Source organism: Cololabis saira, chromosome 3 (assembly GCF_033807715.1).
Source record: "Cololabis saira isolate AMF1-May2022 chromosome 3, fColSai1.1, whole genome shotgun sequence".
Classification (NCBI taxonomy): Eukaryota; Metazoa; Chordata; class Actinopteri; order Beloniformes; family Belonidae; genus Cololabis; species Cololabis saira.
The window spans coordinates 31794403-31938581 of record NC_084589.1 but is presented as its reverse complement, the minus strand read 5'-3'; the positions used below and the strand labels follow the sequence as shown (position 1 = coordinate 31938581).

The 144179-nt window shown below is 39.1% G+C and overlaps 1 protein-coding gene across 1 annotated transcript; it reads right to left on the bottom strand.

Annotated features, from left to right (window-relative positions):
* Positions 1 to 24757: 24757 nt before the first annotated feature.
* Positions 24758 to 139988, bottom strand: grik3 (glutamate ionotropic receptor kainate type subunit 3). The gene is made up of 16 exons (XM_061717255.1): positions 139112 to 139988; positions 74359 to 74532; positions 73925 to 74182; positions 73632 to 73813; positions 64019 to 64072; positions 59728 to 59898; positions 58819 to 58962; positions 55061 to 55168; positions 52840 to 52953; positions 49188 to 49391; positions 43084 to 43307; positions 39575 to 39693; positions 32413 to 32630; positions 26913 to 27138; positions 25789 to 26039; positions 24758 to 25093 (listed from the first exon to the last, which is right to left on the bottom strand). Exons 1-16 carry the CDS (start codon positions 139224 to 139226, stop codon positions 24899 to 24901), a joined length of 2757 nt encoding a protein of 918 aa, XP_061573239.1. The 5' UTR covers positions 139227 to 139988; the 3' UTR covers positions 24758 to 24898.
* Between the last annotated feature and the right edge of the window lie 4191 nt (positions 139989 to 144179).

Sequence of the window (144179 nt, the reverse complement as noted above, 5' to 3'; positions counted from 1 at the left end):
GATTTAGTTTTAAATTATGAACTATACATTTATCAGTTGTAAAAGTCTTTATATGACACTTCTTCAGTCATACCTAAATCAGGCGAAATTGGGTAAATTAAATGTTATTTTAACATTGATACATAAAGTTTTGCCCTGGACCTGGGGAGATGGTAATCCAAAAACTGTCGCAAGCCCATAATGTTTGGTCAAGCCTAAAATTGAAATAAAATGATATGTGCAGTATTTAGAAAAACTAACGGACCTTAATAGCCTTGCACTCACTGTGTCCTGACTGTCGCGCTTTCCCACTCAAATGTTTCATTATTTATGCATCTGTCTAACATGAGTTATTTTACAAATGTATTCACAATTAGACAAATTTGATACTCTTCTATTAAAGACAAAAAAAAACACAATGATGACTAAAATAACTTTGAAACTGACAAAAGTCATAAAAAATAACAACTTAACATTGACAAATGGAAATCAGACATTGCTTTTGAGTTGTGTTTCAACAGAATCATTAAAAAGAAAGAACAAAAAACTAATGAAAGTGACCTCGACAAATATATTTAACTAACTAACTAACTTTTTGAGGCAAATACTGCAATCAAGGGATTTTTGTTACTCTCAATGATCAAAGAAAATCTTTTTCTTCTTTAAGCTTTATCAATGGTGAACATTCTTATTTGGTACCTTAGTGCCACTAACCCTTTTCCAGAAAAGGGGCAGATGAGTGACAGGGCCTGGGGAACTTCAGGTGGCTAATCAGATTCCAGCTGGGGCCGATACCCCAGTAGTTCCTGCTCCTAGAACGGCTCATGTGAGGTGCTACTGTAAAATGTTCCCTGACACTTGATTAAACTCGATTAAAATCCTGTGTTGGGTCCTTAAGAGGGCTGTCCATAAAGGAATGCACACAAAAATCCTTCCACAACCAAAGATCCTTCCACAACAATGTGAGACCCTGGGATGGTCATGAAAATGTACTGAATCAAGGCATATAGATGATTTGTCACATATTCCGTCTATATGTTGACCTAGTTTTTGTGAGAGACATAACGACACCGAGTAATATGTTGTCTTTTCATTCATCTTAGTTTGCATTGTTTTTGTTGCCATTTTTTTCATGTGTCCAGATACATAAAACATTAGAACTGACAAGCGCTTTAATTTCTTTTTAGCATGACCGTAGCTTTAATGTTTCTTCAACGGAAAACTGACAGAAAACAGATGAGATGTGGATGGCCACAGGCATTTTCCCCGAGGACGCCCACGACATATGGTTGTTGCGATGCAAAAACTTGTTATTCTGCTGTGAGGCAGTCCCGCTGGACCAGTTAAGGAACAATGACAGTATGAAATAAGTTGACAAATCATATTTCCACAGGTGCAGCACTGAATTCACACATATGCTTTTTAAACTTATACACTTGCTTGTCAAAGAGAAATATTTTATTAGAAGAATGATATGGGTTTTTTGTGATTCTTGCATGCTTAAAACTTTCGGGATGAGCAGAGGTTGCTGCTCTATTGCTTTAAGGATGTAAGGTTAGGCTGTTTCCAAATCTAATAAGACGCTGATCACATTTAGCACGTCCTGATCTGTTAGGTCAAAAAGCATGCAGGAGCCAGTGTTCTCATTAGAGCACAGAACATTGATTAACATCAAAATTAAACTGGGCAACAGCACAGTGAAGCTGGAGGAATATGTGTAGAATCATCAGCAGTGTTTCATCCACCACAGCCTTAGGTGGTTTCTATGAAACTTCAAACTTTTGCTTTTCAAATTCACCCCTATGTGGTGGTTCTCCACTATCCAACAAAATGAGACATTTCAGCACTGCAAGACATTCAGAATGCAAACGTGTAATCTTACACATTCTATCTTGCTTTATTATTTTAATAGTGGGAGATTAGAAAGAAGATATGTCTTTCTTCATATATAACTAGGTGTGCAGCTTCCTGACTGTCTTGGGTCTACTGATTATAATCAACCAGCGTCAAGCTGCTCCCAGAAGATATCAGAATATTATCTGAGTTTTAGTACCTCCTCTTAATCACACCAGGCACATAAATCTATTAGTCCTGTCACTTTTTTCTCAACTCAGGAAGCTGAGTGGCAATCTGCCATTCGTGTTATTTTTCCTCCCTGACCACCCCATCTCACATCCACTGTTTTTGAACTACATTTTCTGCATTTATTGCATACTGTATATATTTACAATTACGTTTTGGCAGCAACTTTGTGGTATATCATATCATATCATATCATATCACTGCATCATCTGCTGAAACTCTGCAAAATCCTTTTCCCTCGCTTGCCTTCATCAACAACATGTTGGAGGAGGCAAGACAGTCATCCAGCTGGAGTGCTGGATACTATCCAGAGGGTCATACCTGTAGTAGATAAACTCATAATATGATGGTTTTTCACTAGGTTGATTTATTGTTGTTTTTTTATATTTCACTCTATTTTTTTTCTTTAATTGTCAGTGTAGCTTCAGAGCTAATGAACCCGAATATACAGTAAAATCACAACGCCCCACACAAACAAACAAACAACATTTAGATAAAAAAGGAAGATGCAAACACAAGTCATATTTCCTGTTTATGGCTTTGTGTGTGGGCTATTTTTGCCTATGGAAGTAAATCGATAAAGCTTGAGTTATCAAATCCAATGTGTGTTGGAATAGAATGCCAAAGGGGAGAGCAAGCAGCAGTAAAAATCAATCCTGAAATATTGCCTTATTTAACAGGTGCCATAAATAGCAACATTATGATGTTAACTATTGCTAAAGTTACACAGAGGACGAGGAAAGGTCACGTTACATGTTAAACTCACTTTTTGCTTGCTTAAGTGCACACGGTGTCTCATTTAGGAATGATCTGTTCTCCCCTGCCTTACTTTGCTGTGGTGGATATATTTTAGACATGGTGCAGTGTAGGGCTGCAACTAACGACTATTTTAATAGTCGACTAGTCACCGACTATTGAAACGATTAGTCGACTAATCGGATAATTAGTAATTTTTTCTTAAATTTAGTATGTCACTTTAATTATGTGGCAAATGATAATAAACACGAGAAAGATGGGTACTTCAATGAAAAATACAGGACTGTCTCAGAATATTTGAATATTGTGATAAAGTCCTTTATTTTCTGTAATGCAAAAATGTCATACATTCTGGATTCATTACAAATCAACTGAAATATTGCAAGCCTTTTATTATTTTAATATTGCTGATCATGGCTTACAGCTTAAGAAAACTCAAATATCCTATCTCAAAAAATTCGAATATTCTGGAAATCTTAAACTGTAAGCCATAATCAGCAATATTAAAATAATTTCAGTTGATTTGTAATGAATCCAGAATGTATGACATTTTTTTTTTTTTTTTAATTGCATTACAGAACATAAAGAAATAAAGAACACAATATTCTAAGTTTCTGAGACAGTCCTGTAGATATTTTATTCAACTTTGCCGCTGTTCATACAAAATGTTAAGAAAATGTCCTATTTAAAACCAAGGACAGGCAGTGATCAGTCAGACATAAATACATGAATGAATAAACATCTATCCATTATTTTTCATTTTTTAAGGACAGGCAAATGTGTTATATAAAAAATAAAATAAAACGTGTCATATTTTTTCTCCATGAAGTGGGTGAAATCGGTTCTGGATGGGAGGACGTTCTCTGGGTTGAACTGGTGTTGTTGAAACCCGTCACTCAGACCCAACGTGCTTTCTCTTCAAATGCTTGTGCATTACCAAAGTGCTCCCGTGATAAGCAAGGTCTGCTTTGAGAACCTTGCAAGTCATCTTTTTATTTACCGTATCGAGGCTAAAAGGCTCCAAAACTTTAGAAGTTTTGTTACATGCAGCGGCTACAGGACGGGACGCCGTCATTATTGTTTACCCGCTACCGCTCGGCAGAGACGCTATCGCGCATGCGCGACTCTCTGCAGAGATTGTATTGAAGTGAGATGCCTCACTCCGTTGGAAAAACACGCCTGGCGACAATTGTCGACAATGGAATTCATTGTCGACAATTTTGATTATCGATTTTTGTCGACAACGTCGACGAATCGTTGCAGCCCTAGTGCAGTGCTTGTTGTGTGTCCCATATGCAGATGTTATTGCTATACTGAAACTTAGCAGATTAAATAACTTGTCTTCTTATAATGCAACCCTATCTTCTCTACATGAGGTAGACATGTCATGATAGTGAGAATTAATAAGTTCTGTTAGGTTAAAAAATACATCCTAATGTGATTAAGGTGTGCTTATAAAAAAAAAAACACTGAAAGAAGCAAAGGAATGTCTCACTGCTGCGTATTGGTGCCAGCCTGTTCCATGAATATATCTTAAGAAAACATATTTCAAACTGGTTTCATTGATTGACTCCATTTGGTATTCCTACTGTATAAGCTTTCGTACAAGGTTGTTTTCAGCTGATGTCTTTCTAATAATTACACTGGGTCTCTATATCTAATATGTGGCTATGTGGCTACGCTCCAGCAGCATCTGCTCAACCTGTCTTCCCTTTCTTATGTGTCCAACTGCAAGTGAGGCTCAGATATAACCTCTTCCTAAACCCCTTAACTACCTCCTTACTTGGCTCTGCATGTGAGCCATCTTGGCAGAACTATAAAGAAGAAGAGGCTTATCATAATTTTATTCATGTTGCTCAACACCACGCAGAGGCCTACTCATCTTTCAAGGATAAAACTTGCTGAGATTGATCTTGAAAGTGACATATTAAATAAGGAACCCCATGTATACACAACTTTACAAATGTTGCACTTCAGACTGACTGAGTTTTTCAATAGCTGCGTGACAAACTGAAAAGGAAAAATGTATGCACTAAAGAACATATTTTATCTGTAAAAACCACCCCAAATTATTTTGGATTCCTCGTCTTCACTACTGAAACAGCACTATGTCACACATCAATAATATTGCTCAGTGGTGGCTATAAGAGGACTCTAGCACACTCTAGCAGTGATCCAATAAAGCAATGAGTTACGAAACAAGAGACCAAACAAGAGTAAATCTCAAAGGGGCTTAACCCCCATCCCTATAAAGATACCATCTGAGCTAAAAATTGCAACATTTCTTTTGGGTTGTTATTCTTTTGATACTTTGGCAAGACACCGAAACACGTTAGGAGTGAAGACCACTTTCCATAATAAAGCTTTGTGTCCAAGAAGTATAACTTATTTTCACATCTGAATTTCTGTCCAAGACAAAAAAAGCACATTTCTTGTCAAAAAAAAAAAAAAAAAAGAACACTAGGGCTTTCTAAATAGATGTCGTCACTCCGGCCTTATACAGGCAAGAATCCACTCGGGGCTAAATCCTCACCAGAGTCAGAGACCTCGCCGCCTGTGCTCGGGTTCCAGTGACAGTTCCAGAGGCATCAGAGGAGTCTGTAGGTTCAGGTGCCAAGTTGCAAATATCACACAAATCAAGTTTCCATTGAGTTGCAGAAGAGGGAGGGAAAGAGGAAGGGGTCAACCATGCAGACATGATGAAAACCATTACTATATTGTGTGGTGAAACAGGAAAAAGCTGGACTCTGACATGTTTCAGGGAAGAAAAATGAGTTTTAGTCACAAATATCAAAAGATGCAGGTTTTTTTTATGGCCTTTTCTAAACTATCAACGACACCTCATACGCCAACCAGGTTGTAGACTATTACTGTGCGTCTATAGTGGATTTCAGCAAAACTTTTGAATAACCCTTTGTTTACCTCCCTTGTGCCCAGCTTAGGGCTGGGCGATATATATCGAGATTTTAATATATATCGATATATTTTCAGACGCGATATGGTACGAGACAATATCATTATATATCGATTTAAAAAAAAATATATATATTTTTTTTTTTTTTATGATTTTGATATAGCTTATTTTGTGACAAATTGACTTGAATGTTTTATTTGAGATTTGCACAAATGTTTTGTTATTTGCACAACTGTCAACCTCAGTGGAAAAGTCTGCCTGTTACTGTCTACATTGTATTAATTGCACAGTGTATTTTAATTTAATTGTTATGCAGGAAAGGGATATTTGTTTTATTTTATTCAAGAAGCATTTTTATTCTAAATATGCAGGCAGTTTATTTTTATTTCATTTGTTTTATACATTTTGATATTGTGCAGACCTCTGTTAATAAAGGAACCTGTGTGACATTTGGCACGAGGCTTTGTATTAAAACTGATTGTTTTTTTAAGGGTTTGCCTCAGAAAAAAATGAAGCTAACAGAGATGCTATGCTATAATGCTTTGGGGGAAACCCCAATTATGGCACAGAAAAAATATCGAGATATATATCGAGTATCGCCATTCAGCTAGAAAATATCGAGATATGACTTTTGGTCCATATCGCTGATTTGTATCAGTTTGTGATTGAAAACAGTGAGTACAATATCAATCGTACCAATTCAGGGAGTGACTGCTTCGTTGTTTTGAAAAGTGTGACAGTCCATGAAGAATTTGGTTCACTTTAACAGCTATCGCTTCATAAAATGTACGGCCGTTCCACCAATTAATAGCTCATTGTAAAGTACCGCTGTGTGTCTCATAGCACACCTCTCATTATTTTGGAACTGTTTGTTGCGTTACAGCCGAGTCACTGGTGGCTCAAGCTCAACAGATGAGGTCTCTCTCTCTCTCTCTGTCGCTCTGTCTGAGCAGCTGTTGCAGGTTATTGATGACCTCATTAGAATGCTGCCTGCGGCATAACGGCCGACTTTGAAGGACTCTCCTTGTGCAATGGCTCAAACCGCCAGCAAAGCCTGTGCCATTTTCTTCATGCCAAGCAGTGTTTCCTAACGGTCTTTTAGTTGCACAAGTCAAAGGCAAGAAACTGGAGGTCCATGTGGGGCACCCAAATCTTCTGTCCAAACTGCAGGCTTTTGAGTACAAAGTATGATTTTGGGTACTTGGAGGAATACCAATGAACTGCATTTCAGGTCCCTTTATAGGGAAATATTAGTTCTAATCTCATTCATTTAACAAATCAGCAGTAGCTTTCCACTGAAGCAATTTTTTGCCAGTTGTGAATTGAATCACTCATTTTTGCTCTCTTACAGGTATGTCTTTATCCATTTTATCCCAGACACACACTTCCATGAGCAAAACCACGATGACCACTGATGCTCAGTAATGAGATATACTGTACCTTCATATTTGGCCTCATTTATAAACACAAACAGCAAGAAACTATCAAAATTAACTACAATGGGGTCAAAAATATTTTTTCTTTAAATGGCTCACGTGAACATTTTGGTAGGATTGCGTGAATAATAAAACCAGTTGAGCACAGCAGTTGTCATCTGCCATAAATACTGAAAACCCATCACAAGTTTTAATTACGTGCTTCACCGCTACTGTGTGGGACTTTGTTTACTGTGTGGCATAAGCTGATGTTGGTTAACTGTCTGAAACAAAGGAAAGCCTGCCAACGCTGAGATCCAAAAGACTTGAAATCAACTGAATTGATATGCATCGGAATATAATCCAAAAAACTAATTAGGAATCGATGAATAATAGCAAAGATATTAGCTTCGTTCTTATTCAAATTCCCAGAGTATGCTGAATATTCAGGATTACACATGTTGTGGTTGACACCATTCAAAGACAACTGTGATTGATCTAAACCAGCGCTGAATAAACTTCCAGAAACTTCACCTTAAGTATTAGGATTTTGTATTCCACATGTATTATCCAACACAGCCAAACAACAACTTGATTGTGGTGGTTGGAAGCAGCTGTCTGTTCATTTAACCACCACATTTTTGGGCCAAACAAAGCATCCAGCATTCACTTGCAATTCCGCTTGATGTGCCAAGAGTGTATGCCAAGTCTCTCCAACTGTCACTTTCTTATTTAATATTAATGAGCTGTTTACAGAGACAAATTCATGCCATTGCTTTGCAAAATAAAGAATAGTTTGCAACACTTTGACATAAGTTATCTTACATTGACTCCATTATATTACACTTTTACATTGTATTTTATTCTTTTTTTTGTTGATGCTTTCTTTTTTTCCAAGAAAGTATTGTAATAGATGAAAGAGGATGTTGGGGCAGCTTTCAGTGTGCAGGTTGCTTAAATTGGCCTTCACAGACCATAAACTTTCTTGTAGCCAGGCAGACACTTTCTAGCACCTTCCCTGTGGACAGGTAACATAACTTCCTCTTATAGAGGAGACAAGAAAAAGAGAATAGAGACTGTCTGGCTTTTCTCATCACAGATAGTGCTTCTTAGTTCTATTAAGGTGTCAAATAGGACTTTTTCCAAAAGACACACTCTAATTTAAATTCAAGCGTAATTACTTCCTCTTTGCAATTGTAAATCAAAATTGGTCTCTTTTTTAATAAAAGACATTCAGTTATCACTACAATCGCGTCATTATAGTGAATATGTCAAACCAGAGTGTAGCTGCTCCTTTAGCCAATTTTGAAAACCTTTTTTATTTTTTTAAGGGTGTGCAGGGCAATAGACTCACACCAGTTCACCCGTCATGGTGAAGTCAAACCATCCCAGGACAGACTTTATTTATACTGTACATTTGTCATATCTCTTTGTGTATGATTTATGGTTCATAAATTGTCAGTTTCTCAAGTTGATGAATGGTGATGGGGGAGTAGAGCTTGATAGAAATTAGCAAATTATGTGCTAGTGATTTTCATCCAGATTCATCTCCCTTTGGAACTGAAAGCAGTCTGGTTGTGGGCCAGAATCAAACAGCTTTGCTGTAGGCTGCAAGTGACCTTGGGGTAAAACACATACACCATCTTTTCACTCTGAAGAGAGCACAGAGGGGGGTGTTCCTTTTTGATAATGAGGAAAAATCTACCTTGCACAGCCAATATTTATACCTATATACTGTAGTGCATTGTGTGTTGTTGCAAAGAAACTCAATATTTAGCCGCTCTTAGGTAATAATGAGGCAGAATGATCTGTTATTAGCTCACATGTCACCACTAAGCAAGAAAAGGCAACAGCAGCTGCTGTCCAGCCTTTCAGGAATAGTGAGATATTAAGCGTCTCTCCCAGGCAGAGAAAGTAATAGTTTCTGTAAATTTAACTCCCTTGCTGGAGGCATTTTACTTTCCAATGGAACCTATTAGGAGCTTTTCATTATTGGGAATGATGCAAACCTCTTTTTTTTTAACAAAACAGAAAGACAGCGTTTTCTGGACAATCAGCAAGATACAGCCTTCAAAAGAAGCTGTGCCCTTAAAAATGAAAATCATCAAGACTTTTCCAAAGAAACATTTGCCAAATATTTTTCAATCTAACATTTAATTTCTCAGTTTTTTTTCTGGTTTAGGTTTATTGTGGGAGCAGTTATTAGTCTTAACATATGGTAACACGCCTCGCCTTGCTCTTAAATCCACTACTAGATCTAATACACTGTTCAATCACCGGAAGCTGTCATGGCTGTTTGTGGAGCAGAGATTAGCTTCTAGTTTGGCTGGATTTTTTAGGAACATTTGTTCAAATAAAAAGCCAGAATGCTTATACAGAAATATTAATTACACTAGTGATAGACACATACATAACACTAGACATGTTGCAATGGGTCGATTCACAATGCCTAAGCCGAGAACTGAGGCAATGAGGAACACAGTCATGTACAGGGCAATGACTTTCTGGAACTCTTTGCCAGCATGTATTACAGAAATTAACGATAAAAGGCAGTTTAAGAAACGACTGAAGGACTTTCTTATACACAATGAAAATATTGTAATTTAACTTTTAACTTTTTTTATGCTGTAATGAATTGTTCTCTCTTGCAATATTTGTATTTTTATTTTTAATTCAATGTTTTTGTATGTATTTTGTATGATATTTTGAGGACCCCAGGAAGAATAGCTGTTGCCAAGTGTAACAGCTAATGGGGATCCTAAATAAACTAAACTAAACACAAAAGCTCGGGGAAAAATCACTTTATATCTGCAAAATAAATCTTGTTTGGTGACAGCTAAGAACGGCCCCCAACAATAGCGTTGTTTCCACCTACATACGTTTTTACATAAAGTGAAAATGCTGTAATAGAAGTTTAAAAAAACAAAACACGGCTGAATAACCTGGGCAAACCTGCCACGGCCAGAGGTGCTTATCAACTTCTATGGCTTAAAAGGCATCTTCGATATGGTTGAAATCTGTATTACACTCAGACAAATCTGTATCCTATATCTTTTTGGGGACAAAAAAATGTATCTCAAGTGCTTCAAACCAAAGACCATCCAGATTGTTACAACAAAGAAAACCCAAAAGGCAGTGTGTGTGATAGTATGGCACTGTATCAGTGCCCCTGGCAAAAGTAAATGTTCAAGAGCGTCATTTCATGCACATAGGAGAAAATTGCCTTTCAATGGGATTTGTAAATATTTCCATGAAAATAGTCTATTCCAGTCATGATCATGGTCAAAAACTGTGCAGAGAAAGTCACTAAGGTATCTCATATGCAATATTTCTATCAGGCCATTAAAACCTGAAGTCAAATGGATAATTCAACATGATGCTGAGTGATAAAGATCTGATAAAAGGGGTGCTCATGATTCGCAATAAAAGAGAGTATGTCACGTTGGGAGAAAACCATTGTGTTTTTAGACCCTGTGCCATACTGTGCCTGCATGTACAAATACCACAGATTTAATGCCAACATATGGATGAATGTTTCCACTGTGATAACATTTCACTGAAGCGTTATCGTGTATTTTAATTACACACTCATTAATTGTTCATTATTCTCAGTGTTATAGAATGGGTTTTGCTATCATGCTGTAAGTCTTGTAACTCAGCTCCAGCATGCTGCTGCACGCGAGAGTCTAAATCCTTAAACCTCAGTGCAATGTAAAATATATGTGACTAGCCTGAGGTTTTTCTATTTTATATACGAGTTGGAATTTTTTTCCTGTTTTGGGCGGTAATGTGACACAGCTCTTCTGTGGTGTTAGAAGATGATCAATGAACGGTAGAGCTGGCATATTTGAAGTAAAGCTTTTCATATTAACACAGATTATGTGCAGAACATTTTTCTGACTTCCTTGAGCATCTGTCTGCGCATGCATTTACTTATATTCTAGAAGAAAAAAAAGACTTTTCATGCCCCCGTCTGTCTGTCCTTTTGTTCAACTAAAATGTCTGTTCTTATTGTTCTTCTTTTTTTGTTCAGCTTCATCCACTGCAGTTACATATTACGTGTTCCCCTTGATTTCATTTTTCTGGGATGATGTCAATCCTTATAATAAGGTTCATCGCACACTGGCCTTCACTCTCAAGCCAATCCCCCAGTGCAAATTCAGCTGAGATGGATCTCTCACCCAGTGGGTCCACAGAGATGGGTACGACACGGGTCGGGCAGTCACTCACCCCCAAATGGGTCGATGACGCAACGCCATCAGCCCCTAGCACGTCGCCCCAGAGTGTTGAGCTGAGCATCACCCATGACAGCCGAGTCAAGGTCATCAAAAAGAACACTTGTCTGGACATGTGTCAACAACGTGAGTGAATTGCCAAGGGCTTCCCTGAGTTACGGGTTGAGGCTGTTTCCTCACAGGCCAAGCTTTAGGTGCAACACTTTCAGGGGACACTAAGTATTTTTCTATATTGCCTTATAAACATCACCTAAAACACAATCACATTTTCACCAGTCGTAAATATGAACAAAAGATCATAGTAAACAAATAAAACAGAACAACCTTTGACTTGACCATTTCAACACATTTTGACTCTCTGACGAGTTTTGTGCGACAGATTGTTTGCTCTTGTTTGTTCCATGACTCACTTTCTCTTTAGTTTCAGGTCACTAACAGATGTTTCAATGTTTCCCATCAGAATTCAGAGGTATAATGAGCACTCCTTTTCTTGTGAGAGGTAAAACAGATTCAAACATGAAAATAAGTTACTTCCGATCATTGGAGGCTTTACAAATACCACGACCTCTATGAATACGAACATACCCAGGTTTAGTTCTTCAATGGAGACAAACATTCCAGGCTGAGAACCTCTTTTTCTAAGAGCAGCATATTTCATTAAAAAATCAGACACTTTTGAGCGGCATTGTAGTGTTTTACTTTCACCAAACCAACCTCCTTTTTTCTAGCAGATAACCAGCAACAGTCTATCTGAAAGGAATGGCTCTGCCCTTGCAGCTTTGTCATGCACAGCATTCCGGTGGAGTGATCTCCTAAGGTGGACTCCTCACTCAATTCTCAGATATTTTTTTCTCTCTTAGTGCTGAGTACAGATAAAGACATTATAGCGGAACACCTTAACTTTCATGTAAATGCTGAAAATGATTGCCTTCACTTCTACAATTCACTCAGTTGGCTTATCTTAAACTGTGCATGGGCCCAATCAGTGTTTTCTTTCCATCTTCTTGATCTTGCTCTGATTTTCACGTTGCACTGTATTGTAACTCTCAAAAGGCCTGAAACGAGGCAGTTGGGCTTCTTTTTCGTTTGTTCTTGAGGACATTTAATCTTCTTTCCTGAAGATCTTGTCAGTTAAAATGAACTGGATAGAACGTGAAACTTCAGGGGCAAGGGGAGAGGAGGTCCAGTTGTCTTTTTACAAGTGTTCGTAAGTTACAATGATCTGATTGACCATCAGACTGTATTGTACTTGTATATTTTCTGAGTGAAGTGCCTTCTGTGACTGTTGTTTTGAACTGGCGTTATGCCAGTATGTAATATGAATTAACATTAGTCAATGTAAGTGTGAACGTTGTGACCCCTTACTGTTTGAATTAGGGATGCAAATTATCGATTATTTCATTAATTGATAGTTGATAACCTTATCGATCGATCATCGATTAGTTGATAAGCGGCGTTTTTCCCCCATCTGAGATACAAACATAATTTTTTTTGCTTATATAAAATACAAAGGACATTTTAATGTATTCCTTAATCAAATATTTATTTGATACAAAAGTAACAAAAAGTCATTTTTGTACCACAAGGAATATAATATAAAGTGCACTTCAAGGCTATTAGTAGTAGCAGCAGCCATAATAGTGTCATTTGTGTCAAGCAAATTTTAAGTTCTAGTTACGTTTTAAGTTAGAGTTTTGGCAGTGTTCAAAATAAAATTATGAGACCTGCTGTATTGGAGCACATTTTCTTTTAGTTAAAACTGTAGCGGGGACAGATGTTTAGAGAAACCTATGTATGTACCGGGTGAAGGCTGATTTATGGTTCCGCGTTACAACAACGCAGAGCCGCCGCCGTAGGCTACGGTAGCGGCTCTGCGTCGATTTAAGGCGGAACCATAATTCAGGCTTTAGGGGAGCATATCGGAGAACAACCAGAAGAATATAGAGTGGATTAAAAATAAAAGTTAAGCACTGAGCTACATGCGTCTCCCGTCTGGGCCATTGCAGACTCATTGCCTGAGCATGTTACTAAAACCAAACATATCCGCCGTCTCTTTCTTCTAACTTTATGTGCGCGACGCGGCGCGTTGTGTCGCATTAAATGTGGTCCGGGCGTAATACCAGCTGGTGAAATTAAACGAAAAAAAAAAATAAATAAATAGATTAATTGTAATCGTTAATTTTAATCGGGTAATTTCATAACGGCAATTAATCGAAAATCGATTAATTATTAACATCCCTAGTTTGAATGATCTTTGTTCATATATGTTGTGAAGATTAGACTTTGACAGATCTTTGCTCTCAAAGTAAAACAGAGCCTTCCCACAATCTGGGAATGTACTATGGAGGTGGTTTAACAGTAGGCTGTAGTAGTCCATTACCATTAATCAAGCCACCATTGAAATAAAAATAATTATTTCTAAGAGCCCCCCTAATGTAATTGATTGTCAGACATATACAGTAGCAGCCTCTAATAGCGTTTGACTTTATTCATTTCTATCTTCCAGAGAGATTGTTGAAGTATTCAAACTGAACTTACAGGTATTCTTTTTAAAACAATGCGCATTACGCAGCTTGATTTTGTTCCATCAGCCCTCCACATACCCCTTTTATGTTCCTCGAGTTTCTAAATGACTTTGGTTTTCGTTTTCTAGGGTAGTTTCAATCACTATTTGTTCTTTCTTTGCTTTGTTATTCACCTGTCATTCTTCAATCTCTGGAGCTGTCAAATCTTCCTAGCTACTCCATTGTCTTCAAATCATTCCCTCATTCTCTTTAGCTTTTTCCTATTCTCACACAATCGTTTTTCATTTTGTCCCACCGCTCTTGATCCTGCCACCTCTGATGTCCTTTCACATCTGTCTCTTCATCTGGCTTGAATCCCATCTTCCCTCAGCCTCCTTTTTTCTCTTTTACATACTCCAGATGCACTCCTGCTGGCCCCAGCTAGTCCAAGGGGAATAATTGATAGTGAGAGATAATAAATCTCCCCATTAAGCGCAACGCCCCTGTCCATCGCTCATTATCAGCTCGCTGCTCCTCAATGCCATGGCCTGGGGTTCCCCTGCTTTTTTAACAAGCACATCTTTCATTGCAACACCAGGAAGGTTAATCTCTCTCTATCTCAGCTGACTGGATACCACACATTGAAAGCATACTCATTCATACTTAAACCAATTGAAACACATGTTTACTCCTTCCTTCTTCTCAAGTTTTGTAGTAACTCTGGGTTTTGCTTGTTATACGAGAACCTTAGCATGCAGCGGCTGTTGCGAGTAAATGTAACATGTACAGTATTATGTGGAAAAGACCTGAATAAAAATCCTCCTCCAAGGGTGTGTTGCATTTTTGTTTGTTTTAATTCATGTTGTGATACGCAGGAAAATCGTTAACTCAATCCAAAGGGTTTTGTCTAGTAATAAAATAGTAATGAGACATTCGCATCGCCATGAGACATGGGGGGAGCTTCACACGCTCAGGCTTCAAAGGTTACTGCATCTCTTGTTTTCAGCACACAAGCTCACATCTTGCTAGTTATCTTTATACAGCATGTCATCCTTTTTGTGTTCCGTCTACTCGATCTTCCGGTAAACAACATGGCACCTACTATGCTTTACTGAGTGTGTGCAGGAGCTGTGGTATTAATACCGGTATGTTGTAAATATCAATCAACTCTTAAGGAGCAATGTGTAGAGTTTATAGGTTAGAACGTCCCCAAATAACCCAGAAACAGCCAGAGAATGAGAGGAAGTAACTGCAGCCATATCACAAAACTGATGCCTATGTATTTGGCTGCTGAGATGGCTCCTGCATTAGGACGTCAAACAACTAGTTTCAGGTTGTCCAGTCTCATAAGACCAGTTTCTACATTGTGTGGCAGTAACGAGCAACATTGGACGAAGCATTCTATCATCACGTGACCCATTGGTTTCTGAAGTCCAGTTTTGAAGCCTGTTTTGCTTCACAAAGGCACAGCCAGGTTGCTCAGCAAGCCGACGGGATCACGCCCACCACGTCAATCAAAGTTGGCTTCACTCCCAGCTACTTCAGCTGAACCCCGCTGAAATATCTGCAGAGCTGTCGGCAGACATTTATAGCAGAATATATCCTTTAATATGGTGACTCAACAACGAAATCAGCCGTATAGCTGACGCTGGGTTCGTAAAAGCGACTGGTTGCCCTGCTGAGCACAGTGCCATGTCGTTTCCAATGAGGATGTGATAATGCCTAGCCATTGGCTGAGCCGATTATCAATCAATCATATTAGACATAAATTTTATGTTTTAAATAAACTCTCCTGGTGTGGTACAAAAACAAATCACCCCCTCAGAGTTGTCATGGATGTAAAATCAAAAGATTGAGACCAAAATGTTTTTTTGAACCTGTAAATATTTTTATTTCTGCTCTAATATTGATTATTATATATATATATATATATATATATATATATATATATATATATATATATATATATATATATATATATATATAATATTAATTTTAACAACAGTATTGTGTGCTCTGTTAGACTGACTTATAAAGTCAAATTATATTGCCTGGATCAACTTCATCACTGACACTTGAAAAATATGAGTTCCCGGATTATTAGCATATTCAGCATGATTTTTTTTTCACAAAATTTTAGCCAAATTTAGCCACCTAAAACTGTTTACTGATTTTAATCAGCTTTTATAGAAAAGGAATATAAGAACTATGTAAAATGAATCATGTTTTGGTGCAACCAAACGCCCCACACAGCCCTGCCTGCCCTTACTTCCCGTCTTATGTGAATGATGGGCAGTAGACCCATGACAACTTAAAAAAAAGAAAAATTAATGGATAAATCCATATTTTGAAACTCTATCCAGTTACTTCAATATATTGTTGTTTTGGGTTGCAGGAACAGAAGCTGAGCAGAGAGGCCAGGATGTGTCCTAACTAGATGTCCGAACCAATTCAGCTGGCTGTCGCAAATATCCTTGTCCATTCCTCCCTCACTCATGAAATACTTGAGTGTCCACCTCTTGGATGTTCTCCTTGTGCTTGTGTAACCCTTGTTACGGTATAATAACAGAGAACAGGTAGGTAATAATCAATAATAATAGCTGGACCAATAACAGAAGACTTAAAGTTTGAAAGAGCCCTTATTTTTGATTACCAATAATAACAAAGGCAAAAATAGTTTGCTGGTTTTTTCCTTTTTTTTTTGTTTCGTGGTACTTGCTACTACAAACTAAAAACACAATAAAAATACAACAATTTATAACAAACAAAAACCTTCTGTTCCCAAAGTTAGCGTTGGGCCCTTTTTTTCCTCTCAATGTCAGTGTATCAGTGTAGATGCTTGTCCTACCTCACAGTCCGAGAGAGGGGGGGATCCAGGAAATCCTAGGGTTTAATACCAGTGGTTCGATGTGGCTCGCCACCCAGTTTGCACTGGGACTATGTGTCTTCGGATCTGGAAACAGACTCTGGATCTGGGAATCGGAAACCTCACACGCATCCAGCCGGAAGTGTTCCAAGGGATGGTTAGATGTAGTTGCAACCTCTTTTTAACGATGTCACCAAACACCTGACCTATAGGCAGGTCAGATGAGATCCAAATGACGTGTTACATTCACAGCCTGTTTGAATAAATTATTTTTTCACAAAGCTTAAGTCGTACAACAAAAATCCATCCTTAGTTCAAGTCTTCATTAACAGTTGTGAAACTATAAATACATTCTAAGTACTTCTTATAATTATGTTCAAGTACTCACTAAATTGTTGTTACATTAATAACCATTTTCAAGAACTGAAATGATCGTGGTTACATTGGTAACTATCCAAAGATCATTTTACAAAATAAAAAATATTACAAAGTATTACAATTATTATTTAATTTGGTGGAAATTTGTATTAAGTGCAGTAAACATTCATAGTAACTAAGAGGCATTAAGGTTTAACATGCTTAGCTGTCCCTCCTTGCACCGGTAACAGTGAGAGACTGCACTAGACTGCACAAAAACAACACTTTAGGAAAATAACATACCACCAATAACCATACCAGCTAAGTGGCTAGATCAAGAAATTGATACAACTTTGTCTAAAATATGATTTTCATGTCTTACCTAGTGGATGAAAACAGATTCTATCTCGGAATGTACCAACCGTACACGAGGCAGCGAGCGTGAGATCCATGTGAGAACGTCCGCAAACCGGAAGTAGTGACAGGAAGTAGAATTACAGGGCTGATCACCTGGGGCTCACTGATTGGCTAGTTGGGGTGCAAAATATTTTTTTTCTTTCATTATTTTAAAAACGTTTTTAACCACTTTGAATCGTTTTTGGTGCATATCAATCAACTTGAATGAATTATTTATTTATTTCAAAATACATTTTGAAATATAAACAATAAATTGTTTTAACGATTTTTAGTGACTTCAATGAATTGTTTACTTCACAATTAAACCGAATTATTTTACAGGGAGAATTTTAATATTAAGGGGATGTCATTTTAGAACCTGGGCTACACCTGCATAGGTTTTTACGGGTACTCCGGCTTTGCCCGACAGCAGGGGTGGACTGGCCATCGGGCATACCGGGCATTTGCCCGGTGGGCCGATGGTGATTTTGGGCCGGGCCGGCCCAAAAAAAAAAAAAAAAAAAAAAAATTTTTTTTTTTTTTTTTTTTTTTTTTTTTCAAAATCACCATCGGCCGGCCCGATTTTGGGCTGGCCGATTTTTTTATTTTTTTTGGCCCGGGCAGGCCCATCGGCCCATTTGATTTTGTGATTTTTACCTGACAACAACTGGTACCACTGGCCGATTGGTTATGGGCTGAAGTCTCGCGCCCCAAGGGGCCTCGCGCCCCAAGGGGCCTCGCGCCCCAAGGGGCCTCGCGCCCCAAGGGGCCTCGCGCCCCAAGGGGCCTCGCGCCCCAAGGGGCCTCGCGCCCCAAGGGGCCTCGCGCCCTGGGCGTTTTTTTTTTTTTTTTTTTTTTTCAAATTCTTTTTTTTTTCAAATTTTTTTTTCGTTTTTTCCCTTATAAATATCAACAGTCACGTTCCATTACAGACCTAAATGTGTACTAGTCTGTGCATATCAATAAATATATGTGCAATGATGCGCGTGTCTGTTGTTCAGTACAACTGCGTCAAACCAAGCGCAGACACAAGGTGCTCTGATCCAGACGGGTGGAGTTGGAACAAACTGTCACACAATGTCAAGAGAACGAGACAGAATCAGGAAATTTCCATCAGGGGATGAAAAAAGAAAAAAAACTAAAGAAAATGGAAGAGTTTAATGCCTCTCTGAAAGGCTCGTTTGATAAATTTGTTACAAAAATCACCGATCCAACCGGGTCTCAAGCAGCCGTGGGGCCCCGCTTCGAGGCAAGCCAAATGATGATGAGGCAGGGGAAGTTATCCAGTATTTTGCTAATGTGAGAGTTAAAATTGCGCATATAGACACCCGATCCGACCCGAAAAACCCAAAAAATTTCGCCAGCCAGTGAATAATGTGTTCAGAAAAAGGAAAGAAAAAAATCCGACCTCTCTGACAGCTCTAATCCTGTAAAAACTCTAACCAATCTGTTTTTTGCGGATTGGTCAGAGGACCAGAGGCTTGGCAGGGGGGGAAGAACCAATCAGATGCCTTCATTTTAAGTCCCGCCAACGCCCTCCTCCGTCCCATGCGCGCACTCTGCTTCCAGCCCCCGTGTCCACTTCCCACGGGTCCTCCTCGGCTCAGAGTGTCCCAGTATAACCCCCCCCCCCTCACCATTCTGCGTTGGTGTAACGCAGAACCATAAATCAGCCTTATGGCGTACCCTATAAGGATTATACCTTTAATTGGTGATTCTAAATTGTCCATAGGTATGAATGGTTTTGTGTGTCTGTCTGTCTGGCTCGCGGGGATGCGTCAAGAAGGGTATCCGGCATTAAATCTGTGCCAATCAATGTGAGGGCCGTGCTGATCCGCTTTGGGAGTCAGGATTCATACATAAGCTATTTTGAAGCCACAAGCTGTACTAACAGCTCAATTGTCATTCGTTATGTGAAGAAAATGCTGGCATCAGAGGCAAATGCTGGTCGAAAGTCAATTAGCAATTTTGTTATGGCTGATATACAAATTCCCTCATATAATTGAGTTAGTATGTCGATAATTTTAAGTTTATATAGAGTAGCCCGTAGGGAGAGATGATAGCAGTGGAGTGGTAAAATTGCAAATAACAAGAGAGAAGATTAAAATATCTTTCCCATGTGGGATCTTCATTCAAACAAATCGATTAAGTTGTGTAACAATATTGTACATTGTCAGCTTTGTTTCCAGTTGATGTATGATTCAATTTAGGCAATACAATCACTTGGTTAGTTTAACCTGAGCAAGTTGCGAAGTGGTGCTGAATGTGAATGGTTTAGTGGTGTTAATCCGGTAACCAAGACAATGAAGAAAAGCTCCTGTTTACCATAATGATGTGAGGAATTTTACTATAATGCAAGGCTCTACTGCCAAATGCGGTGTTACCAGGTCACTGTCATTTAAGATCAAACCGTGTGAAAAGTGTATTATAGTTGATTCATATTGAAGTTGTCACTACTGCAGTATGTATGCTGGATGAGTAAGTCAGTAGTCTTCCAAATTAATTAGGTGTTTTGATCCCCAGACCCTACATGTACAGATGTCCACAAGCAAGTCATTTAACCCCAGATTCTCCACGATATGTCATCGGTGTGTATTTGTAGAGGCAAAGTAATACATATAAGCAGTTGTTCACCGGCATTACTATTCCATTTCACAACATTTTGGGGGTCATTTGTTGAAACTAGTCTGTTTTTTCACTGCCCGCGTCACATGTCTTGGTTTTTCTGCTTTCATGTCTATTCAACTTCATCCAGAGGAAGTTTCTTCTATATATACTGTATATATTCTATATATGTCCCCTAGAAAGCAAAGTAAAATTCAGAGGACCAAGACTAATTCTTTGTATCAAAGAAGAAAAAAAGAATTATGAGGCGAGGGAAAACCTGCATTCTAGCATCCATATGAATATCATTTTGACACTTGCTAGGCAAGCTATGGTCCCTTAAACAACTTTTTTTAGAAAATACTCAAAGAACTTAGCAAGGACTCTCAGTTCAGTTCAGTTCATTTGATTTTCAAACTTCTCAGATAACAATCTGACAGGACCTGATGGCACCTTTGGTAAGCAATCCCAAATCTCAAAGGTCCCGCTTCACAACCCACTGTGTCCAAAATTCAGCCCCGTGGGTTGTGAGGAAGTGGGAGACTCCTAACCCGATACCGGGCACCGCAGGAAACCCCTCACTGCTATCACAGCTCTTTTGGGAGCACAAGGAGGACCTGCTCAATATGAAGTGGTTGATCATAATGTAATGGCTGACTGATTAATATGAGAACCACTCAATATTTTAGAAAGATTGCAAAGTGGTAGCCAATTTAGGGGTGAAATGTGCTGAACCATTTACTATTTGTAATAGAGCTACTGTCATGTACCGTCATTATATGATTTTAAATCTTTTTTTCTTTTGAGGGATTGTATTTAATTCAATTTATTTAAATAATAATATAAACCATTTGGAGGATGTCTTAATATGTACACTGCTATCATCTTTCTTATTGTTTATATTCACAACCCTTCAATTAAAAAATTAACAAGCTTTATACAAAGAGTGTGGCATCATTTATATGCTGGATGTGCATTATTTCAGATTTAAATAAGGAGATGATCACATAGTTTGTATTTTTTTTATTTAAAACTTCATATAACCCATACAGCAAACTGTACAATTGAATTATTCACAGTGTGTTAAAAAGAAATAAATCAGTAGCTTTTCTATAGTACTTTGTTGATCTTCCCCCGTGTATTATTCAGATGTCAGTTATTCTAATGTTGTCTTAACACATACAGTTACTAGGAAAACCAAACATCACTCTCCCCCCCTTTTTTCTATTTTGTTTTTTACAAAAACTTACAAAAACTATATTCATAGAAATTTTGCATGTCCACAAACAAAACCCTGGTTGGCACCAACATATTTATCTTATTGTTTGAAATGTTTTCTGCCAAACAATAGAAGCTTTGCAACTCAAAACCAAAGGAAAAATAAAAAAAGGCAGATTGCCATGACTGCTGAAAAAAACAAAAAAAACAAAGCTAACGTAACACACTGCTAGTGGAACACAAGTAATGTAGCCTACAATTTGTGTTACTTGTTGCTCACATTTCAAATGACATTATTATTCACATGATTTTATACTTAAAGAAAAAAAGGCTCATATATTCAGTAACCAAACAGACTGAATCGGCGAAATTAGAAAACTGTAAATCCGATTGAATTGGATTGTGATGACATTTGCCATTATCGTTACACATAACAGAATAGTCCAGTCAGTCTAGTCTTTGAATCACCTGCATCAAACGCTACAATACACACTAGGGTGACAGTGATATAATTTAACCACGCATCAGCAGCAGTCATCCTTTAGGCCATGTTGTAACTGGGATTTTTATGAAGAGGAAAAGGTCCAATGACATTAGATAAACCTACTCTAAGAGAGCATCCCCTGAACCCAGGGGAAACTCTGCGTTTTCATTTCATGTTCACATTGTAGAAATATATTAGCCGTCATCAAAGGATGTACATAACATTTTTCCATCTGGATGACAGTAATCAATATACCATTTTATAATTCATTTCCATAAAATAGACAAGGTATGGGGCAGTGGAACTGGGAGAAAGTGAAGAAGTAGGTTAAAGTGACCTTCTCTAATGAAATAAATAGCATCTACAGAATTATTTCATAACAGTATAAATTTAGCAAAATACATTTTCTCTTCTGCTGATCGTATCTACATACTCTACTTTGCAGAAGGGGATCGATAAACGATTATACAGTGAATCTCTACCGAACCAATGCTAAGCTTTACAGATTGGAGTTACCTTTAATCATAGATAATTACTTTTTTTTTCTTTTTTTTTCCTGCGTATCAACTTGATAAACCTCACAGAGGTTTGGTGTTCTTTCCAGTCCCAGGTGACAGCAGTTCACAGACTCGTTGAATCTTCCTTCAGCATGAAACTTGAAGATATTCAGTTATTCCACATAGGCATGAAAGTCAGCATGAACATAGAGTGATCAACTGTCTGCTTTCCTTTTACCGCGTCGTCGCTCAGCACATTGACACGCGACAAGTATGGATCGACTCAGTCCACATCAGGTAATGAAGCAGATTGATCTTGTGACTTTCTAATCAGGGATAAACTTCAAAAGTCTGTCTTTTCTCCGATGACCATTTTTCCGGGAAACAAAAAAAAAAAAAAAAAAAAATGGCATTTTGATCACCACCTGAAATATTAAGTGTTCGAAAAGGTTTGAGAAAGTACTTGGGACATTCAGTGGTCCTGCGGCCACACAAAGACAAAAAACAGCTCAAATGCATTCAAATTTCCCCTTAACTTTTTCGTGAAGTCTCTTACTTTGTCTACGCAACTTACGATTCTTTATTTCATCAAGATATAAAAATAAATGTCTGATCTAATGTATTACCGTTTCATGAAAGGTCAGCACTATGAATTGAAATCTGTTTGTATAAATGCTCAATATATACCATTTTTATCCTTTTGGGAATTACAGAAAACCATTTTGTTTTGAGGTTGCAGCATCTCCAGCCCTGGTTTCTGTCTACCCATCTTTTTACAGTTGAAATGATGAATGGACACAAGAATATTTTGAATCGATCCCATATTGAGCCACAGCCATCAACCACAAAATGGCTGCAATGTAATCCAAGGGGTAATTGTTTGCATCCAAGCTTTTTGTTTGTGTCACTGACAGGTTTAGATCGTTTTTTATGAGTTTTGACAACATTATGGATTGTATTCCTACAGTGAGAAATGCATAAAAGAAGTCTCACTCAAACAGAAGCCTCTGCTGTGGATTCTTGTGGGACGTGAAATGCTTCAGGAAGACGACAGTTGGTGTGTTTCTGTCAAAATTAGTACTTTAAAATTGTGCGTTAGAAAAGCCTAATGGGCTCTGTACATCTGTGATTCTCCCAAACTTTGCAAATAAACAAAAAAAAAGTCTTGCACTTGATTGAGATGATATTCAATCTTTTTTTAAAGAGTTGATGAACAATGTGGAATATTTTATTTTATCTCCAATTTATAAACCTATGTTGGAAAAGTTGGTAACAAAAGGAACATTGTATTTACATGACTGATCACATGATAGATCCCCGTTTTCCTAATTATATATGACGACTTCTCACCAAAATGAAAGAATAATCACACCGTACCTCGTGAAAAAGTAATTCTTCTGCCTCACAGTTTTGCTTATATTTCTCCCATTGAAGTTTAATTTTCTCACTAACATCCACTTCCTCCAAACCAAGAAACATGCCTGGAGTGCATTTTCTTCCTAGTGTTTATTGTTGTTTAGTTTCTTCATATCTATTTGCTTTGGATACACATTACCCTGCATGACTGGAAGGACATTATTATCCTCTAAGATCCTCTTGATAGTCTCATCCAACGGTGGCCCACACTGCTCTTAATACATTTCTGTTAAATGGTCAGATCTTTGGCAATCAATATTTCAGTGGATTAAGTCAATTATGTACAAAGTAATTTGAAAATGTACTTCCCTTCAAAAAAAAAAGAAAAAAAGAAGCAATTCCGTAACATTGTCAAAAAGTCCATGGTGGAATCTTATGTTTTCAATATACAGTAGATGTTTCCGCAATCCGGAGTCAGATTGCATCAGTGATCATGGTTGCTTGTGTGTAACAATATAGTTAAGTACAAATCACAACTACGACAAACTTAAATTTACTGTTCCACATCTTGGTGTTGGTTCTACCAAAGTGACTCAGACAACCAGTCAAGCCTACACAACATGTTTGAGGTAACACTATTTTCTGCTGCCAAAGGTCATTCAGGACAGTGTAGATCATCAGGATAAAGGTAAGAAGAGCTTGATATCATCATTTTCATTCATGACAAAACAGATTTTCAGCGAACACTGACTTGTCCTCTTTGAACTGTATCGCCATCACTTATTGCCATTCACCACGAAGCCTTTCTTCTTGCGTTGAACCATGTTTTCCCTTCAGTTTTTTTTTTTTGTTTTTTTGAAATGACTGAGGGGTCAGGGTTCTTTGAAGGTTGTGTTTTTCTTTCTTGTATTATTATGTTGCGCACGTAAACATCAGACTTGAAACTGATTTCTTATTTGGGTGTACTGGATCCTTTGTCAGACGTGGATTTTTTTTTTTGTTCCCCCGCAGAATCTTGCCATGTTTTACCTCTTGTGGTTTTGATTACAGTGGTGACTCTTGTCATACCTGTGTGGCTGATGCTGCCATTTTGAGTTGCCCGTGTTTTGTCAGTGTCCCGATATCACTGTGGTTGATGGTGTATCTGGTGATCCCGTCTATGCCATTGTCTCTAGGCTCTGGCACCACCCCTGATACGTTGCTCAGGAGGCTTTTGGCCTGTGGGGAGCACATTGTCATGGGAACACAGGCGTCATCCCAGTGCTGCAGCTCATGTTGTCCTTTCCTGGGAGTCGTCGGTCGTTGTAGGCGTGCATGTTGATCACTGCATCTGTCTTCACCATGACTGGAGGCTGAGGCTTGTGTTTCACCCGTCTCTCGCAGGTGAACGACAGTCTGATCTCGTCCACCATGGCACTGCACAAAGACCTCTGGGCAAAAAGGGGAGGGGTACGGGGGAGGGGACGCAAGAAGGGGAAGAGGGGAAAGGGACGGGGGGTAAATGGCTTAGCTTTAAATTGTTCTGACAGCAGAGGGTGTGGACAGTCTAAAGAGCACAAATTGTATTTAGAACACTCATGTCATGTTAATACTGGTGTGAGAGTGGCTGTCAGCAGTGTCAAAGTGCACCACCGCCACATGTAGCCTGCACATGCATCACTATTAATGCTGCGTACCACACGTGTACAGTAATTCACCAGCATGCATTCAACTACTTGCATGGCATGACTAAAAATGAGTAATCTACAACAGTAAATGGCTGATGCTATTCTGCTATTTCTAATGACTAATAATGGATTAATGCTCTATGCTCCAATTTGCAATTATGCCTGTTAAAATAAGTAAATGCTGTGATGTCATGGCCAAGTATGCCGAGGGATTAGCCAAAGAAAGGCATGCAAATCCTTTTACAACACGTTTGAACTAAAAGCCATGAACAGAGCACAGTTTAGAGGCCATGTGGAATAATTATCATTGAAAAAATAAACATTTCCAGGGTTGGAAACTTAATAAACTGGAATCCAAGTAGAGTGCAATTAAATTAGCGTAATATCACTTTTATCTCCCCATTCTTTCAAACAATGCAGTAAAGAGAAAGTCAAGAAAATCCTCTGTAGATGTATACCTGCTCACGTTCTGCAGTCTTCCTTAGCTTGTAGATGAATTCAGCAATTGCCACAAAGACAGACAGCACCAGGCCACAAGCCAGCACAATGAATATACCACCCAGGTTCTGGATACCCAACGGGCCCGTCTCGCGACGCTCTTCATCCAAGCAGCTGTTCCCGCTCCACCACTTTTCCTTCAGCATGTGGAGGCGACCGTCTTCCAAGATGCTGAGGATTGCTATGCTGATTTTGTCCCTGTATGGGGAGCCTGCAAGCAACACAGGGCACTTTTAACTTTGGAAAAAAATGCCAGCTGGACCATGCAATAACAAGGTTCGTTAACATATCTTCTCTGACTAGTAGCTACATGTTTTATGTTACTGATGCAGCTAAAAAAAAAACCCAAAACAACACAAATCTTAAAAATGCCATGTTACAACCAAAAACGTAATAACGGCCAATAACGTAATAACTGCCAATAATGTAATAACTTTGGCCATTTCAAATGTAATAAAAGCCAATAGTGTAATAATGTGCCAATAATGTAATAAAACTTTGCAGTTATTACGTTATTGGCCGTTATTACGTTTTTGGTTGTACACATGAAAAAATGCCTGTTTAGACAAGACCATCTATGAATATCTATTTGGCTAAAGAGGGGAAAGACCACACAATTATGAGAGAGAGAGAGAGAGAGAGAGAGAGAGAGAGAGAGAGAGAGAGAGAGAGAGATATCTTGGATGAATAAATATGATGACTATATGTCATCCACTAACTGCCCGAAAACTGCAAAAAAAAACTTTATTTCCAAGAGCTGCTGTCATATTTATGTGTTATTACATTATCGGCACCAGTTATTACATTTTGAAAGGTTTTTTTTAATACCAGGCCAATAACGTAATAACCAGCCAATAATGTAATGCCTTATTACATTATCGGCAAAAAGTTATTACGTTATTGGTTCAAAAGTTGTATTACATTATTGGCACATTATTACACTATTGGCTTTATTACATTTGAAATGGCCAAAATTATTACGTTATAGGCAGTTATTACGTTATTGGCCGTTATTACATTTTTGGTTGTAACATGCCCCGACTCTTTACTGCTTGGTACTTAACAATGCGCTAACAATTCTTACCCAGGGGAGTGCCAATGCCATAGCCTTTGCTGTCAATATTCCCTCCCACCTGCGTCAGGTTACAGTTTCTCCTAGTGATGTAGTCGATAGTAGTGGACTCCGTCAGGAGGGCGTAGTCTGATTTCAACACTCTTTGAATCCCATCCTCAATCGACTTCACGAGTGATGTTCTTGGCCTGCTGCTCATAAAGGCCCACATCTTCTCGAACGTGGAAACCCTTGATCTCTGTGAAGGATGGAAAGATATGCAATGCAAATACTTTTTATTTTAATGATCTCCCTTGCTGCAGGCAAGGAGAAGGTAGTCAAAAAATAAATGCGTTTATTATCATGACAAGAAAGGTTGAGCTTGAGCAACATAACTTTCAAATGTTACAGCACACGGTGCTGAAGGTGGAAATACTCCGAACCACAAAACGTTACTTGTTCTACTGCAGGTCATTTTGCCCTTTATGGATTTTTTTGAATGCTAGTAAATGTCAGAAACTACACAGGTGGTGTTTGTTCATTCTATAGCACTTAGGAACATAGTTTATTTAGCCAGAGAGCAAATAGATTAAAATGATGAGTCCTTTAGATCCCCATTGTCACCGGATTAAAGGACAACAAATTGAAGTTTTGCACACATCTATTCTCATAAGTGCTACTGAAGCAGCAGTAATAGAATGTCGTTCCATTAGTCTTGCGTCAGTCTATGTGGTATTTCATGCAATTTTCTGTGAGGTCACATTTATGCCATGTCTAATCCAAGATAATTACAGTCTAAAGACTATAAGCCATTGCAAATTGTGAAAGATGCTATTATACCAAGTCCTTTGTTATTGTTAAGTCCACCAGAAGCAGAGTCCTGGCTTTGTAGTACAGAGATGTGATACTCTTATACTATCATTTATTCCTATCATTACAGTATAAAAAGGCATACAGCCGCTTGTAATTTCTCTCAGCCGAACAACAGTAGGGGGTAATCAGTGTAGAAATGAACGAAGAGGGTTTTTATTATAATCATTATTATTATTATTGGATGCTCTGGTTTAAATGTTCCCTTTAATGCTTTCAAATGAATTTAACGCACAGATTCACTTTTTGTGCATGATATCTCAGAGATGTGAAATGTGTGGAGGAGAAAATGCTACTCGTGTTAAATGTCTTGCGATGGTGGGAAGAGTATTACAGCAACAACAACAAGCAAAAAAACAACTGCAAAAAAGTACTGAATTGTGACGAGAACCATAATCACAGTATTAACTCGATTCCATATTTTTCCCCCCTTAAATCTCATATAAAACGCATCTGGCTCATAACTAGCAATCGTAAACGTTTTTTTCCCCCCTTTTCCCTCTTTTTTTTTTATTTTACAAATTTTGATGCATTTGTGTAACAGAAAACCAGGACCAAATGCTTCCCTCTACATCTGCAAAGCCTTTATCCACTCCCCGGTCTTGTCAGTATTTATCATGCTTCTTTGCCTCATTGAGTTAACATCATTAAGCCTTTTTGCAAGGGCAAGAGCTGGTAGAGGGCACTTGAGCCATGGGTAATTAGACACCTGTGTCGTTTATTCATGATGCTGTGATCACAACAACGGATTCTTAAAGAGCGGAGAAGGATCAAAAATAACTTTTTTTTTCAAGGCTGTTCAATAACACTGTAATCTCCATAAGTGAACAATTACAAATGTTCAGATGTCACGTGTTATCATCACTTACTAAAAATTACATACAGAATTGTTTACGGAAATAAGGTGGTGCATTATAAATATATGAAGATGATGATAATGGAATTATTTTCAAATCATTTAAAAACCATGTTTAATTGACAGTGAAGCTTTACTGTTCTCTAAAAGTACACATTTACTTTGAACTCGACACTAGGCTAATTATTTCAAAAGGTTGTAGACAGATCTTACAGACGGACTCTTCCTGTAGTACAAAGTCATGCTATTTTAGTAAATGTCAAATGTAATGTGGCATTGCCCTTGTAAAACAGAACTGCTCTATCCCTCCCTATGGAGGCGAGCACTGAGCATGTTGCCTGAAATCTGCATATATAACTGGTGGCGATAACTGTCCGCACAGAGTTGCAAGTTAACCGCGACATGCTCTCTAATGCTGACTTTGACCTCCTGTTGATAAAACGTGAGACGGCCCCTCGGCTCTTACGGATGCAGAATGATGCATCCATGATTTCTACAAGAGAGACTGGTTTTCCTCCAAGTGGAAGATCAGTTATTTATCAGTGGGGTCTTTGGGAAAGACACCGAGCCGCCATAATTGAGATATTTTTCCCTAGTGCAATAAAATAGCTAATTTGTTGACTTTGAACCTTTTATTTATTAAGTATAACAACCAATAAAATCATTTTCAAGGTCTTCACTAAACAACCGCATTAAATCTCTAAAATATAAACAAATTATCATGCCAATAAAAAAAAAAAAGTTTAGAAAGGTATTCTTACAGCCATGCTTCATAAGAGTATATCTTCTTTATCAATACTTTTTGATTATTTGCAAAGTGAGGGGAGAAAGAATTCCTGTCCATTCCTGCTGAATACAAGATTTCCACTCGTTAACAGTCGGACGTCATGGTTCTCCTCTTTATGATAGACGTTTGACCTGACTGGACTATATTTTTAAAAAGGAGACAGATGAAGATGGCAGGAAGGATAGTCAAACATATGCACCCCCTGATGTTGTTGAGGAATACATCTAAAAAAAACATCACTTTAATATCATTTTTAAGATCAAACAATCACTGATATAACTCAGAAAACTTGATTCTGTTAAATGTACATGGGAAAACAGATGTTTACTTTTCTAGGTGTTTTTTGTGAAAAGAGTAACTTAAAACCCAGACATATATGCTGGGGGTTACATCTGGTCAGTAGCAATCAGATGTGTACCGTAAACCCATCACAACTTCCAAAAGCAAAGGTTTGGCAACACTGACAATTCAATGACTTAAGTCTTCAGAGAATATTACCTCCATCAGCATCCTAACACCTTCAGCTGTCGCCAATTCATCTGCTGATATGAGAATTGTCTAGAATGGCATTACTTGCATATTAACCATGAACAATGTTGTACTTTTTTAAGTTTTCCTTGTGATTTTCTGAGTGTGTTGACGGTGTAAATTCTGTATTTAAAATTTCTAAACCGAGAGCAATTCGCAAGTGAACACAACAAGAATCCTCTCCACGTGTTGAACACTCAAGTAAGATGACAAAATACAGGTTTGTGTTGCATATAAAAGAATTTCAACGCATCATTTCAGTGCACATGTAAGAACCTTTTGAAGAGATAGACAAATAATCAATTAAAAAAAAAAATCATTTTTTTTTTCTTATTTTTTAAAAAACAAAACAATTTCTTGCCTTTTAATCCCCGGAGCATAATCTGAACTATTGCCCAAAAGCCCTGGGAGATGGCTGTTTAATATACAGTCAATTTATTTCCCCTTAGGGATTAATAAAATATCTTTGAATTTGAAATACTGCTGGTGCTATGTCTACTTGCTAAGGAAATGATCAGGCACCATCACTGCAGGGACGTCAAAATATGCGATTGGTTTCATTCCTGCCGGAAAGAAGCCGGAACATTATGTGGTTACAGACCAGGGGCCTCATGTATTTGATAAAAACATTAATCCTATATTGCTGAGTCCCATCAGTTCGTACCAACCAAACTATTAGTGACATGACGACAACTTTAGGGAACTGGTTCTTTAATGTTTGTCTGTTCAGACACCGTTATGGGATGTTTTAAGGATCTGGCTTTCACCTCGAGTAGTTGTCCCATACGATTGCCATGGCGACTGAGAGATGTCCGACCAGTCAGCAGCTCCGGCTGAAAGGTTCATGTTTGGTCTAAACCGGATGGTCGCTGGGACCAGTTCAGGGCAGCGATCCAGAGGGATCCTCTTGCAGATCATTGTGGTCCCTGAACACTCGCTCCCTCCTGATCCTGCCATCAGCTGTGTCCTCTAACAGAGCCAACGGTGTCAATGTGATTTACGAGTTACATCGTTCTGCGCTTACTTTTAGCTATATGTTCAGACCATGTGGTTAATTGTGAAATTGTTGCAGCTCCACTCGTGTGTAACTTATTTGGTGATGTGGGGACTGTCATGTCCTTTGCGTGTGCTGGTGAACGTATTGTTGACGTCACATTTCCTCATATTTTAGACTTCACTGCCTTGCCACCGAGATTCGCCAACGGATAAAACCTTAAGAATGTACTCACGCCAACCTTGATGTGTGTGAGAGACTGCAACTTTTCACGTTCAAGTCACTTTTTTGGACATGCGACTGCGAGCGTGAAAAGTGGCGTACGCAATATTTCTCTTTATACATGAGGCCCCAGGACTGGTGGCTGAAGGTCGAACTTGGGGAAACATCTTAAATTTCCCAATACTATAGTTTTGATCCGACATCCGTTCGTCAGATTCATCAAGGCATGTGGTCCTGATGGAATTGACCGTGTCCTGGGAAGACCAGACGGAAGAGGGATTTGAGAGGGAAAAAGGCCAGATACCAAGCAGTCACAGGGGATGGCAAACCTATTGGCACCGAATTGAGGTTGGCTGCAGAGGATTTACCAGCCAGTCACTCTGCAGAGCCTCCTAACTGCTGACACAGGCTACCTGGACACAAACCAGGAGCTTACCACCCTTGACTGGTTCTTCTGGATGAAGGTGTATGATGTTGAAAGACCAAAACACCCAACGTGCCCAAGTTATATCACTGATAATGCATTTAAGTGCCCCGAGAAATGTTTGCAAAATAAGATAAGTCTTTGCATCATACTATTTACAATTAACAGTAGGGTTTAGATGATTTGTGAATTACTACATTGTTTTTTTTTCCATTTGTTCATCTATTTTTTTTCCATCTTACACTGCATAATAGCTTTGTGTGGAAACAAGGCTGTGGATAATTTTGAATAAACACTATGCGATAAATTCCGAGACAGCATCCAAACTGCATAATAAAAGCTGGGCCATAGTATCCACATCATTCAGCAGACTCAACACTTAAGCATAAAGTATTCATGAGTCCAACTACAAAATTTGGAAGCATAAAAACTGCAGCAGACTGATGCCCTGGAGATTGCTATTAAATTTCATAAACTTGCGAAGTGTCTTCAATAGCTGTGTGCAGTGTTTTCACTTCCTTACTCTGAGAAACCTTAACTCTGTTACGCGTATTACTCGGCTGACAGAAGTTGTAGCATCCAAGTAAAGCTCAGCTAAAAAAAAAAAAAGAAAGTGATGAAGTGGGAGACCCCACAGGCAAAAGCTGAAACTTCTGAATAATAATAATGATAAAAAATGATCAGAATGATCATTATCATGAAATGCATAGGCTACTGAATATGCTTTATTACGGGTAGAAAAAAATTATCTCAGACCTAATCTGGTGAATATCTCCAATATTATTAGCCTTTAATTCTACACTTGCTTTGTTGTTGTTGGTTTTGCATAAATAATCTTTATTTGTACTTTACCTTGAAGAAAGCCATTGTTGCCCCATCTTTAACCACTCCATATTCAATCTTGGTCTGCTTGGCAATGTCGTCAGCGGAGTCCACTGGTGTGTCCATCCTCTCCACAGTGAGAAAAGCTGCTAAATTAGCTGTATAAGACGATATGATGATGAGTGTGAAGAACCACCAGATTCCACCAATTATCCTGGTCGACAGGGCTTTGGGCATCAGTTCTGAGCCTGAGAGCAACACAGAGGGATAAAGAGAGTTTCAAGCAAATATTTCACTGAATCACTGTAACTGAATTAAACAACCATCACTCGCATGTTTAATAATTTGCCTGAAAATGGTTTTGGCACAGTAACTGGTGTTGAATAAGGTTCTGTCAGTGAGGAAACCACGCTGAAGACAGTTTTGTAGGTTAGCCCAATTCTCAGCAAATAATTCAGATCACATCTGAAAAATTCTGTTTTGTTCAGACTTCAAGATTCTGGAAGGAATTTAATTTCTTTTTAAATATATATATTTTCAAGTGAAGTTGTTTACCCCCTCATACCTGTTTCAACTTGTGCTTATTTCTCTTTCATACCTGAAGCAACACTTGCATGCTTTTTACATTTCAAGCATGATGCAATGTAAAATAAGCATTAGGCTAAAGTTAATAATGCTTCAAGTTGATAAATAGAGCATATCGTCAGCAGCTACATGTTTTTAAGGATACACTGAGGTTTTACAATGCATATTTAATTAAGCCACTGGACTGAACTGGTTGATTTATTGCATCCTCTAACTAGTGACAAAAAGAAAAAAAATGCTTAAATTAAAAAAAATTAAAAGTACCAAAAGCCTTTGAAGAACATAAAATCAACACTGCAACAAAATTTGGCATTTTTTGGGCTGACTATGGAATATGAACAACTTTAAAGTCATTTTTATAAATCAGAAAATGGTTATTCATATTTTTCTTCCTATACAAGTGGATCCTTGGAAACATTAAGGCAATGTAAGTAATGACTTTAGAAATGGTGTGATATTTCTCGTATCACAGGGTCAACCGGACGTCTACATTTGGGTATTTGGAACAAGGTAATCAGAGCAATTCAAATACAAAAATAGATACTGCGATTCTAACATTTACTTTGACTTTTATTTCTCGCAGAGTATGCATTGAGGATAACAGGTCATCTCATTCTTCTTGCAAGCATGTTTTATGGCATGCACCAGTATGGGATCTTGAGTGTTGCATGTTTTTTTACACATTTTCTACAAGGAAAAGAGCAAGAATGTAGGCACCCCCGTCCCTGAAAAAGGTGTGATTCTGAAAGCTACATTTGCTCCTCTAATCCTAGTAGTATTAGTAGTAGTAGTAGTAGTTTATTCCAGATAAGTTAAAAAAAAAAGAAGCTCAATGTACCTTTATGCATTAATGTTGCCATCAAAGAAGAGGTAATTTTCAACCCCATATCATTACACAGCCCAGCTTTTAGACAGTTAGGATGGTCTTCTCTGTCTTTGGTCTGGGGCAGACAGAACCAATTTTTTTCCATAAAAAGATCTTGAGCACACATCTTTCTGACCACAAAACGTACTTCCAGTTAGACAGAGCATCCTAGATTCCTTCGTACTCAGAGATGTTAACCCCATTTTTGAACAGCGGCTGTTCGATGCCACTTAAATGTGATGGTTTAACTGGGATTTATTTATGTAGCCCCATTTTGCAGTGTGTACCATAGGTTTCCCAAAGTTATATCTTGGTCATGTGTATCAGCTACTGAGGATTGAAGTTCCTCCAGGCTTCTTTAAATGTTTGATGATATTTTGTACTGTAGAGGGAGAAACGTGTAAATTCCTTCTCACCTTTCTTTGAAAAGCACTGCTCGTTAACGTTTCAATGATTTTCTCATGCCTTTGCTGATAAAGTATCCTCTACCCATCTTTGCTCCCAAAATAGTTTAGCCTTTCATAGACACTACTTTTGTACCAAATCACCATTGCAGTTTCCTGCTGATATCTGTTTTGTTTTTCACGTCCTTACTAGCATTACATGTTCCATTTCCTCCTTGTTTGGAATGGGAAAAAATGATGTAAATTAACATATGAAATGAAGTTGATGGAGAAACATATTGGGGTTCTTAATGTCAGCAAAGAAATAACATTTCGAATAAATGCATGATTTGCGATGTTTATTTTTAGTTTTAATACTGTCCAAGCTTTTTCTGATTTAGGGCCGTAAAATAGCTTTCCTGACAGAACAGCACTGCATCAGCCTTGACTTTGAGTGGTCCTCTGCTGAGTAATACTATGTTTACAGTGGCTCACTCTCCGGTGTTAAAGTTACTTTATATCTCATCTCTGACATCCTTTAAAATACCCTTGTGCTTTTTTGCACTCTGTTACTTTACTGAGAAGATTTATGAGGCCAATTCTGAAGAGTAACAAGCCCACGGAAGGGGGCAGAGTGTTCAGCTCTTTAACCTCTTCCACCAAATTTGATTGAATTTGTCCTTTGTGGTCTGACAAAGCCTCTACATGGTTATAAACAAGGGAAGACAGTAGTATTCCTTAATCCACTGTGACTTCAGAGGGACAAAATTCAGATGCATTCTCCGGTCGCAGTACAGAAGAAGTGAAGCAGCGGGTAAGTTAATTGAATTCCACACAATAAAGCACTGCAGGGAGCAGAATATAGCACTGCATTAGAACACTCCAATAAATACAAATAGCAGATCAGTCATATGGTGTCAGGGAAATAAAATGGTGTCAATATACAGTTGGGTGGAATGGAAATGTTCTTCCAGAAAACACATTGTTGAAAACATTAGTGACCAAAATATTTCTTCTGTTTTACTACAGATCCTGCTGCATTACAGCCTGGCCAGCCATCCTCATGCTGTTCCACTTCCATTTAAAGAACTAGTATGGTTCCTCTGAATTCAACTTTGATTTCCAGGGGCCAGTACTAACAACAATAACAACAACAACAACAAAATAAACTGTCTCTTACTGCCATCGAATAGTCAGAAAACTAAAGTATAAGACGTGGGCAGAGAGACAACCAGACAAGTATCAACAAAAGACAAACAAAAAGGCATCTAAACATGAATGCAGTCCAGTAGAAATGCTGGTGAGTGTTGTTACTTTTACAATTAAAAATTGTCAGATGAATTACAGACCATCAGTGACTGGGAGACCATCAGAGAGAGCGTTAAACATGTCTGCCAATGGAAATCTTCCTTACACAGCCTGCGAAGCCAAAACTATTGCTGAAATACAAGCAAAAGTATTTCTGAGACTCTTTGTAAAAGTTCTTATGTTCTGCTGCATGCATGCATTATTGTTAAAGTGTCAAAGCATTGGTTTAAAAGCTAGGAAAAGTTAATATGCTTACAGTAGTGAGTTATAATACAAATTTGAGTTAATAAGTTGGAAATTAAAAGGTTTTATAAATAGGTAATTATGTATAGATTACTCTAACTGCTGATGTGGGACCATAAGGAAAATATACACTTCATTTTGTATTCCATGTTACTGTAGCCTATTTATAACTTGAGACTGTTTCTTTCAGAAATTAGCTAGCAAAGTACAATGATAATATATATATATATATATATATATATATACATACAAATACTGTATATATATATATATATATATATATATATATATATATATATATATACTGTATATATCTCAATGTCTTAGCACCTTTTCTGTAATTAAATTTTTGTGATGGAAGCTGTCATGCGTCACCTTATATTTGTGAGTAATAAGGATTAGATGGTTTCTCTCTAATGGTAAAATTGGACTGTTCACAAGTGATGGAAAAAAAACAGGCAGATTGATGCAGCAGCTGCAGTAAAGTGGGCTCTGCTCTGGTCTGTGGGGTCAATCTATGTTCCTACCCTCACATATGCTCACAAACTCACAAACTATGAATAGAGAATGAGATCACTGATACATTAAGTTAAAATCAGTTTCCTGTACAGGTTGGACTTTCCCTTACAGACTGGGTGAGATGCAGAGTCACTGCACCTCCACATCAACAGCAGCCAGTTTGAGTAGTTTGAGCAAGGCATCTGGTTAAGATGCCCCCTCGATGCCTCACAAGCCTTTTGAGAACCAGTAGATTTAAAGTTTAAGGATATATTTAATCACCAAAAACCTTGCCTTGATGGTCCTAATCAAATATCCATTGGAGATTCATGTCCCCCCAGACAACACAAATTAACTACACCACTCGTTCAACTGGGTTGATTCCCAGGGTCAGACCCAGGACATGCTGGAGAGATCACATCTCTCAACTGGCCTCATCACCTGGATTACCTGGGAGGGCTGGGAAAGGTGGCTGGGGAGAAGGAGGTCTGGGCCTCTGTGTATTTGCTACTGCCTCCCAAACTTGGATAACGGGAAGTTGATCAACTTGTCTCATGTATTGTAAGACAAATAAACAAGGGAAAATACAAGCAAAGTGTACCGTCTCTGTAAAGATTACGCTGCCACACTTTTACTGGGTCTTAAGAGATGATTAAGAGAGACAACCTGACAACAATTCTATTTTTTATTAATTATTTTGCTTAATATGCCTCTAATATGAAACAAATTAACAGTGTAGGTGTGTTTAAAATGTTGCCTTCGTCTACATTTTAATAAGGTTGTTGCGTCTGCCTTCAGTTCTCAATTTTTTTCTCCTCTTTGAGTGCATGAATCAAGCATACTTTCAAATATGGGGAAGGTAATTTATGGAACATGATCAAAGTGTTTGTTGTGAGCAAAAGCCTACTGAGACCCCCAGGAAAGCATCTGAAGTACACAAAGTGTTTGCTTTTGCACCTCCTCATATTTTATGTTTTTTCTGTTGTCTCTGACACCTCCCTCCCACGGACAAGCTGGAAGATTTTTTATTTTTTTTGGATTCCCTCAAACACATCCATTTGCATTTTAAACATGTCAAGGAAATGGCTTCTGCCTCAGTTGCTGTCACCATGTTTGGCAGACAAGCCATGGATGTCTGTTAATGTGACACCGACAAAATATACACCTCGCTGCAGATACCGCTGTGCAGCATGAGTTACAAGGCACTATAGCGCAACTGGGTGTCACTGAAAGCCAGCATCAGTGTCATTTTTAAACTTAGATCCATCATATGCTAATCCAAGGTGTTTTCAAATCCTTAGTTATTGGCTGTTTTTTAAGACTGCATAAAAATACTGTAAGCTGCATTGGAAAACCTAAAGAAATATGTACACAACGTGTTCGTGAAAGAGGTAAACAAAACACCAATGAACCTAATATTCATTTCAATATTACAGTGTGAAAAATTACTTTCAGGGAGCTTTGAATAAGAGCTGATTAGCAGCAGTAGCAGCTGCTTCAATAAGCAACTGAAAATGGGAGAAACAGTGGAGCTGAAGCATTTACAGACAACACTGTGTCCACATTATGAATTATAATGGAAAGTTCTCCCGTTTGGTTCAATAATATACGCTACTAACTAGCTCATTTTGTTTTGATTCTCTCTTTCTTCTCTCTCCCTGGGCAATGCTGCTGCACTCATATTTCTCTGTCTGCACCCGCAAATTGGCAGAGCTGCTATGCAGTTTCACAAGAGTGCTGCTGAGTTTCTGTGCTTAATGAATTGCTGAATGTGTTTGCGATCCTTATGGGCAGAGTTCCTCCGCCTAGCCTCAATAAGCCTCCTTGATTTGTCCTGTTACAGTGAGGTTAAACATTATGTGAACCCTGGACTTTCATTTGCTCTGCTGTTTCACCAAGCAAGTGGAAACCAACTCCTAGCCCTGCTTTTCCAGTCAAAACAAGTTGAAAGGAAATACTTTCAACTTGATTCCTGTGCTAACAAATTAAAATCTATCTTTTGTTAAGACCCTGTAAATACATGCCACATATTTTCAAGACTATATGATGTAAAGCAAAATTGCAGTGACATCAGTTGGTGGGATACGTCCTGGACGGTTATGAAAAAATACTCTGACTATGAATTCTGTGCATGAGGTTCCTCTCAGTGCAAATGGTGAAGTGAAAACATCCCACCAGCCAAATCTAGCCTGACAGCTGGCATTTGTCAGATATGTTCCTCAACTTACCCTTTTTGTCCCAACACTCAGGAAGCTCTTGAGCAGAGCCAGTGACACAAATGCAACAATGATTCCCTCTCCAACCTGCCAGTCTCTGACAAGCGCCTGGAAATTTGTGCCGTCCTTTTTTTGAACAACGGGCAGGTGACAGGGCCGGTTGGCTGCAGCTCAAGAATCAGAATGGTCCGCTCCCTGACTACCCCAGTCTACACATCAAATTGTTTCTTGCAAGATGCTGAACCTGGCCCTGATGCACGCCTCAACATGAAAACGTCTGTATGGTTGAGAAAAAGAACTACGCAGGCCAAATAATAATCAGTATACACTACAAGTACTGCGTTAAGGGCTTTGAGTGGCCAGTAAAAGTAGAAAAAGCTCTATAAAAGTGTAATTCATTAGTCAATTAACTCTGTAGTTGATAATGTTCAACGTGTCAAAAGCATGTTTCACTTAAGCTTGAATTACCAGAGACTGAAAGTTGCAAATAAAAATTGCATCTAATGAAAAGATGTAAGTTTTGTAAAAAAAAAAACCCAGTTCATTGAAAATAAGTTTCTATCCTCAAGTGTCAATTTTGAAAAGTAGTATCTCACAAAGCTGCAATGGGAACACCTTTTTCAAATCTGCAGGTTGCAAGATGAAACATTTGCTTTACGGTGGGGATTGTCTCTTGGACAAAATGTGGCTGGCACCAAAAGAGGAGTTATTGCCTCGCATGACTCTTCAAAAGGTGCATGAGTCAACCTAAAGCTTTGAATCCACTGAATCTTTTTGAAATTGTAGACAAGGAGCTTCCAAAAATCCCTCAGACGTGGATACCTGCACATTTACCTCAAGGGACTTCCCTTGGGAAAGATTGATGTAGGTATCTGTCTTTTTCAAGTAGAAATAATGCTGACTTTGTGTATCAATAGACTTAATGGAAAAGCAGTTGTTTCACATTCAAGTTTAATATAAATGTTAAATATTAAGTGAAATGAAAACACAAGTACAGATGGGAACAATACAGGCCAACAGATGTTGAAAGAAGGAGTTTTGGTTTGCTAAAGAAAAAAGAAATGAGGACGACTGCATGTTTTTTAGCACCATACCTTGCTGCATCAAGGAACCAACTCCAAACCAGAAGCTATTGAGGAGGGTGAAGTTGTTTTCCACCACGTCTGATCCCGGATTACAGGGATGGGCATCGTACCATTCATACGGGCTGAACCTGGGGTCGAGACAGAAAAGGTTGGAAATCTTTACCAGCTTTTAGAGAATGCACCCTTTACTTCTTCATCAACAACTTCAAAAAACTGAATATGTTTAGCTTGATAACTACTCTGAGATAAGATATGGATTTCATCAAAGATTTGGAGAAACAACCCTAACGGTTATTACTTTTAGGACAGCAGCACAAAAAGCAGTATGTAAGTCCGGCATTCGTCCATTATTTCATTTTCACTGCATAATTGAAGAGTAGAAGCTCCACAACACCTCTTCATATCATTGCCCTATACACCAAAGACGACCATGACAGCAAAGCTGTCCATGCACACATTAAAAGCCAAAACAATCAGACAGTATGAATAATTCAGTGTTTTGTTAACACTGATTATCTCCCATATTGTTAATTAGCAGCTGTTTTTCTCTTTGTGTGCCGTTATAAGATTGATGTTATAACATCAAATAGTTTAACTGAAGCAACATCAAAAGACTTTTACACATCAGATCTTGGTTTTTAATCATTACCTCTGGATATGCCTTTGACTTCTCCCACAGGTTTGTGTTTAAAGGGTGACCAGTGAAGCGCACATTTTCAGAGGGTACAAAATGTCACGTTTGAGAATGTGAGGAATAAAGGCTCCTCCTACATGAAGCCATAACACCATGCATCCATCCCTATCTCTGCCATTTATTTTACCATCTGCTGAAACCGTGGTACACCTTTATTGTAAAAAGCATTTTCACAGGCAGATGCTGTGATAAAACATGCTAAATGCCACCACTTTCAACATGTATTTCTACAAAACGTAAGATATACTGTATATATTTTCTACTTCTTCATGCCGATGCCCTCCAAAGACAAGCATTAAGAGCCTTACACTTTGCTGATATGATTGAACGTGACAATGACCACAGATATCTAAACTATGGCGAATCTGGTGAGTTCTGCAGGAGGTGACATTAATTTTAATGTACAATCTTCAAAAAGATTGGCAGATTTAAATCTAATTACATGCTGATGAAATATCTCCTAATGTTTTAGCATCCTGTTTTATCGGGAACTTATCAGGTCTGATGATTAATCAAAAAACTCATCAGTCTTTTCTGGCTATCATTCACGTATCTCTTATCATAGCAACCAGATATCTGAATTTATCAACTTTAAGACATCATTTTAGCCCAAGATTGGCCTGACTAAATGTTGTTCCTTGTGGATTAAAATGAAGATTGACTGCTCACTAGTGTTTCAATCTTGGTGCTTGCGTCTACATCCCAGGCTCATTTGCATTGAACTTGCAGTCATCCCCGAGTCCTTGAACAGCTGCTGTACAAACGTGGTACTCGCTAAATTCCATCGTTCTCATTCTGCACTGCTTCATTGTTTAAGTGAAACCCATGGCCATCTGATTATATGATAGTGAAAAGGCATAGAAAGTAGGAGTAAGTGTTTATACACAGCTGAAGTACACATGAACGGAGCTCACACTAATAATCTGAGTGCAATTTCTACTGAGACAATGTTACAGTCCACAATCATTACTTCTGCTCTCTGTGCTAATTTCTAAAAAGGTTGTGCTTTCAAACAAGAGCCATCAGCTTGCTTCAGACCATATGTTTAAAGCGACATAACCTACACACAAAGTGGTCAGGAAATAGTTCGGCATATGAACAGAGAGGGAAAAAAACAACCTGAAAACAAACATTTATGAGCACTATATTGAATTTCTGCGTACTTCTGACTAATTTCACAGCATGTGAGATTTGAATAAAAACCTTGTTTTTCCCAGCTGAATGGTGGTGGAGATATTTTCCCACTTACTGTGAAGGACTTCTGTCTGAACTACCACAGAAGCCAGACTGCATCAATGAAATGTTCAATCAAAAGCTTTTTGATCACAGAAATGAAAAGCTGACCAAAAACTCGAGTCCTTCAAGCAGCTGATAATAAAGATGCTCAGAGGTGAAACAAAAAGTTATAACCAGCTTCCTCTATTGAGCTGTTAGAGTGAAATTATTAAATGGTTTACCAAGTAACATGCCTTATATTTACATGATCAGTTCCTACAGACCCATTGGTAGTCTGTGGCTTTTCCTGCTGAAAAATAACATGTTAAGAACTAACAAAATCATTACATTGTCCAAAAATGAAAAAAGAAAAAAAATAGCAATTGTGTTTTTCCCCTTCTATTGCAGTAAACTGTCCGGAACCGGAGTACTGTGTAATGTCACCTTATGCAACACATTTTTTTTTTTCAATCCCATGGACCACTATAGTACAGGAATAAACTTCTATTTTAGAAGGTTTGCGTGGAATGTGTTTACTATGAGCAAAAGAGACTTAAATAAGATGATATATCACCAATATAAACACACATCCCTGTGTGTTTAGCCACCCTTCCGCCTCCTTAGTTTTAACGTAAAGGTTTACACAAGTACATAAAGGCCAGCAGCACTATATCCAGAATTGTATGTTATGGCAGTGTTTGAACTGTGTTATTTACCCGATGCCATTAAATAACTCACCTTTGAAGAAAGACACGTTGCAAGATAAAAACTGTGCAGCAGAGATATTGAAAGCTTCAGCTTGATTTTGTTGAAAATATGTTGACACCTGTGTCCTCCATTCAATAGAAAAATAATCTATTTTAGCCTTCAATAACTGACTGCAACAATTTAAGATGGCTTTGTCCTTGCGAAGCCGATCCGGGGTTAGTTTAATCTCACAACACAAAATGAGGATAGAAGAGTGCAGCTGTTTGCTCTCAAGTCTCTGAACTCCCTCCAACAGCTGCTTTTCTAGAACTTCCTCAAGCACCACTTTGCATGTGAAGCAGCAGGAAATGTAGACAGTGATGCTAAAAAGGATATTCATCACCTAAAAATAATTTCAAAAAGATAATCTACATTCATAATTGTGATTGGCATACTAGGGCCTCCATTTCCTTTTTCATAATCTGTATAAATGCTTATAATCAACTATAAATAGCCTCCTCTGATTCCATTTCACATCAGGTATGTATGCATCTTTTTTTCTGTTTAGTGCTGCTGAATGTCATGATTAAAGAAAAAAACACATTTTCACCTTTTTTTCCAGAGGTTACCACCACAGTTCCAGAGACATCATGCAGGAAACTGAAAAACTGCATACTGACTGGAACTTTACAGCTCAAGTGGAGGTTTGTTTTTGCACTCCTCCTCCTTCCGCTGGGCTGCCGAGAGCCCATGCAGATTTAAGTACCTTCATCACTACCCACCAGGTAACACAGTTTAATAAACTCATCATCCAACCCTCAGTCTGGAATGATAACAGAGTAAATTACTGTAACTAGAGAAAACATCACAGAGGAATGCGTGGAGGACTGAAAGGACAAATGGCTTACACGACTATACTTACCTAGCAATGACAAACAGAACACAGCTCACACCCAGGTAGGCCAGAAGAATATAGACCCAGATGTCTGGAGTCATGGGGTTCAGAAAGGAGAAGAAGCCGTTGTTGGTGGCGTTGGGTTTGCGGTACAGGATGCCGATGCCTGTGCTCATGAAGGGCTTGGAGAAGTCGATGAACTTCTCACGTGTGTAGGTGATGGTGAGAGGGGCCACGGCCAAGTCAGCCCTCTGCAAAAGGAAGGAACGCATTTAAAGAATAAGGAGTTGAATGAAGCCAACGTCCGTCTGTTGGTCCAGCAGGATACTGGAATCTCTCATAAATCTAGTGAATTTCTACGAAATTAAGCAAAATTGTTGACCTACATGGGTAGGTAGGTAACAACACAACAATATATTTGTTAGAAAAGTACAACTAGGCTTTGACTGAGTTGGTACATATTTATCATTGTGGCATTTTCATCTGAAAGGAAATAGGTACTTTGTCCCCTCAATTCTGCCTTTTGGAAAAAAAAATAAAAAATCCTATAATATACTCTGCCCACAATGACGCAAGCTTCAGAAACCTGTGATGTGCATTACTGCATATTCAGGCCATTTATATTAGAGCCCCCACTCCAGCCCCATCCCCCCCAGCAGCCCTACACGATGGCTGGACAGGAGGTTAATGAAACCAGCTGCTCCGTTCACGCTCGAATACCCCTTTCCTTCCAAGAAACGACACAACTCACAAAGGGAGGCATTCTTTAGAAGCTACATACTGAGCGGTGGGAGAGTAACGGGTCTTGTACACACAACAGTTTACTGTGCTGCATTTTCACCACATGAAATTAGCTCTCAAGTTTGTTTTGGAACTTTAATGCAAAGCCATAAGATCCAGTCCACCAGGAATTAAATTGAATGAATAAACAAACAAGCAATAAAATGAGAATAAAAAGTGAGAACAATGATGCCTGCATGCACCTCTCTTCCTTTTGTCTACAGTCTACAGGATATTGTATACTAAACTATTTTGTGTTGTTTTTTTATTCTTTTTTTCCCTTAATCTAAATTCTTCTGTTGACCCTCTCAGGTTATTTCGGCATGAATTAAACGTTCTCCATTTCCCGGACAGCTCTGCCTTCAGATTCATGTGATAACACCATATGGGAGTAACAAAGGTCAAAAGTAAAACACTTCCAGTTTGCGAGCAGCACCGTGGATTACACGCTCTGTGTGTTGCTCCTGCACCATGCCGGTTAAATACGTAACGGCCTCTGAAGAGATAGAGACACGGCAAAACCAGTGCATCTTGCTGTGATTCTGCTTTCTGTCAAATATTCAAATTTTCACATCACATACTTCTCCCTCAGTTCTCTGCTGCCAACTGCATCTCTGAGCCAACCTGCCACTCAGCTGTAAGATCAACCAGCATGTGATTCCAAAGATCCCTATGGTGGGCTAATATACGTGCCACACATTGTTGTTGTTCTGCTTATGTACACAAACTGGGCCCGAGAACGATAACCTGATAGTGCCCCGTTATGCGCCTCATGGCATGGTGTTATCTGGGTTTGCAGATGGTGGGCTTAGTGGTGCCTCCCTCCAGGCTTCCTCACCTGATGACAGCCTTGAGGAAACAACACTACGACAAACATGATCCACATAGATTTAATCCAGTGAATGTACTTTGCTCTGTTAGTTGGAGCTATATCTTCTTCACGGGTGCTGAAACACCAAATATGCAAAAATATTTTATTTTTTATCACTTAACTAAGATGTGCACTCTTCTCTATCGTATAGGGCACTTACATATAGAACTGTGTTGTTGATCATTTGCTCCTTGTTTGCATGCATAGAGCTGATCAAAGTGCATAATTTGCTTCGGGACAATGTGTTTTAATTGTAGAAATGCATTGTGCTGAACTATGCAATTGGTACTGCAGATAACAGACTGTAATTTTTGTTACAGGGATGCTGAGAGAATGTAAAACTATCTGACTGGTCAGTTATGCATGCACTCACAAAACCCCTGGTGGAAAATGGAAGCCCAATGTGACCGATGTGGCATCAGTATGCAAACAGTGAAAATATATATGGAACCTCATATTATATATAATGAGGTCACACATAAAATTATCTGTTGTGAAGCTTATTATGAGGTCTAATTAAAGAAGAAAGATGCTTTGTATAAACACAAACATCCCATAGTATGCAACTGGTTCATCCGTGTGCGTTGTGTCAGGCAGGATAGACATTATTTTGTGGACGCTGAACTAGTGCCCCTGCAGCGATGGGTCAATCACGTTCACCAGCAGTTCATCCTGTCACATCAGATGAAAATCAATATCACACTCGTTCCATTCATTTGTAAGCATTTGCAACCATAAAATGGATATTTTTAAATGAAAATGTAAAAGTGTGCTTCCTAATTTAAGATTAACCTATTCTTTTGGGCATGAGTCGTATTCTCTATCTATAAAAGGAAGGGCGCTGGCTATAAACTTTAAATGTGTCTGTCGCTGCAAAGATTAATTGCAATGAAACAAATGTGCTAAGGACGCTATTAACATTTGCATCACAGCATGATTAAAGTGATAATCTATTTTGACTAAATCAAGTTGAACAGCACCTGTTGCATCATTTAGCACCTTCGAAACAATGCCCTTTGGCGCTGCAGTGAGCTCTGTGATTACAAATGGGAATTAAAGCTGCAAGCAGCGATGAACAGGCCCTCGCACCCTTGTGCACGTTCAGGCGTACTGCAGTGGCAGCGCTTTTATGACTTGCATGTAGATTCTTCAGGCCTGGACATTTAGCGGATGACACCAGCCACGACTCTCTATATCAAACCATTCAATAGTTATTGCAGAAAATAGGAATTATAAAATATCGACCAATCAGAAGAAGCGGGGGGGGGGGGGGTAATTCATGCCAATGAAGGTCAAGTACTCAATACTGAGTCCGATGACACCACCCACGAGTCTTTATGTCAAACCATTCAAAAGTTATGGCAGAAAGTAGGAACTGTCAAATATGGACCAACCAGATGAAGGGGGGCTGCGCTTTTTGGCGTCTAGCGTCGCCAAGGTAATGCTTTTGACTGAGAAAAGTAATGTGTGTCGTCGCAGGATCGAGACGCACATTTTGATGTATAAAACACATGGGTGCACGTTGCGGTTCGGGCCGCATTAACTGCCGAAGGAATGGCATAAATTTCGCCAAAATTACACGATTAATTAAAAATGGCCGACTTCCTGTTCGGTTTCGGCCATGGCGCCAAGTGACTTTTCTTTAAGTTGCGACATGATACAGGTGTGTACCGATTTTCATGCATGTACGTCAAACCGTATTGTGGGGCTTGAGGCGCAAAGTTTTCTAGGGGGCGCTGTTAAGCCATTTTGCCACGCCCATTAATGCAAACCATTAAATATCAAATTTATCACAAGGCCTGGCTTGCGTGCAAAATTTGTAACCGCCAAAAAAAAAAAGGAAAATTCCTACAGATACAATAGGGCCTTCACACTGTAAGTGCTCGGGCCCTAATAATGCGCTGCATTCGTTGCACCTGGCAACATTGGTAGTCTCTTGTTCAAAAGCTTCTATTGCATAGGGAGTAAATTAGATACAATGATATGAAAAGGTTTGACCGTGTCTTTCACTTCTTCACTCTTTGAAAAGCCTAAACTACAGAGATGAAGGCTTTTGACTGTTTAAGAAAAATCTAAGTCTTATTTTCTTAGAGTCTTATACAATTCTGTAATGCAGTTATTATCTATAAGAAAAGAGTAAGTGAGATGATAGTTTGAGTGTATGAGCTTGTGTTTCTGGACTATACCTCCAACTAAAAAGCCAATTTTTCACCTCATGCCGCAGAGCTTATCTAACTGTAATCACTCGAAGTAAAGGAACTGATTTCCAGCAAACTGGTATACGAACTGGTCTTATCTATCTATATTACTAGGAAGGGCCACTTGTGTTTAAGTGGTTAACAGAACATGATTACATATTACTTATCTTTTTCAGATAGTACATGACAGTTCTTCTACTTTCTATCTTATAACATAATGCTTTCATAGCCGATGTAACTGATTGATATCATGTTTATGATTTACGAATATGCTGATTTTTCCCAAAGCTGCATTCATACTGGTCTCTCTCATATCACGTCAGGGTCTGATCACTTTAATTTACCATTCACATTATCATTGTTTTCATCTCAACAGCGTTAGTAAAGCAATGCACAAGAAAATAAAACCAATAAAATTACTGTCCTGCATCCCTGATCATGTGATGAGCAGCAAAAGTAATAATCACAAGTACAGATGTGGATTTCATCTTATACTGCTGTTGTTTAGAAGGCAAAGGATGGAGAAATGTTAAACTGAATTATGTACATGAAAAATACCAGTATAGCTTCTTTTTTCCCCAATTTGCCTGCACATTAATGAACCAACTTCTTCTGCCAACATTTATCTCTTCCATTTAACACCACAGACAAGACTAATACAAATAGCTGATAAATGATTCATTCTTGCATCTTTAATTTGTACCATCCTTTTCTGTCTTTGGTAATCCATTTGTTCCTCTAAAGGTTACTGTTATCAGCATAGACCTGGCAAGGAAAAAAAGAAAAAAAAAGCTTGGGTGGTGGAAATAAAGTGCTGCAGTGGAAGCCCACCTTTCCCAACCCCTTCAGCACCAAGCCATTGACTCTTGCCATACAATTCCCAGCACTAAATGCCACTTAAGCTATTACAAGTTTTCAGCTGAGTACAGTGCTGACCTGATGCAGCTAAGGACAAAGGGAGAGCACCGGCAGGGACACTTAGGAAATGCCAGCAGAAAATCGCCACCATCACATGGATGGATGTGAGGCAGTTTCATGGACACTGAGGTTTTGATTCATACAGCTGCAACAGCCCATAATATCTACAAGAGATTATTGCCAACAGGTTTGTTTGAATCTTTACAACTTGTGCAGTATAATTTTTATTTGAAGTTTTTCCTTTATTAAACCAAAATAAGTGCCGTTACTTTTTCCTCACTGAGTGGCATCAACACACTTACAACTTTTAAGCAACCTTGACACAGTTGTGCTATAAATGTAACTGACAGCTTGGCAGGCTCTTCCTGACTCGTGCTCAATCATAACTACATCACTGTCCGCATGGAAGACGCAAGCTGCAATTCAGTTCACTGGCTTGCTTTCGTAAATAGAGAACACCATCATAATGTGTGGATGTAAATTGCAGAGACGCACCAAAGATTTCACTTTTTTCTTAAGCGAAAGAGCTCAGGGCAGCACGTGGCTTGGTGGTTAGCACTGTGGCCTCACAGCAAAAGGTTCCCGGTTCGACTCCCAGGGCCGGCAGGGTCTTTCTGTGTGGAGTTTGCATGTTCCCCCCGTGCTTGCATGGGTTCTCTCTGGGTACTCCGGTTCCCTCCCACAGTACAAAAACATGCATACTAGGTTAATTGATGATTCTAAATTGCCCATATGTGTGAGTATATCTGGTTGTTTGTATGTATGTGTCCAGGGTGAACCCCTGCCTCTCGCCTGAATACGAGCTGGGATAGGCTCCAGCAGACCCCTGTGACCCTGCAAAGGATAAAAGCGGGTATAGATAATGGATGGATGGATGGAAAGAGCTCAGCAAAAGATGCTTGATCGACCGATATGAAGCTTATTCCGCAAAAAACAGGACAAAACAACTAACCTCACCTCACTCTTCCAAAGGCAATGAAATCTTCTTATCGGTGCAGTAAAATAAAAATGCACCATGTTTGCTGTAACTGTACTGTATGTTCCTGTAGGCTTTGGTGGTTGCCTGGCAACTGTCAAGGCCAAAAACAAAAGTATCCGGCAAACCTTTGTAAAACGGGGAATCTGTTTTGTTTTTTCTTCCTTTTCTTTTTGCATCTTTTAAACAAGCAAGCCATGCAGTGTTAATTAGTGTGCCTTGCAGGCGCTGGCAGGCTTATTTTATTACCATATTGCAAAACCAGTCTCATTCTTTCCAGTTCCTTATGCTGAAATAAGTTGACGGACTGTTGGTTCTGGCTGTATGTTAAGTGTCATCTTCCTCAGTTAACAATAGGGAAATAAGAAATACAAAAAATAGAACTTACATGTTCGATAAGTTCCCTAATCATGCCATTCCACTGGCTCTTGTCATCCTGAGAGCCGTATCTCCCATCAGGAACCAGGCGGATCTCATACGTGAAGCCCAGGACGTTGGCCAGCTCTTTCAGTAAGTCGATGCAGAATCCCTCAAAACGGTCGTTCCCAACCAGCGCCTTGTCAGATTTCCTAAGCATGACATATGGCTCCTCCTGCACAGACCCAAAAGATCAAATGAAAAGCAATGGTGAGGTCAGCTTTTTCAATTTGTTTCAGCACATGCACCTAATTGAAGCAAAGTGATCTGAGCTGACGAGCCGCTGTTGCACTTAACACATAGTGACAGCAGATTCAAGGTCATTCAGTGGATACAGGGAGAGTTAAGATATGAAAGAGGGTTGAGGGTTTTCCTACACAGATATAAAACTGGAAGGAGTCCAGTTTTATGACTACTAATGCAAGTGAACCAATCAGCCACAACATTATGAACATCCAGTTATTATATAGTGTTTTTTTTTCTATTAAACCAGTCACATATTAGTTTAAACTGTATCACTGACTGCTGTAGTGATCTCTTATTTTACTATGTGGTATAATCTGTTCTGAAGTGGTGGTTAAACACACAGAATTAATGTGTGTGTTGTATTATGTCAGTGCGGCTGCAGTTTTGAGCAAGCCAAGCCCACTTCTCTCCACACCGCTGTGCATTGACCTATTTAGCTGGTGCACAGGTCAGTTCATTTTTATGGTCAGGTGGCTGACACTCTTTACCGGCCTGTAATACCCTGCCTGGCTGCTCATAATTTGGGCTGTATGAAATCCTGATTAGGAGCAGAATGCTGCAGTGAAATGGGAAATGCCCACGATGGTGCCTTCATCAATTGTCGCCATCCTCCAAGGGACAGCAACTGAGCTCATGACTGCAGTGACAATGACTAACACGGAATCGCTCATAAATGATTGCCTTTATTTAGTGTGTGCTACCATTTCCCAGCCAGACAGACCTGGATATCCTGCTGTGCTTTTCAAAACATGTTGGTCAATTCATTCAACAGCTGTAATGCACTTTATCAGCCCAAATAGCCACATGTATAATTTATGGTTTGTCTTTTTTATGAGTGTGTGCCTGTTTATGTGTGTGTGTGTGTGTGTGTGTGTGTGTGTGTGTGTGTGTGTGTGTGTGTGTGTGTGTGACAGTAAGAGGGGAAAAAGATGTGAAAACAGCCATGACACTGTTAATTACCATAGGAGGTTTGTCTTTTTTTTGTATAGAAGACAATGGTGGTGAGGATGCTAGAGGCATGAATGGCTGTGGATACTACCACACTGTTAGTGTAAATCTAATACTTATCCATGTTTTTTAAGATGTTTTTTGTGTAAAGACATAATCAAAATCATCTTTTCTGACTTTTTTTTTTTTTGCTTTGTTTTTCCCACAATGCAGTACCAAGGTGCCCTCATGATGTATTAGCTTGTACGTTCATGTGCCCTTGTACCTTTAGCAGCAACTACTAACCTCTCACATCAGTGTGGAAGAATTTTGGCCCATTGTTCTTTGCAACATTCCGTCACTTCATTGAGGTTTTGGGACATTTCTTTTTATAGATACCTCTCTTAAAGTAAAATCACAGCATTTCAATTGAGGACAGGACTTTGACTCGCCCATTTTTAAACTTTGTTACTCTGATGTAGACGTGTTGCTGTGCTCTGGATCATTGTCCTGTTGCTTCACCCACATGTGCCTCTAGAATCCTCTAGAAACAGCTCTTACTCATGCCTGATAGTGGGTATGAGGTGTTCCTGATGAAATGCTGCTTTTGGTTTGGGCCAAACATGGCACTGGGCAAGACAAAAGACCCCGTTTTTGGTCTCATCTCTCCATAGGACATTGTTCCAGAAGTCTTTTGGTTTGTTCAGATGCCAGTCTGTAGAACCTTGAAATCCAAATTGCTGGCAATTGATTGATAACCTAATACAAGTTGATGACCCGCAACAGTGGCTTCTCTAGGCCCATAGCTTATGCTTTTCCCTTTTGGCATTAGGTTAAATACACTTAGATGCTCTAGCCCAGTAGACATTATGTAAAAAAAAAATCTGCTTTTATTGAGGTCTGAACATCTGCAGATGATTCACAGCATCTTGCTCCAACTCACCCTCTTAAATGGTATGAAAGCCATCGGGGATACTTATTGTTGTTAACATTATTCTTGCTTTTTGGCTTAATTTTTATGAAAAATATTACATTATATTTTTTGTCTGATGTTTTATTTGCCTAATACTATACACGCTCTATGTTCAGATGACTTTTATTATGTTTTTACAGAAAGGGATCAGTTGGTAGAGTGTTCGCCCATGAACCTGAAGGTCAACCGGTGTGTGAATGGGTGAATGTCTGCAGTGTTATACAAGTGTAAGACATTTACCATTTAACCAAACAACATACATAAGATCAAGAGAGAATACTTTTGAACATGACTGAATACGTCTTTTCTAAATATTAATAATAGCTGGACTAATATATAGTGGAAAATTCACTAGAACTTTACAGTTTTGATGGCCCTCTGAATAAATAAGCAATTATGAATACTTGATGACAATGCATTTAGAGAGCAAACACTTTGCCAAAAACTTTGCTCAAGTTGTCCAATTAGCTTGATCAAAGAGTTTGTATGTTAAGCGACAAAGCTATTACCATCTGTTTCTAGCCTTCCAGTTCTTGCTATTCCCCAAGGTCTGGACTCAAATCAAAGTGTTTATACCAGCTCTACTCTCACAGTCGCAGCATGGGCGTGCATAAGAGAAAAAGGAGGAAGGTGGGCCTGCGCAAAGACATTATAGGCAATGGAGTGTAAACAATTAATATAAAGAGGAAAAAACACATTAAGAGACTTAATCTGTTCTTCAAAGTTATCACGATAAAGCTGTCAGACGCCTTGTTCATGCATCACTGAGAATCAGTTTGAAGCCATTTCATTGCTCTATGAGGAGAGATTAATATTAAAGTTGGGGCCATCTTCTATGATGTGAAAGTTTCATGTTCTTAAACTAATGATTCCCAAGGAAACAGCAAATTCATAAGCATGTCATATGCTATTACACAGAAACGATTCAAAAAACATTTGAGGGAAGTTAAAGTGCTGTTGTGACATGGAATCACTAAATGGCACTTCTTGGCACAGTAGTTCAACATTAGACCACTTAAATCCTTGCTCCATTTCTCCACTCTGAAACAGAATTAACATGACAGACATTAATTATGCCCAACCATGACCTTTCTTGTCATAATTATAGCTTTGTGGTCCAATATAAGCATAATAACAGTGTTTTTCGTTGTAGTTTGAAGGGGTGTGGAAAGGAATGTCTGTGCCAGCACCTTCCTGATAGCTACACAAAGACGACAACAGCCACTGACAGAGTTAAGTGCATACAACTACAAATGAATGGTAATGTGGATCTGAAGGATAAAATCCTGGGTCTTTCTCTCTGAATGTGTAATTAATGCATTTCCGCGATGATGATTTTTATTTTAACTCACTGGTTCGGTTTCTGCAGTCGAAGTTAAACAGTATGCTGGTGCTATGATTTCCATGTGTTATATATTGCGATATTTGTTGGTCTGTTGGAGAAATGCTTTTGCACCAGGTAACACATGTGACCTACCAGAATGGTGGTGATGACGAGGGATCGGTTAGCCAGAGAATCCGTGATGTTCATCCCTTTACGTTTCGGTACTTCCGTGATATTAAGACCTCCTGACACACTCCACTTCCCCACCTGTGGAAGATGAATACAGTAAGTGTGTAGCTAAGTGTTTTGAGTTTGTCAGTGAGCCATGACCTCAGCAGACTCCCCCGCCAACCATCTCTTGCATTATGCCAACTCGGCAGCATTAGATGATTGGCTGAGTCACCTTTTAGCAGCAGGCTAAGGTGCTTTGAAAAGCAAGGGGTAGTTAAGGATATGTCTTGGAGGAAAATCAAGCATGATGGACAAATCAAAGACAGTGGAATGACTCGGACAATGGCGTGTTAAAAAAATGGATTTCAATGAGATTTGACATGTACTTAAAAAAACAACAACCAAAAAACCTGTTTGCGATATACTCCATGATGTGGTAATGTGTGTACATTTCTATGAAAACAAACATACAAACAGACCGACATAAAATCACCGTAATACCAGCAGAAATGGCACTGCAAAACATTTGGAGTTAATATGAATAATGTACAGGGAGAAGGTTGGAATGTGAAAGAATTTTTCATCTGCAATCTTGGTGAGATAAGCCGAGTAATTTCAGCAAATAAAAGGATTTATACATGCAAGAAGCCCTCAGGCAAAAAGAGGAGGAAAAAAGGAAAAAAAAATCTCTGCACACAGCCGAGAGACACTCTGGAACATATCATTAGCACAAATAGTCCTGTGGCTGGCTGTAACAACCTCTGTTTGCAAGTCAAGCTCTCCACCAAGCCCTCCTCTGCTTCCTCTATTACTACACATCCAGCTTTTAATATTCACTAGGGCTTGTGCTTGAGGTGGATCCATTTAAAGAAGTACACACACGCACCCACACACACACACACACACAAAAGCATTAAAACGTCTGTTAATGTCCTCCCTGCCTAATCCAGAGAGAGGCATATGCTCTAATTTGAAAAGCACATTAGTTACAGCTTGTCACACAACCGAAGAGGACTCCAGGAGAGAATTTAAAAATACCACAATGCTTGCCGCTCCGCAAAACTCCTTCTAATTGTACCCAATAACATTAGCTCATTTCATTTAACGTGATTAGCAAAATACTTCATTCAAAAGTTATTTATTAAAGCAACCACATGAAGAACATGATATTTATTTAACCATCCTGAGCTTGCCTCTGTTGATTGAGTACACTGGTGCTCTGAAAAACCTGTTCATAATTCCAGCATGAGCTCAAATTTGGGCTAATATTCAATTACTGTGGATTAGTTGACAAGAGTAAAAAGAAAATATACATGTTAACGGGCTCACACAGTTAAAGCTGATTCTGCGGATGTACTGAAGAAGAAGAAAAAAAAATCCAGCAGTCTGCAGCACACTGTAGGATCATCGCTAACATGCCTGAGTGTAGGATTTGTCAGAGCCAAAATGAGAAGGCACTAATATGGTATCACAGACTTTTACAAGCTGATTGTGCTGCAGCTTAATTGACCGCATGCAGGACAAGATGCCAGTGAAAGGGAGAAGAATTAATTCACAGCTGCAGCGTCACAAGCTCCGTTCTGGAGGGTTACAAGCTGAAGAGCCTCCGCTATTGTATAGTCTTTAGCCTTTAGGGAGTACTTGAGGATGTCGTAATGGGACTTATCCCTATTTGATGTATTCATAATGTATGAAAGCTCTTTAGAAGAGAATAGCTGGTGCAGTTGCCCTCTAGTATCATAAAATAAGTTCTACATTACCCACCGTTTTGGGTTTCTTCTTCTTTTTTTTTTTTTTACCCCTTTTTGTAACACATGGTTATACAGCTCATTAACAACAAGCAGCATTTTGGGCTTCACCTCGAATTATCATTAAGAGAGGCGGCAATTAACACCCTAATGTGTACCCTAATCCAATTTGCTTTATGACCCACTAACTGATGTTTATGTTGCAACAGCCAATTTGCTTCCTTGTTAGGAGGTAAATGATACTGTCAAATCCGCAGTATGTGCTCTCCATCCAGGAGAATCTGAGGCGTAATTTCTGAAATCAGTAATCCATTAAATACTTTTTATGGTATAGCTATCATGAATGTTTTTATATTTCAGTGGCTTCTGTGTGGGATGAGGAATCATTGCTCTGCTCTCATTCCATCTCGGCAAGGACAGCTTTGATAAGGAACGGCGTCTTCTGCAAAAGTTACCTTTTCAAGTCCGTCCTCCTTGAGGCTGACGATGTCCAGGTCAAAGTCTGTGCGGAGACCAGTCGTTTTGTTGAAGGACAGTCTTCCAGTCAGACCATCCCAGTGTGACTGAAAGATAACAACGTGGAATATTTATACCTCAATATGTACCGTACAGTAAAAAAAAAAAACCTGGAAAAATGATTTATGTAACTTGGGAATTTACGTATATTGAAACCATCTAAACACCTCCGCAAATTACGTACAAAATAATGCAATACATTCTCAATAAATGCTCTTTTATTCCTTAAAATTGTGATCCCCCAGCTCTTGCTCAGCCAAATTGTGTCAAAAGATGCTGATTTGCCTCTCAAAAGAGGTAAACACGAGGATAAAATTCTGTTAATTGTAATTTGTAATTTATTTATTTATTTCAAAACAGGGACAGTGCACAATAAGACATTAATCTTTAGATTAAGAGAATATGCATAGTGCCAGGTTGTAGCAACTTGCTACCACCTGTAGTCCCTGGGCAGGTTGATGGAATACTACACAAAACATGACATTGCATTAATTTCTTTATCTATAACAAATAGTTTGACAGCAGCAATAGGGAAATACATAAAAGGAAATATGGAAGTCCTGCCAACAAATTTGTAGTAACACATTTCATCTTTCACTGAAAGCAATTTCACACCCACACATACATCGACTGAAAATACAAACACAAACTGTACAGACTGCATTTCCTTTTTTTAATTACATTTTACATCTCAACGCCTCCAACGCATTTCCCCTCCAGACTACAGAGTTAATTAACAACCATCTCATTTAACTTGAGTCCCCAAGGGGAGGGGGGCGCACGTATAACTGCCCCCTATTATGATTCCCTGATATCCGGCACTTCCACGGATGAGCATGTGCAAACACATGTCAGCAGATGCTACGTACCTGTTCTCCTCACACTTGCAGAAACAAGTAAGCCCTGATGAAACTGTCTGGACTGATCATCCGTGTCCTTGCATTTGTAACTATGTGCGCCCCTCTTTTGGTTAAATACTTATTTTCAAACCCTGTGACAGGCTGTGATGCATTTATTTTAGCTTTTTTTTTTTTTTTTGTCTGTAGGAAGTGATTTTTAATGAGCCAATGGTTCCGATTTAATGCAGTCGCTGCCTTTCATGCACACACTAGATCTTTAAGAAGTCTCTGTACAATGAGGCAATCAATCACCGGGTGTCGAGCTACGACATTTTACTGATATTAGAAACCTAAATTGTGACAACCCCGCAACCTCCTGTCTGTCTATCCTGTAGCTTACCGCGACTTGTTATTAGAAGAATGAAGCTTGAAGGAGAAATCTGTTTTTCAAAAGCTTCCCATACCTCATTCTCTCTGGCCTGTTGCCATCGAGGTGGGTGGCATGTTCAAACAGCGTTAATTCACAGAGTGACATATACGCCTCAGCTGTATCACAACCACAGGGCCAACTCGACCTTCAGAACATGTCACACTCCCGTCTTGACACGAGCGTAAATCAAAACTGAGTTGCTCTTTTTTTTTTTTTCTTTTCTAAATCAGCAAACACTTCATATCTCACTGTACCACCACATATTTCTAATATACCTGCTACAGGCACATCCGCCATAAATGCCCTGCAATCCTCATTTGTTCAGTCTAATTGTCACACACACCAGACGTTGTTTGTTATGTATTGTGATGGTAGAAAAACCAATATGCGATCCTCGGATTGCACATTTGGCTGACAAGCAGAATTATATATACAGGTGCTGACAAACATTTGAAGCAAGCGATCGCTGTTGCACACGATGTGCAGCTGAGAGACGCACACAGCATCAGAGAGCAGCTTACACCATACATTTGGAGCGTTGTTGAATATTGGAAAACTGTTCACGACAATTTCTCAGTCAGTATTAATACCTACAAATAGGTGGTTACGTGTAAAAGTTAAAAAGGTTTCAAGATGCTTCACATTTCAGTTTTGCAAATTGCTCAAATAAAGTTGGCTCTAAGCACCTGAACGGCTTGACTCAACGGTAAAGACATCATTAAAGTCAATTAATGTGACTCATAAGCTAAATCTTATTCAGCAGCAGGAATGGTTTGTTGGTTGGACTTACACACAAATAGTGGTTTTGGTGAATGTGTCCTTTGAAATCATAGCATTATTATTTATTTTTTTCCTGAAATGTAGTCGTTATTCTGTTTCAGAAGTGATTACCGGTACATTTAATATGGGACATGGCCAGAGGAGAGTGTTTTGACAGAAAATAGTGCAAACAAACTTGCAGACTCTTCATGAGCATAATGTACTGAACGCACAACTACCCTGACGGATCTCTTTAAGTGCAACAGACAGACCTGAAGGAAGCAACGGGTCTGTCATCCTTGCTTCTGTACATGAGGTGGAAACCAGCGATGAGCTGGCACCATCCCACCATACCTACCCTTGCAGGTCAAACAAAAAAAAATTTATTTGCTTCCTTTCCACTAAAGAGACCTGGGGATTTCTGCTAAACCCTTTACAAACACTATGTACTTGAATGCATGTTGAGAGAATGAGCCAGACAGCATACGGAAAGGTCAGGCTGGAGAAACAAAAGCTGTGGCTATTTAACCCATTATGACCTGATGCAAGCTATACACACACACACATATGTATATGTATATATATATATATATATATATATTTATATTATTTTTCTTTCACGTTACATAGATATATCCAGATCTCTATCTGGGTAAAGCTCGGAGGAGCGGGGATGGCGGCACAATGGAGGAGGCTTGCAGCAGGGGAGAGATATTGCTTGCCCGTGCCTTTGACAGAGGCACACAGTAATGACAAGGGGATTCTGTTTGTGTGACATCTGAAGAGGGCTGACCCAGCGAGAATGACAGCCTACTTCAACTTTTGTTCTGGGACCAGTGTTTTTTGCTGGGTTGACACAGCTAGTTGTCATGCTCTGAATAGGGTGAGTAGAAGATCTGTAGAGACACTCCTCCACTGTCATCACTGTAAAACTCAAGAGAAGACACCACTGGTTCACACGCCCAAGCTGACATTAATAAAAGGAAAAAGAAGAAAAGCGTCTGTAAAACTGGTCACAAAAAGTGACAGAATGCGTTGCACTGAAGCATTTGAAACACTTCCATCCAGTTTTCTAAAAGAAAGAGGCTTAACTATTCACCTCACCCACAAATGTGGAATCCTGATTGGAAAGGGAGGCTTGTGTAAAACATATTCAATATAAAAAGGTTAATTATTTCACTTCTAAGGATGAAAAGTGTAATTTTTGCCACTTGTAACGTGTCTAAACTGCACACAACACAGATTATTCTGTTGTTTTAACAACTCAAGATACAAACAGTGCCATCTTTATACATCCCCAGTATGACATCTTACACAGGGTTGTTTTTTACATTCTGAGGCACTGTCAGACACTCATGTTGGATGAAATAAAAGCTGATTATCCAACTTATTCTTTCAAAAGGTAACAGAACAAGCTTTGTGAAAAATAGGTTATGAATACAGGGATTTTATAATTTTATAAAGCTGACAACAATGCTGCTTTGATGTGTCCATCGAGGCTACGTTCACTTATGTCTGCGTAGGAGCGGCTTGCCGGGTAAATATCCAAATACAGAATGACGACCTGCCCCTCATGCCGCTTTTTCTATATTCTTGTTCAGCACTCAAACAGCACGGTTGAATATAAATAACTGAACTTAAACAGCACAGGCCAAAGGTGCCCCATCACCTCTTTGATGAAACTCATGAAGCGCCCTCCAAACCTCCAGGGTTTGTGGCGGTGGCACTGCAGAGAGTTTACGGTCATCTGTGGAGCGTGCTGGTAGGAGACGGATACAATGTGGACTGCGTCATAGGTCAGAGCTGCGTCTGTCTGGAATAAGGGGTGAACATTATTTCAGCTTATGGTTGTAGACAGAAGGAAACAGTTGGTTCACAACAAGTTAATTATTTAGGAGAATCATCGTTTAATTGAAGCATATTAATCATAGATGATGTCAGCATCTTGTGCATTTCTTAACTGGAAGAATATCTTCTTTTTAAATTTGTTTAGATTACTGACTAAATGAGCAGCAGGCAGATAATGAATGTCGCCCAAAACGTGATATCGACTGCATCTGTCCTGTTGACTCACAGTTACATCCTTTTACCCTTATTTGAGCTTAATGTCAGCAAGGCTTAACAGCTTGTCCTTTCTTATATTACGTATAGTTTAATATTTTACCAGGTTGCACATTATATACACACTTTGTCTCAAACAGCTTTGTGTGAGCTTAACTGAATGAATTTTATACACTAGTCAAAAAAGGCATGTTTCCCCTAAACAACAACTAAACAGGAGTAACTGAGAAAAAAATTTAAAAAAAATCCAGTATCAGTCACTGCTTCTCTAACTCTAGCTTCTCTATAATTTAAGAAAATGTGCATCTGTCCAAATTAACCTTTTATGTGATTGCATCTGAAATCCCGAATCAAAATAGTTCATACATAATAAATGCTCTCTTCATGTTGACTTACTTGCGTTGAAGCCAGAGTAAAAACCAACTCTTCGTAGATTTGACACATTGGAGCTGAAAATATTTTAAATGCACACATCAAGAACTAACTTTTAAAAAGACAAAAAGACAAATAAACATACCGTCATGACGCCCTCCAGCAGGCCTGAATCAGGTTTCGGCGGTATCTGCCTTTCCATTGACCATTTCTCCACTATAGACGCAACCTGGGGATTATCCACATTGAGGATGCGGAAGCCGGTCATGTTGACGCCGCAGAAGCGATAAGGCTCCAGGTCGATGGCCATCAGGTCCTTGTGGGAGACAGAAAAACTAAATTAAAATGTGGATTCGTATTTAGGCAGGTAATGCTGATCATCTTTAAGAATGTATGGTAATAAAGAGAGTGCTACGGTATCTGATTCTAGAAATGACGGTTGTAAGGCCAAATACAGCAGATGGAGGCAGAAATGCACCGATTTACTACATCTTATCAGGTTTTCTGTGGTGTTCTAAGACACCACTGTGCTGCAAATCAAATCTAAAAAGGCTCTGGTGGGGATATCAAATCCTTTTAGAATCGATTAAGGGTTATTGTTTTCATAATACACAATAATTAAATGTATTGCTCAAGCTACGAGCTTGTGATCTACAGTATTTTGCCTTTCTTAATCACAATTAAATCAAAATTTATGGGTGCAGAGCTTGCACTCATTTATTTTGTGTTGGGCAGCAACAGATTCTTATTACTGTTTTGTAGCTCAGAAAAAAAAAGAAAAGTCGCATTGTCTTGGCTCATATTAATAATTCATTACTTTCATTCCCTTGGAAACATCGGTTTGAGCCAATGCAATTTCTAGGGCAGCAGCAGCTGAAGTGTGAAGTCACATGTTGACACATGTCGTGTCAGAGTGGGCTGGAGGGCCCGGAGAAAACATTTGGAAGAATATGGATATTTCATTAGCGCCGTGTGGGGTTAGTTCTAGGGGCATCAGGGGCATGTAACACATTGGTTAAAACTAACAATTTTTTCTCTTCTTTTTCCCTTCCCAAAATGTGCTTCCTTTCGCAATGAAAGATCAAAGCATTTCCCTGTTGTTCTTAATGACACTCAGACACACTGTAAAATAATTAAGGTTACAGGTTTCTTAGCTTTGAAGCTGAGAATACAAACTAACTGGGACATAATTGTTTGTATAATAGAAATAATCTCTTGTAACATCCTCATTTCTGGGATGCAAGACAAACAATGTGTCCTAAAAAAAATGTAATTCTGTTTTTGCAGTGCAGCCCTGAACAAGGGCAGAATATGACCCTACAACTACATTACACTGAACTCACAGGGACAGCATGCGGCATGTCTGGGTGCATAGAGAAGTCTCATGGTGGCAGCAGACAAAGTTCTCAGAGACGTCTATGGCAAGACAGGCACCATGACAGACTCATTTCAAAAGGACAAGGAAGTTATTACCCTTATACCACTGCACTGTTTCCTTTTCATGGTGTAATAAGTCAGCACTTCCCCCACCTCAGAAGATAACACAAATTCCATCGTGAAGAAATGTTATTGCCATGTACACCATTCAAATGTTAGTCACTTTGGATCAAATCAAGCCGCCGTATATAATCTCCTTAATGCGATGTCTGTCAATAAGACAGCATATTGCAGTTTTAAAAAGATACCACACTTATTCCATAAAGATATCTTGGCTTCCTGAGCAAAAAAAATTGATGTTGCATTAGAAAGAAAGGAGTTTAAGATTTTTGTTGAAACAATAGTTATGCTACACAAACTTGACACATAGCAGTACAATGTCATCGCCCTGCTGTCAAGGGTGAAAGATGACACACATCATAGCTGGCCCTCGATGTCATATCTTATTATTACAACAGACTGGTCAAGTCTGCAGACGCAATGAGTGCGAGTGCACAAACTGAGACAATAACACAGGGTGAAAGGAACAGCACAGTGCATGCTGGTATTCATTGCTTTTCTGTTTCTTTGACGCTTTGGAGCCATTGGCTGCAGTGAATAGCAGCCATACTGCATTGGTGGGCCTGCTTGTTGATGGAATCCCTTAATCAGAGTGGGAGTTTACTCAAAAATAAACTACTGAATTTTAAATGATCACAAAAGAATTTAAAATTATTAAAGTTGCCCATACAGTCACACTCTTTTTAGATTTTGTCACCATCAGGGATTTTTACGAAGATGTTGCTCTTACAGGAGCAAATGCCTGTTTACTGTGGTTCATTTTCAGCAGCGGTTTGAGCTACATTCAGTGCTTCAGTGAATATTATTGACAGCAGAATAAATTAAAAAAGAAAAAAAGAATATAAACATGTGCCAGCATGAGTGCATAAAGGGAACGGGACAAGCCTTTAAAGCCAGTGTTTAAAGTCTGTGGGAGATGTCCTACTAGCAGGAGCTGACTTCACCCATATCCAAAAATGCATAAATGAGCTGAATGAAAAAGTGTGGCAGCAGAATAGAAGTAAGCGCTAAATATCTAAGATCCAGGTTGAGTCTAATGCTGAACTAAGATTCTGTTGCAGTTCCTTGACTGGCCGCTGGAGGCTGGCTCTGGAAAATCGAGTCAATCTCTGTTGACTCCCATGTTAAAATGTTCAACTTTAGAGCACAAATAAGCATAAGTAAGTTTTGATTTAGCCATCGAGCCAAGATTTCAAATGGGATATTTGGCTGCAATAATCTCCCTGCAGCTCTGCAGCTATTTCTCGCGGTGATCGCCTGAAGGAGCTAGTAGCCAAAGCTAGTTTGAAAAATGGTGAGCGTTTTCCCGTCGCCTCCCCGAGCTACATGGCTGTGCACCATACAAGGAAGAAGAGGCTTCAAAACCTCTCGTTAGAAACCAATGGGTCATTGTTTTTTACCGCATATGGCCGGACCATGCCCAACTTTACTCATTTGTCTATTACTGTTTGCAACTATTTAAATCTGGGTACAGTGAGCGAAACAACCGGAGTCAAATTCCCTGTCTGGCATGTTCATACTTGGCCAATAAACCTGATTCTGATTCTGAACTTTACTCAGTTACCACAAGCCACCTCTTTCAACTTAGCCCACATTAACCAATGTTGCCAACATTATGGTTAATAATGTTACTTTATACTAATTTCTAGTGAAATTGTCCCAGTTTCAGATGTAGTTTCAGCAGCTAGGTGGCTCAGACAGAGAAGCTGACAGGAGTCACAGTTCCAGTCGACAGCCGCAGTTGTCTGTTGACTGGAACTGTGACCAGGATCTTCCAGGTTGGTCTTGAATGGTTTGGGGGCAGAAGGTGGTTTGCCCAGAGCAGGCATCTCGGCTCGTGGCCTTCTCCCCTGAAAACCTTTCAGGCTAACACAGAGCAGATCACGCAGTCTGTGCAATTAACAGCACAGCAAGCTGCAAAGTTGGACATTTTATGTCTTTTACATGATGCATCCCTCAAGGAAGAATTAGATCATAATTAAATAGCCAGCTCACGTGTAAGAGGGAGAGAATCTAGCTATTGACACTAAAATGGTTTGTGGAATAAAACCAAGTAGTATCTCATGAGAGTATTTGATGTTTTTCAGTAAGAATTTTTTGGGTGAATCGTAAATAAAAAATGAAAAAAATCATAATGTTATCTAACATTTAACTTCCAGATTTGTTACATGTCTATTGTCACAACAGTAATAGTGACATGAATGAATTTCTGGGTAATACTGAATCAGAGGAATAGCATATACAAAGTTTTTTTTATGCATAGGTGATACTGGTTAGCTTTATAAGTTTGCTGGTTTGATCTTTTTGAGATTTATATTTTAAAGTTTTGAATATTTCACAGCTTCTTTTAAGTATGAATACAAATCTATAAACACTTTCACAACCCTGCAATTCTCTTTGAATATAAATAGTTTTATATTTAACTCATACTGACTCAATCAAGGCTTTAATGGAGACTCAGCTGAATAACTTAAAATGTTCCTCTTATTAGTCTAACTTTTAAAAGCTCCTTTAACTAATTCAGGGATTTTTGACTAAGATCCTATATTTTAATCTTATTGATGACTGATAGTATTTCTCTCAGATTTAATGAACTGGACATTTTCATTCTGATTTTTTTTTATTCTTTTTTTTTATTCATTTATATGTAAGAGGTTTAATTTGGGTACATTTTTTAACTTAGAAATAACATCCTGAATTTAAGTGTGTTGTCTTGAGTTCTTCAAAGACTTCTGTTGACTTTTCAATAAAAAAACAGCATCTACTTCAGCTTGCCCAAAACTCCATTATGCTTCTGGCTTGTCAAACAAAATTGATGTTATGGACCGCATCCAAACCCCACTGGCAATTAGCCACTATTCATCAAAAACTCAGGAGATGAGCGACTAAGGAGATGAGAACAAATGAGACTATTTGCATTAACAAGCACGGTACATTACCAGAGTGGTGAAGATATAGTGGTAATACTCTGTCATCATCCCCATGGTCTGGGCCTGGAAGGATATGGAGATAGAAAATGAGAAAGACAGGTGTGAATGAATAGAGACATGATAGAGAAGACGGTCATTTTGTCATGCCAGGGGATTTTAGAATCAGAGCAGCAACTTCAGGACAAACAGCCTTAAAGAGATCAAATGCCAAATGAATTTTAGAGTGTGGGATAGATATCCACCTCTTAATGAATATATCGACTAACAACTTGTTTCAAGATCTGACGTCACTTGCTGGAATATCTGCACCACATCTTGTTCATAGGATCACAAAGGGCATTTCCATCATGCTTTTTTTTTTGCAAAAATGAAAGAAACAATTCTGAAAGTGCAACAAAGGAACTGCTGCAGGGGCCCGGTGTTGAACAATGAACAGTGTTCTTCTTTTTATGAGCGTAATTCTCAGTTTTCTTTCCATATCTCTCTGTAACGCTCCGTATCTAACCCTGTGAGACCTCTCTTTAAATCAAAGAAATAGAAGATTGATTTCAAAGAAAATGGACAAAATCATCTTGAGTATTGGACATGTTGCGATTGCCACCACCACTGTTGTGAAAATAGTCAACAGGGGACGAATGACGCAGATGATCTTTCTAATGATTATTCAAAGGCAAAGCCCTGAGGTAAAGCAGTAGTGCATAATAATTAATAGATGTTAGCACAGCAAATGACCACAACTCATTTATATGATGTAGCACAACTATATCATTTAAATGAGGCCAAAAACAGCTGGTAACAAGATTTTGATGGCTTTGGTTTAACCGACTAACTCACATACAGTGATGCCGGGGACATTCAAATACAAAAAAGTGTTTTGATTACACTTCTCTGCTAAGCTGGACTACTGAAACGTATGAAAAAACACCTCATGAAAGCATAAAAAAGGTTTTTACGATATTTGAGGTTTTTTTTTTTTTTTCAATTGTGGGACATCCATTACATGTTTTTTTTTTCCTTTGGTTTTTACGCAATTCTAGTGGTAATGGAAACACAACTGCAGAATAGCACACATTTTATAAATGTTTTTACATGCATTTGAATAGTTTCGAATGACCCAGAACTTGTCATGCCATCCCGGCAAAAAAAGGAGGAATGGTTTCAATCAAATGTTTTGCTTTATATCCTAACACTCCATCAGCATGAGTTTTGCTCTGTCTTCAATCAAATGAACCCACGGTGGCTGTGCTTTCCACTGAATTGTAGCTTTTGTTTTAAAGAAGGAAAATAAAAGCAAATCATCAAATAATCAAAAAATCTAATAAGGCGCTAAGTTTCTGTTAACGCAAATTAGTCTTTGAATCTATAAAAATCTATAAAAATTTGTTTAAGGTATCGTCTTCCATGTTGGTTGTTTTCACTGGTGCTCAACAAACTAAACAGACTGATTCTGACAGTTTCATACACATTGTAGAGAACTTTAATGTGTACAAGGAAAACATGTGACATGCTGAAGTGGGTGAGTGGACTTATTTAAAAAAATAAGTTATTTCCACCTGTCCAGTTGGAGACGGAATGAAACTTGACAGATGCACATTGATTGTGTTGAGCTTATCGGAGCAAAAGACAGAACCTAATTATTTGTTGAGAAACATGGCATTTTACAGGAGAAATTTCAAGAGCATACGATAAATCTTTAAAACTCTTACATCTGATTCAGATCGACAGTTTAACAGAATGGCTGACATGATGCATGTTTCATTACACATGACTCAATGCTTCTGATTTAAAGTTAGTTTGTAGTAACCTTTTTGCAAACAGTAAAAAGACTTTATGAATCATACTTGGTCCCAGAAGTTATGCATGTGGAAAGCAGATGTAGATTTATAAAAAACATGGAGAAGAGTACGTTTTTCTGTTTGTGAAGGAGCACTTATTCTCTGATTGAATAATTGTGCCGTGCACTGTGCACGAGCTTTTGCTCGACCCGCCTCCCTAAGTCCTAGTATATGAAACATATGGTTGAAATTTCTTCTTTTTTATAGGCTCCTGTTTTAACTTATTATTTTGAAGGATCAATCAAACCACTGACAATAAAAAAGACTACAGTTGCTTCTCTTTGATGTGTAAATGTGAAGTGGTAAAACTAGGGATCAGCAGTAGACTGGTATTATAAGAAATTGATATATGTTTAAAGGAGATGTGTACAGTAATTGGGATATCAATATATGTTTAATGTTGTCGCTCTCTCATGTCAATGTTGCACCTGACATTTCTCTGCATCTGCAGCCAGACCTTTTTGTCACATATGGTGTATCAGAGCCATATGAGGAAACACAATTTCAGAGGGAATTCTGAGTAGGAGCAGAGATACGTCTATGGTTTTAATATGGGCCGATTTTATCCTAGTTTTTAAGGTTACCTTTTCAGTTGCATGTTAATTAATACTTTGTAGAAGACTGAAGCCTTTAAATAAAAATACTTGTCACATTGTGCGTGGCAGTAAGTTAGGATTTACCTTCGAACCCAAAAGTAAATGACCTTCAGTTGGCTTTTTCTCTTTTAGAGGGTCACCCTAGTGGACCATCGTGTTCAGAATACTGAAACGAGCAAAGACGGTCAAATACCCTTCCTTGACACAACTGTCCCATTTATCTGGGCCTTGAACCAGCATTATGAGAACACTTGCTTGTGACCGTCCTTCCATGTATTATCAATACCTGCTTATTCTTATTGCTCACCTTGAACCACAAGGTGTAGGATAAGGTATATGCAAAGGAGTGTAGGATATCATTCACTTTACAAACCTAAAAAAAAATGTCAACTTGACAAAAGAAACTGAGTGACATGAAAGTGAGTGACATGGAAGGGTGGAGTGAATGCTCATCACAATCAGGCACTATGTGGACAGCGTTTGTGCATGCTGAGCATAAAATTGTTATCTTTGGGAAGAGTATTTTCTCCCCATGAACACTGTTTTGTGGCTTGAGTCACACACACAGTTTGCATTTGCAAAACTTGATTAAATTTAAGATGAAAAACTGTGACTTCTGATTGACAAGACACAAATGAACAACTACAGGCCAATCCCAAATCTTCCATTTTAAGTAAGATCACTGAAAGCGTTTCTATAACAGCTAAATTACTTTTTAACAAAAAAACAACTCCTGTGATGTCTTCCAGTCAGGTTTTAGACAGCATAACAGCACTGAGACTGCTGACAAAAGTGTTTAAGGACACATGCTTGAATACACACTGTAGAAAAATGTCTACTGAATCTCAGTGGTGTATTTGATACAGTTGACCACAATAGATTACTCAAACAACTGGAGAACTGGGTGGGTCTCTTTGGAACTGTACCAAACACACTTATAGACCAGGACGTACTATGTGTCAAAAAGTAACTTTAAATCTGAGCAGACAAGAATAACGTGTTGAGTTCCCCAAGGTCCCATCCTGGGACCTCTTCTGTTTAACATCTACATGCTCCCACTGACACAGATTATAAAGAACAATAAAATACGTTACCATAGTTTGGCAGATGACACGCAGATGTATATTACAATGTCACCTGGAGACCTGTACAGGCTCTTGGTAAATGCAGTGAGATTAATGACTGGATGTGCCACAACCTTTTTTTTCAGTTTAAAAAAAAACACAACTGAGGTAACTGTCTATGGAGCCAAAGAGAAACAACTTTCTAGAAAATTGGTTTGTGTAGAAAATCTTTCCTTCAAGCTCATTAAAGTAAAAATTTAATTGCACTCTGACAGCTGAATCAACTTTAAACCTTAAGCTAAATGTTTACTATTAGTCTTCTTTTTTTTTTGGAAATGTATTTACGACTGGGCAACCCCTACCACAGATCAGCTACTTAGCAGGCGTTTGAACCAGTGGCGCCACCAGGGGGTGGCCAAGGGTGGCCACGGCCCCCCCTACAAATTTACTGGCCTCCCCACTGGCCACCCCTACGGAAGAGTATTAGGGCCAGGCAGGAGAAAAATAAAAATAATATTTTAGAGGAGGAAGATTTTTTTTTCATTATGCACTTCGAGAAAAAAGTCGAATGTCGAGAAAAAAGTCGAAATGTTGAGGAAAAATTCGAAATGTAGATATTAATGTTGAAGTACAATTTCGAGAAAAAAGTTGAAATGTATTTCAACTTTATTCTCAAATTTCGACTTTTTTGCACAATAAAAAAAAATCTTCCCCTCTCAAATATTTTTTCTCTTGCATGGCCCTAATACTCTTCCGTAATAAACCTAAGTATATCAGTAGGCGTTTTTTAAGTATTTCTGAGCCCTTATACTACAACAGTATAATACAATCCTGTAATGATGGCTTTAAGTTTTGGTATCCACCAAGAATTTAAGTGGCCCCATCTGGCCCCCCCTATGAAACATTTTTGGAGGCGTCCCTGGTTTGAACACCTTATTTTTGTACCGTCTTTAACGGTACCATATATTTTGCGAAATAAAAGGTAACAACTTCTGTTACCTCTTTCCATCTCTTGCTTGACTAGTCACCCGACGTGCGAACGGTTTCCGTGCAAACTTTGCAAATTCCATTTGCTTGAGCTTGATCAGTTGCGGAAAATCCAAACCAATTCCACCAAATTGAGGTGGATCTTTTTTTTTGCGACCAACTCCGTTCGGCTCTCAGCCATCGCTCTCCACGTGCTGCCTGCACACACAAACAAGGAGGCGGGGCGGAACCGCGTCACTGCCCGTAATGCGCTGTGATTGGTCGGTCAGGTTGACAACGTCAAATATGCTTCGTGAGGCTGCATCGGCATAAAACTGCAATTAAAAACGTGTCCTTGAGGATTATGGAGGAATATATGTGTCTTAATTATTCAATCAAAAAATATATTTTCAATTAAAAAAAAAATCCCTTCAATAAAAAAAAATATTTCAATAAAAGAAAAAAGATGTTTGAATGCAAAAAAAATATTTGAGACTCAAAAAAATGCATTTGAACACTGTTTTTCTTTGATTGGAAATGTTTTCTTTGATAGAAGTGAAGTTGTTTTAGTTTGAAGCAACTTTTTTGATTGAAGTAGTGTTTTTTTGTGTTTGGGCCATATTATGGGTAGGACATTTGTGTCTTTATCATTTAATCAAAAAAGAAGTTGGTCCAAAAGAAAAAAATATATATTTTCAATAAAAAAAAATCACTTCAATAAAAAAAAGATTTCAATCAAAAAAAAAAGTGTTTGAATGCAAAAAAATATTTGAGAGCCAAAAAATTGCATTTCGAACACTTTTTTTGGATTGAAAATATTTTTTTTCGATTAGAAGTGATTTTTTTTTAATTGAAGTGAAAAACGTTTTGAAGTCCTTTTTTTGTATTGAATCATTTTGACACAAACAATGATAAAGACACAAATGTCCTACCCATAATATGGCCCAAACAGAAAAAGACACTGTTTCAATCAAAAAAGTTCCTTCAAACAAATAAAACTTCACTTCTATCAAAGAAAACATTTCCAATCAAAGAAAAACAGTTTTCAAATGCATTTTTTTGAGTCTCAAATATTTTTTTGCATTCAAACACTCTTTTTCTTTGATGGAATTTTTTTTTGATTGAAGTGACATTTTTTTTATCGAAAATATATTTTTGATTGAAGCAATCTTTTGTTTGATTGAATAATTAAGACACAAATCTACCTCCATAGGATCCCACGATCTCTCACGTTGTAATCCTTCACGATCTAATATCTTCATATTGCCCACCCCTACCTCAGACCAAAATTTGGAAAAACACATTCATTCAATAACAAAGCCAGCCTACTATCACCTTCAGAATATATCAAGGTTACAAGATCAGATGTCTCAGGACCTGGAAAAACTAGTCTAGCATTCATCTTTAGTAGGCTTGTTTATTTTAACAGCATCTTTATAGGTCTGCCTAAAAAGTCAGTTAGACAACTGGAGCTCATTCTGAACTCTGCTGCTCGAGTCCTCACTGACCAAAGTGGACCACATCAGTCCAGCTCTGAGGTCTTCACACTGACTGCCTGTCCATTAGAGGATAGGCTTTAAAGTTCTGATGCTGGTCTTTAAAGCTCTAAATGGTCTAAGACCAAAATAGATCATTCTGGACCTCTCAGGTCATCTGGATTCTTTACTTTATTAGCTCCCAGAGTCAGAACCAGACATGGAGAAGCTGCATTCAGCTTCTATGTTCCACATGTCTGGAAAAAACTCCCAGAAAGCCTCAAATCAGCTGAAACGCTCAAGTTTATTTAAATCCAGGTTGAAGACACACCTGTTCTCAGCTTCTTGAATACATTTCAAATATGTTACTTTTAGGCTTGAGTTTTAAAACTTGATCATATTTTAACTACTCTTTTTATGTATTGTTATTTTTTTATTTTTTTTTATTTTTGATTTATTTAAAGGGGACCTATTATGGCATCTAATCCCTATTTTAAACAGGCAGGTCTTGAATGTCTTAAAAACAAGCTTTTGATAGTTTTTTCTAAATAAATTAGAAATTCAGCCTCTGAGCCATGTCTTTATCATCCCAGTCTCTAACCTCATTATCTATGAGGGATTCTGAGTGGGCGGGGAGGCTATGTTAATGAGGCACTGTGCTGATTGGTTGCCTGAATGACGCGATACACCGCTACGAAAAAATGGCGGAAGCTCCGGCCGGCGGAGTTACGGTGTCCTAACTGCATGCGATGCGAGCGAGCGTCAGTGACAAAATCAATTCCATTACTTTATTTTCTATTGGACTGTCCTAACTGGCCGCAGTGCTGCGCAGTGTTGCGCGGCGCAGCGTTTTGAGCTGAACATTTGTCGGATGCAGGCTTCTATTTTCTTCCTGCAGCTCGCGTTGAAAGCCGGTTGAAAGCCGGTTGAAAGCGCTGTAGGAAACGGTCATGGATGAGGAACGGCTGTTCCAGTTAGTTGAAATGAGAAGTTATCTCTATGATACCTCCTCATTTCACTACAAAAACCTCAATAAAGTGGCAGCTGGCTGGAGGGAGATGGACAGAGAGAGTCGGATGTCACGCAGTGCTACGCGATAGTCGGACGCTCGCATGCAGTTATACGGTGTTATAGTTGTTGGCGTGGTTTGCATTTTGGTTACGTAACGAAAATGCCCAGAATCTGAACGGCTCGTAGAAGCCACATCACACTGGATGGCTCATCTGGGTGGCTGTACAGACAGGCAGAATTTGGTTGCTTTCCCCCTTCTCTGAATTGGCAGGCTGAGGGGAGACCACTTTATATATGTTAAAGCAGGAAAAAACATGTTTTTCATAATAGGTCCCCTTTAAACCATGGTTTTTATTTTCTGCTATGTGATGATTTTTTCAATGTCTCTGTAAAGCACTTTGCCTCACCTTGTTGAATTGCGCTTTACATATAATCTTGCCTTAACTAAATGGCATAAGCATGCCTTTTTGTTAAAGACACGGTCCTCAAATGTAACCCACCTCAAAAATGGTGGATATATGTATAACTCTTCAGCATAGATAACATGATAAATGTTATTTTAATGTGCCATTTGATATTAAAATCCCGATTGAAAGTTATTCTTTACATTAATAAGTTAGGATGTAAAGAAAGTCAGCACTCCTGTTTCAGATGAGAAGTTTTATTTTAAGTTCCCAGGATAACTCAAACCAGTTGCCATCTCTATCAGTTTAAAAAAAAAATGATTGTAAACTATTCGGAAGGTCGTGGTCAAGTTTGTGAGATTGTCTGAGGAATCTTCAGAGTGTAGAAGATTGGCCTGGTGTAACGATCTAAATATAGAAATAAGTGCTGAAGTTTGGGAGAGGGCTTGCAACAAAGCCCAAACACAGACGATTAATACCAGATACAAGTTATTACAATACAAATGGCTTATGCGAACGTATATGACTCCCTCTCTACTTAATCGTTTTGATCCTAATATACCGGACCAATATACCAGAGATCGCAAAGTTTTGGAAAGAAGTACTTGGTATCTTATCCCAGATTATCTCAGAAGATATTCCTATTTGTCCACAATTGTGTATTTTAGGTATATTTCCTAATAGTTCCATTCAAAATTCCAATTGCTTGACAGCACTAATAAGAAAAAAAAAATAAAACAATGAAATTGGCAGGATTCGAACCTGAGGGACGCAACAGAATCATAGAAGGCTCATCACGCAGACTCGATTAAAAAAAGGACTTTTGACTGACAAGGATTTCAAAATGAAGAGCTTTAAAGAGCAAAAAAGAACAATTATATTGCATACTGTATATCACTATATCTTAAATTAGCAATAAGTTGTTTCTGTGTGATCCTTTTAAACATGTTTAATCGCTCAATCTTTCCAGATTGATAATATTAGTATGTTTTCCTAATTTTCTGTAATAAATTTGTAACAACCGAGACGTCTGAAAATAGAAAGAAGGATTATGAGGAGTCTTCACTATTTTAATGCACACTGCAATACAAAAGGTCCAACAGTCAATCTAATGTCTCAATTAAATATCAAATCCTTGTAAAAATATGAATTATGTCTTTCAGGAGAAAATAAAAGCTCCTTTCGTCAGGTGCGTCCGGAGGCTCTTTCAAATTGATTAATGATGCACAAAAGGCAGTCAATGATGAGTGATACACAAGATTAACTTCCATCTCCGTAATATGTACATATAGCTTCACTGGTTCAGTCAAAGAAAAACACTGTCTGTGGGATTTTTGCCTCAAAGCCTTCCTTTACCCTGCTTCTCTTAAGAGGACACATATTTCTGTGCAGAAGCATTGGAGTTTGGCCAGAAGCAAGCACATGTCATCTTAGATCCTAATAAGTAGGGAGCACTCTGAGTTATTTAAATAACTTTTGTGGCATTGATGTGTTGGTTGAGCACGTTAATACATCTTGACAGCAAACTGAATGAAGGGGCATCCACCGACCTGTTTTTGACATCTGTACAAACATCAGACCACCTACACGTTCTACTCATGTTGCATCATTCTGGCAGCTCTCTGTTGACTGGCATTCATTTATATTTCAAGCCACATTTAAATTTAGTCTCGGATATGGAATATGTTCGATGTTTGTAGTCAACATGCTGACTAGAAAATGCTGTATATACAACATAGACAGAACAGAACCGAACACAATAGCAGCAACCAACTTCCTCCAAATGTAATCCATAAATGAAGAAATGTCTATAAGCCACTTTTGGATGGGAATGTAGGTATCACAAAGATGCAGTAATATGCAATGGCATTCTCATGATAAAGGACCTCTTTTCTTGGAGTTAGTGTGTTTTCTTTAGGTACTGTGGAGAATAGGAGCCCAGAGTAATAAATCTAGGTTGCAAAGGTGAACATTCACGGGTATCTTTTTCTTTCTGAACTCAGTCATGGGTTGGGCGGTTGGATGAACCGACAATTGGATGGATGAAAATGTAATGCTGGATTCTCGTACTGTCAATTAACAAAACGTCATTGCTGCATCTTCTACTTGTTTTCTCAGCCAGACTTGTCAAAGCCTTTTCTATTTTCAGTGGTTAAACATCTTAAGGTTTAATACAGAGTAGCTGCAGCAGTAAACATTTGTATGCACAGACATTTGACAGCTTATTCTCAGCTCTTAGATGAAGTGTGTCTATAAAGGTTTCCATCCCACCTGTTTCAGAATCTGTGCAGCCATGTGGTGACCGCAGTCAAAGATGATGCGAAACTCCCGACTTCTTTTCATTTCTTTCAGAAGAGGCCTTGTATCCTGCGTGTCGAGGGGAAGCTGGCGGATCTTTAGTCGGATGTTGTACCTGGACGGAGCCATTATCAGCTCCTGCAGTCTTATAAGACCTTATAAGAAACAGGGTAAGTGAAGGCGAGAGTTTTCTTTAGTTTTTTTTTTTTAAATGTGGTTGTGAGAGAACAGTAACAGTAAGGATCTGTTTATACTAGGCTGTTCACCTGTGCTATCATCATATACAACAGTGGCTGTTTTCCATTTGAGATACTGCACCAGGTCCAGGATAGCGTAGCTTAGGGATGAGTAATCTGGGTATAAATTGGCGTAAAAGCTATCCCTGTTGTCCATGGGGTGATGTTTCCACCGCACCTGGATGTGCGGCACTTCCAGTGCATTGCAGATGGACTGCACGGCGTTTGATGACGAGCTATGTGAAGGCCCAAATATTGCAACCACGCCTAAGGACAGCTGGTCACAAGCTGGATGGGAGGAAGAGACAAGAGCTTGAGGAGAATCTGAGATATGCTCTTCAACAATGGAAAGAGAGGACTCAAGTAGAACAATTAAAGAGTTTCTAAAGCCAAAAACCATGGTCTTGAAGTAATGCATCAGTGTGATGACAAATCCTTGAATGAATACAAAACATTTCACTCACCTTTTCTTGAAGCCTCAAAGCTGTCATAGATATTAATCCTCTGTATGTCATACGTTAATGTTGTGTTTGGCAACAAAGTCCTGTTTCTGTTAATATTATTGACGGCGAATTTAAAGGCAAGCTCCTCAGCACTAACAAGCGAAACAGGTCCATCTGTTTGTTCGAATATACCACCTGAAAAACAAAAAAAAACAAAACAGGAAGACACATGAAAGAAAATCAGATACGAAAACAAGTACAAGTGAGAGAAACAAGCACAACTTCAGATAGGACTAAATGGAGTAAAATATTGAGCACATTTGCGCTGCAGAGTAGCAGCAGTGTGCATTATATGAGGTGTTAAATTTGCTCAGCAAACATGCAGCAACCCTCTCCAATTTCAGGGAATACTGGGGAAAAAGGAAAAAAAAACAACAAAAAAACAACATCAGCTTTGAAGTCTGAAGCTATAATGGGTTTAAGGAGTGTGCACGTGTGATGTTCCTGTGTGTGTGTGTGTTTTTCTGTCTGCACCATCAAGGCAGCACAAGATCTCAGACTCTTGTCTGTCCATTACGATATCCTTTTATTTCACCTGAATACCACATTGGTAGAGCAGATAACTGAGCTTAGGCACTCTTCTCATACATGAAATTCAAAGGAAAGTATTCTTTCATTTTTCAGATGGCATGGACTACTGCTTAAAACTAACCAAAAAAACATGTCTATGTGAACATCAAAGTAAAAGTGTTGCCTCACATGCTGTATGTCAAACCAACCGTCCAGCGCTGCAACCAGCAGATCACAGGAAGAAAAAGTACTAGCTTCCTAGCAGTAGTTTAAGTGGATTTCTCTCTATATGTTGAATCCATAGAACAAAAGTACTGTAAGCTAAAAAAGGAAGAAAAAAAAACAGCTTGAGAGTATATATGACATGTTGTGAACTTTAATTATGGTGAAAACACAACTAACAAAGTAACCACACAGTAAGTGAGTTCTGAAATCCATCGTATTCCATAACCTTCAACACTAAAATTTCATCTAACACCAAAATAATCAAAATACCTCAATTTATGTGCAATTGGTGAAGTAACAAATGCAACATAAAAGAGCTAAGTCCCCTCATGGCTGGCAAAAGCTTCTAAGAAGCGAGTTTAGACAGCTTCTTAAAAAATGCCTGCAGGAACTTGGGTTTATGGAGAGAATGGCTCAGAAACCTCCACTCTCATCATCATTATCCATTTCTCTAACAAAGCTAAATGTCTCTCACGTCTTCTGTCACTTCTGGCAAGAATGTAATAAATGAAAATTTCACTGCCAGATGTTACAAATGTGTATTCTCAAGTTTAGCTTTCATTTGAAATACAGGGACACGCTTTGAAACCAGTGTTTCTCCAAAGAGATATATTTTGTTTAAATTATTCCTGCTGCCTAAAATGTTTTCAGTTGTTTTATTGCTTTTGTTGGAAGAAGATCACACTGAGTTTGTAATTATTTAGGAGCCATTAACAATATAGACAATCTATGTGCTCCAAATTTTTCTCTTTTTCTCCCATCAATATGATTTAAAGCATCATCATACTGTTTGCACAAGTACCACAAGCATCATCCTACATCAAATCTCAGTGGGTGGTAAAAGTATGTGGATGATGTGTGGCTCCCTTACTGCTGTAAATGCAAATAAACATTTATGGTAACTGTTCATCTTCCCTGGTTATCAGCTAAAGTTGCTACAAGCTTCCATGGCTTGTGCTCTGCATGTTGTTGATTTTTCTTACATCAGCAGCTTAATTCATATCAGTTAAATGTTTTTTTTAGTATTAGGATCATGAATATTACTCGGCCATTACAAATCCATTCATTTTATTTGTCTTTAACCCTTCTCAGGTCAAAAAAACTGTTTGCCTCGTGTTGTTGCATGAGCCCAGTTTGTCATTTATCACATTATCCTTTACAAAATGACAGGTACAACTGAGGATTCATTGTCCTGTGAATTATTAAGCCATTTTATCCCAGACACCCGACTATGTGTAGCTGATTCCCATCATTTACACCATTAATTTCCATTTTCCATTCATCCATCCAAAAAAGTGTTTTTTCGAACAGCTTTCATGCCTGATCACCATATCCAGCAAACTGCAGATAATCAGCATTATTATTTTTGGAAAGCAGCTTTCTCCTTGGAACCATGCCTTGAACACCATCTTGTTCAGAATTATCCTAATGATGACTCATGAAAATTAACATTAGACAACGTGAAAGAGGCCTGTAGCTTGTGAGAAGTTATTCCTTTGTGACTTCATAGACCACTTCCTGGTCTTTAAAGGGATCTTCGTCAGCAAACCCCTTATGGTTTTAAATGGTTCTATTATTCGTATGTAATCTGGACCAGATGCTAAAAAGATGGCTCTTTTTTTTTCTTTTTTTTTTTTACTAATCTCTTGTTAATGTCATGATAAACATCTCTGGACATGTGTTGTTCAGGTCAGACTTTGACAGATGCCCGCTCTACAACTGCAGCAGTTCAGCCTCACAGACCTGCTGTCATCCCACTGATTGACTGAAAACACCTGCTTCTTCCAAATTACCTGCTTATCTGAGAGCTTTGCAAGCTTGTGCCACACAGTTGTACGCAACTTTATATCACTGCAGTAAAATCAGCCAAGTGCTATATTTTCCACTCATTTGGTTGATTGTATTCCTTTCAGCTAATTGTAGAGATTGTGTGAAATTCTGTTTAAGGTTTAGATTGCATTCATGTGTGCATATAATAGATTCTTTTTCTCTCTCTCTCTCTCTTTTTTTTTCCATTTTCTCCGTGTTTGGGACTTTGCACTCCCATGCCCTATCACACAAATGCGTCCTATCAGCCTGGTATTATTCCACTAATCCTAGAGAATACCTGGTTGCAGCGAGCTAAGCTTAGAAATGGCAGCTGTGACCTGCTGATGCCCCTCAACAGTTCCCCATTGCCTGGATCACAGAATCATATACCTCTTTTGCTGTGGGCAAAGTGGAAAATCTGGAAGCCATGCTCATCTTACTATTTATGACTCAAAGCCTCTCCGGATTGCAAAGGGACATGATGCATAAACCTGCCCAGTGGAATGCGTCACATTAAAATAAATGAATCCTTCCATTTCATGGGGAAATCTCATTAGAGTACATTAAGTAATTGCTGGAGTATATAGTAATTTGACTGTTAAGAGGATAAAATGTGCATTGCTCAGAAGCACTCTCACAAATTTAATAAACATAGGGCAACCTGCTAGTTGGGAAGAAAATCCTGCAGATCATTTGGTTTGGGTTTTTTTTTTTTTTTTTTTTTAAACCAGCCATAGTCACAATCGTGAGGCTTAATATGCAAGACCTCATGCATCTTGATCAAATAAGGGACAAGCTGTTCCTTTTAACATCATAAAGAATTTGCACTAATGATGTAAAGATTGGATGTTTACAAGTTGCCATTTAAACAACTACACTAAATGTTCATTATTGCAGTGGGAGTGCACAAATTGAGATGCATAAATTTCAGATTTGTTCTTTTGAATCGCAGTCAAAAGGCTTCAAATTAGCATGTTCCCAACAGACAAAAAGCACAAAGGCCTTTACTGAGTCTCTAAGGTCCTACCACAATATATAAATCAGCCACTGATTGTAGATTCTAAAATAATTTGTCCTTTGAGGACATTGTGGATCAGAAGCATTCAAAAGCTGCAGAGTGATGCTTATAAAGGGCAGATTATTCAAACTTTAAACTACAAAATATGGTTGTAAGTAGATCACACAGACTAAGCGTGACAGAAATAAAACAGGAAAACAAAACATGACAGTTTTGTATGAACAGATCAAATTTATTGCATAAATTAGAACTTTAAACTGCTAGGACAATCTTCTCTTGGACGGCTTTATATTTTCCTAATGGTTTGAGTAAAATATGTGCAGCATCTACTTTAACATACCTACAAATTTGCGTACTAATTAAAAAAAGGTATCAAATAGTGTAAAGCAGCAGGGTGCCCCACAAAAAAACTGCTCAGGCAGAACACTGAACATAAGGATCCTAAGGGGACATATGGACTCCAAACATCCACATTTAATAAACTCTGATTACATTTATAGGAAGCAAACATAATGCACACCAAGTCCAAACTGCCAAAAAAGCTCCTCCAGAATAATGGTATATATTTCTAAATTTTGTCAAAATTGTCATTGTAAAGAAAAATAGATTTTGACAGCTTAGCTTGGAGTTAAAAAATAAAAAAAAAGACGACCAGATTCTTAAAACTAGCAAAATGTCTTCAATGTTCTTGAAACAAGGCCTTTCCACTTTATTATTAGAAATTAGTTTTTGCAGTGCAGAGGCTAATCTACAAACCATAAGGTTTTATAACTAATTTCCTACAGTATATCAGATTATCCTGGAGACCCTAAGATGTTCTGATTGGCTATTACTCTTTCATATGGGGTTAAATGTTGTGGTTGATTTCTGTATAACATCATCTATCAATGTCGTCCTGACAACTGATGCTGGAAAAAAAACCCCACAAAATATAAATCTAAATTATAAAGTAGTTAAACTAAAAAGGTTTGGTTTTTGAATTGATAAAAGTTAATTATCAAAAGGGAATACATTATACATTCAAATACTAGTCTACATGGAATGGAAATGAAGCTCTTGCTAAATGTTGCGTGCATAAAAATCAAGTGGAATTTTAATCTTAATCAAAAGCTGTGGATGCAGCGAAGTCTGCTGGGCCGAACGTCACTGATAAAGACAGGCTGTGCCGAGTCAAAATCAGAAGATTTGCACCTCAGCTCTGCATGCCCTTCAAAAAAATTGATGTAGTAGCATGAAAGATCCACATGTTATGTACCCACACACAACGTGGGCAACGTTGAGCATGAACCCAGCCTTTGGCGTTATGTAGTTCCAGACTGCCTGTGAAGCAGCTTTGGTTTGGTTTGAGTCGTGTGGGTACATACACTGCCCATCCCCCATAAGAAATGTCACAAATATTTTATTCCTTGTCAAGATCATCCATTCTGAATAGAGTAACATTCTGGACTTTAAACTTTAACCACAAAATGTAGATGATAGTAGGTCAAACAGACTTGGTGTGAAAAGGGGATAACAAAATGTGCTCCTACTGATATCAGTAGTAAATTTGTACCGATTTATGACAATATGGCTGCAAACAGGAGATTTTTGTACCAACAGTCCTTTTTATACCTTTTTTGTACATATACAAAGTTTTAAAGTTTTACAATTTGAGCTAAAACTCATCTATATTATTATATTTACCTTGTTAACATACTGATGGTTGTTTTTTGTTAATAATACAAAGCTGTTTAATCCAAAAACAGTGAGTTCTCTTCTCCTCTTGCCTGTACAGTTTTAAACACAAGTGTATTCATTTCAACTGCCTCCTTAGTTGTTTTGAGTAGAAGTTGAAAATAGATCCACTTATAACCGGGGATGGTAATCGAGAACTGGTTCTTGTTCAGAACCGGTTCCCAGTGTTTCAATTCCTGGGAATTGTTTGCAAATTTTGCAAACGATTCACTTTTCGATTCCAGTGGGAACGAATGACATCATCGCAAAGTAAGCCAGCAGTCATACAGGGAGTCAAAACATGGCACCCAGGCGATACAAATGCGCGAAAGTCTAGTTACATTTCAGTAAAAATGACGACAACAGGGCAACTTGCAATACTTGCCAAGTGGATATTTCGTCAGGCAAAATGCACAGTTTGATTGGATTTGAATTGATTGTATTTGTCACTGGCTGACATAGTTTTATTTTTGAATGCTCAGTTCATATATCTTTTTAAAAAGGATAATTTTAATTTCTATTAGAAAAATGTAGCACATTCTTGTTGAATTGCCACAGAATGTTTTATGCTGTATTTTGTTATTTTTTACGGAATAATATTTATGTTATTATTATTAAAATGTTATATTGTTGATGCTAATCAACATTTTATTGCCAAATGAGACTCGATAAAGAACTGAATCATTAAGCAGAATCGAAAATGGAATTGGAATAATAAAAATCTTAAAAATTCTCATCCCTACTTATCACACCTGGTAAAGTGGCATCAGTTAAAACCAATGCTCTATGGCAAGAGGACTTATAAACTGACCACAACAATGTTTCAGAAGTAACCATCACAATGACAGATATCGAGTACAAAGTCTTAAGAAAGAGGAGCTGGCCACCTCCAGCTCCTTACATGACACATGCTTCGCTAAAGACGCTAACTGAAGTCAAAGCTGATATAGAATATGGAGTCATTCATGCACTTGACATCTATAAATGTTACTTAAATTTTGTTTTCATTTATTCCCAAGGTTAGAGTTTCCTATTTGCTTATAATGCTATGCAAATGTTTGCATTTATGAGCATGTGATTGTCCTTGCCTTTACCTGATCCAAAGACTGTCAGACTAAACTCCATTTCTACAAGCACGTAGAAAGTCGGACTGAAATATTCCTGGCATGTACCCACTTTAAACACCAGAATGCAGTTTTTCGGATTCCCTTTTTTCCTCTCATTTCTCCTGTCAAACACCATGTGTGCTTAAAACAAAATGTAGTAACAGTTTAAAAGCAAGGCAAGGTCATTTTCACTGTTTGCAATTTCTACTACTGGAGGTAAAAAGTGCAATGCCATGGCCTTTGTGCAACATGAAATTTGTGCCAAGGAGACAAAAGCTCAATGACCTTTCTTATTTTTTTGCAAGCAGGAATCCGGCCATAATGTACCTGTGCTTACCACCAGCTATTTTTGGAATGCTTCAGGTTTAACTCATCCTAACAGGGATTGTTTAAGTTCAAATATTCCAAATAATTTGTATCCCAGTGGATTTGGCAAAACAAGCAATTAAACAGATGATGCTGCTCTCTGTAGATAAAACTAAAGTCATTTCTCACTCTACATCCAATAGATCAGTATATACAAAATGATAAATAAGTATTGATATAAGTGTGTGATACTTACAATAATAATTTGAGACTAAATAATAATAATGTATTATTTCATTGTGTCATTTGAGGACACATTGCACTTGTAAGAACAGATTTCTTGCTGTCAGACGAACCAGTTCCAAATCCTAAACAGTTAAACTAGCTCATTATGCTCTTGGATACAAGTGTGTTTGCCCACTGCATTTTTGAGTGTTGCTCTTTTGTACTTTCTCTTCACTGGTGGGATTCCCAATCTCCCCGTGAATAGCTTCCTACCTCCCTGGATGTGCAACAGCAACAATGATGGCAGCAAACAATGACCACTACAATGCACACACACAAATCACTAAGAACATTCAGAAATGCAGCCAATTTCGGAAAGAATATGTTCCTTCGTAATTATGGGTAACAACACAACACTAGGGACCAACTGTTATACAATGCTGGGATGAGTGGTGGAGTTAGCCAAAGCTGCATTTTGCACAACACAAAAAAGAGAGAGAAAAAGAATCAGGCCAGGAATCTGTTACATTTAATCAATGATGAGTATCATGAGAGGAAATTAAGGGTGCTGGTTAATTAATGGAATCTGCCAGCGTGCTGGCTCATTAGTTAGCAAAGTCACCTCACAGCGAGACGGTTTTTGGTTTGATCTTAGTTGTAGTGTATTTGCACATTTTCTCTCAACACCTCACACCTCCGGTTCTGGTTTCTTCTCAGAGTCCAGCTGCATTCAGGTCAAGAGAACATCAGGTCCTTAAAAATGCTCACTGGTGTTACTATGGATATGTATGTGGAAGCTTGATAAAGCGTTGATGCTCAGGTTATTTTCTCTTATTGCTAATACTCCAGTCCCTCTGCAGCCCTTATCAACAATGAGCAGTTGTGGAGTAGAAATTCATAGATGAATTACTTCACAGCGGAGTTCATTTTACAGCCGAAGCAAATACTTAAGTTAGTGCTGTCAGGCAATTAAAATGTGTGGATTGCAATTATTTGTAATTTTATTGCAACAATAAAAAAATATTTTTTTTTTTACTAAAGTACCATTACCCTTACAAACATGTGTTCCTCTACAGGAAGATGGCTTTGTGGATAATATATTATAGAGCTTGAATGCAGCTAAGGAGGTGAATGAATAATTAAAATAGATCATTAAATATTTAGAATAATTTGTCTAAATGCATTTTTATAATGTTCCTTGTCTTAAAAATTGACTTTACGAAATATTGTAGACTAAATTACAATATTGTCTTTCATGTTGGTAAGAAGTTTTCAAAAAACCAAACTACAGGTGAGACGCTCTAGGGAAATATCTAACTACTTAGCATGATCAAGTTACTGGAACATTGCCGTGCATTCACTGGAGGTTAATGCATTAGTATTAAAGGGATGTATTTTGTCACATTACAACAACGGCTTGCTGAAACAGAGGTGACTCTAGCTGCCAGACATTTGACTTGCCAGGGCAACTTCTGCCATAACCTTAGTTCTGAGCATGACTGGTTTTTTGTCAACTGCATTTACTCTGGTGAAAATTAAATTCACAGCTTCAGAGAATACAGAACCAATTCTTCCTCCTGGTTTCCCTAGTGTAAAAAAGGCACAAAACTGAGTATAATGCAAGTTTATATCTCTTCTGGCAAAAAGCTCATGAAAATGGGCTGCATTTCTGTGCCAAAGTGCTTCAATGGCAGCTGGTGTAATTCTAAAAATGTAATATGATTAATTTGCACTTTGAAAGAAAAAAAAAATCAATAAAGATAACCAACAACAGATACTGTATACTAAAGAGTCAAAATGTTAAAACAGCGTCAAAGACGTCACCACAAATCAGTGTGCTGCTCCGTCACGTCACACTTACAGTACAACAGCAACAGGCTTTTTCAAGGTGACCCACATCAGTACAGAACGGGCCACTGGTGGTCACTGCGTAATAACCAGGTCAAAAAGCAATATTGATTCCGATTCTGACATGTGATGTCACGCATACTTAGGTGGAGGACGGTGACAGCTGCAGTTTTGGGAAACAGACGCCCCAGCTGCTCTCTAACAACTGCGTGGCCTAAGGGAATGATGGGAAACGTCTGCCTCTCGTCTGATCAAACAGCTGATTGGATCAGATGCTGGCTCAACATTGTGCTTTTAAGTATTATTTATTAAGAGAGTTTTCCAAGGTTTCTCTCCTGAACATTCAAAGTGTTTGCTCTTTTACAAAAGAGCAAGCGTCTGAATATCTGGCATATCAGCAGTGAAATATTTGTGCGTTTCTTTCCTCCTTAGGGACAGACGTTTTTCTGCAGATTTTTTTTTTATACAAATAATTAAAAAAAATCATATAATGCTGATTTGCATGAGCCTCCATAAAAAACAGCAAAAATGGATATTAAATCATGAAAATATAAATCATAGAAGGCCTGGATAAAACTATCATGGAACAATCGGTGCCAGTGTGTGAGTTTACTGAAAACTGTAACACGCTCCGGCCTGTCTGCACTACTTTTTCTTTCCACCGAGTACAGCTGCCTCTTGTTCTAGTTTGTTTTCCTGGTGAGTTCATCTTGAACAAATCTTGCAGATTAAACACATCTCCCACTGTGTCAGAACTCACCAGGCCTAGTTACCTCCCCTCGGGAGTAACCGTGCAGGGAAAACCTTTGAGAAAGAAGAAAAGGATCCCGTGAAATTTATTAAAAATAAAAGGCACAAACTCTCCATATCTCAATTTGGTAGAGCCTGTATGAAACATAAGAACAAGCCCCACGCCACAAAAGAAAAGAAAAAAAAAACACAACTCTTTTTTGATAGATTATTGTTGACATTCATTTAAAGCACTTTATTGGATAAACAGCATTTGCCTATTTCAATAATCACACAAGTAAAAATTGTACATATTTCTTCACGGCTGCGGAGGGGTTCGCACACATACACTCCCCCTCGAAGCAGCAAACTGACTGCTAAAGATTGTTTCTGTGACTTGTTTCTCTGGCTCTGGCGTCTCCACTAAGACGACTTGAATTAAAGCTTCTATTTGTCATTCAGACTAGTTCATTCAGTCCTCATTGTTGTTGTAATGATGCATTTAACCTACTATTGTAACCACTAGGAACAAATAATTGTCTCCACAAATCCCTCATAGCAATCCTCTATGTTGAATTACTGTTTATAATTCTTACTTGGACAGGCTTTGTGAACAGCACTTTTTTTTTTTTATTATTTTGTTGACATAAAGCGTTATCTTTTAGCCATTAAAGGCAAGCGTAGCCTCAGTTAATGTTGCTATATAACAGGATGCTTCAAAATACTGACTTTAAAAAAAAAAAAGGACACAGATGATGCACATTCAATCCTCTAACATCGAGTATTATTCAAAAAAACGGGTCCGTGCGTTTTGCTTGGTGTTTATGTGCTGTATATTGGAAAGATTATAAAAAAACATCAGAAATAAAAAATAATATATTACGGACAGAAAACATGAATGTGTTTCTGCAAAGTGTGAAATCAGCAAGAGGGACATTGTTTCAGGCGTCAAAGCATTCAGACAAATATAACTGATATTGCTTTCCCATAGCATAATATAATATCATATTGATTGAATTTGGGCTTGTAATGTTTGGGGCTATAATGAGAAAGGCTGTTTTAATTATTTCTCCCTGCAGCTCATTGACTGTCCACACTGAACCTCATCCAGCTCCAGCACAGCTCAGAGGCGTTCTTATTTATTTGATACAATTAGTAGTACTCATGCATCGCTATAATGCCGTGATATCTCCTCTGTCAGTGAACAGTCAGGTAACAACACATTTGTAAAATCTAATTTTATGCTCAAGTGGTTCTGCTTCTGCAATTTATTGCAGCTATCGCTCACCTTCTTCTCCACTCGCTCCTGCTGGCTTTTCCCTTACTCTCTCTTCCTCTTCCATCTTCACCCTCTCTTCCCAGCTTAGTGAGGTGTTTTGATCTCATTATCATTCCCAAACATTCACACAGGATAATCTGCCGGGGCGGGAGCCTTTGCTCAGCACCATACAGGGCACCCTGGTCATGATTAGGGGTGTTGGGCCGTGCTTGCAATGAAAATACCTCTTTCCATCTTAAACCTTAAGTAAGCTGGATATCGTTCTCCCAACCTGCGTTAAAACTTGACTTTGTTAATTCGATGCTTTAGTAAAGAGGAATTGCTTTATGCTCCATGAGGATAATTGTGGGACAAACCATCAAGCTCATGGTTACAAATCACAAATCCCTTTCCACTGCACAATGTAAAGTGAACATTCATTAGACATTCCTGTTCCACAAAGTGTGATACAAACAGCCACCTCCCTCCTCTTTGGCCTATTGTTATTGTGGAGGTAAAACCCTCCCTTTGCCAAATCCCAACCTCAGCGCCAGTTCAATCAAAGGCTTTTGCCAGAAAAACAGGGGATGAGACAATGCTAACTAAAGCCAGGTGGACGGTGGCCCTGAGCCGCGCCAAGCTGCTTGTGTCCATCACCATCTTTACCCCATCCATCTGCTAACCCGCAGCCACCTTTCTTTGTCCACATGTGGCAGGAGAAATATGCAGACCTGCAGCCTTGGCACTTTGTCACAGTGGGACCTAAAGCCTGCCAGCCGAAGAAAAAAGCTCCACACTGCATTAAGAGCCAGTGTTGGAAGGTAAACCTTCCCAAAATATGTATGTATCATGTATGTATGTATGTATGTGTGTTTGTGTGTTTAGGAAATGGGTTTACATTATGATACAGTAGATGCAGGATAGAGTTACCCATCGTATCCTTGCCAACATTTTCTAATAAACAATTTGATCATGACCTCAAACAAGCTTACTACTCACCAAGCTCAGCGCTCTTCCTCTGAAATAAAACTTTACACATGCTGCATGCTGGAACAGCTACATCCGGTCAGAAAGTAATAAAACGCTCCAAGATCTATGTAAGTGAAAATTAATAGCTTAATCTTAGATACGATTAGATCCAACTTTTTGCTTAAAATAATTCCTTTAACCTCAGTGTAATATAATATAATCCCTGGGTGATGATGCTTAAAGCACACACCAGCTGCGAATCCTCAGACTGTAGGTTTTCTCATTCCTCTGGCCTTCTAAACCATCTCTTGCTTTTTCAACAGATCTTTTTTTAATACCAGCAGCCTTGACGCAAGTGTGAACACTGCAAAACTCTTCAAACATTCATGTAAAGAATCTGGGTTTGTCCTTGTACTTGTTTATGTTTCTTCCAAGTTGCAACGTTCGCACGCCTTGCACATCATGTCGGTTTTACATGTGTTGAAACCTTCAAACATCCCTCCACTTCTGGCTATGTACAGAGTTATTGTATCACACTGTGTTTCTTCCATCAACCATGAAAGGAAAACCGACAAATAAGACTCTTTTTTTTAACCATTATTTCTGGAGCGCCAATGAATAAAAGTAGGCAAACAAATAATTAATTTATAATAATACTTCGGGGAAAAACAGACAAAAGAGAACCCCCAGTGAGCAAAAACTGAGGCTTTTCCCTAATATCTTTGAGAAAAATAACATAACATTTTGAACTTAACTTTTAAGCCTCGATGCCTCCATGCATTCTCCGATCTTCACAAAGCCCTGAAGCATGCATCATATAAAATCCAGCTTCCGCAGGACAGCTGACTATTGCTTGTAAGTGCATCTTGTATCTCCGTAAACACATAGATTCTTTTCTCTCAGCCTGCCTACTTTTCAAGGAAATGATCTTTGTATGCGTGCGAGAAAGTGGGCTCTGTATTACACGTAAGCCAAACAGAGTGATTTCGCTGAAGCGTCTCAGCAGCTACTGCAGCAGAGTAAAACCGTATTCACACACACAACAGAAGGTATCACGAAAATAAAAGGCTTGGCTGCTCCATCATTCAATGAGTCCACTACTTTAGCACAGCGGGGAACCAAGACAATGCAACATTGTCTGGCAAAAGATGGAGAGTCTGGATCCTCTTTTATGATTGATTGATGTGAAAACGCATCAGTCGAATACACGCAAGCACACACTCCGGATATAGTAGGTTTCCCCTATTTTACATTCTGTGCATTGCATTGTTTGTCACAGAGTGTGCAATGACTTTTGCTCAGTAGTTGCTAAATGTCGAGAGATGCATAAACCTTCCTGAAAGCTTATAAACTACAGGGACATTTTTAATAATGACAACAAACCCCCTTTTGAAACTGTCATCCACTGTTGCTTTTTAAATGACAATTTTCAGTCTGTGTGTCTGTAAAATATTACTCTTAGCTTAACAAACATGCAGTTACTTATTAATTCTTACAGTGTGTCATTATCTTGTATTCGACATTAGGTAGTGTCAAATGTTTTCATTTTATTTTCATCACCCCCCTCCCCTTCTTTTTAAGTTTCATGTTTTTGTTTTTTTTGTGACACTTTTATTAAGTATCTCATTTATTCTTTTGTATAATCAGCTCGTCAATTAATCAGGCCAATCATTTGTCACTTTGCTCTAATTGATATTGGCCACCATTTATTTAATATACCAAACACAAATGTAGAGCAGGCAGCTTGTAGAGCAATAATTACATAAACAGAATTAAACAATTGTTTACATTCAGAAACTAGGTCTCATCAGACTTTGAAAAATCACCACTACAACTACTTTTGACTTAACTGAAACAAACTTGTTGCAGAACAGCTGACTCGTCATGAGGGTAAATGCGCTGCAGCTGGCTGTATAGTTTACAACGTGGTGGGTTAGATAATTACGCTGGGTCACAAAAAGTCCTCTGTGTAACTGACATTGATTTTACAATAGTGCATGATATTAATATCAAGGCCCGTGTTTATCTCTCCTTGTTCCTTCAGAGTCCATAATAGAAGGGTAGGGCATTGTTTAATTTTGTACATATTATTGCACTGCAGTTTTGACAGCCGCTTAGTTGCTTTAATGCTTAACATAATTAGAACAAGAGTTTGAGTTCAGCTACATATAAAAATCTTTGACAGCGCTATTATGGTCACCCACCCTCAGAAATTAGTGTCATTTGCCAGAGGCATAATGAAAACAGGACCCTAAGTATCTTTTATGAGCTCTTGCAATTTTGTGAAAAACAATAAGCATCACTGGAAGATTTGTTGCTTTTTTTATCTGGAGCACAAGAAAAATAAAAGTAGAAATGAACCTTGTATGGGCCAAATACAGACAAAAACACAAATATACAGTATATCAGTATATGTTTTTTAATACACATAAATAATATGAACATTATAGATACAACAACACCAAAAAAAAAAAAAGGTACACCAACATATTGTTTTTTCAATTAAATTCTATAACACAGTATACCTTTTGTATCCGATACTTATTCTTAATTATTGTTCTCTATATCATGTTTAGGGTTATGTATAATGCCACATAAATATGTGGCCTAATAAATGTAATCTACACATATTCTAAACAAGTTCCCCCATGACTTCAGCTCCCACACCCTGGGTGGGGTTGGTGAAAGGGCCTTTCTGTGTGGAGTTTGCATGTTCTCCCCGTGTTCCCTTGGGTAGCTAATGTGAGCTACCCGCACAAAAACATGCAACAGTCCTGGGCTATACATGCCCCCTCTGGCCAACCGGGGCACCAGATGGGGTGGGGGGGTCTGGCTGGAATAACGTGATCCTTCCACGCGCTACGTCCGGCCAGAGAAGCCCCACCCTGTCTGGTGAAAAGAAACGGCCTGCTCTCTCCTCAAGTAAAAGGAGGACACTTGAGCTCAGTGCAGGGCCCTCCGGGGTTGGTAGAGGGAGAGCATTGCCCAGGACTGACTTGGGTAGGAGCACTGGGTGATAAAATGGGAAAAAAAATCATTATTGGGGGCTCGTCTAATTGGTCAATATTTTTTTTTAAAACAACATATTCTAAACAAATTAGCTTGAATTTCCCTTTGTGGAGATTATGACAACGGATCAGTATGTTCTTCATTTTGATTTTTGCTAAGTTTTTTTTGTTTGTTTTTGCTCAAACATAAAAATGAATATATACTATAACTGTTTTTGAACCCATAAAACAAATTTAAAACAAGAATCTAAAAAAAGTTTTTTTAAAAGTAGTCACTTTTCTGAATACTATCCGATCAGTGAGTTACGTTCCTGCACCCATATACACTAATAGAGGACCCCATTTCTGATATAAATTAAAAACAAAAACCTCAGATTTATGTTATAGGTATGAACAAAAAACAAAGGCCTTGAGCTGAAAGATTGACAGAGCTCTGAAGACCAATCAGGCTCACTCTGTTTTTCAAAGTCATTGCAGGTGCTGCTAAATATAAACCTCTCTCAATTACTACTGGACAGACCACACGTGCAAAAGGTAATGTAGACAAATGAGGGCCAGACAGTGGTCAGATCATTTGGGGCACCTCTGGCTAGTTTCTGGGACAAGAAGCACTGAAATGGAAATTGACTTTACTATGTTTTAACGGGCACATCTCGTGGAACAAGACCAATCTTATAACATCTGAATTGAAGCCGGGGGCGCTGGTTTTCATCCGTGTTCTCCAACTTTTCTGGAAGTATGAGAAGGAAGTTTATTCCCCTCGGGGCTTGTGTAGAGGGCCATGCACTCGAGAGGATTAGCAAGGAGCAGTGAATGTGAAAGACCAGCCGACCGAGGGACTTAGAATGATACATTATGAGCAAAATCCAACACTAACAGAATCTAAATGTAAGTCATTAAGACATTTTGCATTCAGCTCACTGACCATAATTTTCTAGGCACACAATCCCCATGACCTTATTTACCTCATCATGCACTGTTATATGTGTATGTATGTATGTATGTATGTATGTATGTATGTATGTATGTATGTATGTATGTATGTATGTATGTATGTATGTATGTATGTATGTATGTATGTATGTATGTATGTATGTATGTATGTATGTATGTATGTATGTATGTATGTATGTATGTATGTATATATGTGTAAATATATATATATACATACATACATACATACATACATACATACATACATACATACATACATACATACATACATACATACATACATACATACATACATACATACATACATGTCTATATATACACACACACACACACACACACACCACACACACACCACACACACACACACACACACACACACACACACACACACACACACACACACACACACACACACACACACACACACACACACACACACACACACACACCTTCAATGGCCATATGCTTTCATTAACTTTCAATGGCCATATGCTTTCATTTACTTTCATTAAACCTCCTAATGCAAGGTCTGAGATTGCTGAATCCCACACAGGCAAGGTTTTTCTTTGGTTTGTTTTTTTGTCCTATTTTAATTTCAAGAATGTCTCATTAAATAAACGTATCAATCTACAGCTGCCAGGCACACCAGCATCGCCTTGGGGGGGTAGGATAAATCAAAATGATAAGGGGGATGATGCTGTTGTGAGAAAACAGTTGCGTTCATCATGTGTCCTGAATGAGAGCCATTCATACTCACTCAGTCAGGAGAACAAAATGTGTAAAAGCTTATATTTTTGTTCTTTTTCAAACATGGCATGCCTATTGTAGGTTGATAATAAAAGCTGCCTGTTTTATCACAGAGCACAAGCGTTATTCCTAAGCACTTTGCACCGTCTTTTCAAAGCCGATTAGAGCACGGAGAAGGAGGCCAGCTCATCCTTGCAAAGGAAGGATATTTACATTTCAGTGCCTTGTGCAGTGAATTTTAATTTGGCTTCTACGATTTAACACGATGGCTTCCTAGCAGTTTCACACATGAGTGCTTAATGGCTTCGTTAACATCCTCTGGGACTTTCCTCATTACCTGATCTGGTCAGCTCTGACAGGTGCAACGAGTCTCGGCGCTGATCTTTGTTCACGGTGCCAAGCTCCCTAGCACAACCGAAAGCAGTGAGTCCAAATCAAAGCAAACACTTGTGAGTCAAAAAGCTAAATCACAAAAAGAAAAGTTAGCGAGTGGCATTAGGGAATAATTTTAATCAGATCAGTGCCCTTGACAAAAAGTATGGCCTAAAGTAAAATTATTTCTGTGTTGGCTTTCTAAGTATTTTGGACACAAACCAAGAACACCATTAGGCCATTTTAAACAAATGCAGTTAGTATGTCTTTTATTACAGAGTCACCGACGGAGTCCTGAGGTGATCCTGTGGAAAAACAGATGATTATTTTATTTGCCTTTTACCACATTAAATACACCAGGAATATTAGAAATTCAAGTGTGTATAAAAGTAAGAAGGTGCACTATATTGTTCATTTCTAGCATTACATTTCTTTACATAATTGAAATTATTTTAATGCAGCTACTTAAAGTTAAAGTCATATTTTAATCTCAGGATCACGGACAGTAAACTGAAGACAGCTCATTATCAAAGAACCTTCTGGACATGTTAAACCGTATGAGCAGGGTTCAAGATTTTGTCTCGTAAAAGCTCTTTTTGACTCAACTTTTAATAAAGTTCATAAACTTTTCCATTGGATGTCCCTGTGCACTATCCAACTCAGACAAATTATTTTGAATGAATATGTTTAACACAACTTTGGGGGAAAAAAGAGAAAAGAATGGCTGCATGTTCCAGACAGAGGTGTCCCTGAAGATGCTGGTCTATAGGTGTTTTTTTTGTTTTTTTTTAATCATTTTTAGACACGCTAACAACAGTCAGTTTGCCAGAGCAGGACCTGTTTTCTCACATCACTTCCTCCTCACTCACCTGCCGTGTGATGGTCACACATGCTGCACAGCAAAATGTAAACCGTCTTCACTGTTTGCTTCATTCACTGACATGGACATTGCATCCTGCTAAAGCAGCACCGTGTGGACTGCTGGCAATCATTCAACGCTTTGTTGTCAAAAGAACACGTGACATGTGTGCACTTTGTGAATCGCTTATACAGCAGGCTGTGCATCATGCCAGATCGTTCGGCTTAAAAACAGCAGAAACTCTGACTTGTCTGAGGTGAAATGATGATTCATGCTCAAGATTTCAAACAGCCTTTGGACATTAAATTGTTGAACAGAATCTACGGTATTAGGAATATTAATACTGCAAGAAGTCTGCAACTCTGAACTCAATTATGATATTCTTTTGGCTCATGGCACATTTTCATATGTGCTGAAATTCTTAATTACAGCCACACTAAAAAGGCAAGATATTTTCATAATTTTTCCTGGCAAGGACTAGATAAGAGCAACTATGTCAGTAAGTATTCACACATCATTTTTGGAGAAGTTGCTTTGATAACCTTTAATAAATCTAACAACATACTATATTTATTCGGGTTTTCATGACACTGGGAGGAAATATATTTTAGAGAAGAAACCGCTGCTGCTCATTAATCTTGGAAGGGTGATGAGGCCATTTTCAAACAATGTCAAACCCATTATCTGATAGGGAGGATGATTATTCAGAAGTGCAAAGCATCCAAAAACAGTTGCCAGTATACCAAGTCACCTAAAGTTGTCCTGTGCTGAAAAAAAAGAACAGACAAGCGCTACATACCCAATTCTGCTGGCCTCAGTTTTCATGTTACAGTACAGTCAAAATAGACTACATGGGTTGTTTAAAGGGGTTGACTAAAAAAAAAAAAAAGACTCTACTCTCTAATACTATTAAGACAGCTTGGTTTAGGTCTCATCTGCCACTTGGACAGATGAGATCAAAGTGGAGATATCTGGCCATGATGCATTAGGATCTGTGATAAACGAATCCAACATGTCAGCACAAACACTTTATACCGGCTGTCAAGGATGGAGGATTGATGATGCAGGAGGGATTATTCGGACTTGTTTTGTAGCCACAGGACCTGCTTACCTTGCAGTCACTGAGTCAAACAGCAACTCTTCTCTGTACCAAAAGAATTCTAAATGTGAGGCTATTTAAAGGAAGCAAGTAGGAACAAGGACAGAATGAGTGTGTTACAATGATCCAGTCCAAGTCCAAATTTCAACCTGATTCAAATACAGTATGGTAGTGGGACTGACATGTGCATGAACAAATGCTCAAATGACAAGCACCATGAGTGAGGATGGATATACAAGGACTTGGGAAGCTTTTGCTGTGCAAAGTTCTTCATGCCTGCAGAGACATAGTTTACATCCCTGGAGATTCTAATGTTTTCAAAGCCCAGTACTAACAGCTCAATATCTGTTCACGTTTACTGAATATGATAAAGGATTGGAAGTGTATTTAAAGGCAATTCTTGATCGATGTATACTAAAATGCAGGAGATGTGCAACCATCTTGCATTTCTGCAATGATGTTTCAAACTCCAGTAGTTTTTCTGTTAGCTGCTTATATGCAGTACAGTGCAGTACAAGACAGTACAGTATATACAGTACACTAGTGTTCTTGAAACATACAAATAGGGAAAATAATGTTGCCTAATTTGATATTGACATGTAAAACCATCTGTTTATGAATTATTGTTTACTAAGTTGTACTGTGCCGCGTTCTTTAAGCCACGTCACAATGCTTTTACCTCAAACAGAGTTTTCTTCTTACTGTATGTACAAGTTTGCTACATACTATTTCAGGACCAAATTCTGCAAACTCTGAAAAGTAACATATGATGCCTGAGCCATTGGAATTTCCCTCAACCAAATAAAAAAAGCATGACATCTCCAATGAAGTGAAAAGGGTCTCAGGCAAATCCATACCTCATACCAATCTAACCTTCTTGTGCAGTCAAGTCTCAGTGCTTTTATCTGGCAGGCCTAATACTATTGATGGGCTTTGAAAAAGAACAGAAAATCCCCTTGCTACAACAGCATTTTAGCTGCTTAGCATTTGTTAGAATTCAGAGTAGAAGCATGATGAGAGCATATTATTTATTTTGAAAGAGAGGCAATTCGATACCTTGCGTCCACTGGGAGAAGCTAAAATGTGTTTCTTGTGCAAAATAAGCGGATAAGTGGAGGCTTGAGAAATCAGTAGGGGAAGAAGAGTGACCACGGTGGTGAATTGAATAATAACAAAAAAACGACAAAGCCAACACAGTCCAAGACCCCACATCTGACAAGTCCAATACCCACTGAAACCACCTGGCTAACAGCTTTTCATATGAGGCTTTCACTGATAAAAACCTTCAAAAATAACTGCACAGTCTCCATTTTTCTCTCTGGCTTCAACAAATGCTGGTGGCTCAGTGTCAATTCAGGGTCATGCTTAATCTCATATTTCACCCTCTCACACTGCAGCTTTCTATTGTTGATCTGACACACACACACACACACACACTAATATATATATATATATATATATATATATATATATATATATATATATATATATATATATATTGTATGTACAGTGGGGCAAAGTATTTAGTCAGACACCAGTTGTGCAAGTTCTCCCGCTTAAAAAGATAAGAAAGGTCTGTAATTTTCATCACAGATATATCTCAACTATGAGAGACAAAATTTAAAAAAATCCAGAAATCCAGAAAATCACAATGTCTGATATTTAAAGAATGTATTTGCAAATTATAGTGGAAAATAAGCATTTGGTCAATAACAAAAGTTAATCTCAATACTTTGTTATCTATCCTTTGTTGGCAATGCCGAAAGACCCAGCCACGTTTAATCTTCAATGCCCTTGCTGATGGAAGGAGGTTTTCACTCAGAATCTCACGATACATGGCCCCATTCATTCTTTCACTTATGTCGTCCTGGTCCCTTTGCAGAAAAACATCCCCAAAGCATGATGTTTCCACCCCCATGCTTCACAGGAGGTACGGTGTTCTTTGGATGCAACTCAGCTTTCTTTCTCCTCCAAACATGACAAGTTGTGTTTCTAACAAAAAGTTCTATTTTGGTTTCATCTGACAATATAACATTCTCCTAATCCTCTTCTGTATCATCCAAATGCTCTCTAGCAAACTTCAGACAGGCTTGGACATATTCTGGACATATTCTTAACCAGGGGGACACATCTGGCGGCGTAGTGTGTTACTGATGGTACCTGTTACTTTGGTCCCAGCTCTCTGCAGGTCATTCACTAGGTCCCCCGTGTGGTTCTGGGATTTTTACTGACCGTTCATGTGATCATTTTTTCCCCATGGGGTGAGATCTTGCATGGAGCCCCAGATCGAGGGAGATTATCAGTGGTCTTGTATGTCTTCCATTTTATAATCATTGCTCCCATAGTTGATTTCTTCAGACCAAGCTGCTTACCTATTGCAGATTCAGTCTTCCGAGCCTGGTGCAGGTCTACAATTTGGTTTCTCACGTCCTTTGACAGCTCTTTGGTCTTGGCCATAGTGGAGTTTGGAGTGTGACTGTTTGCCTCTTCAAGAAGAAGTTACAGGTCTGTGAAAGCCAAAAATCTTGGTTGTTTGTAGGTGACCAAATACTTATTTTACCGAGGAATTTACCAATTCATTCAGTAAAAATCCTACAATATAATTTCCTGGATTCTTTCCCCCATTCTGTCCCTCATTGAAGTGTACCAATGATGAAAATGACAGGCCTCTCTCATCTTTTTAAGTGGGAGAACCTGCACAATTGCTGGCTGACTAAATACTTTTTTGCCCCACTGTATATGTACATAAATTACATTTTGCCTTGTTCCATTAATTAAATAAAGATATCAATGCCGAGAACAGTAAAGATAAAGTCAAAGACATTTATGTAGATAAGCAAGAAACATGCATATGAACGAAAACTGGAAAACTGACATAGAAACCTCCACAGTGCTCCACAACATGGATAAAACTGTTCAGCGCTGTCTTTTGAATATTATATTCATATTAACCAATATGAAAAGGTATGTTTTAGAAACCCAATGCTGACCAAATTGAATTTGTATTGAACCAAAACACTGCACAGTGTTTTCCAACAAAAAAATGCAAAATGTTGACACTGAATGAGTCGTAATCAAATCCTTACAAAAACACAAGCTAAGCGTTTTAAACCCAGAGGGATGTAAGTCCAAAAAGCATATCAGTAAGTTCTGAATGTAACTACAAAAAGGGGCAGGTTTGTACTGTGCAAGGTTTCCCAGTATTCTGGTGTTTGCTGCTGACCCCCTTGAAACTTGGATCGCGTTTTCCTCTGCCACTTTAAAACAGTAAAATGAAGGCCATATGCCAGAAGGCAACTATTAAACCTGCCTGGCAAATCTCAAAGGCGCTTGTGGGATCAAGGGCCCAAAGCAAGCATAACTCCTGACCAAAGGAAAGCCAGCAGTGTGGCAATAAAAGAGACCAGCACACGGAGAAACAACAGTGGTGCACTTGCTTTAAGGATTTTCACACAGCACCAGTTTAGTAACAGTCACTGTAATGCTGCCGCTCGAAATGTGAAAGCAGAGATATTGTAAAGCCAGTGAGTGGATGAAGTCAAGGACCTGTTTTGTCATTCAAACAGAGTCGGCCTGCAGCGGTAAGATATTTTAAGAAAACTGCATGTAACCCGTTTTAAAACTCATCAGTTTTATCCTATGGAACCATAATGTAAGGCTGCAAATTAAAAGACTGAAGACATTTTTGTTCTACAGATGCACAACTATCATGCCCAAACCCAAACGTCAAGGGGCCCTCACTCAAGTTGTAAAGGACATGTCATTGAATCATCTTCTACCTCTGGAGGAATAAGTTAGCAGTGGTTCATGATTCATGTTTCAGGAGCTGTCATAATCTGTTAACACACTTGTTAACACAATTAAAGAGCTGACTGACTATGCAATAGTAATTCGGTCTACTGCCCAACCAACATCTCCTGTTTGTTCATATAACCTAGATTCCAAATGGGGACAGTCAGTTGAAATCAAGTCATCATCTGGTAATGCCCTTGTGAGTGTGTGGTGCGCCACCAGTGGCTCATGAAATATGTTCCTCCGATCACAGGTTACATCCACATCATCAATCCTCAAGATTAATTTGGCTTGGGAGATGAGTTGTTCAATAATTCATTTTGTAATATTTGCCTACAAATGAATCCTCATTCAATGTGACACCAATAATGAAACGATTGCTTACCAGGTAATTTGAACATAATTATTCTTCTTTCAAGGAATGGTCTACAGACTGTTCAGGGCTGTTCTTTCAGCCAGGTGCTGTTGTTAAGACAAATAACCAGTCTGCATGCATTTCCCAAAAGATGGAAACAGCTAAGTTTAGGCTGGAACATGTAAAAATGATGCATGTGCTTTAGATGCTGTTCATCTCCCTATAAGAGATTTATGATTCGTGTGATGCACAAGATACGAAGTCATCATGTTCACAGCATATGTCCTGATAACACCCATTAACATTTTCATTTGAGTTTGTTCAACTTTTAAGTGTGACACATGAGAACATTCTTGCTTTCTTTTCATTCAAATCTGAAAAAAATACAAAGCAATTATGCTTGTTTAACTCCCACCTCTATTTGCCTCTGCTAAACTGCACTCAGCATCTGCATCTATTGAAAACTTCAAATCAAAAATACTACACAGGTAGATTGTATTTGTCTTTGTATTCACACAAACAGCTTTATTTTAGTCATATATGTACACATAAAAGTGAGAGAGAGTTAGCCCAAATAAAAGTTAAAAAGCTGATGAGAAACTTTGAAAAATACAATCTTGCACTGTTGAGGTTTGCACTCCATTTCGTTGTACATGTTTCAATGGCAATAAAAGTGATTCTGCGCTTGATTCTCATTCTGTACTGTTGTACAAATCAAAGAGTAATCAATTCTACATCTTGTCACTTAATCTTTTCATCCTTCACAATAAACAATATCCCTTTCGTATTATTAAAGGATACAATTATTCATCACAGACGCAGCCGTCGTACTTTAGAATTTATGGAAAAAGAATTGGAAAAAAAACACAAACTGAAGGTCAGCTTGATCAAGAGTGAAGTTCATTCAGTCGAAGCTGTTAACTCTTGAGTGATTTCTAATTATACAGAATGGAAACAGAAACATTTCAATGATCTGACCCCCAAAGGCAGTTCTTCATTCATGTATTTTTCCAACACTATTGAGAGACTCAGTTATTGTAGCAGCTCTCCACAATTACTGTTGAAAATGAAACCTTTTCTCTGACATTTTAAAAGTGCAACTTGAAATCTACAAAGCACATCAGTGAAACAGGAGGAGTAGATGGGCTTATTGCCCTATGAAATGAATGAAGAAAGAGCTAACCACACAGTCCACACATACGATACAACAACAGACACATCCTACCAAGGAGAAAGAGAAAAAAAACAACGATATCAGACACTTGGAGTGAGTGGCCCCTCTGGATGGGTACAAGTAGGACTATATGCTTTTTACTCACACCTGCTGTCTACCTGTCAAAAGCCTTCACCATCCCCTCCCTCACCACTGCCCTCCACTTCACTACCTTCGTCTTTCACAATTGCAGCCCCCCTACTGCTGTCTGTCAGATGCCAGGCTCAGACATGCTGCACCACTGTGCAGTAGTCTCTGGAGCTAACTGTCACTTATTTTTCCCGGTTCTTTTCATGGGGTGAAGAAGCAAAAAGCTCAGAAACAGGCTCGGAGAGGAAAGATATGGCCAAAGCTGTCAGCCAGCAGTAGAAATCATTAGGCCGTACACGTGTTGGGAGGCATGTAACATTAGTATTGTCAGTGATGCTACAACACTGCGTTAGGGAAGACAGACCTAGACAAAGACAAGGTCTGTCTATATATGTTTTAGATCTTTTATTTCTTGATACATCATTCATGTGTAAGTGAAGATATTATCATTCAGCACATTCTGATTCACATCACAACGCCTTGGGCATCAATTAATTGGGTACCACTTTACTTAAAATGAATGGATTAAATGCTACATTATAAATCCCCTAAATGTTTGTGCGCACATCCCTTGGACGAGGGTTGATCTTTAGTGATCTATATATTTTTCTAAAATAAAATATTTTTTCACCTAGATTCCCTCGTCTTTCTCCCATTTTTTGTCACAGCCTTTGAGCCAGGCGTGACAAATGGGGACTCATTCAACTGAATCTGGATTGTTGGAGAACAGCTGCTAGGTATATGTGTGTCTTGAGTTGTGAATTCTGTCTTTTTCTGGGAGACGTGGTGAGCGGGATTGTTTCGGTGAGTGGAGAAGCCGTTGTGGATATGTTTTGGTGTTGTGTGTGTGTTGCGGCTTTTGAGCTATCAATAGGATTCCTATTGCAGCCGTAGGGCATGCAGTGGTCCTGTTCTTTTTAGACTCAACAGTGGGTTCGTCTACAGAGTTTGTTGTGGGGGGGTATTAGAGTATTGTGAACTGGCTAGAGCATTTGTCTCGGGAGCACATCCGGGTCTGCAGGTAGGTTGCCATTTATTGGTTGCCTTACCAAGCTCTCTGCATTAGTGCATAAATACCCACTGCAAGTAACATCCGAAGAATAGGGGGGAACTTAGTTAGATCTGAGTTTAGATAGTTAGAGGGACGGGCTGCTGCAACGCTGTGGGTGTTTTGGGGTCGTGGTTGCTCAGGGTGCTGTAGGTAAATTTGGAATTTGGGGCTTTGTCATTTTCGTTGTGTGGATAACTGTGTTAGTCACATGGCTTCTGTTGAGGATTTGTTGGGAGCTCCGTCTGATGAGGGTCTGAGTGCTGCACACGTGATCAGCTGTTAAAAATGCTGAACATTATAAATTAGAGGTGGAGGTGGGTCATAAGCGGTCTAAAGAGAGCATCAAAGCTACTATTAAAGCTAATTTGACTGACACTGGGGTGCTTCAACCCATTACGGCTGCCGGCTGCCGGCTGCCGGCCCGATGTTGGTAGTTGATATCTCTGATGTTGGTCTCACTTTTGAACAGGAGCGGGACTTGCTTTTGTTGCAGGCTTGAATAGAACAGAAGAGGCTGGAAGTGAAAAAAGAAATTGGAGCTCTAAGAGCGTAGGTTGAGTTTAGCTGGTGCAGGCCGCACCTCTCTGGATGATTCTGCTAGACTGCATTAAGTTCCTCAATTTCTGAATGGGACCCAGACACATTTTTCTCCCTCTTTGACTGTGTTGCAGATGGTAGAAGTTGGTCTGATTGCGACCGAACACTGCTGTTACAGTGTGTGTTAACAGGTAAAGCTCAGGAAGCATACTGGATGTGAGTAAAGTCTATGCCACTGTGAAGAAGGCTGTTTTAACGGCTTATGAGTTAGTACCAGAGGCTCACTGACAGAGTTTTTGGACCTGGGAGAAAGCTGGAAAACAAACCCATGTTGAGCTGGGGATTCATTTCAGTCGGTGGTGTGCTTCCTTAAAAATCAGTACTTTTGTTGACCTCTGTAAATTGATTGTTTTAGAGGAGTTCAAAAACTCTGTTCTCAGCTACATTGATGTGTACATCAGTGAGCATAATATGAGAACAGCTGCTGAAGCTGCTAAACTGGCAGATGAAATTGTGCTTACACACAGAGGTGGCCGTGAGTACGACACTCTCAATGATTTTGACCAACCGTAATATGCGACTATTGTAGAGTGAGTGTCATTGAAAGCGCGAATGTCGTAGATGAGGTGCCAAGTCTGCTCCTTTTACTGTTTCTGAGAAACATGTTGATTTTGTTTCCTCTTCTAAACAGGCGGAGGTGGAACAAAGGTGCAGTTTGGATTTTGTCTCAGATGGTCATGTATCCTTGGTGGGGAGTGCTGCTACTGTGCCGGTGAAAATTTTTTTTAGGCGATACTTGGGACTTCTACTTCATATATCATGATCTCTGTTTTACCCTTTTCTGAGGGAACTGCCAACGGCGACCATATCTTGATGCGGGGGAAGGGACTAATGGTGCTACCAGTTCCACTGCATAAACTGATGTTGAGTTGTGGGTTGGTTCATGGGGAGGTTATCATGGGGGTGTGCCCTGCACTTCCTCTTGAAGGGGTAAATGTTGTTTTTGGCAATGATTTTGCTGTAAGCTGGGTGGGGGCTGGTTGTCCACAATTGTTACGTCCCTGTAAATGTACTATTTTTGTTTACTATTTTTATTCATTTATGAGTGTCTGCTACTGGGGTGCAGAGGTCCTTTCATTTTGCGTATTCTGTGATCCTAGTAGCAGAGTACGTAATATGGGGGCTCGTCCTATGTTACTTGCGCTGCAATACTTCGAGGTGTATGTTGGGTCAAGTCCGCTGCCAGTTGTCTGTTACACCGACCAAAACCCTCTAGTATTTTTGCAGCGCATGCGTAACCATAACCAACGGCTCATGCGGTGGGCTGTCCTCATTCAGGATTATAATTTGGAAATCCGACACAAGAGGGGAGCAGATAATGTTCTGGCTGACGCCCTATCTCGGGCTTGGGGTTGAATCATATCAAACATATTTTTTTAGGGCATATGTTTGATTTTGAGGGTGGGGGTGTTACGTCCCTGTAAATGTACTATTTTTGTTTACTATTTTTATTCATTTATGAGTGTCTGCTACTGGGGTGCAGAGGTTTAGTTGGCTGAGTGTATTCCCTGTTGGAGGTGGCCACCACTAAATCACCTGTGAGCTCAGGTCCTCTGGTGTGGGAGGAGTTGGAGCTGCTGCAGGTGTGCTGATGGAGAGCGACGCCCACCTCTACCGGAAGCCAACCAGAGGGAACCTCTCCCCCTACAAAGCTGCTGCTGGAGCAGTGCTCGTTGGCAGTCGTCTCAGTCAAACCCATGTGTGAAGACGTGCTGTCCGTTCTGGCTGTTGTGTGAGCTTTGGGGCCAAATGTTTGGTTTCCCTCAGCCTTTCTGCCCTTAAGTTTGGTTCCTGCTAAATCTTGTTTGTTGTATCACTTGTGAATGGAAGCAGTAAGGTAAATACTAGATGGCTCCAACGCCTGACTGATGTAAAAGCCTAATTTGTTGAGGATTGATCTAGAATAGTCAGTTTAGTATAGTTAATTTTGTTGTACTTTTGTTTTGGTTAAAGGTTAGGTTTAGTTAGTGGATTTATTATTTTAAGGTTAGGGTCCAGTTCTTTATGCTTGTTTCTTTGGTTTACGTTGGAGTCATCTTCTTTATATAAACTTTAGTTCTTGGGTTTTAATTTGTAAACTGCTTTCCATTACTATTGTAAATAATCACTTGCATCATTTTTTTTCAACCTGAACAAAAGAACCATTGGTCAAATAAAACATATCTTTACTCGCAAAACCTGCCTTTCATTTTGCGTATTCTGTGATCCTAGTAGCAGAGTACGTAATAACAATCTTCACCCATAGTAATGTTTTCACCTGTTACAGGGATGCTAAATGTGAGTGCTCAGTGTTTTCCAGGGGTTTTTACAGCCTGTGCGGTGACAGGAGCTATGCACTGCGCTGAGTTGGGGTCTATTTCTGATTTCGAAGGTTGCAGAGCAGGAGAAGGTGGTGTTTTCTCTGTAGATATCCCTGATTCTCTTTTGTCTGTTTCTCGCAGTGACCTGATGGCACCTGAGGCAGAGAGCAGATCCTTCTCTTTGTCACTTGTTTGATCAGGTTATCGCTGATGAGGAGAGTGTTGCAATTCGGTACGTGTTGAAGGATGGAATGTTGGTGCGGAAATGGTTAGCACATGGAGAAAATTTTGTTGGTGATCCACTCTGGCAGATTATTGTACCCTCAAAGTTTTGTAGTGGAGTGTTAGGAGCTTCCCATGATCAGTCTGGACACCTGGGGGCACCAGTCAAGGTGCTCTGGAGAGGTTTCACCAGACCTTGAAATCCTGCCTCATAGTTATTGTGTGGAGTTAAACCAGTACTGGGAAGATGGCTTGCCATGGCTTCTGTGGCTCCTCGTGAGATGGTGCAGGAGACCACCGGTTTTAATCTGAATTACCTTTCGTCTGCACTAGAAAACGATGGGGTTAGTCCACCTAATGAGAGCTTACTGACTGGCAGGCTGAAAAACTCCTGAGAAATCTGGACTCTGCTTGGACCTTTGTCTTGGGAGGGAGGTGCTGAGTTGACGTCTCTGATTAATGAATACTCCTGTTTGTTTGGTGACGTGGCAAGTCAAACTCATCTGATTGAACATGATTTTGATGTACAGTAGGTGAATCACACCCAGCATTTTTACAGAATATCTGAGGAAAAGCTGAAGGTGATGACTAGGGAGATTCAGTATATCAAGTGTGAGTTACTTGGGTAACTCACACTTGACCAACTGTCAATTGTTACTTGGGTAAGGTGGTGGGGCAAGGGAATTTGCGACCGGTGGCACCAAAGTGACTGCCATTGTGCAATATCCTATACCGGCAATGTTGTTCTCTGTTCTCCCCTGTTCTGTCCGCTCCAGATATGGGTCCTTTCGACCTGCAGGTGGATGCTAGTGATGTAAGTGCAGGTGCTTTGTTATTTCAGAGACAAGATTGCAGGGTTGGCCTCCCAGTGAGTTTCTACTCACAGGGAAATGTAATCACTTTCAGTTTAATTACTCTGTTACTGAAAAAGAGACACTTGGAGTCATCTGGGGCCTCATTTATAAAAGAGTGCGTAGGATTCATACTAAAAGTGTACGTGCGCTCAAAAGCTGAAAATGGCGTGCGCACAAAAAAATCCTGATTTATAAAACCGTGTGCACGCACATTTGCACGCAATGTTCGCTTTATAAATCACAGCCCACCTGGTTGCGCACGTGAATTCGCCTCATACTCCGCCCTCTACACGCCCACTTTTTACCACGAATGGGCAATGCAAACTACTTGATGACTGTATTTGCGTATGAATGAGCCTGCTGAGCATGCGCAGCGGCTTCCTGCATCCTGTTTCTGCTGTGCGTCAGGATGAATGAGACGTGTCGAGCCAGGCTACTGTGCCACTTAATTTCACGGAGACTGAGATCGAGATGTTGTGGATGAGGTGGAGGCCAGGAAAACAACATTATTTGGTGGCCACAGTAGTGGCATCACTAACAAAAATAAAGGGAATGAGTGGCAGCACGTCATTGCTGCGCTAAATGCTGTGAGTGCCACGGACAGATCTGTGGCAGAAATAAAAAAGATATATATATATAATATTTGGCCTTCAATCAATTTTTGGCAGGTAAAAAGACCCATTTTCAGGGGAGAAATCAGATTCTGGCAGGCAATCACTTTTTGGCACGACACTGGCACGGCGTGTCCTGTACCGCAGCTGCAGCACCAGCAGCACCAGAGCGATCCAAGCGCATGGCGCAGCTGGAAGTGGCCGCGTCCTGATTGACGCTGTGCTTCAACACAGAGGGACACGATCAGCCCTATTATATTACAAGTCTGATATGTGATGACATTAAAGTATGACATGTCATGGCTTCATTTCACCACCTCAGCGTCTGCGTCGCCAGATCCCCATATCTTCAAAATGTTCGTGCGCTAGGACCAAAGTTTGCGTAGAGATACGCACATTTTCCCGTTAGTTTTTTAAAATTTAAATCCCAACCTTTGCGTAGAAGTTGCCGTGTGCATCTTTCAAGCTCTGTTTGTGCGCACGCAAGCTTTATAAATGAGGCCCCTGGGCTTTACAGCATTTTGAGGTATACCTGGATTCCCTTAGTGTTCCTCTGGTGGTCTATACAGATCATAATCAGCTAACATTCTTGCATTCATTGCAGTGTCCAAATCTGGTTCTGGTTCTGGTGAGAACTAAATTTGTATGGGGGGGGGCTCGAATCCACTAGGTGTCTCTGTTGTGTTCTGTTTCAGGTAGCAGGTGGATGACTTGGCTGCCAAATTGAGTACACCTGGGCTAGTGAAGGACGGTTTCCAGCCAGTTACGGGTTGGTGCTTTTGGTGGTACCAAGTGTATACCAAGTGTAATCTGGTGCCTCCAGATTACACTTGGTGGGAACGTGCAGTAGTGCTTGTGCGCACATCCCTCGGACGGGCTGTGGTTGATTCTTAGAGATCTATATATTTTTGTAAAATTTATAATTTTTTTCACCTAGGTCCCCTCATCTGTCTCCCATTTTTTGTCACAACCTTTGAGCCAGGCGTGACAAATGGGTCGCGCACGCACGCACGCACGCACGCACGCACGCACGCACGCACGCACGCACACACACACACACAGAACAAGCAGACAACTCTCCAAAGATCATGAATGCACTGCACTGTGGATTGGTTTATAGTGTTCTCTCTACTGAGCTGATGATGTCACATGTAGGATTCGCATGTGACACAAGTGAGGCTGTCAGCAGACAACATAGACAGCACTTCACAGCCATCACTCCAATATCTGTGGTGCAAATATGCTCCTTCACAATAACACCGTGTCCTAACTACATGCAAGCGTCCGACTATCACGTTGCTCTGCGTGACATCGGACGCTCTCTGTCCACACTGAAAGCGTTAATATGCAGCATAACAGCAACTAAGAATAACGTGCGTGCAAACATATGTCACAAAATGCCTTTTTCACATCGCATGGATGCTTGCTTGCAAATACACTGAAACTTCCAGCTCCCTGGCGATCTCCCTCCAGCCAGCTGCCACTTTATTGAGGTTTTTGTAGTGAAATGAGGAGGTTTCATAGAGATAACTTCTCATTTCAACTAACTGGATCAGCCGTTCCTCATCCATGACTGTTTCCTACAGCGCTTTCAACCGGCTTTCAACGCAAGCGACAGGAAGAAAATAGAAGCAGGGCGTCAGACAAATGTTCAGCTCAAAACGACGCACCGCACCGCACAACAGCGCACTGCGCACCGCAGCGCTGCGTTGCGTTGCTCCTGGCCAGTTAGGACAGTCCAATAGAAAATAAAGCAATGGAATTGATTTTGTTGCTGACGCTCGCTTGCATCGCATGCAGTTAGGACACAGTGTAACATGTCCTGGATTAAAATAACTTCTAGCATTGCCAGTGACATGCCCTGAGGTTCATGGCTGGTGAGGCACTGACTTCATCACAATCAGATTTACAAACAGGAACCGTACAGAGTAGATTATTCACTATTTGATCGGCAGCAGTTAACGGATTATGTTTAAAATCTCATATCAGCTTTCTCTACACACTCTAAACTGTAGCACACAAAAAAGCACATTTAATTAAAAGAAATGTTGTTATAGTCTGACCTTTATAAATTAAGTCTTCCATTTTGAAAGTAAGTTCAGACAAGTGGAAAAAATAAACAGCTGGCTGCACTTGACTTATTAACTGTAGATCGTAGCTTGTTGTCACTTATTCTGCAGCCGAAGAGTCGGAAGAAGAATCACTGGGATCACTACGCCCCCTACCGTAAAGCAGGTGCGTGCCTCACTTAGTGCCTTTCCGCAGTCGTTTTATGATTGCACAGCAGCACAAGAAACACGTTACAAAATCTGTAGATTATATATATCACCTAAACTATGGAAATTAAGTTCATATGGCCCAGTGCCCAGGTCGTCATTGTAAATGAGAAACTGTTCTCAATTGACTTACCTGGTTAAATAAAGGTTAAATAAAAATAAAATAAAAGTGTTTGAACATTTTAATAGCGACATACAGCATAGGTGTATAATCCAGTAGCCTGTACATTTAGAACAGGTGTTTTCACGGACGACCTACCGTCTACCTGAAGACAAGCTGGTTTAGTGATTGGTTGGAACAAATGCTGGAGAGGATTTTTACTTTATGGCACGTGGATTATATATGTCTGACATACAGTGAGACAGCAATATGGTCTCACTGCATAGCATGCCAGCACAGTTAGCCGAGTCGTTGCGCAATCTATGTTTAAGCTCATCTGACTGCTTCCGCACCGCACGTCTGTTTTTAGTATTTATACAGTAAATTTGAAAATTCAGCTATTTAAAAATTTTTTTAAACTGGTGAAGTTAGATTGAAAATAACTTTGTAATGCAAATCCCTGTATAAATAGTTAACTTTTTCATTTTAAATTTTTTCTTTCCTTGATGACAGGTGAGGCAGGGCTCTCCTGCATCCCCTGAATGCACGTCACTGAGCACTGCAATCTCTCCTCTGTCTCTTTTACTGCATATTGTCTGAAAGCTGGCTAAAGAGAAGATGAATCTCGAATTTGTTCATGGAGCGGATCAAGACCGGTCAGAAGCCTGTCTTATAAACACTGTGCTTATGATGGTTTTTACCATTTCAAGCTTCCCAGTGCATTTTTCCAATTTATCTTTCCCTGGATCACTGATGTTCTTCCATCCGTCCCATTGGACCTACCACAGGAGTTTCCAACTCACAGGCTGCCAGTAAGCTTCCATCAAGGCAACATGAATTTTGGGAACCTTCGTCTGCTGGGTTGTGCCTGTGCTTCAGCAAATAGAAAAACTGAAATTGTGTATGGCTATGTACAGTAGATCTAATAATCACCAGCAATACTTTTCCTGGAAGTTGGAAATTGTATGTTCCTGACTGAAATCTGGCTTCGCTATTGAATCTCTTCCTGCTGGCTGTACATTTCTTAGTCCACACTAGACCACTGACAAAGGCCGAGTTTGCCTCTAAAACCAACTTTTGCTGTCAGCAGATCCTATGTGATTTCTACTCAATTTTGAACTCCATTTCAAAAGCTGCTTTAATCCTCTTTTTGCTTTGTGCAGTGCCGCACTACCGACCAAACTGAAACTGAAAGAATTTTATCAAGGTCATCTTTCACTGGTGAAACTTGTGCTCAAATATGACACAGTCTATTGATCATTGGTGATTTCCACATTATTGTAAGGAAGTGTTCTCATATGTGGTCCTCAGGGCCCACATACCTGCATGTTTTAGAAGTTGCTCTGCTCAAACACATCTGATTGAAATAACTGGCTCACCATCACCTTGACAACTCTGTCAATGACCCACAATTTTGAGCTATTTGCGGGAGAGCAGGGAAACATCTAAAACATGCAGGGCAGAGGGCCCTGAATAGGACAGAACACTCGTGTATTGTGTGAGACCAGACCATTGTTCAAAAACATTCCTCAGGCTTATTAACCCTTTTGATCTCATCTAGTCTGTGATTGGTCCGAGTGCTGTTTCATGGTTTCAGTGTTATAAAAAAATTGGGAGTTGAGGTGTATGCCTGATTCCACTGCTTTTAAAGACTCTCCACAGAAACTTGCATTTTGAGTATTTAGGAGTTCACAAACATTTTTAACCCCACATGAACTGAGATTCTGGACTCTTTTGTTCAATTTAAGAAAATGCACCATGTTATAATCTGTGCTCTAACTTAATGGTATTGCTGGCACTTTCAGATGTGTTGTGGGAATATGGATGAAACAGCTCTAACACTCCATAGATAAAATAGCTGTAGCTATTTTTAAATGTGATTCATTAATGCATTTCATTCCATGTGTTGACGTTGACCTTTACAAACCTCAATCAGCTGCTCCCAATTTTGAACAACCTTTCCGTTGTCATGATTGCTCATTATAACAGATGTTAAAAGAAGTTAAAATGAATAAATTAAAAAAACTTAAACGACCAAGCATCCAAAGTGTGGAAATTTTTTTTCCCCAGACTGAAATCTAACATTAAAAAAGAAAAAAAAAAAAAAAAAAAAAAAAAAAAAAAACGATTTGAAGCATTGACAACTTTTATCAAGAATATTGGGTTTTGAGTCAAATGTTGGGAAAGCTTGTTTAACTCAATTTTGCAAATATTAAAAGTAAGCAGACTCTGAAACTTTGATGCGCTATGGCTGTAAGTTTATTTTTTCAGACTTTGTAAGACCTTTTTAAAAAATGTCAATCACAAAAATAATATATAAATCATAATTTCTAAAGAGTATTGTTGCATTATTTCAAATTAGACAGTTAGTAATTTGTTATTCTGTATTATAACCAGTGTTGTGCTAGTTACTGAAAAATAGTAACTAGTTACCATTACTAGTTACTTCGTTAAAAAGTAACTCCGTTACTTAGACCAAAAAGTAATGAGTTACTATGAAAAGTAACTTTTTAGGTACTGTACTTAAAAAAAAAACATTATTGTAAATGCTCGCTTAGCAACAAGCTGAGAACGGCCAATGAGTTTCAGCAGCAGCTCAAGAATGGGAGCCTTTGATGAATCGTTCATTACAGTCTCAAGTATAATCCATGGTGGCATGTCGGTTTATAAGAATCTTTTTGCCCAGAAGAAAAAAGAGCGACAACAACTACACATAACTATATTCTTCTCTCGAAAAAACACACCTGGACCGCTGGCTTTAGAAGAAAAAGACGCTACAGAGCGAGTCAGGATGCAGCGGCGCAGTCAGAAGAGCAGGGAAATAAGTGCGAGGCGGTGCTGATCTCCGCAATTTGAAGCATTCTATAATAATCGTTAAAAAAAAAAGGTTGCTACTTCGCGGATTTCACTTATCACGGGTTCTTTTTGGAACATAACCCCCGGGAAAAATGAGGGATTACTGTAATGACAATATCTCCACATTGCGAAACTCGCCTTGCTCTCTTGGCTTGCCATGACCGTCATGTTTTTGAAAGCACACACACACACCCACTACGTTTCCTCTGGTCTCCGCGTGTGGGGAAAAAAGCTTCACTGTAGCCAGAAATAACTGAGTAATGTACCGTTTGGTAACGGTAATTGAGTTACTGAATTTAAAAAGTAATGCGTTAGAGTATTAGTTACTGCCAAAACTAACGCCGTTACTGTAACGCGTTACTAAATAACGTGTTAGTCCCAACACTGATTATAACTGGCACTAAATTGTAATAAACCCAATCTTAGGGCATCCAAACTGAAGCATAAGTTGTTGGATATTGATTGATATCTCATTTAACCCAATATGTGCTTAAAAGCAGTTACAATGTTAATGAGGACTGATGCATCAAATAGCCACTTCAATTTTAAGACATTAATGTTTAGTTAAGTTGTATCATGTTACCCCACTAACTGCTTAAACTGAATTCACTTTATATGCAAGTAGGTTACAAATTTAAAATAGTCTTTAAGAGTCCATGAGAGTTTTTGGATTGAAAATGAAAAGGATTATATAAATAAAAAGAAAAAAAAACAGATTTTCAGTAAATAGCTGAATTTTTCCTGGAGATGGTACCATAGCAGGAGTCCAAACAGCTCATTGATTTTAAATCTAATTTGAGTAATGCATTAGAAATGAAATTATACTGTATGGGGAGGAACAAGCAGTTGATTTCTCACCCAGACCATATTTTCTGACATTTAGCGAAACTCTCATTTAACTGCCCATCTCATGAGGAGAACAAAATTGTTCAAGTACTTTATTTCCTGTTACTTTGCTTTTCACCAGATTTTGACAAGCACAGTAGAGTATCTATGTTCATTACGTCACCAAAATGACTTTTAATATCCCTTTCCACAAAATGTATTCAAAATAAAATAAATTCTTGTTTTGAAATTATTACTGTAGGTCTACAGCTTATTAACTTCTCCTCCCAGATATATGTATATACAGTATATGAGAAAATGAGAGAGGAAAAATAAATAAATGAATGCAGATTTAAACATCCAGAGAGAAATGCCTTCATAGCCAGGCTCCATGGAGGATTCACTGACACAGTGGGATGATGAAACCTCTTGTGGGTTCAGAGGCCAGTAAATCAAGATTTATTTAAAAAATATATAGTGGCCATCATGGGAATGTTATTAATGGTTGATACACAGAACCAACATTGTACAATGTTATTTTGTCTAAAGAAGTACAAACCCTAAACATGTATATTCATTAATCTCAGCAAATTGTTTTGTTATGCATTACCAGAACTACATATGTTAAATTCTTATACCAAGCATGTTTATTTGAAACCTGCACCCTTAAAAATTTACCAGTCAGACTGAACTAGAAAAGAAAAAAGGACTTCAGATAAATTGGTCAGCTGGACCTTGATCTCATGGCCTGTTTTATGGAAGTCAGTAGACCGCAATCAAATGTATAAAATGTGTTATTTCGTGTGGCCACACATCACAGGGAAACATCATCATCATGCTGAAAAATACAGCAGGTGAACATCTGCGCATTTATGTAACGTCAATATGTCACTTCCATAGACGTTTATATTAATTAAAAAGGAGAAGATCCAGAATTGCAACACTCTTTGTAGAAGAAACCTTTACAACGGTACTCTATACATTCATTATATTGGCTGAGTGTTGCCCAACTGAGTTAATCTGTTTTCTGCTTCAGTGACTTGCTACAAGTCCACTCTCTTTTTCATTTAGTGACTGAGGGATCTTGCAGGCTGAGTAGAGACAGAGTGTAGCTGATGTCAGTTTACCCTTCCCAACCACCTCAGACATTGCTCACATTTGTGCAAGTAAACAGTAGCACGCAAAATTACTGACGTGATATTTAGATAAGTATGTTTGAAAGAAGTGAGCAGGCTTTCACAGCAGGAACCCAGTTTGAAATCATATCAAACTTATGTATGGTATTAAGAAAAAACTGAATCATCCTGAGGCACTGCTATTCAGCAATCTGTTTGTGTTAAGATTTTTTTTTCCCTCTCTCAATTAGAAAACTATTGTTTACAGCTTCTTTGTTTCCATAAGCTTGAGGAAGAAACGGGTGATATGCGCCTTCCAGGCCATGAAGTGTCACCATCTCCTCTCTCCATCTGTCTGCCCACTCTTCCGGGGGCTAATTATACTAATCCCTTGAATCCAGAATGTAGGCTGGTGGCACGCGCCTCAGTCCCAGGACACTAGCGTTTTGCATTCCAGTTAAAATCTGGAAATTAATTACTACACACCCTGCTGCCAGTGGGAGGAGGAAGAGGAGAGGCAACTGCTACAAGGTCCCTCCCAGGCAGGTGTGGGAGGGGGCTCTAGGAATGTTTCTTGAGAACTCTATGGAATTTTGTCCACGACTGCAGCTCAATTTGTTCAAAACTGTATAGATAATCATTTGAAAGTACCGTAGGCATTATAACATTGATTTCACCAAACTATGTAAAAAAAACTTCAAGTGAGACAAAGTTTTACCAATCTAGGGAATTCATTCTTCATCTTGAGTCATGTAATGTACTTCATGGAACAACTGTAAAAATAGTAAAGCTAAATAAGCTACAGTAGATGCCTTAGATGGTTTATTCAAATCAAAGGATAGGTATAACGTAATTGGTATCTCGTAAACACATGCTTTTTGGGATGCATACACTTTGGAGTCGCATGTGAACCAACCCAGCAAATGAAGATTATAAGGAGGATCGTGGGTGGATGGAACACAACTGCCTACAGATGACAGACCTGCGTTCAGACTTAATAGGAAACTGTTGATCTGTTTTTTCTGGACATCAAACTGACTTAACTAAAATGTGTTAAAAGGTACTGACACATGAGCTGCAACCACTATGGCCACTGACCTCCAGGCTAACCCCAGTTATTGGCTGAAATCACATTGGCGTTTTGAAGGCCTTCCTCTCCTGGGAAAATTAGAGAGCTGTCCAATGTTTAATTGCAACATTAATTACTGTCTGAAATGATTATATCATATCAAATTATCATTGTTGTATTGTAATTCAAAACCAAAAGCCTATTTCATTTTAAAAACTTAAGATTAGCCCTCCTATGTGTGGTAATGGTTTGGTTGATGGCTTGTCACCAGCACTTCCTCCACACAGCTGTCAGAGCTCAGTCACCTCTGAGAAAGCACAGTTCTCAATAGGTGAGATGCTCACAGACAGTTGCTTTGCAAATATAAACCAAGTTTTCTTTGTTTTTATTTTGCTAATACGGTATTTATGGTATTTGCATTGTGCTAAGTTGGCTGTTGCTTTAGTGATAAATGAGGGACTAATGTTGATGGCAAAAAAAAACCCTGAGCTTCCTGTAGGAACGTTTTACTTATTCTAGCATGAAGATAAAAGCAGGCAAGCAGTCAGACGCTTCATCATGTCCTTCAAGAGAAATGTCTTCCATTATGAAGTGTGGAAGACCATTTTCAGAATAATTTAAAGGAGAGAAACATAATAGCTGATGTACCACCTGTTTTTTTTTTGTTTTTTTTTTTTACATTTTCTTACCACATCTGAGTAAATGAAAAAATAACTTCCAAGATATGTGATTGCATGTGCTCTATTTGAAAACACTCACATGGCCAAATGACACAGACATATTCAGCTACGGTTCTACTTTGCCAAGGAAATGGGGTAAAAAACACCTATTAAAATGATATTCATAGCTGAGAAATTACAGCTTTTGGCACCCAAAAAAAATGCACTTTCTATTTTTCTCAGAGAGCCTTGCAGTCATTGCAATATTGGTTTTGCAAATGAACTTTCTGAAATGATGCCTAGATATAGAGAAGCTTTTTTTTAAAGATGCTGCAAAGAGACATGACAAAGGACTTCACTTGTGCAGTAATGGCAGGGATTGCTTTCCTACATGTACATACTCCACGCTTGATCATTTTACTAACACTATATTCACTAACCTGGTCAAATACAAGGCAAAATACGGTTCAGCTTGTGGACTCCTGAGAACTCCATTGTGTTCCACATTTCATAGCTGGACTTGCAGTTCAGGTCTGAAACATTCAACATCATGATTAATGTAGACCTTCAGTAATCCATCCATCCATTTTCTATACCTGGTTTATCCTGTGCAGGGTCACAGGGGTCTGCTGGAGCCTATCCCAGCTCATTACAGGTGAGAGGCAGGTACAACCTGGACAGGTCGCCAGTCTACCGCAGGGCCACATAGATATACACACAACCAGACACACTTGCACTTAGACCTACAGTACAAGTTATTTAGAATCATGAATTAACCTGGCATGCATTTTTTGGGGACTGTGGGAGGAAGCTGGAGTACCTGGAGGGAACCCACACAAGAATAGGAGGCCAGGAACGAAGTCGAACCAGGAACCTTCTTGCTGTGAGGCAACAGTGCTACTACTACAAACTACTAAGCCATGGTGATGCCTCAACCTCAGTAATGGCTTCCCTTTTTATATATGTATGTATATATATATTGAGGCATTTTGCAAAACTTACTTTTTTTTTTTTTTGATTATAATTGCACAATATAACTCAATTAAATATGCAAGTGTCAGCTTTTGAGTAAAAAGACACCACATCCCTGGACACATTACCAGAAGCTTTTAAAACCCAGACTGAGTTCTGTTAAACTGAAGTGAAATGTTAAGAATTAAAAGCCAAAAGCCAAATAAGTACGACACACCCAAAATCAAGCAGAGAGACAGTCAGTCTTTTTCTGAAGGCAAATGGGAAATTCAGAATAGTTTTCCCAGTAAGAAAGGCATAGCCTGTGTTGTACATTTCTTTCCTTTTTTAATCCTTAATTATTCAACATCTGCGTCAGTAAGAAAGTGGAAAATGTAATTTAACTGCACAATTGTCTTCCCAGTTACTGGTCACCAGTAAATGGGAATTTTTCAGTTTGGACATTTAAAGACATTAATCCTACTTACCATTAATCTGCACAACATAGACAACTGCCCATAAATTTACAGACTATTAATGCCCACTCCACTGAAATTACCACTTGCAAAAAGACCAGAGTGGAGTTCTCTGGAAGTCTGAACGTGCTATCCAGTCTGACGTAAAGACAAGTCTGAAGTAAAGACGTCATCTGTGGGATATGGAAGTGGATGTTTAGATGTTTAACACCCAGGTTTTCTGTCATATCTGTTAACCCATTATTTACATATCAAAATAGAGAAATACATACAAGCATTTTAAGTTACCATAAAATAATAATCTATATCAAAAAATTATTTTCCTGCAATTTAATTATAACTTTAGAAAACAACAGAATTTGAGAGATTCATTTATCACCAGCTGTACTCATATGAGCATAAACAATACTGAAAAAATAAAAGTTACCACTTAAGAGTTATCTGGGAGGATTAAGGAATGTATTTAGAAATGTGAAATTAATTTGAAGATGTGCAGATGGTTTTATAGTCATCCAGGACCCCCATTCAGCCGTCCTCTGTTTTTCTGTGGCCTTGTGTATAAGATTGTCAGGAAGTACATTTTATTAGACGCAATCCATGCCTGACCTGTGTGCCAGGTGGTAATGGAGGTCATCAGTGAACCGGTTGCTACGGAGATAATAAAATACCCCCAGGTGCAAGAGAGTCTGCCATGTCATGGGTATCATGGTCTTTCCTGCCCAGAAAATGTTTTCCCGCTCTGTGGAGCAAGCTCAATCCACACGTCCTTCACAGCTTATTCCTGATGTGAACTAGATCTAGACAAAGGCAGGCTTCTTAGAGAAATAAGTGTGTTTGCAATGCATATCGTTAAAAAGCTATTTCAGAGTTATGTACTTTTTCCTTAACCTTTATCTTTGATGAGAAGGTATCAAAGCAACCATATGGGAACTCACTAAGCCCACCGTCTCTAAACTCCATTATACCGCAGGAATAAGCAACCGTGTGACAAGGAATGGCCGGGAGTGAGCAGGTTTTAATTCCAGCAAAACACCACATAACGTGATTTCACTGATTAGCATACCTTCTAGCTGACAGAAGGAACTAATTAGTGTTATCACCTGCTTTACCACAGTACATGATTCCCTATTGCTGCTTTAAAAAAAAAGGCAATTTTATTTCTCTTTAAAACAATACTAGTCAAGTTGATTACAGCGTCTAATGACCTTGATGGTGTCATAAGTGTCTGTGTGCCTTCATGGCTTTCAGCGAACAGTGTAAATCTTAAGCGCCGCACTTGACTCCTAGTGAAGTGATCCCACCTTCACATATCCTCGTTAGGAACCGTTTGCTGATCATTAGCGCCTTAAGTGCCTTTAATTGATAGTCATCTCTCACAGATGACTTTCCCATTATTTGCTGACCAGGCCCTGCACATGTTACACATACAATCCTCCCTCCTGCCTTTCAGCCTCAGAAAAGATTGCACAGTGATGCATTGAAATGTCACTTAGTTCTTGGAAATAGAAGCATCTCCTGCTCAATACTGACTGATTGTGCTGCAGGATCTTACAGGTAATTGGTATAAATGAGCAACATTTGTTTTTCCGTGCTGCAGTGTCCAATCATGATGTGATGTAATGATGTATATTATTATGGAGGTGAGTCAAATTAAATTCAGGGTTACACTGTCATCAGTAGTGCACTGCACAGATAACAGCCTCTTTGTTATTCCCTTTAGTTGTCTATTATTGCACTCTTCCTAAATACAACGCCTGTCTCCATGATCATGTGTTGCTTAATTTTCCCCTTCATCCTCTTGCTACTCTCTGCTTAGTTGTTATTTAATCTACTTAAGTGACATAAGTCCCTTGTGCTGCATCCCTAATTAATTAATTATTAGTAGGGTGAGTATGGGTATTATACATGAAAGCAAAACCCATAAATGCAACTGAATTTTCCATTAGTGACTCTTAATAAAAAGGATTTGAATTGATTGATGCAATGGGCATCTTCAACAGCCTCTCATGTTTTATAGACTCATATCATGCTCCAGCTGGAGCTGATGACTTTTTATACTGTAGCTCTCCGGTAGTGAGAGACAGAGATGATGCAATGAAAAATGATTTGCCTCTGAAACTGAAATTTTGCTCCACTACCTTTTTAGGGTATTGAAATAAAACTAAAGACATAAATTGTTCTTCAGTGTAGCTAGTTTAAAGTGGGGACCAAGTAACATAAATGCTTTTAATACAAACAGAAAATGTCCCCAAAAAACGCAGCACCTTATTATCAACTTACATTTACATTACATTACATACACACTTATTCTAAAGGATGTTACTAAATATAAGTGGACAATTGTCTATATTTGATTTACTTAATACTTTAATCCTGCAGGAATTCTTAAATCTCAAAAAATGCCTTCCTCCATGCCGTTTCTGTTCAAAAAATGAATGGAAGAGACATCTAGAGCTGGCTCTTTTTTCTATAGCAGCAGGAACTTGGCAAGTACTGCCTGACCTCCAGGCAAGCTAACAGGCTAACGATACGCTAATGTGTCCCATTACACCCGATTTGCAAGGAGAGGATTCTTTTTGTTGGGCATCATGCTGCTAGTGGATTTCACATGGGCTCACTATAATGATGCGCGCCTTTTTTCCTGCCTCATAAAAGATACAAGGAGAAGTCCTGCTGGGAGTCATTAGTAAGGACATTTATGCTGTGCCTTTCTTATTTGCACACTTTTTTGTGGTCTTTGAAGTGACCCACAAGGCTATGCGGACATCATGAAAATGAAACTTGAGTCATCATTTAGCTTGAAAGCAGTTCTCATGAAAGACTCCAACTGCTCTTTAGCTCTCGCAATTATAACCAAAACCAGCGATGGATATTAATGATTTCAAATTATCCACATAAATAAACACGTAGATACACAAATAAAGTTAAAAAAATCCAATTGTATGCCAAGGTTTGCTTTTTATGCTTGCATTTGCAGAGCATGAAACACAAATTAGCATGGTGGGATGGAAGCGAGTGGAGGAAATCATACACCATTTTCTGCCTTCTCTCTCTGGCTTTGCTATTACCATTCCATCAACAAATTGAATCCAAGGCTGATTTGAATTGCAGCACCACATAACCTCTTATTTATTCATTGCTTTTCTCTCTCCTACGTACTATTATATCTAAAAATTCCTTTTTTTCTGCACAGCACTCGCTACAAACTGAACACCAGAGGGATTCTACACCTTTCATTGCATGATTCCCCGTGAAAAAGCCAACTGAAAATATGGCACATGGTTATTAGCTAATTTTTTTCATCTTCTGCTTGCTTTTTGACAGTCAGCATTTTCCTATTAAAATTACACTGTTCCATCAGTTCAAGTATTTGGTGAGATTAATGAAATCACCTACCTCAGTGTTAGTTCAGTTGCAGTGACTCTTGGTTGGTGCTTCAAAGTGAGGTCACTTCATAAATCGGTCCTGAACTTTAATTTTGATATGAAAATAGTTTTACTGTCTCTATGATTTTGGTTACATCAACTATTAATGTATCTAAAGAAGTTGTTTCCTTGTGCACCTCACAGTGGTAGTGATGCTACAGTTACTCCGCAGAGATGAGGTTTGCTCTGGCACCTTCCTTTTATAAGGGTTGCTCTGGCAACCCTCATAAAAGGAAGGTGTCCACAGTTTTTCAAAGTTCTTGACATTTTTAACACAAGTTGATTTTAAGATTCAGTATATACAGTAGATGAACTCACTAAGCTGCTGACAATGAAGATAATTATAAGCCTGTCTTCAATGTGTCCTTCACAATCACATGGTTATAGCTATGTTATGGCGTGTTATGGTTACCCAGAGTCATTTCATGTGAGTGTAAATGGGGTTTTCTCTGATTTAATATCTTGTTTGAGAAGTAATATTTTGAACTAAAAGGTTCATATAGTGCCCTGGTCATGCACATGGTATTTCTGTGTGTTAATTAAAATTAAAAACTTCACATGAACCCACTATGAACAATTCTGATAATGAACTTAGTCAGAAATGTAGCGTTATTATGAGCATCTAACTCCTGCCCAGTGCTCAAACATTGTTCCTAACGCTGCTTTTCTGCCTTCGCTGCAGATCCAGGGATCAGCTGCTACTGCCACTCTTTCAAACTTAAAGAGAGATCCTCAGGAGCCATTGCGGGAGGGTAGGTGGTGTGTGCAATCCAGCCACCTCCACAGTGACATTGGACACAGGTGATGGTGGATATAGGCTAAACACAATTTCTAATCCTCCAGAACCTGATTCAGCCCAAGCTTTGGTGGGGGCATCTCAGTGCAGACTAGGTATGCGAATCATCAACCATTTAGGCCTAATCCCTCTGAGCATAGGGTCGACACAGTGGATCATGGTCCGCACATCGATTTGGCCCGATTTAAAATCGGATGCCCTTCCGGACGCCACCCTGCACACACAGGGAAAGACAACCATTCACGCTCACACAAGCACCTACAGGCAATTTAGAATTGTTAATCAATCAACCTAGACATAAATGTTTTTGGAATGTGGGAGGAGGCTGTAGTACCCATAGAAAACCCACATAAGCACTGGGAGAACATGTAAACTCCAGCCTGACCAGGAGTCAAACCAGGAACCTTCTTGTTATAAAGCAACAGTGCTAACCACTTAGCTACCGTGCTGTGAATGGTGCCTTACATACCCCCTGATCTTGGGTACTGATTGTCGAGGGTTTGAGAAAGTTGTGGGACAGTGTCTGGGGGACCTGCCATTATTTGCAGTGTGTGCAGCACTAACGAGGAACTGGCAGGGGCTTCATGAGAGCCCCCCCTTTTAAGGGTTTTTTCCCTCGTCCAGTTCTGGGATGATGTGCTATGCTCAGCCTTTGACCAAGTAATGAGAACCGATAGTCATGTGGTGCACCATGCACCTGCACTTACCACACCTTTCCATTAATAGAGACAAGCTTTACTGGGTGAGTCATGATTCCAAAGCCGTTTCTGAAAACACCCAGTTTCTATTGCTGAAAAGCTGACGGGCTCACTATAGCCCAATTGCTGGGTACATGGAATATGGGGGGGACGAAACTGGACGATCGCTGGTTGGTTTTATTGCCTCTGCCACTAATGAAGGTGCCCTTTGCCATTTGTTGACAAATGGTGAATGAATGTTGACTACCACATTGTACATACTGGAGAGCACAAATTTACCACCTGGAGAGAGGCAGTCCCTGTTTCTCTGATGTGTTTTGTAAAAGACTGAGAAAAGCCAAATTTAACCTTCTTTTCAACAGCTAACATCTTACCCTCCCTGAGAGCAGATGTTGCCCAGTTGCAGACATGTCTTGCTAATGTGTTGTCCCACCTGCAAGAGTACATAAACTTCATTGAGCATCATGTTGAGACTGTCCCTGGCATCACATTGAGTTAGTGAAAGGATTGCAATCTATCTTGGAGTTGGGAGTAATAGACGAATCCCTGGATTTTACCAAGGGCTACAGGCAGATTTCCCTGTGTCCAGAGTCCAAGGAGAAAACAGCCTGCTCAACTCCGTATGGTTTGAGACACTTCTATTTAGTTTGTGGCTGGTGACTGGTGCATGAGTAACAGAGGCAGACTGGGCTGACAGCCAACTTGAAGAAGTGTGCAGTTGATAGAAGGGATGAGGGATGCGCAGGTGCAATCACAAATACTAAGGGCTCCAGCAACCGCAGCCTGCTCCTGGCCTGAGAAAGACGAAAAAGAAGGTCAGGCAGTTCTTGAGGCTGACTAGGTTTCTCCTTAACTTTGCAGAGTGGACCAGGTCTCTGGAAAACATCAGAGCCCTTGAGTGCCAAACAAGCTCCCCAATACCTATTTTCTATCTGCCTTTTATCCTGCAGACTGATGCATCCTACAAAGCCCTGGGGAGCATTTTGTCCCAGGAGGTCCTGGGTATCAACTACCAGTTCGGCCAGATTGTTCCCCAGACTAAAGCAGGCAAAGGGGGTATGTTGTAGCGGGTTGTGGTTTATGCTTACATGTAGAGAAAGGGATGGGGCAGTGGTTCAGGAACACACATCTGACACTGAACCAAGTGGACCCAGCCTGATAATCATTTCCTTCTTATTTTTTGCAGTGGCCTACAGGGACCGGAGAAAAAGAAAAATCCAATCTCAGGGCTAGTGCAAAACCATTTTGGAAAGGAGATTAAGGGGACTAAGTTTGTCTAACGTAATATATTTGTTTCACTAATACAGAGGGACCCTGAGTAGCAGAACTTTGCTACAGTGCGTTTCAGTCGGTTGGTGTCAAGTTTTTCAACATAAATTAGCTTATTTTCTACAAGAACAACTCAAAAACCTGTTACTTCCTTTTTCCATCTATTTATTTGTGTAATCAGTATACTTAACTGTTTTGGTTTTAACCATCATCACCTGTAATATTACTGGACCTTTAAATTTTATCTGCATTTAGGTGGTCCAATGAACCAAGAACACACATAGACTGTCAATATACAGATTTTTCTGAGTGAGAATACAAAACAAGATGTTTTTCCCCAAGTATGGTCACCTCCGCCTGCTACAGCGTGTCAACAAAATGTCATGTTGTACTCTGAGCTAAAGTGACTGTATCTGTCTCCACCAGTGACATATTACCAGAGACGTGTGCAGTTTTGCAAAATATTGCCATAGACTGAAGAGTCACATCTTATCTGGTTCCACCCATAAACAAAAACGTTCATATGCAAGAATGTCTCCCATGGTGAAAATTATTTGCACACATTTACTGTAATCACTCAGGTATCAATGCTGTGGATTATATTTTAGGGATTATGCAATCAATATAGTCATTATGAAATCATGATTTTCATGGTAATTGTTTTTCTAAGGAAATGGGAAAAAAACATTCAACATTTGAAAATCCGAAAACTTTGCTAATTATTGATCAGATCTTGACCAAATGGCAGCTGGAAACCAATTTTTAATAAGAGAACATTTAAAAGAGGAAGCAGTTTCTGTTTTTTCCACCTCATTTGCTCTGTTCGGAGTTGTAATGACGTCTGATGCAATTCAATGCGTGTTTTTATGTAAATAGAGCATTCCTTCATATATACTAAAGCATTAGTCATTTACTGCTTTCAGTTTTGAGCTCAAAGGGGTGGCATAAGCAGCAATAGCCGGGGCAAAATCATTGATCAAGGCAGAGTAAACCGAAATAAAATATTTTTCATTTTTATTTTCAACTCTTCTTCTCATTTATTACAATTTCCTTACCAAATACTCAATATTATTAGATTGTGAGAGCCCTCCTTTTCTTACTGATAATAAGTTTTCTACATGTTCTTCCTCATTTCTTGGGGTCAACACTTCTCAGTGTTCTGCATTTTAAGTACATTTCTTCACTCAATTTGATGTGTTCAATTTGAATGTGCAGAAGCTACAGTATCAACTCCATGAGTAGATGAAGTGTCATTGTTCCAAGCTGAGGTTCAAAAAGCTACATTTGAGTGGTGCAAGATTGAAATAGTTTCAGATGTCACGATTTGTGCAATCTCATTTATGATTTGTACCATCAGCAAGGAGCTCTGAGTTTAAAAGCATTTGCTCTGATGCTTTCCTTCGAAGGTCAATTGGGAACACAACAGGACTCGCAAAAAGCTAATTATCAAAAGAGCAAGGCAGTCACAGAAGTTGTTAAACTGCATCATTTCTGCAACTTAAATCATCTGACTAGTTCAAAAGTGTAAAATAATTATGTTACATAATCAGTATCAGGTAAAAATGCAATCTTAGTCTACTTATGTTGTACACTCAGACACAGAACATCCAGGGAGCGGTGAGATAAACCAACAAGTCATTTTTCCTCTGGTTGCAGTACTCTTCAGGGACCCTTGACAAAGCTGATATTTTCTGTGAGGCCTCTGGTGCATGGCAAACACCTTGACTCATTTTCAGACTGAACAAATGTGTAATGTTACGACAAGCTGCTCTTATGCTACAGCACTGCTTCTTATGTAAATGCTTGTGCTGAAAATAATGGTGGATTTATTTTGTAATACAAGTCTCTTCCAGAACTGTAAAGTCTATCACCCTGCACAAGGCTGACTCTGGATCTTATTTCATTCATGAGATGAGGCAATGTAAGTAAAGAATAATGTATTACATTCCAAGTCCAGGAAATGTGCAGCAGGTGGAATCACTGAGAATAAAATAGGTGATTGAAGCAAAAGGTACCAATGCAGATAGAGGATTCCAGAGAAAGAGCATGATTTTTGTTTCTTTTTATGTATGTATATATATATATATATGCGGTTAATCGCAATTAACCGCATGTTGTCCATAGTTAAATCGCGATTAATCGCATATTAATCACACATTTATTCACACATTTTTTGCTGTTCTAAATTAACTTTAGGTATCTTTTTTAATGTTTGAGAAAGGGCAAATATGCTTGCTTTATGCCAATGTTTATTCAACTTTCCACAAAAAAAAGCATTTGACCTGAATGTAACATTCCTTCATAAATACAAACACATTGTAGTCCCCAACTTTACACTTGTACCAATGCTTAACTAACTTAAGATTCCTTGTTTTTTTAAGCAGCTCAATGTACAATAATGAACCATATGCATCACAAACATTGTACAAGAAGTGCATTGGTCAGTTACATTTTCCAGGTAATTATGTCTAAACTCATATGGAGGAAAATAAAAGGCTTAAAAAATATCCCCTTCTCCTAAGTGGGATCAAAACTCCTTTTTTGCAAGCTGCTATCCAGCGTTGTCTGCTTTTGACGGGGGGGTTGCGCTCTCTGCATCAATTGTGTGTTTGGCTGCAATTTGTATTTGACTCTACGTACTTCGATGGTAATTCATTCCAAATCGACAGTACATGCAAATAACTTTAGTCTTGTCCGAGCGAACCATCTGGCATCTTTTGGAAAGTGAACTTGCTGTTCAAAAGTCCCTTTTCATTCTCCATCTTTCCTCGCTTTTCAAAAAAAGTTCACGCAGTAGTGCACCATACTGTCACATTTCACAGACCAGGCGGAGACGGGTTCTTCTCTTCCACTAGCAAGTTTATTGCCTGGAAGGTAACAGGAACAGGTTTACAGCCATAAACAAAGAGCAAGGCAGACTAATTCCCCAACAACTTGAATAAGGACCCCTGAAGAAGGAACTCAGGGCTCAATCCCCCCCCCACGAAAGCATCGATCCATCCTGCCTTGTATCAACGGTTCAGGCTGGTGGTGGTGGTGTCATGGTGTGGGGGATATTTTCCTGGCACACTGAGCACATTGAGCATCGTGTCAATGCCACAGCCTAACTGAGTATTGTTGCTGACCATGTCCATCCCTTTATGACCACAGTGTACCATCTTCTGATGGCTACTTCCAGCAGGATAACGCGTCATGTCATAAAGAGCGAATCATCTCACACTGGTTTCTTGAACATGACAATGATTTCACTGAACTCAAATGGCCTCCACAGTCACCAGATGTTAATCCAAAAGAGCACTTTTGGAATGTGGTGGAACGGGAGAGTCGCATCATGGATGTGCAGCCGACAAATCTGCAGCAACTGTGTGCGGCTATCATGTCAATAGGGACCAAACTCTCTGAGGAATGTTTGCAGTATCTTGTTGAATCTATGCCACAAAGGATTAAGGCAGTTCTGAAGGCAAAAAGGGGGCCAACCCAGTACTAACAAGGTGTACTTAATAAAGTGACTGGTGTGTATATGTGTGTGTGTGTGCACAGGTTTATGAGGTTACACACACACGCACACACATACAAACACATTTATGAAAAAAAACACTGCATCAGACACTACTGAGTGGCTTTATCCAAAGCTTGACATGAGTAAAACCCTATTAATGGGTAAAAAGGCTGAAAATGAATAAGCCTGAGGCCAGTCCCTACATCTTAGGTAGATAAATAAGATACAAGCTGGCATGCACTTAAATGCAATTGCACACATCATAAATAGTAGGCAAATTATTCTACAAACATGGAAGTTGTCTTTTAGATTTGAAATCATGCTGCTGTTAACGGATGCTGTTTTTGCCTTGACTATGGGCAAAAGCTTCCAGGAGCCAGAACGGCAGAAAAATGTCATTTCATAAGTCTTGGTTGACTGATAAGCAGCTGCTGCACGGAGTTACTGGAGTTAATCCAAGCTACCTGGTTAGTGGTAAAAATCTGAAGGTTCTGTGCGGACCTGGAGGTCGTGCTAAGAGAGGGAACGAAAGGATAACTTATTGCTAATGCCACTGATCCCAATAATGTTATAAGGATCGATTTAAAGGTTCTCTTATTAGTTTTTAAATCTCTTAACGGTTTCGGGCCTTCTTATCTGTCTGTCTGATCTGCTTTTACCCTATAAACCCCTTGCGGACCCTGAGGTCCTCCGGCACCGGCCTTTTAATCATTCCCAAAGTTAGAACCATAACCCAAGGTGAGGCATCATTTCATTACTACGGCCCACGTCTGTGGAACAGCCTGCCGGAGAACCTCAGGGCTGCAGAGACTGTTGATGTTTTTAAAAGCAGGCTCAAGACTCACTTTTTTAAATTGTCTTTTAGCTGATTCCTTTCAGTCTTTCTTGTATACCCTTGTTTCAACTAGCTGTTCTTGTTTTAACCCAGGTCTTATGCTCTAATGGTTTTAAGTTGTTCTTATGTTTGTTTTAGCAGGTCTTGCTTTCTAGACCTACTTTTAGGATTTTATGTTCTACTTTTAAACTCTTTTAGCGTGTACAGTATTTTAACCTCATAGCTTATCTTATCCTGCTTTCTTGGAGCTTTTAGCTCCAGTGTTTCCTCATGGGGAGCCTCCATGCTGGGAGTGGACTCTGGCCTCTGGTCCTGGGGGTCGTTCTGGACTGGATGGTTGTGGAGCTCTGCATCATGGCTTTACCGCTGTGGTTTGGACTCCTCTATCTGTCCGGGCCGGGATGGTCTCTGTGGAGACATCCCTTGTAGCTGCAGGTTATGAGACCTCCTGGCGTGGATGGCTCCCTGATACCGTTTCCTCACCTGGATCCTCAGTGCTCAGCCATATGCTTGTGCGAATCGCAGTGTGCTTGCGCCTGTCTGAGTGTGTGTGTGTGTGTGTGTGTGTGTGTGTGTGTGTGTGTGTGTGTGTGTGTGTGTGTGTGTGTGTGTGTGTGGGGGGGGGGGGGGGGGGGCATTATTAAGTTTAAGTTTTATGTAAAGCGCTTTGTGTTGTATTTTTTATTTTGTATGAAAAGCGCTCAACAAATAAAGATTAATTTGATTTGATTTGAATGTTAAACTGCTCCATTATTTCTAAGCCGAGCCAAAGACTTGTCTAATCTTTTGGGTGAAAAACTCACTAATTTTGCTTTAACATATATAAAGTGGTCTCCCCTCACCCTGCCAATTCAGAGAACGAGGAAAGCAACCAAATTCTGCAGTGTCTGTACAGCCGCCCGGATGAGTCGTCCCGTGTGATGTGACTTCTAGGAGCCATTCAAATTCTGCTCCCGTCGTTACGTAACGACGGAGCGATTTACATAGGTTGGCCTCCGATGCGTGAAACCACGCCCACAACTAACTCCGCCGGCCGGAGCTCCCGCCATTTTTTCGTAGCGGTGTATCGCGTCATTCAGTCAGCCAATCAACACAGTCCCTCATTATCATAGCCTCCCTGGCCACTCAGAATCCTGCCTTGATAATGAGGTTAGAGAATGGGAAGATAAAGACATGGCTCAGAAGCTGAATTTATAATTTATTTAGCAAAAACAATCAAAAGCTTGTTTTTAAGACATTCAAGGCCTGTTTAAAATAGTTATTAGATGCCATAATAGGTCCCCTTTAACATGTTGTCAATATTGTTCAACGTGCGACTAGTGGGCCTGAATATGTCCATGTGTGTCCATACGTCCATGTGTGCCTAACCCTGGCACGCGCACTAGGCTTCTTTGGTACCCTTGAATATGTAAAAATCTTTAATTGCTGCAGACCCTGTTTCAGTTTGCAAAAAAACTGTTGTGGTCTTATGAGGATGGACAAAACTGTAAACATCTGAAAAGGTTTATGAGGTTACACTGATCATGAGTTCGCCTTCAGGGTCACTATGTATCATTTCCATGATTCACCAGCCAAATTTAATTTAACCATCACAACATTAAAAACACACACACATATTTTGACAATACGGAGACGGAGCAGCAAGGACTGCTGACTTTGCTGATTTTCATTTCCCATACCTGCATTTAATAAAATTGGAACTGTCTACATGCATAGGATGAAAGCTATTATAAGAGCTATGTGCAAAAAAGATACCTCTAGCTGAGTTTTCAGCTTGTTTATATTCATGCCAACTGAGCATGGATGGCCATGTGATGCACCTTTATAGTGGTGTAATCTTTTGGACTGCTTGGCAGTCCAAATACAGGGAAACATTACATGCTGCACCTACATGTTTTGGTGTTTTACCCTACCCTGCTTGGCCAGCTGAGCGGGGGCTACCATTGGATCTACGCTCCCCACTCAGCAGATTCAGACCAAGTGGGATTACAAACCCACCCCAGTAACTGACTATTTTTGTCCCTTCCGTCAGGCAAACACTTTTTTCAACAAGTCTAATATAAATGAAAAACTTCATTCTCCGAGCAATTGGGATGGCAAACTCCTCACTGAACCTTTCAATATTTGCATTCGAGAGTGCACACACAAAATTTAATGTCTTAAAATGTGACACCTGCATATTATATAGCTATGTTAATTAAAATATAGATATGTTTGTTTTATTTTATCCTAACTTTTCCCCTCTGTGTATTTTTTTTCCACACTAGACTTGCAGCATATGATTAAAGTCCCCCTCCAGTAAAATGTAGCTTTCCTTACTTTTAATGCGGTTGAAAGTTTGAATTTCAATCTGCAAAAAATGATTTGGAACATTAGGGTTCTTCTTTCATGACACCAAAAAAGCATGAGAAATCTTTTGTCCAGCAATTAAACCTAAGATTACAAATTTAAAAATGTTTGCATGATCAAAAACTGTGAAATTTGTAATGAGAAATAAAGAGAGTGGTTGACAAAACATGCAATTCTTTTTAATACTTTTAACTTCCTTATTCTACAAAAACCTGATCAAACCTGATCCGTGCATTCTGGTATGACACAAAGAAGTATATGTAGAGATCGTTCAGTCTGACTATGTCATGTAATTAGATTTTTTGAATCCATAGCAGACATGCCACAAGACGACAAACTTATGTTAGCCAGGGAATAAAAAAGCTTAATCACAGTGGCATACGTCTTAACTTTAAGAAACTAAAGTGTCACCTAAGGCTAATGCCAGGACATAAAAATAATGAATGCAGCCTACAATGAGCTTCACACCTCAGGCAGTTCACTCACATGAGCTATTTGAATGAGTGGGCCAGGGCCCTCCAAGTTCTCCTCTTTGACTTCTCTAACGTTCAATCATGTCACCAAACTCAATGATTATAAATGCCACATTTGCAATTCTTGCCCAGTTGCCTTACTAAAAAGCTATTAAATCTAAAAAGCTACTGCACCAGGTCAGTTTGTGGTTGCTGGTGTTGGCAGCGAGCGAGAAGGAGAACCCCTTGTCTCAATAACATTCCTTTTTTTTTTTTTCTTTCAGCTTCCACTCCAGCATCTATTGATAAAAAAGTTGATGTGAAATATTATAATTTTACAATGTGATTAAGTGATTCAGGAAATTACACGTCTGTGATGAACAAAAAGGTCTGCAAGAGCAATATTGTTGTCATCTGTTTACAACGGAAATCCCTAAGATGAAGTAAATTTGTATGACATCTCATTCAAGAGGAAACATTTTGAGATAAGTGCATTCTGAGAAATGACAGGGAAATCTCAGCATCACATGGCGCATTCCCTGGCATGATGATGAGATGAGAGTACACCGGACACAAAAGCAGAATGGGGGACAATTATGAAACACAGTGCAATCAAGTGGGTCCCTGACAGGCTGAGCAGGGTCTGATGAGCCAGCATGTCACTCCGGAGCTCCAGGGCTCCGCGGCTAATCAGCCACCAAGGAGAGGGGGGCCAGAGGGGCGCAATCGCTTTAACCCGCCATCACCACGGCAGGAGGAAAGCAATCACCAAGCCATTTACATGTCCTTTTTTCCCCACCTCCACCACCAACCTTCCACTCTGAAATAAAGGCCCTCAGATGACCAGGGAAGCACTGGATGGAAGCAAAAGGTGGCTGGTGGTTGCAATCAAATGAAGTGCTTATGAAAAGAGCAGAAAGAAAGGAAAGAGAGGGGAGAAAATTGCTCTGCAAGTGGTTTGTTAAAGCCATTTAATTTCTTTAAATAATCATAAATGCATTACAAACATTAGGGGACCCAGCTAAAAAGGTCTCAATTACTTTCCAAGCAGCTGCTTACATGATCCCAGTGACTGGGCTTGCAACGTCTCATAATGAAGTATGGTAGAAGACAGAAGGTCTAAGATTTAAAAAAAAAAAAAGGTGAGAGTTGAGTTTTCATTTTACTTTGGCAAGGAATAACACAAAGGGTATACGGTATGTTAGGGGGTGGGGGGGTCACTTTTTGTCTGATAAGAAAAGAGTAAGTGCAGTAAATGGGACCTAAACAAAACCTGCTATTTTATCCTATTTAAAAAGCATGACTTCACTGGTTATTCCTTTTCATCAGGACAAAGATGGGGAACAGAGAAAGGAGACAAGAAAGGGGTAACAGGGGGGCTCCTTTTCTATCACCGTGATAGGTATAATGTGAAACAAAATCGAATTAAAGTCTGACAGACCTGCAGCTGGATAGTGCTCATCCTTTCCCAGAGCGCCAAAGCATATATTTGGAGGTAATATCTCCCTGTGCCTGTGTTTTAAGTTTGACAGTGCCCAGAAAGGCTCCCTGCACTAATGGGCTCCACTTAGAAAAGCACACACGCTCATAGTAGGCTCATCTTGTCATCCCATGCTGTCCTCCGATGGCAGAATATTGACAAAGAACGCAAGGCGTCTAATATGCCTTTGCTCAACAGACTAGGAACCGAGATCAGAGAACCTGCAAAAAATGAATCCATTTATCTTTTGTTATAATGCATCATGCTGGGAAAAAGATACGCAATTGCATGTGACCACATGGAATGTTTAATTAATATTTTATTGAGATGATATACATTGTATGCATTTGACAGTAAAGTGTTTAATTAATGATTAAAATGCAAATTTTGTTGAAGTTCATACATTGTGTGAACTTTGCGAAAACAAGTGAAAAAATGACTTGACCAAAAATCCATGATCTGTCAATTAAGGTTTAAATGTCAGGTAAAAAAATAAAATAAAATAAAACTGAAAAGTGCGAATAATAAAAAGCTAATGAAAACAGTAAATTCCTGCTGTTTTGAATTGAAATGCCTTTTTTCCTTCTTTTTTCAAATGCTCTTTAGACTGCATTCTCAACACAGAAACGGTCCCAACCACATTTAAAGTAATTAGCAGTCTGGCAGACAGGCGATCCATATGTGAACAGTGCAGAGGGAGCTGAGCAGGACATTAACTGAGCATTAATTCTCTCATGCTGGCATGATGCCAATTATTTTTTAATGTGGTCACTGTTCTGCAAGTTATACTTTTTTTTGGAGTGAATGTAGCAAAAGCTGCTGGGATTAGGAGGAAAAAAAATTGAAAAAGCAAAAGAAACAAAAACAAAAACAATGCTAAATGTAAAATAAAAAACAGCCAGTGGTGGTTATTTATGTTTTTCCTGACGACCAATACATCCAACATTTTGTGACATTTTATTAGACCTTTAAAGGCATTTAGTTTATTGGCATTTCTAATCTTTAAGATTTTCTTTATAGATTGGTAAGTGCAGACATTATAGCTTTTTTCGTCTTCAGAGTCACAGAAAAAGCTGCTTACCTTCTGAAACAGTTTTGGCTATAAACCTGCATTTAACATTTATGACCCAGATGAAGCTTTGATTTTGCAGATACATGCAAGCATACTTTTTAAACTTCAGTGATATTAATGTTAAATGTCATAAATACTGTAAATAATGATGGAGTCTTAAAGACATATAGCAGCAAAGGAAGGATATTCATTGTTTGCTTAAGCAATGAAAATAATCAGCATAATACACTGCAGATGCATCATTCAATTTGCATATGATTATTGCAGCATTACTTCAATTGATCCTTTTCATCAAACAGATAATACTGGCTGATTGCGGATTATTTTGGCACGGACAGATTTCATGGTGCAATGTTCGGCCTTGGTGAGAAGCAATTAGCTCAGTTTTCTGGTTTTATTCAGAAACTGGCCAGCATTCGCTGAATTACTTCTCTCATTTCTCCAGACGAGTAAAAACATAGCTCTGAGGTCCTGGTCTTTAAAAGAAAAAAAAGAGTAAAAATAAACTAGATGCAATGGAGGTAGAATATAATGTATAATATGTAGAATATAATGCATCCTGGATACAATAAACAAATATATGTTTTGTGATTCAAGAGAGTAAAAACTGTGTATTGTGTGTGGTCCCAAAATTATGAGAAAACAATGACTTTATAAAGCCATTTGGGTGACCAAGGATTTACTATTTATTGTGTGGTGATAACATTTAAAATACCATCCAAAACTGAACAAAGGAGGAAGAAAAATGTTTCTATGGCAGAAAGGAGAACCACTTGAGACTCAAAAACATGATTGAGGAACAATCCAAAGCCTAATTTTCCATTAACTCTCAACTCTCTGTGATGGAGAATTGCTTTGAAAAAAAAAAAAAAAAAATCTGCTGCTAAATTAAAAGCCACAATTCCACCTAATCAATCTAGTTTGCAAACTAAGTGGTTACTATGACAGCAATCCGCAGTTCTGAAAGAGTAATAAACCTGCATAACAAGTTAGTTTCGAGTTTTTCTGGCTTTACATTAAAAGGCCCTAATTTATACAAGCGTCACTAAGAGCTTTACCAAAATGTACTGCCAACCTCAAACCACCCACAGTCTCTCCTCCTCCTCCTTTCTTCCCTGTCAACAATAATCTCAAGCTTGCTTTATAAATCTGTAGGTGGCCACATGCAGACAAGCTGTCTTCAGATGAGACACAGGGGAACATTTTGCGGTTAACCACACGACTCTCCGGGGGCAACCTGGGCTGAGGATCGCCAGCCGGTGAAACACTCCCCGCGACGAAGGATGGGCCATCGCTGAATGTCTTGCTTCCACACAGCATGGGTGCTGAGGAGGAATCTTCAGGGTATTGGCTTTGTTAACTAAATTGACATTGGCTTTCAACCTCCTGGCTATCCATCAGTGGAGGTGCAAGCACAGGGGCGAGTGAGCTAACCCCTGAGGCTAATGCACTTCCTTCGGTAGTCATAGCATTTGTTACTGCCAGGATGAAATGGAAAGAGGAAAAGAAGATGTGTGCAAAGCAGAATGTGGAGGAAAGGATCTCTGCCCCCCTACCCCCTTGATATTTTTGGTGATAGCCATTCATTTGTAGTGCTTTTGGCCCGAGGAGGTTTGTTTTATCTGTTCCTTCTCTTTCTCTCAGGGGCAAAATAGAGGGTGAGTCTTCCCTAGCCTTCTCTCTCACAGTTGATTAGTAACTCCTGCTCTACCCATACACTCTAGGGATTCTACGCCAGCTCCCCTTATACATCCTCTTGTCATGCACACACTTCTTCCCTTTCTTTCCCTCCCTCCTTAACACGCATTCATGCACACTTCTCCTTATAGTCATGGAACAGCAATTTGAGGGAATCACACAACTAAGACCTGACATTTGCAGTGCACCTTTAACAATAAGAGCTTGATTAAAAGGGCAGAATGAAACCGTGTCAGCCTCCATTCATTGTCCTTAGCCTGAGTTAAATAGGATTTAAACCAGTGCACTGCAGCGATACCTCCACTGTCACATTTTGATTGCTTTAATGCTGGAAGAAGAAAAGATCTTGCTTTTTGCAATGCCTGTGTGTAACTGTATGTAACCAAGAAGCCAGAGGTGACCAAGTTTACACAGAGTGTCTGGGAATAGATAAGGTGGATGCTTACGCAGGGAGGAAAGGGAAAGCTAATACTAGTTCAGTGAATACCACAGTTTAAAAGGCACAGGAATGAAGCAGAGTTTTATCTGGCTTGGGGCAACGCACAAAAGGATCCAGCAATGCAACGTGGTGAGTTTTAAAATTGGGATCAAAAGGTTCAAGCTAATTAACCAGCTAAATAAAAAAGTCCCCTAGCTTCATCCGTGTAACCAGCATCATTTTCTTCTCTCCCTCCGTCTCTTTAGCTGCTGTTCCTTGCTTGCCTATTACATACGCAGGGTTTGCCAACATATGTAGTGCATTTGGCAAAGTGAAGACAAATTGCTCCCTGTGCTGAAATGTAAAAAATAATCACCAAATTACCTCCAACACGATCGTTCTAATTAACTATGTTATATTGCTAGCATGACCCTGAAATCAAAATGCCCTTTGATCAGGCTTTTCTTCTCAAACTGTTTTGAAATTATTCGACTTTTCCAGCAGAGCCCCGAGGAGGGCTGCGATGAGGGAGTCAAATGGAAAGGACAAGGGCGCATAATAAAGACAAATGGCTAGAGCATGAAATTTGATTCATTGCCTTGGTACAGAAACATTCACAGGGAAATAGCCAACATTGACATGCCATGAATTTCAAAACACTGTCAAATCTGAGAAGCTCACATCCTGTTATAATGATATTGAGTGCCTGAGGGGGCTGTAGGCGTTTTCAAGCAAATTTAGGGACCACATCAATCAAGCTGTTAATGGATACATCTACAAAGAGTTTTCTAATATGTTTAAAGAATTGCTTGGTTCAAATTATCAAGGGCAAAAACAATATATATATACTGTACATAGATAGATCATCATTGCCCTGTGTCTTTTAGTCAGAAAATATGCTCAAGTATTTAAACTTGTGTCTTTTAAAAACAGATTTTCCTCAGATTTTAAATAAACCACTGGCATTGTGGTTAAAACCAGCTCACTTGGACTGTTGAAGAATAACTTGTGAGCCATCTCTATAACTCACGAAGATTAGGAGCTCAGTTTTCACTTCATAAGATTCAAATCACAGTATTTCGATCCCGGTATCTGCCTTTGCTTTATGTTTGCCATTTAGCCTTTTTTTATTGATTTTACTAAACGAGTGGTTTTTGATTTAAAATATTTTATTTTTGATGTGTTAAATGTTTTATTAGTTTCCCCTCTCTTAATAAAATCTTGGATTACTACTGCTTTCATGCTGTCATTGCAGAATGTAATGGGGCCCACAGAAAGTTTGATTCAGGTGCTTTAGCATTTCAAAACATTGTCTTTTCAGAAATGTTATTTATGATAAAAGCTATCATTTCACCATCATTTCATTAGATCGGTTAACTGTTTGCAACGTAAAAGCATTTTCAGTAGCCTATATCATGTAAATTATGCTAATCTGGAAATTATTTAACGTAAAGGTCACCATAGTCACCTAAGCTAAATAACATGTGATGTTATTGAAATTGAGGTAAAGGTAGACATTTTACAGCTGCTATTTGAAAGTTCACGCAGGACTAAAAAAAAAGAAAAGAAAAACTATGTGAGAAACTGGGTGACCTGATCCTTCAAGCACCCCAAAGATTACAACTGTCAATTGATGAAACATTGCCTGCAAAATCAGTTTGAGGATGCCTCAGAACAAAAAAAAAAAGAGATTGCCTCATTTGTTTTAAATAAAAGACTAAATCTACAACCATCATGAACATACCACTTTATTTATTTCAATAGACAGAAACATATGCTTACCGCAGACCTTTCACTGCAGAGCAACCACTTTGTAGTCTGATATGAAAACACCATCTGGTGTGTGAGCAGTAGCTAGGCTCAGCTAGCCAGGGTTAGATAGAGACCTGCTGTGTCATAGGATTATCCTACTGGTTGCTAGAGCTGCTCTATTAGCCCCTAGTGGGTTGGATTATTGGATGATCATTACTATGTGTGACTGATGTGGGTACTTGTGCTACCTTGATGTCATTCAGTCTCACTAATGACAAATCACATGGACATTTAAGATCAATATGCAATTGTTTCAAATTGTCTCAGACATTTACAGCATATCTGATTCTCTGTGACTTGGGGTCACATATTATGTTAATGTCAAGGTGACTCTCAACCAAGTAACATAAAACTACATTTGAAAGCTAAATATCTATTTAAAGGGAAGCTCAACAAAAGCACAGATAAGCAGAGGAGACTGTACATCCAGGGACATATCCTGCATGCAGCTAAACGAACATCTGCCGTTTCTCATCAGCAAGATTGAAGCTAATGATGAGCCACTAGTGTGCTGACAGAAAGAATGGAAATGGATTGTGTACAAGAAGCCCAATGAGACCAGACATATGTTTTAGAAAATGTGGTAGATGGAGTATGGGCTAATACAGTGCATTTGTGTGTGAGCGTGTGCTTTTCTGCAAGTGGAAGTAAAGATGCAGATATGCCCGATGGAGGCAAAATGGGCCTCTGCTATTTCTTTTGCAGTTTGTTTCTCAGTCTATGGTTTATAGATGTGCAAGAAGGAATGTGTTTGCCCAAATAACCATTACATTCCTCCCATTTCAATCTCTGCTTTCACTAACAGATAATGGAATTACACATCAAAGAAGCTTCTTTCAGTTTCCAATTCTTCAGTGACCTCTACCAGCCTTTGTTCATATTCACAACAACTCCCTGGCCTCAAGCGGCCGCCGCCAGGAGGCTTCTCCCTGTTCCTTCCATGTCTCTGTCTGGAGAGAGATTCAATTTTTGATGAAAATGAAATATTCATTTCCACTCAGCAACTGATGACCATCTTAATTTGATACCAGTTTTGATGCAACATCCCCTCGTTGTTTTCTTTTTCTTCACCAAACTTGTCCTTCTACTCTTCTAACTCAAACATACCATCCTCCTTCGGTTCATTTTCAAAACAAGGTCCTTTGGATGTGACATTGTTGAAAGTAGAATTCTTAAAAACCATTACGGATTTCTGAAGCCTCTTGAAATATGTCAGATTTGTACAGAAACCGGCCCTCGCTGCAGCTCCCAGGAAGACCGAATCACACGAAAACGTCTCAGTCTCTCTCCCTGCTGCTGGTGCAGGGATAACGACAAACAACTGAAGTCGCTCTACATTTGAAGACTTCAACCAAAAGTGTTGACCAAAAACCTGATTCATCCCACCGAAGCTTGTGAGCAATGGTGCTACACGCAGCTTCAAGTGCTACACATTTGTCAGTTCACATTTAAACTTTGAGGCAGTAATGAAAGCTGAAGTCTTATCGTCTTCCAGACGCATTTTGGGAAAGCTAAATGAAAAATGCATGTGACCAAGTGTTGTAGAGGCAGTGTAAGGGAGCCAAGAAAATGAAATCAACATCAAATTATGGGAGAGATTGATTAACTGGCACTGATTAAGTGCTCTGAGTATAAGGTAGATAAAGTAATTGATTATTCAATAAATCCCTGTCAGGCAGCGACTAACCTCACAGGGAGAAAAGAGACAACAAATGATAAATTAGTTTCATCAATCCACAGATGAAAAAGGCGACACATAATGATCTGTCATTATTTTCAGTATGCTTTAATGATAGCTAGATTATTATTTAAGAGTGCTATGAACATACCTTCATAGGAATGCATTGAGAAAGCCCTGTCTGGAGACCAGATAAATGTATTAAAAGGCATCACTAAACTTCAGAGCAGAATGACCCTCAGTGGAGTTACAGAATAAAACGGAGAAAAAAAAACAACACATCACATATTTTTTTTAAAATCCTCATGTGTATTCTGCCCATGTTGGCAAGTGTACACATTTTTCACATACGCATGCTATCTATGGAGGAAAAATGAATAAATTATGTCCATGTATTTGAGCCCCTTTTTGATTCCAAAAACTGTTGCGTTCTCGACTGAAATGGCTCCTAGAGGAGATGAGAGGTTGCAAAATATATATAAAAAGAACTGAAAGGGAGAAAAAAAAGAAGTATGAAAAGCAGAAGGATACCAAAGAAAAACAGCATGTAAGAGGACAAATACAGGAGTGGTAGTATTTTATTCCCTCCAACAGATAGAAGCAGCTGAATGAGACAGAGCGACCATCTGGCCTGAACTTAGAGCGATGCAGTGTAAAAGCACTAAAATCGATGGCAACAACTCTACCTTGGATGCCCACCATTACCCAGATGGTGTGCTTGGAGAACGGCAGGACACCTAACCAAGAGCAGACACGACACAGACAGAGAGCACCGTGCTTAAATACCACCGCCCACCTTAACAAATTTCCCTCGGCCGCTCGGGTTGGTAGCCAGTGCTGAAGGGTGACATACGCCACCGTGCAGACTGTAAGAGAGCCCTCTGTTGGCTTCAGCTGGGTCGCCGTGACACACAGCATCTGCACAGACTTCCACACAAAGTATCAAACTGGAAAAATGGGGGGAAAACAGCCTTCCACAGATCAGCTCCAAAATACGCACAACCCTAAATACAGAAGTAGTGAATATTAGTATTCTCTCTCAGAGAATACTACATGCTTGTAATAATACAAACAGTTTTCATATTTCATACACACCCTCAAGCTTATCTACTATGATAGATAAAATTGAATTATGTAAATCATGTTTTTTATGGAATATTGTTGTATACTTTATTATTTTCACATTTCATATTATGAATAAATTGACAGAGCCGCTGTACACAAAGGATCAGTTTTAAAAGAGCATATAAACAAAAAGGCATTTTGAATTGTTTTCCTTCTTTGGTGCTGAGGTGATTTCAGCAACCTTCTCTTGCATGTCCCACCTTTCAGCTTATCAAAAAAAAAAAAACAATCTCAGGAAACACACACACACACACACACACACACACACACACACACACACACACACACACACACACACACACACACACACACACACACACACACACACACAGAAAAGAAACAAACAAACGGCTCCTGCAACACAGGCAATGATGGATTCTATAAAAAGCAATAGTGCGACTGCAGCACATTTTAAGGTAAATTTGTCTCCGCACTTTGACATTTAAAATAAAAAAAGAAAGAAAGAAAAACAAAGCCCATCAAGTCTATTTCAGGTCTTCATTTGAGCAGTTGGCATAAAAAAGAAAAGGAAAAAGGAAAATAAATGGCCCTTTGACCAGGCAATTTCACTTTGAATCAGTCATAACAGATCTTGAGATTTATGTAGTTTCTGAAACATCACCAAAGTGTAAGCACTTTGATGGAGGAAAATCATTGTTCCACAACGGCAGCATCAATCACAGGCATGTAGGGCCTCCCTGATCACTCCATATAAGACAGCCTTTAAAACTTATTGCATATGTTTTACACTTTGCTTCATTTGGCTTCTCGAAAAATATATTAAAAACATACAAAGACATAAACCTTCTCCGAGGGTTATTGTGTCATAGAATTTGTTAGCGCTTAAAAAAAACTTTGAAACAAGTGTGTTTTTTCAGGGACCACACAGGGGGGGCCTATAAGAAAGCATTTGCAGATGTGTCGTACTCAGGGACAACCGCATCGGCAATTTTTATCTTTCCAAGAAATGAAATATGCAATTTTGTACCATCCATCCACTTTCACCCATCTGGAAGACAAAAAGCCCCATGCCATTAAAGATGCTTTCGCTCCCTGCCTGTACTCCGGCTGTTGTTCTGTTATGTTAATGAGGGCCAGTGCCATTTTGAATAATTGTCCTGAATGGCACTCTGCCAAATGTCAAAAACGATTGAGCTTGTGACAAAAAACGTATTGATCTTCATTCTGCCCCTGTCTCTTTGCTGCGCAGCATGTTTCATCACATCACCAGACTCAGAATGGCAATTCTCACACCAGGTATAAACTTGGCTCTGTTTTTGTCTTTTTTCACCACTGGCAGAAAGAGAAGTAACTAAGATTTAACTGAATGGGGCAACTTTTTGTGACACCGTTTAAGCAGTAAGGGAATAGGGAATGTTTGAGTTTGAGTTTATTCCCCAGTAGAAGATCAAAATACAGCCTACTGCTTTTCTTTGAGTCAGTTATTGAACATTGTTGAAAACTTTCAGATGGAGATGGTATTTCTTTATTTTTATTTTTTTGCTATAATTCATTCCCCCTCTATTTCAAGAGAATAAAATGAGGCAGAATGCAGCTGGTGACTCAACATGAAGCCTTAGTGCACAAGGCAGAGTGCATAGAGGTCACACTAACCCATAATGTGTATTTGCTGTACCTGACTGAAGAAGGCATTCACAATTTTCGAGGCAATCATGCGCTTTGATGTACTTCTCTTCTGGTGCTTAAAAGGTTCTGGTCGCCTCTCTGGCTTAAGTAAAATGAAAATTCTCCCCCCGACCCCCGTGAGGCGCACGGTAAACGAAAGAGACTGCTAATTTACTCCAAAAACTAACTGCTGCCGCCGTGAAAAAGGGGATGAAGACGCGCGGAAAAGCGCTGAATAGGGAGTAACTTTCAAGGTTACAATACAAACATGTGTGTGTTTGTTGGGGGGGGTGGGCGTATATTTGAACAACTTACCTATTCGTATAACATGAGGCATCCCATTAGAGTACTGAATCCAAAAGAGACATGCAATCAGCGATGTCCAGTATTCCGTAATGGCACTCCGGGGACACAGCCAAGTATCTCGCATGGCTGCAAAGTCGAGAGATCCACTTTTACAAAAATTCCAAATAGAAGTCACAATTGCTCATCAAAATTGAATTCGGTGGCACATGTGAAATTTGATAACTGCGACCACTCTGCACTCATTGTACTTGGTGCATCGCGCTCCCTGGGTGTCTCTTTTCTTTTTCTCTCTTTCGTATACAAGTCTTAGAATGACTCGATCAGAATGAAGCCTCCCAGTCCGTCACACGCGGATCAGCGAAAACACCTGCGAATGCAAACTGCAACAATCCCCCCTGCAGGAGTGTGTGTAAACCCTCCTAAGGACGGAGCTGTCTGTCTGCAGGTGCCACGGCAACAGCCGAGCCGGAGCTGGAGCTGTGGAAAAGGATGACTGCATGCGCCAGCGCAAGTTTGGCTCTCCTGGAAGGATTCTCTCCTCCGAGAAAACAGAGAAAAACCACACAGTGTGTGCACGCTTCGCTATACGAGTGCTGAGGAATTTCAACACACACTCAGACTCAGAAAATGCTTGTTGTTGTTGAATCGCTCCAGTCCCCTCGTCCCACTTGTGATGACACAGTGAAGGAAACCCGCTCCGCTCCAGTTGCGCACTGTTTATTGCGCGGAGCTGGTTATCGAAGGATGTCCATCTGCTCAAAAAAAAAGGATCCTCGATGCTCAGTGTTCGTTTTACAAATCTTGCAGTTTGTGCGAGATGGAAAGGTAGTGCCGAGAGCCGTGTATGTGCGTGCGTGTGACGACCCTCCTTCCACGGTGCCAGCAGAGGCGCGCGTCGTTACGCATAGTTGTCAACTCTGTCCAAGTGTTGTGTGGAGGTGACAGGGATCCGACGGATCACCCGGGTCTCTACTTTTGGCATTTCTGAAGTCTGTAGACTACATTTGTAATATGTCACCGAATTTTTTTGTTTATATATTTTTTTTCCTCTAAAATCTTCCAGATGAATTTGCGTCCTGCTTCCCTTCACCGTGGCAGAATTTGCAACATATTTCATTATTTCGTGAAGCAGAATAGATGAGACTCTTCAAAGTGGCGGTACAACTGTGAAAGATAAAATTATTTGCATAAGGGAAATAAATGTTATTGGGCCATTGACAAAAGAAGCAGGCTTTTTATTGCGACATTATGGGAACATTATGACGACGAGCGCACAATACTCAGACGCATATCTGACTATCCATTTTTCATTTTTTCCCCCCACCAAATGCTATCAAACACAAGCTGTAGGATACATGTATCTAATGACATAGAGGTTATATCACTCATGTATCCCTTACCACTGCAGTGGATGAATGAAAACTGTTTTCTACACTTGGAATCACCTGTTTATGGAATAGATATGCATCTATAAAAGACATGTGCCACTTCTTGCACCATCACTGACATGAGATAATTAATTATGGTTGTGCGATAGATCGTATTTTACATTACATCTAGAAAAGTGGATATTTGAGATACACAATTCTGCCGTGCAGTTTCTCAACATTTAATGATTTGCATCTATTAGGCATATTTTGAGCTACTTCTTTTTTTCCGCTTAATACAGAGCTCTTGATGAGATAGCGCTGTGGCTCATTGGTTTTATTTTTCTGTTTGGAAAGGGGGAGAGGAATAAACTGTGCATCAGGGGGCACGCAGGCAAGAACAAGCCAGACTGACTGCCACTGCATATTCATGTCTCCCAGAGCAGATTTATCGCCACTTGGCACAATGTAAGGACCATCAACGTGAGTTATGTGGCCCAGCTCTCGCATTATCGAGATTCATTGACTCGCTGCTCTTTCAAATACAAAATGTACACAGCTCGAGCAAACAAGACATTCTGGGTTGTGGGTGCCCTCTATAGAGACATTGCGGTCTGTTCTCTCACTCACATGTAGCTGGGGAGATTCCGGCTCAGGAGCAGGAGAGAGCCCCACTGTGACACATGAAAAAACATTTTGGGTCTTTACTTTTTATATTTTATATTAGTTGTTTCCGTTTTTTTTTTTTTTTATAGCAGCAGGCTGTGAACCTGCATACAGCCATCAAGTTTTACCCCCTCATCTCCGAAAGAAGGTGAAATGTTCATTGACACGAGGAAAAATATAATTATAACACAGTTTGGCAGGGTTAACCCAAAGGATATAAAGGCAAGAGAATTATTAGGAAAGACCAAAACAGTTTCTGTCAAACATTGTATGACAAAAAGTAGAAGACATCCGCGGTGGAATCTATTCAAGTAAAAAATCTCCAACAAGTGGAGAACAAATATGAAATAACTTTATGAACTAATACTTTCTGATAAAACATATTGTTTCACAATAAACAATCATATACTTATATTGCTTTATTGTAATATATTATGATGAATATATCTATGAAATAAAAAACAGGACCAAGAACCCCTGTTGCTCATTGCTAGAAAATGATTAAGTCTGTAAGACTTTATGTAGAAGCTCATAAAGCTCAGCAGTTAAGGAATATCAATTCCCTTTATTTATACCTTAATGAATTGATTTATATGCAAGTAACACTATAATTTAGTCACATTAAACCTGATTTCAAACGTGTTTATTGCTCAGCCACTGAAAGCAGAGCAGTACGTCTTTTCACTTGAAGCTATTCATCAAACTGGCTGTCAGTTGCAAACTTTTGCATTTTAAACATGAATTCATGGATACACTTAAAACAAATCAAGTAATTAAATATAATTTATGTCAAATAATCAATTTGTTATTAGGCGTGAGTTAACACGTACATAGCATCTTGATAATTTTTTTAAAAAGTGTTCAAAATCCTGCATTTATGTATGAATGGATCTACATGACTCATTCATTATTGTGTACGTGAGTGAGTCCTTTCATGAAGCTTTATTGCAGGATCAAGTTTCCTCTCTGCCCAAATATCCCACTTACTTCCAGAAGTTTGGAGTATTCCGCATTGTTTACCTGTAAACTTGTGTTAAAGTTTGAAATGTTAAAGTTCAGCCTGTAAGTAACACATTTATCATATGAATAGTTACTTGTGAGGTCGAATTTATATATCTTTAAAATCTTTTAGATTTTTGTCAGTCCTGCCAGCTAAGATATTCAAACTCCAGGCAAGAAAACTACAATACTCAAGTAAATCAATTCAGTTTTTGGAACTAATGAAGTCTACCAATCATACCAAAAAAATAAAAATAAAACTTTATCTGAACAAAAATGCAGTGTTTGTGAATAGTGATGCTTAAGTCTAACTACAGTAATATGAACAACATTGCTTAGTCACTGAAGATTGAAGTTGCTTTGCAGACTCTTTGCCAAATAAATCACACTATTCGTCTGAATTACCGTACAGTGTAGGCTTGAGAAAAAAAAGGGCAATGTTTTTTTAAGAGTTGCTGATACATGCAGCTGTTCAAAAGGCCACACTGAAACTAAAAGAAAGGAGTGTAAAAATATTGCAATGAAGGACAACAAAACCTATAGCAGGAGCCAGTGTTGAATTAACTCCAGGCTTTTCTCTAAGTGAATTAAAAAGTAATTTAAGTTGGCACTTTTCATGCACAGTATATATACTTATATATACACACACACACACACACACACACACACACACACACACACACACACACACACACACACACACACACACACACACACACACACACACACACACACACACAAAGCTCTGTTTTTTTTTTGCAAAATGATTGCTGTTACAAGCAGCCAACGATCAATGCCTCGTCTGGCAAGTTGGTCATAACTAATAGCTCCGCAAACTTCAAGCCGCCATTGTGAAAGCGTGGACATTGACGAGAAGTGTACTTATGTTACTAGATTGATCAGCACATTTTGTTTTTTCTTTGAAGACTTGTAGAGAGGAGAAAGGACCATCAATTTGCACAATGCCTTTCAGCACTCACTTGTAAGCCAATGATTGGCTTGAGAAGATGTGCAATACCACATGTGAGATTGTTCATAATTATTTGGAAAAATTGCTGCTACTTCGATTGAGCCTAACAAATGAATCATGTGGAACATTTTCAGTATTGATTTAACTTTTTTCTCAAGAGAAACATAAAGAACTCTGCCACCAGACTGAGCATAATGCTGAGGATCGAACAGCTCCCCTCAACAATGGTCAATAAGGAACCCATCTCTAACTTTAATGCATTTATGATTTAGATGCCAGCCTTCCTGAAGTCTCTTTGATGCCGTTCACTTTTTTGAGGGAAAATGTTGGCTTTGTTAAAGAAAAATAGAAGAAGAAAAAAAAGATTTCATAAAAAACACCACAGATCAAACTTGTAAATCTGTGAGTGTTGTATTGATCTCTTAAAATAATAGATGGATTTAAAGGGAGGAACTTTATATTTGAGAAAGTTTGATATTTCAGTTTCATTGAAAGCCGGAAAGGGGCAGTTGTAATGGTTATTTCTCGTTTTTTTTTCTCTTTTCCAAAATACCTGTCTACTGTCAGCAGCTACACCGAGCTTTCTAATGAAGCAGGCTGCAGTGTCAGAGGTGCTGCTGGTACATGTTGTCATCATGACAGGGTTTTTGGCTACCCCATTACATCAGGTCCACAGTGCCCTTGCAGCCTTTGTAGCCAGAAGCGGATAATTAAATGTCGATTCGCCCTCGTCGACACCACTCGGGCCATACAACTGCTTTGCCGACAGACTCAACACTCGCTACAAGGCAAGGTGCCATGTGCAGACAAGGTTATGAGAAATTGGCCCAATCCTGCAGTTGATTGCAACGTTTACCAGATCTCCAGACTGTGCTGGCTCGGAGTTAGAGACTGCTCAAGATGTATGTGCTGCTGCTGACGCATGTGGCGGTGGTGTGATGGGGAGAGGGGAGACAATCACAACCCTGATCAGTCATCCAGACAGTCTGTGTGATGGGAAACGACTGCTAGCCGGGTTCGGCCACTGGTTATAGATGAGAAAGGCACAGAGTAATAATAGATTCCGACCAACCTT

Excerpts from the sequence above, each read along its gene's own strand:
- grik3 (XM_061717255.1), bottom strand. The coding sequence starts at position 139,226 with ATGCGAGATACTTGGCTGTGTCCCCGGAGTGCCATTACGGAATACTGG. Across the intron at positions 73,814-73,924 it reads TGTATATGATGATAGCACAG|GTCTTATAAGACTGCAGGAG; the intron begins GTGAACAGCCTA and ends GTTTCTTATAAG. Across the intron at positions 43,308-49,187 it reads TTAGGGAACTTATCGAACAT|AGGGCTGACTTGGCCGTGGC; the intron begins GTAAGTTCTATT and ends TTCCTTTTGCAG.